The following is a 144179-nucleotide window of genomic DNA, read 5'->3' as shown; positions in this document are numbered from 1 at the left end:
CAATGTTAACATTGTCTCACTGATGAGCGAATTGGCCACTTTGCTTTCTCAAATAAGTGAGAGAACATGTACATTGTTAGGTAACTGTAGGAAAAGGTTATTTTCTGTTCCTTGGTTAATGATTCCCTCATAGGTAACTATGCACCAATGCATATCAGCTGATCGAAAATTAAGTAAAGAAAACTTTGATACCAACGTGTAAGCATTGATACCTCCTATGGTGTAACTCTGTCGTTAAAACGTGTCTCCCGGCGTTTTTTATTTTATTTTTTTTATATTATATTAATCATCACTTCCGCTTTTATGTTGGTTACCTACCTTTTTATTGTAGACTACACAAGTCTATTTTATATTAGGGTATTTTGTTTACATTATTTGCTTTTATTTATGTTTACAATCCTAGAATACAAGCAATAGCTTACAAATATATGATGGTTAATTGTGGTTAAAATATCTGTAAAGTTGGCAAAATACAGGGTTTCCATAAAATAATGGTGCGGTTTAATTATGAAATAAAAAGATAACGAGAAGAGGTACAAAAAAACTATTTATTTTATTGGATTCCTTACATTAAAAAGATTTTATACATATCTAATAAAGCTCGACATGGCCACCATTCCTAGCCCTGCAGACGTCCAAACGATAATCTACTTCAGCCCACACATTTTGCAACATTTCTTTTGTCACCGTTGAAACTGCATGAATGATTCTTTCCCTTAGGTGGTCCAAATTGCAAATTTTTTGAGCATATACTATGTTCTTTACATGACCCCAAAGAAAAAAATCGCATGGAGTCAGGTTCGGGCTCCTGGGGGGCCATGCTATAGGACCGCCTCTTCCAATCCACCTGTTCGGGAACTTAACATCTAAAGCATCTCGAACAATTGTTTTATAATGTGGAGGTGCTCCATCCTGCTGAAAACAAAGGCTTTTTGCATTTTCCATGTCGTCAAGTAGAGGAAAACAATAGTTTTCTAACATGTCCAAGTAAACATTTCCATTGATAGTTTTTTCAGCGAAGAAAAATGGCCCAATTACTTCTTCTCTGGACAGGCCGCACCAAACGTTTATTTTTGGTGAGTCTCTTTCCTTTTCATGAGGATGCTGAGCTCCCCAAATTCTTACGTTGTGCCTATTAACACAACCACTGATGTGAAATGTGGCTTCATCTGAAAAAAACTACTTCATTCAAAAATGATTCATTTTCTGCCATTTGGTTCAACATAAATGTAGCGAATCCTGCTCTTTTTATCAAATCTGTTGTTTTTATTTTTTGAAGAAGTTGAATTTTGTAGGCATGAAGATGGAGTCTTTTGTGTAAAACTTTGTGAAGAGTACTTACAGGTATTCCTAATTCAAGACTACGGCGAGGGAGGGATTTCTTTGGACTTCTAACACAAGATAGTCTGATGTCTTCAACTGTCTGGTTAGATACTGGTGGTCTACCAGGTCTACTTTGCTTTTTAACTGACCCAGTGTTTATGAATTGCTCACTCCAACGATTAATGTTGTTTTTATGAGGCGGAGCTTTATTGAATGTTCTTTGAAATGCCCGTTGCACTAAAGTCACTGACTTTAACTCACTTAATAACAATACGCACTTAGCTTTTTCCTGATCTGAAAACATGTTGGTCGAAAAAACTCAACTTATTGATTAAGAAGTGTTTTGAATGGTACGACAATCAAAACAGCTGTTTTAACAAATGTGAACAAAACTGTTTGAGCTACTAGATACAGGGATACCAACAGAAGTCATTTAATTTGTCTTATAACAGTTTTACAGGATGTTAAAACCGCACCATTATTTTATGGAAACCCTGTATACTACAACAACAGAACCAAAAAATTGCTTTTTTCAGAAACCTAGTGTAATATGGGTAAAGTTGTGTTGCCTCTCAAAGTCTATCTCGCTACAGTATCTACTAAACTTTCTTTGCTTTATACTTTCTTATTAAATGGTGACCATACAAAGTTGGTATTTTAAGCCAAGTATGAATGGACTAACCCATCACATCTGTCTTTAATTAGTTTTACGTCTTTTAAGTCTTGGGTTTCGGCGTTGCAATATCCTACTATCACACTATATAAAACGTGGAGTGGTTTAATCTAACAGCGTTCATGTGTTTGTAAAGTGGTTAACAATAATTGGCCAAACACCGATAATTCACTGAAGATGAATCCTGTAATTTCTGAAATCTTTTAAACGATTCTGTAGTTGCAATTCCTCCCTAGGCTGGTGAATGTTCGAGTGTAGTGCAATGTTAATTGTTTCTCTGCATTAATGCATCGCACAGCTTGAGTTTGAAGAGCACTTCAAGCATACCCCGTGCGAGAAATCGTTTTAATTGAATTCCATTTCCATGCAATCTCGATGAGTGCGCATTTGTGTAGGCCTACTGGCTCAACTTATATGCAAGGCCCAGGATATGTTACTGATAAAATGCTTTACTTTAGGATAATTAAAATGCAAACAGATGTACCTATATTGTTTCTAAAAAATTATGCCATTCTTTTACAGGCATATTTTTTTATAAACTTGATCTTTTAAATTGTATCCAACAATTAATTAGAAAAAGTGCTATGAATTAATGGATACTGATAATACCCCCGCCGCAGCAAACCTGCAGACTAAGCGAATTTCCATTAGCCTGATAGGATTTACACTAAAATGTCTCCTTAAAAATATCATATGTATTCCCTATTTAAATAGAATTAGTTAAACGAGTAGGCCTACTTAGGTTTGCTGCAACAGGGAGGGTAAAAAGGTGGTTTTTTATGTTAATAGGTTAGTAAGAAATTAATGTATTTTCCAAATTCGGTCAAAATATGTTCATAAACAAGCAAACTACAACAGTTGACTTTTTCTCCATAAGAATAACATGGGGATTTTAAATTTACAGTTTTTTTGAATTTTCTCCGTAACTATTAGGCGCACAATAACGCTTCAATGTACTAAATTATTTGTTTTTTATGCTCTACAAAATGATGTGAAAAGAAATTTTAAAATTTTGTGTTTTTAGGGTCAAAAATGGGAAAAACCTATTTTTACCCCATAAAACCCCCCATAAACCCCCGTTCCCATAGTCCGATCATGCTGGTTCGCGAACTCGTTCGAATAAATGTAGGTTTACACGTTTGTACCAAATTTCATCAAAATCGGATGATTTTTGCTCGAGTTATCGTGCTAACGGACACATATATCTCTAATATATAAAATTCTCGTGTCACAGTGTTTGTCTGCAAACTCCTCCGGAACGACTTCACCGATCGTTATGAAATTTGGTGTGTAAATTCTGTAGGTATGCGAATCGGACGTAAACTATTTCCCGTTTCGAAATTCTTAAAAGGGCTCCGCCCCAGTGGCTCTGGAGTTTCCCATGTGAAATGGAATTAATGAATCTTAACAGCTGTTTCAATTAAACAAGTTGGTTCTGTTCTATGATGTTCAATAGCATTAAAGTTACAAGGATTACCAACAGGGTGCAGCACTATTATTTCTTTTACATTTATGACAACAGCTAATTTGCAACCAAAAGGTGAGTGAGCTTAGCGAACGAACTTCAACCTGGAGGCGAGTTAGCGTAGCGAACGAGCTAACCGGAAGGCAAGTGAGCGCAGCGAACGAGCTCCAACCTAAAGGTGAGTGAGCGTAGCGAACGAGCTCCAACCCAAAGGTGAGTGAGCGTAGCGAACGAACTTCAACCTGGAGGCGAGTTAGCGTAGCGAACGAGCTAACCTGAAGGCAAGTGAGCGCAGCGAACGAGCTCCAACCTAAAGGTGAGTGAGCGTAGCGAACGAGCTCCAACCCAAAGGTGAGTGAGCGTATTGAACGAACTTCAACCAGGACGTGATTGAGCGATGCGAACGAGATCATCTTGAAAATTAAACGTAACGGTACTTTCTTGGTCTGTCTTAGGGGAAACCTATAACTTAATATATATATATGAATTTTAACGGATGGTTTTTTTGGCCTCTAGGGACCTCAAAACGAAAAAAATAAATCGGTTCCGGGTCCAGGTCTTACCATGAGTACTACGGTAATAACTTATTCCCTATATGGGAAATTCGCTAAAAGGGTTTTGTCAACAAACCCCCAATTTGAGCCCAATATATGAATTTGGACGGTTGGTGTTTTTGGCCTTTATTAATTGGAGACCTTAAAAAATAAATAACCCCGTTGCAGCAAACATGCCGTCTAAGCGAATTTCTATTTGTCTGAATTTATTTTCAAATAAATATATTTAAATAACATTAGGTATTTATATAACGAGTGCCTAGGTTTGCTGCTACAAGGAAACTAATAAAGTGTGTTTTTAGTAAAATATTAATAGCTTCGTATAAAAATAAATAAATTTGCCATGTTTGGTCAAAATATACCCATAAACAAGCACACTACAACATTTTACAATATTCTCCATAAGAATAACGTGGGAATTTTAATTTTTTTTCACCATTATCAATTACCATACAAAAATACTTTTATATGCTACATTGTTTGTTTTTACGCTCTTTAAAAAAGTCTGAAGAGAAATTGGGAATTTTGTGTTTTAAGGGTCAAAAGTGAGAAAAACCAATTTTTACCCCATAAAACTCCCCGTAAAGCCCTGTTCCCATGGTCCGATCATGCTGGTTCGTGAACTCATTCAAGTTTATTCCACTTTACACCTTTAAACCAAATTTCGTCAAAATCAGACAAAAATTACTCAAGTGATTGTGTTCACGGACACACATATATAAAAATTTGAACGAATGGTGTTTTTAGCCTCTGGGGACATCAAAATGAAAAAGTAAATAGGTCCCGGTCCTAGGTCTTACCATGCCACCTACGGTAATAGCTACTTCCCTATAGGGAAATTCGCTAAAATGTAAATCGGCCCCAGGTCGAGGTCTTATTATGAGACCTACGGTAATAGCACGAATATTAAAACAGAAACTGTATGGATCATAAACATAAACAAACTACGTCACTGGTCCAAATGTCTTTACTAATATCCGTAACAGCTGATTTGACAGTGAGCCCCAGGTCGCGGATTCAAATTCCGCCAATCGCCAATTGATTTTATCCATGTGATAATGCCACGACGCTCTATGACTAGCCTGAAGTAATGTGTAATACTGTTTCACGCTAGAACCTAGCGTCCAATAATGTGAAGGTGTGACATCAAAAAAATGTAAATAAAACTCTCGGACCAGTGGCATCATTTATTCATGTTTAAGATCCATACCGGTTATGTACTAATATTTGTGGGCAATAGCTTATTCCACATACGGAAAATTTGCCAAAATTGCAATATTAAAATATCCTTGTCATAACAAAACGGCAAACTAAGAAAATTTTGTTATTGTCAAAAATGGAGATCATACTCATAGATTTTCATAAGAAAAGGGGATTCACACTAAGTCTCCCTCGCAGAATTAATAGTTGAATGAATACTGATTGCTGCTCGGTCAAACTCAATGGAGGTCCAGCCAGTGGTCAGCCGCATTCACCAAAAAATAATGACTCTTCGGTAATATTACTACATTATATAGTCAATGGTAATATCCACAGTAGGCCTACTTTGCTAGGAGGAAATTTAGTAAAATATTACAATGAAAAGTAGGGTTAAAAATTACTTAAGATTTTGAAAATAACAAAATATTCGTAAAACTAATTAAGAAATTCGTCTTTGAAAGTTAGATAGATTAAGACACCTCTGCTGAAAAAAAAAAATTAAGAACTATTATAAACAAACATAATTTTGCTCATACCCAAAGCCAAAATCAGATGACAGCTGACAACAATGGTGTATTGTTGTGTTATCAGTGCAGGCGCGTGACGTAATCAAGACAGCTGTAAACTGGACAAGATGTACCAAGTTGGGGAGCAATTTACTGGGAGATACTTTACTGCTATTGTCAGCCAACAATATTATATCACTTAACCTCGCTCAAAAAAAGTAGTACCGCCATTAATCTCTTAAAGGTTTGTATAAAGATAAAAGCTGCAAGTAGGTTGAATATAAATTTGGGGTTTATTAGACAAATATAATTGACACAATACAACTGTAATTATTGGTTTACATACCAATACAAAGTTATACTACTACGTGAGAAAAATTGCTTCAAGTTGATGACACTCCTGAAACCTAATACGGTGCGGGCCGAAGACCCTAGTAAATTGAATGCTAATATTGGATCTAGTGAGGGGGGAAAGGACCTGGAGTAAGATGGAATTGAAATCGTATTTTAGTTACATTCCGTTACTTAACTTACGTATTATATATTAAAATATTTTCCCTAATAGGCAATAATAATTTAGTTAAGACTTCTTCATTATTTGTAAACATGTAGGTTGATAATGTATATACGTCATCATGAGATAACTTAAGTCGTTTTGAACGTTAATTACTAGAGCTCTCATAAAACTCTCAAATTTGGTCAAATTTCACGAAACGTAAAGAAACTAGTCGAATTTGGAAACTACACTGACCTGATCGAGTTTTGGTTTCTTAATTTTCGGACAAACATGAAACATATTCAAACTAAATAAAATTACTTATTCAAATACTATAGTTAAATAACTGAACACTGGATGTTGCAAGTAGAATTTCGATCATAACTCATCCTTTCGCCTTCTATAAAAACTGGGAAAAAATCACACTCTTAGGCTGAACCATTAACCTCTTAGAACAAAACAAATAAAAAATAGATAAAAACGTTACTTTTATTGTTTACAACCATAATAAACGGTACATACGTTCTCCTCCCATAAGCTCGTCAACAACCTTTATCATGGATAAACGGTAAGAGTAATTATTTTTTTTTTTTTTTTTTTTATAAACACAAAATTTGCAATAACGTTTGAACCGTAATTGTTACAGCAATGGGGTATTGTACCTTTTTAGAATTATAAGGGCCATAACATATTTATTTGTATCAAAACCAGCCTTTCTTAAAAAATCCAATTTTTCTTATTGTATGGTGTTTTATGGGGAAATAACATAAGTTACAATAACTTTTGAACCGTAATTTTTACCCAAATGGGAGTCGTACCACACACAAACATCACTTCAAAAACTACTTCTTTGGGACCAGGGGGAACCCAAAACGGATGTGTCCGCTCAAAACTCAAACTTGAAAATGTTGACGAAAACAATATTTTCTCCATATACTATGTATGGTATAGGGGGAGAAATTAAAAATTATTCCTGTTATGTTTGGTACCATGAGTTTAAAATTGAAACAAAATTGTATAGATCGTGTCAATTAGGATGGCGTGTGTGGGTTGAATGATGGAAAGGTTCCCAACAACATTGAGAATCACACAATACGCTAGTGTACATTCATTTATAGGTAATTAGTTGACGAGTTTGGCCGAGCAAAATAAAAGAAGGGACGATGGAAGAAGTGTTATTTCGCACACACGCATCCCACTGGCCAATGTAATTGACACGTACTACACTCTGCTAGTTTTGGTCCACCCTGGGGGTCCATTCCCAGTACCCGCCATCTCTTGACGAGCCTTCCCCTATCCGCCACCTGGGGAGGCGCCCGATAGGAGACTAGCAACTCCACACGGGAAAAATATGGTAGAGGTGGGCGGAATCATTTCTACAATATTTAATCCTTCTACAGCCAGTTTATAAATTTAAAAAAGTCACAAAGCACGATACCCGCTGTGGAAGGTGGTGCTAGACATAGTACTTTCCAAACACTTCCTAACTTTTTAGGGATATTACATAACACTCTTCCAATAGATAAGAGTAATTTATATTTACAAATAAAAAAGCACATGCAAGGTATAATAGTCTGCTGCTTCCCAAAAGGTATTCTAGTACTACCCCCAAAGATAAAAAAATGACTCCAGAAGTAAACATTTTGTGCTGTTATAGAAAAATAAGAACCTTGTACTGAGAGACTTTCCAGAACAATCATCGTTAAGAAATGTTAACATAAGTGGAAAACGTAATAGATTATCCCCTACCCACCTGATACAGGCCACCTCTAATACTTAACCTAACTTGACTAACCTATACTGACTATGAAGGTGTAGCCATAGAGATTAGTTAGTTATACCTACTAACTGTAGGGGTATTTTCAAGAAGAGATAGTATGATAAAAATCATGTATATACTCCAAAATGCATTACTCCTTAATACAATATTGAAACGAACGCAATTAGTTTAATCTCTATAGGCACACCTGTAAATAATATATAGTTGACTATATTGAAGGCCCAGTTTTAAAATAGTAATATGTACCTTAGTATGTTAGTAAACTGAGTTAATCCTGACAAACTAAAAGTAAACAATTTTAAAAAATACTACGGAGCCTTTCAAAGATTTAATAGTAAATTAATAATATTAAAATTCATAGAATAACCCTTATTACTAAGGCCAAGATACCAGCCTAAAAATATGAAAATTATTATACCTAATGCTACTAAACCAGACAAAAAGCAGTGTAACTAAACCAACCTGTTTTCTTAGGAACGATGCAGAAGTCACAGTAGGTTTCTTATTGTAATATCAACTAAACTTTGCAGCTATCAAACTCTTTTCACACTATTCACTGTTCCGAAGTGAACAAAAGTATAACATTGTTATATCTTGACAACATATATATTAATTTAAATTGTATTTCAAGTCACTCATTAAACATTACCAAGTACTAAGAAATTTCATTTAGTTAAAGCCAATTCATAGAATTAATGTTGGCAGATATATTTCCATGTATCCAGGCTAAATTAAAACACATAAATCTAAGAGAAACAAAATTAAATGCTTCCTACCTTTGGTTGGCTTCAGCTGAAATTTGGCCGATATGATGTGAACAAAGGCATTTATATGAATTTCGCTTTGGGTTTTCTCCAATGGTTATTTAAGAAATCTTTATATCTTTACAGCTATGTTACTTAAAGCTCCCAGCTATTTATCATGGTATGGCCTACACTAATTGACCTGTATATACACTTCTTTTTTGTTTCCAAAACCAATATACCAATGGACCCATGCATAACCTCCTCTAATACGTATTCCCATGATTTAGCCAAACCAATGTAAAAAATATCTTTTTTATTTCACTTTACTACAAAAAAGTGAGTTAAAACCAAAACTTCAAAAGGTTATTAGCTAATCTTAATATGCATTCTATTTCAAAATTAATTATGTTTTAGATTTATTTTACACGAATTGTACATTTTTACTGTCTTGATGTTAAAATATTAATTCCATATAGGTCACTTGCGTACTATTTTTATTTCCCCTTTAATAAATCTGTACGATAGAAGGATTACTTAATTTTAATCGATTGATAATGGTAAATTAATCTCTATGCAGCTTGATGAAGGTGTTCACATCATATTGGACTTTCATTAGCAAGACACAAGACACAAACAATGAAATAATGTATACAATTGACAAGATACATGTACGACATAAAAATTGTTCAGGCATTTAACGAGAGAATATAATGTTGCTTAAAATTAAGTAGGCACAAGAAATGTTAATTTCGTCGACTAAAAACTGTCAGCGTCGATTCAAACATATCGATATTTAAATCATCCGGCGTATGGTTGGAAAATATAGAAAATTGCGTTTCTCGATAGTCTTCTTTCTGTTGATATTTTAGTTAACTGGCCAACAACACCAACTGACTAACACTTCTTCCCTTCACGCGGTTGAAATAGTACCAACTTAATTCGATGTATGTTTCTATAAGGTACTTCGAACCGGTAGAACGTTTTCGTATAGTAAACCTACCCGAAGCCTGGATACAAGAAATTATTTAACACCCCAAACACTCAGAGATATAAATTCTTACCTTTGGTACGACTGCAACCACTAACCTGCAAACAAAGTTGTTTTTACTACTGTTGTGTTTAAATAAGCGTTAAAAGCTTATCTAAGGTACATCAACATATACTTTGACCAAAGCATTTATTATACAGGAGGTATCTTCAATAGATGTTTTATGTTGTATTAAACTATCGAAATTATAGCACAATAGGAACTCTCTCCAATAAAATTTGAGTCAAAAAAAGCCTGCTTGATATTCCCTCTTAATATTTTATTGACGATGAAAACTCATAGAAATGTAAATTTTGCTTGAAATGCAAATATAAAAAACGAGAATTACTTTAGAGTTTCTTAAAGCTTAATAATTCAGGTTTTTTTTACAAAAAAAAATGTTAAACAGAGCCTACGTAAACATAGGAGATAAAATATCATATTTTGTATTTTGTTAAGAATATACCTACAACGAAGTTTCTTCATTTTTGTAGCTTTATTTTGTTGTTGATGTATTTTTATCAATATGCCTAATAACATAAAAATATATACTATTTTCTTTCAGGCAAAAAACAGTTTAAAAAAAGCTCTTAAATAAACTTGTTAGTAATTATATTCTATAAACAAATGTGACCCTTGTTTGGGCTATGCTATATTCAATTCTAAACTCCATCGTAATTGGAAATTGATTAACTCAAGGCTTAGTCACAATTCAAATACACTGCCCTTCAAAATGTGTTTTATTATTGTTAGGCTAAGATTAATTATTTATTTATTTACATCCTAACGGCAGCAATCAATGGTAATACAGACCTATCAAGTTAGAGATGATAAATAGGGCCAAAATGTAAGCTAATTATCCCTAAATTTAATAAAACTAAAATTTTATAAGGGCTATCTATACTACAATTATGACTATGAAGGTCGTTTATATTTTACCAAAAGGTTGAAAATATGTTGTTGCAAAAGTTTGTGAACTTAGCAAGAATATTAATTTTATCATTAGAAGTACCGGTACCGTTTATCAACACTTCATTCAGTTTTAGTAGGCCTAAATAAAGCACAGATTTAGCGAAAACCTAACTAGTCATTTTCTAAAACAAAATAAGCCATATGAATGATAGAACCATTATTTAATCATTTTAATGTACGCTATACTAGGATATTATCATAAAATAACAAGTAGACCATTGCGTAATCAACTTTGGTTTAAGTTTTGCAGAAAATGTAATTTTGTTTAATATTGCTGAATAACTGAAAATACATACCAGAATTAATACTGCAATGAATCTCCAGAACAAAGATGCATGTCTTCACAGGAAAATCTGCATAAATATTATCCCTGAATGAGTCACTTGACACTAACACTTTTCACTAAGTCTACTAAAACCACTCAAAAACAAAACGCGATACGGATACTAACATTAACTACAAGGTCACTACGAATACTACGAGTAGTAACATGAAATACATCGTACAGTTCAACTACAGTTATAAGACAACAATGGACCAATAAGAAACGAGCACGTCATGCGAGTAGAAGACTTGCTGATCAGCTGATCAGCTGACAATGAAATAGGTTTTGGTTAGTTTATTAGCCAACGTTTTAATGTGCTACAATAGAATATATTATAATATTATTTATGGAATATTAATTATGTAGCCTATGTATGTATTATATACTATTTAAATTAATAAAACATAACAATAGCTCGACACGAAATATATATTTTCGTTACAATGCAATTACGGAAGTAATCAGTAACAGTCATAAGTAGTTTTATTTTTACTAATAGTTACTAAAATCAAAGTAATATAGTTACTGAATGCAATGTGATATTTAGCTCAGTTCCTAATTTTGGGAATACCATTATTGAATTGCGAATATCGTAATACTGTCCTCGTACTATGATTTAAGAAATGCTAACTTTAATTATGCTATATTATAAGAAATGATTGCGTTTATGCATGATATACATTCGGATTAATAACATTGAGAGTGTATTACTGTGTAATGGGATGAATACGACTGTTTTTACCCTAGAGTATTTAACAGCAAAAAACTATAAATTACATTGTTAAACTAGAGTCTTGAGTGTTATAAGACAGACTATAGAATATGTAATGGTTTACTCAAGAATCTATGGTTGTAGTTTTAGACGAGTCGACGACGCGGGCAAACATTATAAATGTTTGTTATTGTAAGTTAAATGTATACCCATAAAGAAGGGAAATAGACTGGCTTTCAAGCTTACTGCCAACTCCTTATGTAAATATTAACAGCAGTTATGTGTCCGTTAGCGCGATAACTCGAGCAAAGCTCATCCGATTTTGATGAAATTTGGTATAAACGTGTAAACCTACGTTTATTCGAAGGAGTTCGCGAACCAGCATGATCGAGCTATGGGAACAGGTGTTTATGGGGGTTTTTGTGTGGTAAAAGTTGGTTTTTCCCATTTTTATCCCTAAAAACTTAAAATTTAACATTTTCTTTCCAAACCATTTTGAAGAGCATACAAACACAAATAATTTAGTATATTGAAGCGTTATTATGCACCTAATGGTTACGGAGAAAATTCCAAAAAACTGTAAATTTAAAATTCCCATGTTATTTTTATGGAGAATAAGTAAACTGTTGTAGTTGGCTTATTTATGAACATATTTTGATCAAATTTGGAAAATGACATTTTTGTGTAAATCCAATCAAGCAAATAGAAATTCGCTTAGTCTGCAGGTTTGCTGCGGTAGGGGTATTTATATTTTTCTGTCCAATATACAGTATATTTAACCCCTTTTAGTTTAATACCAGTATAAACACCATTATTATAACATACCGTAACCTACTTAAATGGCTTAACAATTCAAAAAAATTAAACAATATTTTTAGCGAATTTCCCCTCTCTACAGGGAAGTAGTTATTACTGTAGGTGGCACGGCACCGTAAGAACTAGACCCGGGACCGACATAATTTTTCATTCTGATATCCCCAAAGGCCCAAAAACACTATTCGTTCAATTTCTTTATGTACCTAGGCCTATACCAGTAACATATAATATATACAACTACCCGTGAATTCACGGGGGTACAATTTATAAACCACCATTAAAAAAAGAATACCAAGATAAAATCATTGACTATACACCTCTACAGTATTGGTGTATAATCAGTGATGAAATTTAAACCACTAAGTAGAAGATGAACATGAGGCAAACCTCATTTTTGAAACTCTATCGTGTAAAAATATACGTTATACGGAAGCTGAACATTAGAAGGGATGTTAAAAGCAGCGGGACCTTCGTAGTCTGTGGCGTCTCTATTTTATACCTTACGTCCTGAGGTGGCCAAGTTGGGTACGGTCATATCCTGACTCGCCGCTCTCTTTCACGAAGACGACAACCCCTTGGACGAACACAAAGAGATTTCACATAATATAGGATATAACACCTTCAAGCACTTACTAGTATCCAATGGCTAAATATAGCATCGATGTTAATTTAACGCTCCACTATTAAGATAAAAGCACAAAAGTAAGTGATGAAATAAGTAAACAAAAGTGTAAATAAACAAACTGCTGTGAATTATATGGCCAGCTGTTGTTCATAGAATTAATTGAATAAGGTAAACCTCTAAAACATGTGGTGCAGCCCTTTGGAAAACGTCCTGTGGGTTGGAGCATAGATAAAACCATAGACCTATGATAAAACATACTCCCTTAGTAGATTTCCCATCCTTATGGAACAGCTGAAGCCAATTTTATTGTTAGTTCTGTACGGTTTTCTGTAGAGGTCGTGTTTTGTTTACAATTTGTTTCCCGTTATTACAGCCATTTAAAACCTCGTTTAACCAAATAATACGATCTAATCATAAACAATAACTTGTCCCTTAGTTATATAACCAAACAGTAAAGCACAAATCAAGAAATTAACCCTAAAATAATAGAAACAAAGTTTCGTCAACACTAGCGCCTTTGTGTCAACGTACATGAACTAGACACGAAAAACGTGCTTCAAAATTTACAATTAGAGAATTTGTTCATACCAATAGTTTTCGGCAAATCTACAAACCGTGAGCTTCATTTTGATGTGCCATATGCCTATTAATTTAGTTAAAGGTTTTAACAGTTTACATAAAATTTTACTAGCTGTTGGCCCGTCCTACGTACGGGAATCAAGAAGTCGATTATTACTGAATATAATTCAGAACAGTTAGTTTACACGCATAAAGGAACATTCTGGCAGTTTTAATAGGAAACATACTCTTGTAAACAAATAATATCATGTTACCACCTATTTCTTTCATCTATTTTTTTTGGGTCCCCCTGGACCCAAAGCGGATATATCCACTCAAAACTCAGACTCAAAAATTTTGACGAAAACAATAATTTCTCCATATAGGTATAGGGGGAGAAAGTAAAAATAATCAATCACAAACAACATTCACGTTCACTCACTCTGCCCAATCGTAGTTTAGTGCATCTACGCCGAATCAGGAAGCCGGAAGCCTAAATATTGTTATACTACACAGGTAAGTTGGGTCAAATGTCCAGCAGCTGTTGGGGTCAAAGACCTCCAAAGGCACGTGCTGGAACAATTAGCATAGTTTACTCTGGATCTGCATAGCCACAAAGTACAAAATTTACAAATGCAAGCCACGTGCAGGACTAGACATTATTTCGCGTGAGACAAAGTATCATTACTATATAGAATATTGTGTACGTTTCATCGTCTTGTGTTTTTTTTATAGATTTTTTATATTTTTGTTTCGACGTAGTTAGATATAATCTTGTTTTCTATAAGGGAACGATCCAAGCCCTGGCATTATTACTACATAAGATTGACATTTTGTTAAACAGCATCATTAATTGACAGCCCAATGGCAAAGGCTTCTGGATTCAGAATCTAACTCTAAAAACAAATCTACAAAAGTTACAAAATGATAGCTTTATTCTTTTAGGGTCGAAATAAAACATGAGTGCAAGATTTAAATACTCAATTGAAATGTTAAGCAACCTAAATAATAGTAATTTATGTAAATCATTACATTTTCGATTGAAAAGATACGTATGTTTGAAGATGGTAGAGGGGAGGGGCAAAACACTGGTAGTCTTTCTAAGTTAGCAAATTTGACCACCATCTTGTAGAAAATTTGACTTTGAAAGCTCAAGAAGACTAACATTTATAAGTACGTTCTGTGGTAAGTTTCTAAAATCGGGCAACAATGTCGAATGAGCTTTGCATACAACAGTGTACCTTTTTGAAATTACATAAATTCTCTTTTTTAGACTTTGAAACTTCATGAAGACATCATAGTTTAGGGTACTCGTATAATAAGTTTCTTTTTAGGTATTGGCATGATAAACAAGTTGATGTATAAGAAAAAAATTAGAAGGTACGCTTCCACGATCAAAGAAGACTGTCAAATATTTGTCTTTGGGACCGCGTCGATCAACTGACGATTCAGATGAGTTGCGTCGATCAACTGACGATTCAAATGCTTGCGTCGATCAACTGACGATTCAGATGCGCTGTGTTGATCAACTGACGATTCAGATGCGTTGCGTCGATCAACTGACGATTCAGATGCTTGCGACGATCAACTGACGATTCAGATGCGTTGCGTCGATCAACTGACGATTCAAATGCTTGCGTCGATCAACTGACGATTCAGATGCGCTGTGTTGATCAACTGACGATTCAGATGCGTTGCGTCGATCAACTGACGATTCAAATGCTTGCGTCGATCAACTGACGATTCAGATGCGTTGCGTCGATCAACTGACAATTCAGATGCGTTGCGACGATCAACTGACATTCAGATGCGCTGTGTTGATCAACTGACGAGTAGATATTGGAATGGTCAGCATGCTACTTTGCTACCTCACATAGTACATATACATTTACACACACATACACGACAGACTTAGTATACAGATCATGTAACAATTCTAGCCACTATTTTTCCACCATAGATTTTTTCGACCATGTTGTTGTGTAAGCTACTTAAGCCACGTGTAAGGACAATTTAAATGTTAAATAACCAAAACATTGTACTTTAAGAGGACATCGACCCAGGAAGTTCAACAGGTGTTGTCAAAACAACGTTTTAGTAAGCAATTCGTGACCTTTTGCTCGTTGTAACCCTTGCGTCACACATTTAGGCGGAAATCTACTTAATTTGTATGTAACGGGTCCGTATTCCCGTATGAACATAAATAAGTGAGCAATTGTTGGTTGTTTACTTTACACATAATTTATCCCTTGAATATAGCTCAACCTGTTTATTTACTCCCAGATAGAGCAACAATTTCAAATGTACAAATGTTGGTAGATTTTTGAAGTTGAATAAACTTCTCACGTGTGGCAATGTTTGTGTCACAAAGATATTTTGTGGTGTCGTTGTTCTAGATTATGGCAAGCAAACTAAAGACAGATTGTAACATCTACCCCACTCCGAGATCCTGGCTACGTTAGTGACAACATGTTACGCGTCTTAACCAGATCAGTAGAAAAAGAAAATTTCCAAAACGTCAACAAATATATAACGCTGGAGTCATTACTAGATCTGTAGAATAGTAGATTTTCATCACCGTAATTTAAATGGTGCACATTAAAACACACATATGGTGCTATGTTGCCATACGTCCCAGTCATCCTGGATGGACCGGCGAAAACCACTCTAGAAACAGTAAATTATCCTGAATTCTTAAGAATTAGAAAAAGTAGTATTGTTGTATACAGTTTCTTAAAAATGATCACGTAACTTTCGAGTGTTGGGTATTTTTAACGTGATATTTTAGTTCGTCTTTGGCTTAGAAAAAATTATTAAAAGATCAGTAAGAGTTCGGGAACAACCTGTATATATCATACACAATTGATACGAGTCTGTTATCATGATGATTATAGTGCAATGTTATACAGTATTATTTTATGGAATGAGTCCGACAGATGTATGCAAGATAACCCAATGCGTTATACAAAATCTCTGTGTTGTTCAGTTTGTGGCATTTAAACAAAATACAACGGCGCTGCGGCGCAATACAGAGCCATGCGTGTACTGCGTGTATTGCGTTTGGATAATACAACGGCGTTGTCCGCCCAAACTGTACACATAATTAACTAAAGTCTTTTTGTTTTCGTATTTTTTTCATTCACACCCGAAAAGTCGCAACTGGTGTGATATAAATCTTAAAGAAGCTGCTTGCATGGCGGTTGATAAAAGAAGCATATCCCAACCTAGTGCTACAATCAGCCCTATATTTATACCTTTAATTCGAGAAGAGGTTGAGAACAAAATTAAAATTGGAAAAACAATAATAAATTAACTGTGACATCTACATAATATATACATATAAAAATTTTTTCCTACTAACTTAATTTTAAAATAATTCAAACATATGTTAATTAATTTATAAACAAACATTATAAAAATCATAGTTTATTTACTTGATATGTTGTTACTAGAGGCTGAAGATGAGTTTTGATGTAAACTTGAAATATACCTCGACATTTTTTAGTAAATTGTGATTAATTTATTTTAGTGATGAGTAACCGACAACCTAAGAATAACATAAATCTCTGTTTGTATAATAAGTCAGTATATGCATAGATCATTGTACCAAATAGATTTTGACCATAACAATATACTAACGATTTAAAATAAAAATCCTACAAAGATAATCAAGTAAAAAAAATTGAAGTTATTTTTTTAGACATACGGAGAAAGTGTTGTTTTCGAAAAACAATTCTAACTTTTTGCTTAACATTTTCCCCGAATAATTAATGACAAATTTAAAAATGAATAAAAAAAAAATACTTGGTGTCATTGACAAGAAGGCACAATCTTCATTAAAACAATAAAGCTGTGCTGAAAAATCTAATTAGATTTGTTAAATATATTTTACAATTTATTATTTATCATAATTATATTTATAGATATATAATTACCTCTCCATGCCAACCTTTGATCCACCGGCCCCAAGAAGGATTGTGCCCATATTTAGTGCAACGTAAATATGGCAACCATAATAATGTGATATTATTATGTACAGCTGAATATGGATAGAATAAAGACGCCGAATGAATCTTGCAACTTACCCAAACTATATTTCCGAAAGTTTTTAAATGTTAAAATATCGTACAATATAACAGTTTTGTCATAGGGCTTTTCTTCTTTATCAGCAGTAGATCAACCGAAATATTCTTAATGCACAAATGTTTGTCACAAGAATGACGTGAATATCCTGAAGTTTGAAGGTACATTACCGGCAAGACTACACTAAACATACAGGCTGGTGATGTAGTTGAATAGAAAATGTGTGTGCAGCATTTAGCCGAGGAAAAGATATTCTTCGCCCGTGCAACTGTATTTTTCATCATATTGCGACATTATTAAAACTAATTTAGAAAACTAAAATACTGTTCATGTAAAGATAACCTCTCAAAACAACCTTCAGCTTGTTTTCAATTTTGCTAATGCAAACAAGCAACTGTTTAGTAAGTTATTCAATCATTTCGTCTGTTACGGTGGCGTTAGTGTACATTATACCACTGACAAGAATCCAACAATAAGCTACACCAATTCAATCGATACATCATTTCGAAAAATGCGATAGCTAACAAACGAAGTTTACAACAGCTGACTTTTACATCCAAGGGACTAAAAAGGCTTTTTAATCCAGAGGGATTAAAAGAGCAACTTTAGACCCATTATGCGTGTATAAAACGCCTTTTTTTGCTACAGTATGAAGAAAATGTTAACACGACAGTTTCCAACAGGTGATATGACGGGAACATTTGATTAACAGCTGATTAAACTATATATAGCAACATACATACATACCACGTGACTATAGACATCTACTGATCAATACATATGTCATCACCAGACACACGCTGATTAGTCCAGTGATTACTGGGCTGATATGCTTGTTAATAACTTGGGCTCAGAATAGCTACATGCTAGGCATGGATTATACGTATGGTGCTGTTTACAATATAAATGTGCCCCGTAAAAAGTTCTCGTAGTCAAGATAATGTTAATTCATGATTAGTGTTTATAGTTTGGAATGGGTACAGAAATTATTTCAGGTAAAATCTGAACTGAGTAAGACGAGAGTACCCATGAAACTTTCTTCCAAGTTAAAATAATAAAGCAATGATTTACTTTTTACTTATCAAAGATCTAGATCTACACTATAAAAACTGAAGAATTATTTACCTACCTCCAAGTTGCAATTATAAAAAAACAATTAAAATCCATTTGCATAAACTGTTTCATCTGTCTGTAGTTTACATAAAATCTGAGGCTGAACATTTTCTGATGGATCAGCTGTTTGATTAAAATTTATATTGAAAATGTCATAAAGAAAGTTAATCAACAACACTGGAATGATATATTTGTATGGCGTTATTACTGGCTAAGATGAGGTTATTCATCGAGATAATTTGTTATATGACTTACTAGCTGGCCCGACAGACGTCGTCCTGTCCTATTGTGGTTTTATGTCACATGCTCGTTCATTTTCAAGATGAGCTCGTTCGCATGGCTCAATCACGTCCTGGTTGAAGTTCGTTCGCTACGCTCACTCACCTTTAGGTTGGATATAATCAAAGATAGTTAATCTAGAAGTGAATGTTTCTTTTTTGCTTACATTAACAGCTTATCCGTCGAAATGAGTCATCAACAGCAACAGCAACTACAGCTGTTTTTCGGAGTACAAGAATGTAAATTTTATGTTTCAATCACCATTAAATGTTTTTCACTTTCTTGCGCAAGGACATGTGTCTACCGCAAATAATATATTAACTACACACTAACTAATGAATTATTTACATTATTATGTTATTACATTTTAACGTGACTGATGACTCCCATTTACTGACGAGAATAATATTTTTAGTTTGTGATACCCGATGAGATACTACAATAGTACCGAAATATGTGGTTAAGCGAATCATAAAGGTAACTAACCTTTCATATATAATGAACCAACACTTCACAAACACTTTTCTAATAATTTTGTTAAGTGTATAAATGATGAAGATAAAAACTGACCTCAGAGAAACGAAAGTGCCCCAAAGAAAATTGATACACACACGTCTGAAAGGCGCTCTTTATTTATAAAACATCGGCAAATCCATGAAACATTTATCATGTTGCTGCCCCTCCCTTGAGTGTAGCGGCCGACGGTGGAGTTCTTAATATCATAAAAGACTTTGACTGGCGAAAGTTCTTATACGGTAAAATATTATCTGTTAAAAACATGTTTCCGTAAATCATTAGTGAATGAACCGATGGAAGATTTGTAAACGTATCGAAAGTCACTAAATGACTAATTACAGTAAGACTATTTGTTAATTTAATAAATTAAAACAAACTACTAATTACACACACAAAATAGTATATTTTATCACTAGGGCGTAAAGTGACTCTTTTTGATCCGAGCTCAAGTTTTACGAACGAGGCAAAGCAGAGTTCGGAAAATGAACGAGGGTTGAAAAGACAGTTTTTTGCCCTTGTGATGAACTACTGTATATTTTCGTCATATTGTATCATTAACTAACAAACTAAGCTAGAAAACGAAAATGCTTTTTATGTAAAGATAACTTCCAGCTTGTTTTTAATTCCACTAAAAATGCTACCTTAAACCCGCAACGCGTGTAAAAAACCGACTGTTTTTGCTGTAGTAGGATGAAAGAGTGATTACAGAATGCTTTTGCACCATGATGAATCACTTAGTCATTTATTACAATCACTAAACCATGGATGTCACCGCAACAACAAGAATCCACATAAGTATTGGCAGGATTAATTTAAGCCATTTAAGTACTTAAAATTGTATTAAAGTAAAAGAACGCCTATAAAAGAACATTTTAATAACCATTCAACTTTGCATAAATTGGAGAAAACCACGATTTAAATGTCGTGAATACTCTATTTCATCGATTTGATTTATATAAAATCACAATAAATTCATAAAGAACAATTGTACATCGTAAATACTTTGAGCCATGGTCATTTTCGATTGGCTAATTGTTTTTACTTGACTTGTAGTTTAAATGTTTCCTTCCACAAATCTGTAGGATACTAAAACTATCTGAATGAACAGAGGTTGTAAAAACGTTTACTATAAAATATAAAATAAGGGAAAATGTTTGGTATTCCACCCTGGAATATCTCAAGGGGAGAAAACAACTCATAGACTCCTTCAGAATACTGAGCGCCGTTGGGGTGTTGTTGGAGGAATACATTTGTCCTGTTAGTATGTTGAGATTAGTTTGATTCGGGTGCAACATCGGATAAAGTTAAACATTGTTTACTCAAACTTTTATTCTTGACTGTTCTATATGCATTTATCAACTCTATTGGGATTAATGAGGTGATTTAAATGGATGGAGCTAATGTTTTTAATTTGTTTCTATTTTTAAACTCTTTGCATGATTGAAAGATCGTTTATTTTAATTTTAAAATTGAAACGATAAAGGTTAACTATTCAATAGTTTTGGTTTTTGTAGGCTAATCTAAGTGATTTAAAGTAACCTTTTTAAAGAGTGATGAATTAATATGACAAACTTTACAATACTTATTACATGGCTTGGCTCATAAAATATTAACTTTAAACCCGTCGTTTTCATAATTTTTTATAACTATTTCTTCTCTATTATTTGAGCATAAATATTTCCAGTCAAAGTTTTGATTCCAACGTAAAAATATATTTCATTAAATATTCATTTCATCATTAAATAGTTTATTCAATTAAAATTAACGTTGTCAATAGTTTCGTACTTGCTAATTATGGAGCTAAATACAATTTTGCGTCTCAGATCATGGTTCCTCCCGTACTTTGTGATCAGCATTTATTATAAAAAGAACATTGAAGAATCTTCATAAGTCCTTCAATCCAACTACTTATAAATATAGAATGGAGACGAGTTTCGAAATAGGATACATAATTTGATAAAAGTAATTAAAATAGTATATTTCGTACCAAGGGCCGAAAATGAGGTTTTGCCGGCTCGAGATAGTTTTTAAGTTCGAGACGAAGTCGAGAACTTAAACGATCGAGAGCTGCAAAACCATTTCGGTCCGTGGTACGAACGCTATTTTTCACCACACTATACCCTATTACCACTATTCACCACTATAATAATGCACACTGATCGTCAACACAACTACAACTTTAGAAATAATTTGAGGAATCAGCAAAAATATAAAGAAATAGTTGCTAGGCAACGGTGACAATAACACAATTCTATATTGCAATGGTATGGATTTTGATTGTGTATTTAAAACGCATTCATGTTCTAAGTAAGTAAGCGGACAGCTGATTTTGCGGCCCCGGCCTGTAAAAACCTGCTCGGTCCCCAAATTGGCGACAGCTGGCATGGCCAGCAAAACGTAACTTTCAGCCACCAATTAACGTATGTAATACAGCCAAAAACATCATAGTGTGGTGAAAAATACATTATATTGTTGCCTATTATAGGTGCGTATTTTAACCCAATGAGTGAAGAATGAGTGTAGAGTGGAGTGAGATTATCTGTGTAATTTTTTTACTGACTGTCAGCTGTTTCATTAGCCAGAACTATTTATTTAAAGCGTAATAATCAAGGACAGCTGGATCCAGTTTCGAACAAACAAAAATCCACTTTTTCAGGATCAAACCGGTGACCTTTTAATTAGCAGGAGATCACTATAACTACTAAGTTATTCATCTATTTATATATAACTTTACCATATATTTAATACATCGAGGATTCTAGGCAAAACTCATCCTGCACATTTATGTGGTTCAGATTCCACTATAAACTGTAGGTCTCTTAGTTGCCATTGGCTGTATGGGCTATTAATTAACAGCTGTGTCTAAGGAACATGTCAACCTTAGTCACTAACAAGACTGCAAGATCGCGCCACTCATGTTACACTCATGCTTCACTCATATTTGGGTAAAATACGCACATATTGGCGTTCCCATATTAAATAATTGATATAATTTATGCGAATTTGTCAAATTAAAACCGTCACGTTTCTTTAAACGGGTACGGATTATCAAGTTTTTTTTTTATACTGTAACAGCCGATGAAATAAGAATCTTCTAGGCACTCATGTTCTTTTTGGTCGGACAACGCTGGCCAATGTGATGTTTCCTGTTAATTTCTTGGTGTTTTCCAAAGTTAAACAATCAAGTTAGTCAATCACCCTATAGGGTACCCTGGACGACATCATCCCTCTTCCAGTGTTTCACTGATCGACACGTCAGTAGGGGAGGTTCCCGCCAGAATTGGCCCCGGTCTCTTGAGAGTTCCCGCCAATCTCGTGTCCTCCACGGACTACCGAGCAGCCGCTGGCAAGAATACAACTACATAAACAATATTGAGGTAACACCTGACTAGGGATAAATATAATTTTTGTGTTTTACCTAGTACATTTTTATTTTCCAGTTAAGTCTACATCCCCAGCATATCAACCATCTTGAGGAAATATCTGAATAGAGATAAGCACGTACCAATAGATAGAGGTACAATTTTGAATTTTTACCTCGTAACATTTTCACTTTTATTCCAGTAAGTCTTACTAATGAAAATACCCTTCCAGGTTTTGTCAAATACTCGGAACAATGCCCGTTCCAAAGTCAGCAAGTGTCCATCCTCACACTGTATAGTATACTCTAATATTCTATACTGTAAAGTATTGTATTATAGTGTATACTGTATAACAGTGGCCAGTGCATGTGTTGTAGGAGCTAATATACTAGAGATGGCTATGGCTAAATGCTTCAAAACACCACGGGCACTTGGCGAATTTACATAGTCCACTTATTTGCCAGTTGAAATAAGGGGTGTAGTACCTACAAAATAAATTGTAAATGGTTTGTTTTTATAACTACTCATAAATGGTTGACCTAATTTTTAAGAGCTTCAGATATAAAGGCTGCTGTTTCGATCATGTGTGGAGTTGATTGTATAAGTAGATTCCACTTGTTACTATCTATCAAAGTATTTTTTGTAATTTACAAAAAAATTAACTTTATCACTGTTCGAGTGGTTAAGCCTGTAAAATTGTATTACTCCATTTGAACAAATATATCTTAACAACAGCTAATTGTGAGCCTAAGTGTAAATAAGTCTTGCACAGTTCAAATGTTGTAAGACAGTAGCAGCCCAGCCCAATACACTGTTAATGTAATTCTGAAAATGCAATAAGAACTAGAATTTATGGACAAAGGGGCGCCCGGAGGGTTTTCAAGCATTTAGCTTCCACAACACATTCACTGACCACTGTTATACAGTATACACTATATAGTATACTACAATATATTACAGTATACAGTATGATGATGGATACGTGTTGACTTTAGAGCGGGCATTGTTTCGAGTATTTTAACAAACCAGGAAGGCTATTTTCATCACCAATTGAAAATTAAGTTTTTAATTCATTCGTATTCCAAATAATGTGAACACAGAGCGTATTATTTAATACTTGGAGCACCTGTGAGATTCCGCGCAAAAAGAGTTTGTGATGTGTCCAAAGTCAAAGGTCCAGGTCTTGCCTGAAATTAATCAAAGATTTACAGAAATACGGTTTGTAGCTCAATAAGCCTATTCTTTGGGTTGCCCTTCCGATTAGCCACGTGATTTCATTATTACTTGTTTAATCGGATACAAGTATCCTTGTTCTGACAATTTCCGCAATAAACCTTTTGCACCGAATGCATCAAATTGTAATGATTGCACGTAAAAGGCTTATTCAATTATAAACAATTACCACACTTTCAATACTCAAGAAAACTAAGTTCTTTATACACAATGTCTCAAACATATAAGAATAATCTCTTAGATGTTTAGCAGACAAAGTAACAAAGACCTCGACAAAACATACCCATAACCTTAGGTTAGTTCTGCCAAGATATAATCATCAAAAGTCTCGCTCTCTTAGGTTTGACTGTGGTATAAAACTATTGTGTTTTACGGGCTGTTAACTGGGTGGATGTCATATTTGTGCAGTATTCCTTTGTGTACGATTTTGTTTATCGCGGTGATAAAATAAATTTATCTATCAACTTAAAGCGTGGTAGTAAATCGCATATACTCTTGAGTATCCCATTCCTTTAACTGATTACATACGTGTACATAATAATGTATATGCGAATTCATACTCCTTTGTCTTTACTACTCGAATTAATACGTCTACTTTATGTTGCCTAACTTTACGTTGTAGGCTGGAGATTATAAATAAATTAGGAAGCCCTTAATAAGAAACATAACGTTGATCCAAAATTTGTGCTTGAATTCGTGTAATTGTAGTAATATTCTTGGATTTAATCAAAAAGGTGTTTAGAATGTATTTAAAAAAGTAATATATAGATTTATTTTTTAGTTTTTTACTATACTAAATATAAGTTATTAAATAAAACTAATATCAAAATACAATTATTTCAACAGGCTATCGCATTTATATTTAAATTACTGTAGTAATTAATAATTATTGTAGTGCAGAAACAAATGTTGAAAAAGGTGAAATTAAATAGTGTTAAATTACCAGAATTAAAACTTTCGATTAAAAACACCGTTGACGATAGTAAAGTGTCTATTTTGCAATATTTGCTGCTTCTGTTCATTAAAGTTTTATTTTACTGTTGAATGACTTGGTTCGGCTCAAAGCAACATTCATTTTTCCATGTGTAAACACAGGTTTTGGAAATAAATTGCTAATTTTGAAAGACAGTGTCCTTGGGCCTTATTAATTGCCATTGCAAAGGCTACTGTCATTGGAAATGTTATTCTTGGCATTTTGAAAGGAAGCTTGGTTTCGGGGGGTGTTGGTTTAGACGGGGTACTGTATTGAGCACTTCCTTCTTTACTACTTCCTGAGAGTACTTTGCAGTTGATAATGTTGTCAAACAATGTTGTTACTTGTCCCTTTGTTCCGTCTATTAGATCTTTGCCGTGTAAAAATTCCTTTTCATCACTCCGTAACGAAAGTAACTATTTTCGATAACAGCTGACATCAATGAAAGTAGTTGTTTCCCAAGCTCTAATTTTGGGAGAGGGAAAAACGATCAGCTGATTTCCCCTCGCTCTAAATTTACTTTCCCTCGCTCTCAATTAGTTCTCCATATATTTTTAATGGTGGTAACTAGTGTTTTGTTACGGTTTAATTTGATGATTTGAATCAGCTGTATGTATTGTTAAAATTGGTTTTATTCTTTTATTTTGATGTTTGAAGTATTGAGATATATACGTAGATTTCCTTTAGAATATTTTATCTTATTTTTATGTTTTAAAAAGTAAACGACAATATACATAGGTTTACTTTTAGAAGATTTAATTTAATTTTTATCTTTAAACAAATTGTATGATAACTGTATAATTGTAATATTACTGAGGTCTGCTATTCTGTGTTTGTGTATTTTTGCGTCGTGATGAAAAGTATCGTTCATAACTCGTACCGAAAGTTATTATCCGGCACTTGCTCCATTATTCCCGTCCTCGGCTTCGCCTCGCACGTGAAATTGGGCCAATTTGTGATATACATTTAAAAAATAAAATCACGTGATTTTGAAACTTTAAATTGTATTAAGAAAATTTGTTTCTAACATGGGTTTTACCTTTCACACATATACAAAGTTTCATAAAGATCGGTTGGAAGAAATGGTAAATATCTTGTTAACGGTTTTGGAAAAAATGTTCTTGGTTTCCTCTTTATTTTGATCTATAGAACCATTTCCCGGTTCAATGACCTGACGAAGTTCTAAGGAACGAAACTAGTTGTCATACCAAGCAACTGTGGTTGGATAAGGTAATCCTTTTATTTTATCAATAATATATTCCAACCAAGGGTCACAATGAATAACATAACAACATTTCCCGGAGTTTGACTGTTCACTTACGGGACACCTTGTATATATAAATATAGATTTTGAACTGTAAATAGAAGATTGATAGCATCATTGACTATATATACCTGTAGATATACAGGGTGAATTTTAAATGAGTTCCCCCCCTACTTTTTTCTACATTTCTTAAGATATCAACTTCGGACCACGTCAGATCATTGTAGTGTAGTAATTACTTCATTTTGATAGGGTAAACATTTTTGGCCGCCATCTTGGATCCGCCATATTGGATACAAAATTTGTTTTTCAAATGTAAAGGTAGGGTTGTGACCTATTGTTTCAAACTAATATTTTACGCTGATTACAATACCGCAATTAGTTTTTAAAAATCTTGATCCGTTCTAAAGTTATGAGGACGTTATATATCTTTATTTTTAGCCCATTTTAACATTGTGCATTTACAAACTAAGACCATAATCTCAAAATAGTGCTAGATAAAGATAAGTATACACCACCATTCATTGTCGACCTATTATCACTTGATTATGACGGATGTATTTTTTTCGGCCGCCATCTTGGATCTGCCATTTTGAAATGTGATAAATTAATTTAAATATGAAGGTGGTGTTGTGACCCATCATTTTGAACTACTTTTTTATGCTGAACTCAATGCCGCAGTCCGTTTTTGTCTCTCAGGCTTCCTTGATGAAATATTAAAATTATCTTACTTAAATTTCCAATATTTCTAAACACAAATATGAAAATGCAAAACAGATTGCGGCATTGAATTCAGTATAAAAAAGTAGTCAAAAATGATGGGTCACAACAACACCTTCATATTTAAATTAATTTGTCACATTTCAAAATGGCAGATCCAAGATGGCGGCCAAAAATGTTTACCCTATCAAAATGAAGTAATTACTACACTACAATGATCTGACGTGGTCCGAAGTTGATATCTTAAGAAATGTAGAAAAAAGTAGGGGGGAAACTCATTTAAAATTCACCCTGTATATAGTCAATGATAGCATGTACACTCATAAAAGGCTTGAATGCAAGTTTTACCACACCGTAAATTATTTTAAAAGTAGTTTTTTTTAAAAACCTAGATGATTTTTCAACAGAATGTATAGTTTCTAAAAAAACTATAAGAGAAAAAAATATATTTAATTATGAAGTTTTGGTAATACAATTAGGGGTTACCAAGTCAAAGTGTTGAAACTTAAATATATTATTGAAACTCTTAGGTTTGAAAAGTTAAGTGAATGTTTTGAACTATGCTTAGGCTAGTTTTTTTTACCCAGCTTGCTTCTTTGGGGTGTAAAATTACGCTCTAAAAAGAGTTAAATTCTTTGGTGATAACAATAGTTTGAAATTTACACGCGTACGCCGGTCTGTTAGTGTTAAAACGATAGATAATGTAATCAACATCAAACGTGTAATATGTCTAAATGTGGGGCTATTCTGAGCCGAACCTATTAACAAGCAAATCAACCAAGTTATTGGCTGACCAATCAACAATATCTGTTGATGACATGTTAGATATGTATTGGTAACTAGAGTAAGCTGTGCGTAGAGTTTCAGTTTTAATTAACTAATTATATTTGTATAGTTTATTTATATATATACAAGCTGCTATACCCGTGCTTTGCAACGGGAAGAAAATGTGACCTAGGGAGCTATTAAAGTAATTCTGATGTGTTTTTTTAAAAATACGGCAAGTCTATGATTTAGTTTGAAAATATAAACTGATTTAAAAGTGTAAACCTACTTACTTTCAAACTCCTACTTTTTATGTTCATAGATTCAAAAGTATCTGACAACATACCTAAGTGTAGCAACAGCATCAATTTCTTCATATTGATGCTTCACAAATGACATGTTTTACCATAATTCTTCAACTTTAGTCAAGCCTCTTTACATGTAGCTTACTATATAAATTACATAATGAAACTTTGAGCAATACTTTACAAAATGTATACAACCTTTCTTTAAAACCAAACATAACCCTCCTAAATCTACATAAAGCATCACAAACATATTTTTCGAGTAGATAAACAAACACCAGTTCATTGTACTAACCAGCTGTTTCATTAACTAAATTAAATTAAATCATGTAAACTTTGGAAGCATGACAGGCGTAGCCCTTTGGAAATCAGCCTGTGGGGCAGAGCCCTTAGGAAATTCGTCCATATTAATACTTTTCGGCAAATCTACACACTCTAAGCTTCATTTTGATGTGACATATGCCTATATTTTTATTTGATAAATTGCCTTAATCGCTTACATAAAATTTGATTGTATCACTTTAATAATATAATAGATAGATATTTTTTATATATAACATTTATTCATCGAAATAAAATGGATTACATTTAAAAATAATGACGCACGAAAATCTCTTCGAAAAGATCATTGCGGAAGCTGTCTCATCCCATTTAAGGGTTATACATACAAAACCAAGCCAGCCTACTCAGCAGTCAGTTTGGTATCCTGGAAGATTGACACAGGTTCCCTAGGGAGCAACAGGAGACGCAGTCTGCGTAGATCGAGTCCAGGATTTAAAATGTTCCTTACTTGCTTACGTTGAGGATTTGTGATTTTGCTCAAATTTGTGAAGTAGCAAACAAATTCTTAAAGAGAATATTCAAAACATCGTTAATAATTCTGGCTAAATAAACGATTTGATTTGATTTTCATACAGTCAAAAACATTAAACATTTGGACAATTTTTTGACGGATTAGAAAATTTATTTGAGTGTCAACACTCAAAATAAAAAAGGTCGGTTTAAAATTATTTTGTGAGTCTAAAGTATTGTTTGACACAATACCATTTCAATTATTCCAATCTGGTTAAATCGTATTGTAATTATGAAGACTAGTCTAAATAAAATGTAGTCGTAATAAAAATATAGTAATTTGATATATTAAAGAAGAGTTTATATTGTTTGCTGTTTAGAAATTATTTTATAAACATGACAACTTTACAAGTAACGAATGTTAGGTCTAGGCATCTAGATTCACCAATTCTGAATACATTTTTCATCTGTAAGTTAATTTCATTGTTATTATAGTTTCAATGTTCTTTATACTTTGCGTAAATCTACCAGGATATATTTCCTAATTACTGCTCGTGTATTAACGAACGATTGTTTTGACTTTTGAGTTATATGAGTTTATATTTAACACTTAACACTGCAAAAAAATAGTTCGTCACTTAATACCAATATACCAGGTTTAAACACAGTTCAAATTAGATTCATCGTTTACTTAGTGGATTGCAGAATTACTACATTAAAGTACGATAAAACACACTTTTATAATGCACAAAAATCTTCTAGGTGGTCCAAGATATATTACTTGGCTGTAAATTGTCGGTATCCACTTTGGAAAGTCAATTGAGAAAACCAGAATTTATTGAGGCAGTGGGCAAAAGCAGCCTCGTATTTTGACCCTCAAATGCACCTGTCACTTCTTCAGCCACTGGCAAGCTGTACGAAACTTGTCTTGTGGGACTTTATACCTCTTAATAACGAAAATTAAACTGTAGTACATATATTAATTTTTGACTAGTGTTAAAGTGAGTTAAAACTCTAAGCAAACAGTCGTAATATATTTTTTATATTAATTAAGTAGATATTTGTCAGTTTCGTTCGCCGTGAACTAAAAATCATTGTCATATTTTAAAGGTACGACTTCTAAAAGGTGTAACATTAGTACTAATTTGTCTTAATTTTTTTATTCTTAACTTGATGTTGTATTTATTTATTTAATACATTTTATTTTATTTACTAATACAACATTTGGAGATACATTATTTATATGCAAGTCAAGATTAAAGTAGAAAACTATTTTAGTTTTATCCTACGGGATTGTCCGACAGATCTAAGCTAAAGTCATGAAAATATACTCGAAGAAATAATTTAACGATAAGGTTTGTGTTGTATCAAAAGTGAATGTAGCTTTCAATTAATTGCGATAGTACCTTTAGCTTGCATGCCTTAACAATAGCATACACGCCTTATCAATAGCATACACGCCTTATCAATAGCATACAATGCCTTACCAATAGCATACACGCCTTATCAATAGCATACACGCCTTATCAATAGCATACACGACTTATCAATAGCATACACGACTTATCAATAGCATACACGCCTTATCAATAGCATACACGCCTTATCAATAGCATACACGCCTTATCAATAGCATACACGACTTATCAATAGCATACACGACTTATCAATAGCATACACGCCTTACCAATAGCATACACGCCTTATCAATAGCATACACGCCTTATTAACAGCATACACGCCTTATCGATAGCATAAACACCTTATCAATCGTGTGTCTAATCAATTTTGCCTGTGTTATTGATCGTCAATCAGTTGGCTTCAATCTGCTCTAGACTAATCGACTGTTAATTGTGCAGCATAATCATATCTGAAGTGATTGACGTTCCCTATACATGTATAACAGGTTAATCTAGGAAATCAGTACTTAGATATATTAGCAAACATCAAGTTAACATACTGTTGTAGTATTTACTTTCATGTATACGAATTTAGGTAATGGAATAATTACTAGAGTTTTATTTTCGGAAAAGCATTATATTGTCTGAGATTTATTTTATGCAATATCAAGGTACCGTTTTGGTATCCCTGATCAGTAATTTCCTTAAACAACCATAGTTATAAAATACAGACGTACATAGAGATGATGATTTACATGACCTTTTGATATTTCCGTTTGGTGCAAGATGTTATACTTTATTAGTAAACACTATTTGATCTGTTATTTCAACGTGTTTTGTTTCATATCTTTGTTTAAACTTATCGTCGTTATCATTTGAGGCTCACTTGATTTTTTAAAAATATTGTTACTTTTTATTTAGAACCACTTTTTGTAGAAGGCCTACTTGGTACGTTGTGTTTTATATGTACCATAATTTCATTTGAAGTGTAGTTATTTTCAAGACATTTCTTCCGTGGCCACATTTTCCCTCTCAAAATAGTACAAATCACATCATTTTAATGTTCTTAATCAATGAATACAAATCCTTGTATTCAATGTCTTCTTTGTCAACCTCTAATGATGCTTTGCAGTTTTTTATTGAAGATAAATTTCTCAGGTATAAGATGGACTTTCTGTACAAGATGTTCATTTAAAAATACAGGTTATATTTTGTTGCAAATATAACATAAATTCTTTTAGATTTGCATTGATTAAATTGGCAGTAAAAGGCAGTGTGATATTACATTTTGTTTCCGAAAGTTAAAATATCCTGTTTGATCCTTTCCTGGGTGGATCCATCCAAATAGGATACAATTTACTCTCTTCGCCTTCGTCCGTCCAAGAATGAAAGTCCTACATACTAAACAAGTCGCAACTTATTAGATCCTTACTTAACTTCGTAATTCTATGCAATCACAGACCAAAATTTATTTGTATTTACAGTTTATGTATTGTTGTCACAGGAGACAATTTACTCTCTTCGCCTTCGTCCGTCCAGGAATGAAAGTCCTACATACTAAACAAGTCGCACCTTATTAGATCCGTTACTTAACTTCGTATTACCACATAAACTTTATGAATAATTATTTCTTTTATTATTCCATCCATTTGGTCCATGAAAATCCCGAATAATTGCATAGTCCAAACTAAGACAAAGAGCAATAACGCAACGTCTTGATATTTAAACTCCTTGCACAAAGAGTCAAGCTTAGAAATACACTATATCCTTAATGTTTTCTACACAATACCATTAACGTTAGATCGAGTTATATTAGCTAACTTTATGTAGGTCCATGGCTAGATAAAGTCGGTGCTTTTAATATTTGACTACGAAGACAGAAAATTACACGGGACGTAAACACAATTATTATCAGACTTAACCATTTGATCTCGATCGCAATTGAAGTCGGTACATTTAATTTTAACGTCTCCGTATTCATTTTTACTGTTACAGTCTAGACTTGTAGTTTTATCTATTGAGACGTTTAAAAGTTATGTTTTCTGACCCAGTTTCCGTGTGTTAAGTATCACTTTAATGAAGCGTTAAATCTCTATGCCTTTGTGAAATCACGTTTACCCAATATCTCGATTATTAGGATTTGCAATTAAAATGCTGAAACGTTTTAAGTAGGCCTAATTATAAAAATTACGGATTGTTTTCAATTAGCAATAATAGCACCTCAGATAAACTCCATGAAAGAACAACTCGTTGTAAACTAATTGTATATTTTAGCGAATTTCCCTTTAGGGAAGTAGCTATTACCGTAGGTCTCATGGTAAGAAATAGGCCCGGGACCGATTTACTTTTTCATTTTGATGTCCCCAGAGGCAAAAAACACCATTCGTTTAAATTTTTATATATGTGTGTGTGTGTGTGTGTGTGTGTGTCCATCCGCACGATAACTTGAGTAATTTTTGTCCGATTTTGATAAAATTTTGTTTAAATGTGTAAGGCAGGATAAACTTGAATGAGTTCGCGAACCAGCATGATCGGACTATGGGAACGGGGGTTTATGGGGGGTTTTATGGGGTAAAAATAGGTTTTTCGCATTTTTGACCCTAAAAAGAAAAAAATGCACAATTTCTTTCCAAACCATTTTGTAGAGCTTAAAAAACAAATAATTTAGTATATTAAAGCGTTATTATGCGCCTAATTGTTACGGAGAAAATTCAAAAAATTTTAATTTTAAAATTCCCATGTTATTCTTATGGAGAATAAGTCAACTGTTGTAGTTTGCTTGTTTATGAACATATTTTGATCAAATTTGGAAAATACATTAATTTCTTACTAAACTACAGTAACTTTTAACATTTTACATAAAAAAAAACATTTTACCCTCCCTGTTGCAACAAACCTAAGTACTGGTTAAGCTAATTCTGTTTAAATAGGGAATAAATTTTATATTTTTAAGGAGACATTTTAGTGTAAATCCAATCAGGTGAATGGAAATTCGTTAAGTTTGCAGGTTTGCTGCGGCGGGGGTATTTTAATTTGTGTTCCCATCGACTATCCCAGGACAAAAAACGATTTTAAGTTCTCTATAAGTATTAACTCATTACATCTTCGCAGGAACAACGTACTAGATTAGGATAGGAGTTTCGTCAAGAATCTCTGGGAAGAACAACTGGGACTGTAGCGTTATCCTGTACTTGGAGATCACACATTGTGGATATTTATAGGCATGGTCTGTGGATGCGATACTCCCTGGTGTGGATTAACGCCTGCACTCGTACTACGACTATCCGCAGTACTATCCTTATAATTATACCAATTCGTAAACTACAAGACAAAAATGTGGCCGGATTCACGGGTTCCTTACTTGCCATGGTTAGGCTTTTAATTAACAGCTGTGTCTAAGGAACATGTCATTAACAAGACTACAAGATCACGCCACTCATCCTGCATTCATCTATTGGCTTAAAATACCTACCTTTGTATGGTAGCCATTTCAATTGAAAGTATAAAAGTAAAGTATAAAGTTAAGAAGCTATAATAACTTAGAACTACGAAATAAGGGTAAAATAAATTTATCGTTGTGACAATTCTTTAATACACCACTAATCTATTCTGCATAATTATAAATTGCATCATTTCAAGAGAACAAAAAGCTTCATTCTAAGAGACTCGATTAGACATGTCTGAGTAAAATCCTAGTTACAGCTGGCCCAGATGGAATGACTACTTTAGTATCCAAAGTATATTTTTGTACAAACAGGAACACTATTTAAAGAGTCGATGCACTCAAATATATAATTAAGAACGTTGACCATTCTTTAAAGTGCGCAATGAACGTGCAATAACGTCATTTCACAATCCCATGTTTCAACAATGAGAAGTTCCACACTGCGACCATTGTTGTCTTATCAGTGAAGTAAATGTAATCAGCTGAGGCAGTAAAGGGACAAGCAGTTTGGTGTTACTGCTTGATACTTTGTGTTATGGACAACACAAGGGAGACAAGGTCCGCTGAAATTAAACCTTGATATTGTACTTCTGTGGAATTACTGTTCTTCATTATGCTCTCAAACACATTTCTGTAAACTCACATCTCGAGTTTAGTGTTTTAGACTATATTTGGTGGAGAAAATGAACAAGGGCCTGAAATCCACCCAACAATCACATTGCTGCTCGTTTATTTATTTGTGTACTAGACCACATATATTTTTTATTCGATTTATATCATTGTGTTTTCTACAATAACCTAAGCATTTTTCCCCCTATTATTGTATCCATACGTGTTGGTTTAGATAAGCAAAAAATAAACAAAGAATTTCTGAAGCAGTGTACAAGTTTGTTACACCAGCAAAACTCGCGATCATCAAACAAGGATTAAAACTGGGTTAAGTGATGTCTCGGAAGAATGTTGGTCCTTTCTGGCAATAAAAATAAACATCAAAACTGTTAAAATTAACTAGAAAATCTACTGAAGTTGTAGAGATGTAGAGGTTTGTTATTCACTGATAGAGTATAAAGTGGTGATAAAGTTAAGTGCTATTTCCTGTAGAATATTTGAATGTATACAGTACCATAAATAATATAAACTACCCTAGAGTATATCTGCAGTTTATAATGTTATTCACAGTACACATTATTGATGGTTTGCTTTGTTGTGAAGATAGGAAAGGAATGATATGCAGTACACAACATTTCTTTGTAAATTATTTTCGTGTGCTAACACAAGCTAACACACACACATACACCTTTATGTATAGCTTTAGTCAGGGACTGACTCAAAAGAGCCGTTCATATTGCAAAAGAGTAGTTGGTTTTTTCACAATAAATGTTATCTAACAACTAAACAAATGGAGGAAATAAAACTTTATGAGGAACTTGGCTGGATAAGTCTGACAATTGCTCTTGGTCAAGTACTTGAGTATTGTGTTTGATCGCAGTTGAAGTGCATGACTGTACCACATCACCTTGGATTGGAAGTTCTTGGTGTGGAATGATATTTTCCAATCGCGAAAGAATCTAGTAGAGCGTAAACACAACATTCTACAAATTACGTTGAATACAGTAAACCCTCGATTCCATTTTCCAATTATCAATTGGAAGGACACTAAGTTCTAACACGGAACCATTTTACACATTACCTCAGGCTAGACCTAGAGCTAGAGGGTCATTATTACGAAGCTTAGATTTGAACCCAGGAACTCGTGGACCGAAGCCTAACCTTTTACCACTACCACCTTGCTTCCCAATCGTGTCCTCGTTACAACTGTCTTCGCTTAATCCGAACAGCGATTTGTGAAAATGGCACGTAGCCAAGTTATAAATGTGAAACTGCAAACACTTTTGTTGCACAGTTTACTGTACCTACTTCAGTAAATGGGGTTTTTTGTTTTTTTACAATCCGAGTTATAAAGACTTAGGGGGTTGAAACTAGAGGCTGAAACCATGCTGAAACGTACACTTATATCTTATATGAGATTTTTTAACTGTTAGGACCATTCTTCCCTTTAACTTTAGTAATGAATTAGTTATTAAATTCTTGATTTTAAAAATACTGCAGGTGTTTGCTCTTGTGTTGGAGAAAAGCACAGTTTGTTGCGTTTGGTCTATGAAAACATGTAGTTAGGAAAGTTCTCATCACATATTTAATAGGATGTATAGAATTTAAAAGGGTAGGCTACTGTATGCAAAGAAACTAGTACGATGAACCTGTAAAGATGGTTGTCAGAGGATCAGTTTGCATTGCCCGTCTTCACACCAAATGTTGTTCAGCCAAATATTAGCATTCAATTTGTGTGAGCCTTACCCAGGTTGGGTTACAATATTCGATTCACTACGAGCTGTACATTTAATAGATGAAAGGAATTCGCCACTATATACAGATTTTTTAATATTTTTTTATTTTTGTATGACTTTTGGCGAATTTCCCATTTAGGGAATAAGCTATTGACGTAGTTCTTAAAACCTGGACCCGGGACCGATTTACTTTTTAGTTCTCATCTCCCCAGAAGTCGAAATCACCATCAGTTCAGATTCATATAATGTGTGTCAATTAGCACGATAACTAGTATACAAATTTTCCGATTTCGAATTTGTTGCAAATGTAAAAACCTATGTTTATTCAAACCAGCATTTCGAACCGGGTTTTATGGGGTACAAATGTATTTTCTCGTTTTTTACCCTCAACAAATATAATTTTGCAAATTTATTTACAAACCATTTTGCTAAAAAAAAAACACTAAATAAGTGATCTATTGATGCGTTGGTCCACACAAAATTCAAAATAGGAAAGGGGAAAATCCCCTATAACTGTAAATTTAGAATGTCCATGTTATTCTTATGGAAAATAAGTAGAATGTTGTAGTCAACTTTTTAAAACAATATTTTGTGCTTTTATAACGATTGTTTCTGCATAGTACGGTATGGTTTTAAACGATTTTATGAATTTATTTAATCGAGATTTACAGTATTTTAATTGCTTACCTGCAACTAAATATTTTACAATATGGGGCTAGGAGATAATCTTAATAACAAAGGAGCAGTTAAATAATCCATCTTTATACTGTACATACAGTAGACTCCCTCTTATCCCGACTCCTCGGGACCAAGGCCAGTCCGGATAACGGGTTTTCCGGTTAAGCCGATGTCCCCAAAAACTCTTTAAAACGGACCGTTTATGGTGTTATTCGACTTTAATTTAGGAGAGCGTTGTATTTAGACATGTGATCACTGGTCTCATATCTTTCCCACGAGAACAGTAGTTTCAGTACCACCCACTTCCTGCCGATTTAGTCCGGTTAAACCAATGCGCTGATAAAAATTGTCCGGTTAAAGAGATGTAATTTCCGTCGAGTGTAGTCCGGTTAAGCCGATGTCCGGTTAAAAGGTGTCCGGATAAGAGGGAGTCTACTGTAGTTCATTTGAATGGTGTTATTTTTTATCGAAACTCCTAGAATTTTCAATTGGTTTTTAAGTTTTTATTTTGTCATTTAGAAGTGCTCACTCAGAAGTTGTGTGTCTTCCTGTAAAATGAGCTCATTAACATGAGACGGGCTTCGCATTGGGGCCCTAAATGTGTTGCCAGACTAATTTTATATTTTGGCTGTGCTTATTTGAATAGTTTTAATTTTTGGAGCTGCTAATTTAATAGGGTCTACCAAAACACTGAACATTTTCGTCATCAGGTTAAAGAAACATTTACTTTTACACTCCTTTAGAGCAAACGGTCTAAGACAAAACGTGTTGATGTACCGGGAATCGAACCTGACCCTCTCACACCAAAGTTTGAGATGCTAACTACTATAATATGCACACACTAATATAATTACCACAATGGCATTTTAGACATCAAACCCCTGTTTAAAAGTAAACATTTCAATGAGACTCGATATAAAATTAAATATTGTCACCATTCCCGGAGGTAGGGATTGTCGTCAATTTTGTATGAGGGATGGGCCCCTTGGGCCTTGCTTGTTTTATCGTTTTCGCAACTCTATATATCACTTTCCATCCACTGGTCCAATTTGTTTCACAAGCTACAATTCACACGATCCTTTCGTTACCCAGGGTACTGTACTAATTGAATTTTGTTAGTGACAAATCTTTAGTTGGAAATTTAGTTAAAAGGGTTATATCTTACCCCTAGTGTTTTTAGAAAAAGGGTAAAGAAAATACAGGATTTTGCTGGGTTTTTCTTTCTCTTCTATATAATAAGTATGGAAAAAGTATTCCCCCAGCAGGGCCACAAACAGAACATATGAATAACTGCAACCTAACTTGAGTACTACTTGAGTACAGTTTGTTTGGAAACGAGCTTAATTAAAATTCCCTAACAATTCTTTTGTATAAATTTTCTACAACAAAGACAAATACCCCCGCCGCAGCAAACCTGCAGACTAAGCGAATTTCCATATGTCTGATTGGATTTACACTAAAATGTCTACTTAAAAATTTAACATTTATTTCCTATTTAAATAGAATTTTTTAACAGGTACTTAGGTTTGCTGCATCAGGGAGGGTAAAACTTTTTTTGTAAAATGTTAATAGTTAGTAAGAAATAAAAACATTTTCCAAATTTGATCAAAATATGTTCATAAACAAGCAAACTACAACAGTTTACTCATTCTCCATAAGAATAACATGGGAATTTAAAATTTACATTTTTTTGGAATTTTCTCCGTAACCATTAGGCGCATAGTAACACTTCAATATACTAAATTATTTGTTTTTTTAAGCTCTACAAAATGGTTTGAAAAGACTTTGCAAAATTTTATGTTTTATGGGTCAAAAATGGGAAAAACCTATTTTTACCCCATAAAACCCCCCGTAAACCCCCGTTCCCATAGTCCGATCATGCTGGTTCGCGAACTCGTTCGAGTTTATCCCGCCTTACACCTTCAAACCAAATTTTATCAAAATCGGACAAAAATTACTCAAGTTATCGTGCGGATGGACACATATATATATATATAAATATATATATATAAAAATTTGAACGAATGGTGTTTTTGGCCTCTGGGGACATCAAAATGAAAAAGTAAATCGGTCCCGGGCCTAGGTCTTACCATGAGACCTACGGTAATAGCTACTTCCCTATAGGGAAATTCGCTAAAATGTAAGGACAAAGACTTCATAAATTCTAGGGTTTATAGGGTAAAAGCAATAACAGTTTGCAGTTTTGTTGCAAAATTTCAATATTTTCATTTATATCAGGATAATTGACAGATCTTACATGCTTGAATTTGAATGTGTTCTGCTCGTCAGCTGTTTTTATTAAACTGAGGAATCTAATATGCATTTGTCTTAAGAACTTAAGAAGTAATTAATTGTTTTCTTACTTGTGAAATAGTTACAAAGCAAACATCTACTTTAATATACTATAACAAATTAATTCAAAGAAATTTCACAAAATGTCTCCGAGTTGTAAAACCAGTTGGCCATTATGTCAAAAATATATAATTATTTTGACAACTGTATAATCAATGACTACAGTATTAGCCCACAGAAGATGATGCAGAGAACGACAAAAAATCTGTAGAAGAATGATTCATTTTTCAAGTGACGTCCTAAGGCCATTTACAACTGCTGTACCATATTTTGGTTTCAAGGAAGTCATAACAAACTATCAAATTCAATAGGCCTGTATTTTTAAATTTTTCGCTGTAGTTTTTTAACCCTATATTTTTACTTTTTTTTACTTATTTCATTTTTGCTTTGTCAGGTTAGACAACGTTTGTGTTATCCTTAAGTTATTTTACTATTTACTAGTTTAAAATCTGAAAATGCAATTAATTAAAAAGATCATATACCTAAAACAAACATTTTTATATTGTATAATAATTCCAACAAAGAAATGTAATCCAGCAAGCAACTGTAAATTCAAGAAACCGAGAAGTAATTTAATCTTACAACAAGTGTTATGTTGAGTGTTAACGCTTCTATAACTTAAGATACTTTTGGGCAAGGTCAAGTTATATTAAAAACAAAAATAAATTGTGTAACCTTTAAGAATGAATATTGTTGAAGATTTTAAAAATGAACCTTGTTTAAAGAAGGTGATATCTTTTATCAGCCAAGGAAACATATGGGTATTTAATTAGCTGTTGATCAGCGTTGATGTTTTATCTTTTATCCATTGACAATTCTCCACTTATTATAATGTTGAAATTTACAATTACACAAAAAACAAAGACATTTAACATGTAACCGGTCTTCGCGGTGGCCACATCTCATGTATGACGATTAATTCTTGGCGATCCTGTGACACGATTAATTTTTAATCGAGTGAGCACGTTAAAATGTGGCCACCCGGTTGTATGTTAAATGTCTTGTTTGGAGACATCAAAACGTGTCACAAAATTGCAGCAAATGGAATCCCGGACAAAATAAATATTTATTAATATTTGAAATTCCAGGAGTAGGAAATGAACTCTTTTAGCCAGGTCAAAAAATCATGCCCTAATGTAATTTACTACAGAAAATAATTAGTTGCTTATGAATGTAATGTAACCCTTGCATTAGTTCAACTAAGAGCGTATACCAAGAGAAGAGAACGATATTGTTGGCATAATCTATTGAATGTAACAGCTCCGGGAGACGATATAATATTGTAACCCAACCTGGGTCGAACCTCACACAAATTGAATGCTAATATTTGGCTGAACATTTGGTGTGAAGACTGGCAATGTAAACTGAGTCGCTGACAACCATCTTTGTAGATTGGGTTCTATTAATATTGCATATTTGTTCAGCAGCTGGTGTTGTGTTAGATAAAACAATAATCCCACCGCAGCAAACTTGCAGACTAAGCAAATTTCTATTTACCTGCCTAGATTCCCACTAAAAATGTCCCTAAAATTGTCAGATTTATTCCCTATTGAAAAAAAAAACATTAATTTTAACTAGCTGTTACCCACAACTTTATTATTGATTGGTTAAGTTAAGCTGAAAATGCTGAAATAAACAAAACAGAGTACAGTAATACAAACAAATAATAACGTACCTGATTTTGATAAGGTAATAAAATTGAAAGAATAACATAAAAATAAGTACAGCTGAGGTATTTTTAACATTAGTGTATGTATAAGGAAAGTTCCCATTAGAAAGGAGTTACGACCTTAAAGGGCAATTTATGAAATAATGGATAGTTTTGCACAAGGTTTCTCATCAAGACAACATTTTAAGTATATGGTTTATGGGGGTGTGACTTGTAGTTTTCTCAAAAGTTCATGGGTAATTTTTTTAAAAAAAAAAGAGGCGTCTTTTAACCTTGCATTTGCCCGTCCACATAGACTACAGATCTGTGCGTGGAACGTATCCAGCAAAGCAAGGGGTGAGCCGGTACAGTACAAAGGTGAACTGTACTGATAAAAGTTAGTGGCAGTGACCAGGATCCGAACCCACGACACTACTGCCTTGGGCCCGAAGTCTGCGACACTAACGACTGAGCCACCGACTCACCACACTTTGGGATTTATATACGGTAATATGGATGAGTAACTTAGGTTTGTTGCTAGAGGAAAGGTAATGAGGTGCGTTTTTTATTAAAATGTTTATAGCTTAGTTTTAAATAAACAAAATTGCTAAAATTGATGAAAATATATCAAACAAGCAAACAACAACAGTTGATTAATTCCCCATAATAGTAACATGGACATTTTTTATTTACACCAGAGACTATCTACAGCAGTGTTTCCCAACCTTTTTCCGTTCAGGGCACACTAACTAGAACAAGTTTGTAGTCACGGCACACTTGTCTACAAAATATCGTTGGTAAAAATTACATTTAGTAAGTGCATAAAAAACTCTTTTTACAATGATGTGAAAAGTTTGACTTTTCTAACGGATTTAGTTAAAAAGATATTAAGCCGTTTCCAGACTTTTTTGTCACCCTGTATATATGTAGGCCTATATAATATAAAGGGGGATTTACCAAGGTAAAAAATATAAAACTCACATTTGTTATCTAACATGTGTACATTATTTAGTGTTTATTAGGTGGAAAGTTTTAAATAATAATAAAACATTGAGCTTGATAACAATTTTGTATGAATTTACCAATAATGAGTGAGAAATATTTAATAAACCCTGGTTTTAGTTCTAGTGGGAAATTTGTGCTCGACGTTTGCTCATTAAAAGTTTCTTTCTTTATCAAAAATTGTTTAACTACTTAAAATTTCGCGGCACACCTACAGAGGCCTACCGGCACACCAGTGTGCCGCGGCACACTGGTTGGGAGACACTGATCTACAGGGTGATTGATATAAGAGTGCCTGCTGGTTTATTTTTTTTTATCTGGTCAAGTTGAAAAATAATTTTAGCCGCATTTTTTGCAATATGGCCACCAAACATTGATTTTTCTTAAGGAAGACCCAACAATTTTTGATTTATTTAGAAAGTAAATGCCATTTAAAAACGTTGGTATGCATAATTCCTGGCATTTTTCTCTAAAGCTACTCATTTAGGAGTTACAGCGTGTTAAAACTAAGAAAAAATTACTTGCAGTATACATTCTGCCCCATGTAGCTCCTAAATGAGTAAGTTTAGGGAGTAGGGTTAGAGTAAATAAGTCTTAAAACTGCATCTTCATTCTAAAAAGACCATTGAAAACATAACAAATATTGTTTATTCCCTCCCCCCCCCCTGAACTCAGGAAAGCTGTGGTACAATAAACAATCAATTAACTTAAAAAATATTTTATATACTTATAAAAATAACAATCTCTCTTTAGTATGTATAAATGACTTTTATATTATAAAATAATAGAATTTAAATTCAAACTGAACAGTTCAATAATCAGCTAAGCAACAGAAACAGAATTTGGAAACGTGACCATACATGGCGCAGTTTGATTGATATCTGTGCGCATCCTCCTGAAGAGCAGAATATGAGGTTCTGCAACAATAAAACACAAACCAAACCGTTAGGTTTAACGATCAGCTAAGCAGTAAAAGAGAAGAGAGCTGACAAAAGTTCAACCTCAATATGAAGATAATTCTGCCAAATTCCAAAAGGCCTTCCCAGAGAATATTTGTCAACTGAAGGTAGACAAATGTATGGCAAATTCAATTCCTATATCAATACTATGATCACAACGATATACTAGGATTGATTTCATAGCAATGAAAACCAGTTGAGTGAAGCAATCATGTTTCATGGTTTTTTATAAAGTAATAAATGAAAAAATGTTTATAGATATAATACAAAATGCAGAATTCCCACAATCTGCACTGCTAGCCTTTACAACTTCCTTCACCACTTACTACGTCGTAGACTTGTTTCACTCCCTTCCTAGACCATTTTAGTGTTTCAGATACATTAATGTAACTGCCACAAACGGTTCCCACACTCTGCACTGCTAGCCTTTACTACTTCATTCACCACTTACTACGTCGTGGACTTGTTTAAGTTTGCCATTTATGAGATGAATCCATGAATTTGATTCACCGACGAATTGTTAAAGATAAAATATTATTGTTTGTTATAACCTTATTTAGCTATGTAAATAAAATCTGTTAAAAACTCTACCTAAAAACGCATTTTTTATCTATGACTGTACCTATTCGATCAGTGGTTGTTTCCAAATTGGGACTTGAATGTTAACTTAGGACTTTCTCTGTGGCATTTGATTAGTTTTCATCATCTAATATTTTTTCCTTTGTACCGTGTTTAGGTCGTGGCTTGATTTTAACATATGCTATGATTCTTTGTTTTATTTACATTTACGTCGTTATTTTGTAACCATCATGGCAACCCATAAGACCAATGTTAAAATTTAAAACTTTGAGTTACTCAAAAATTATAAGCATTTCAAAAATTGAAATTGGTTACGTCTAAACTTTAAACCATCCAAACATTTGACAAAAAAACCATGGTAAGTTTGGCTAAAATATGTTCAGCCGTTATTGAGAATAAGTGTTATAAAGATTGCATTGAAGTTGATCCCAAAGAGCTTCGCTTCGCTCCGCTCAATAATCGTTTATCCGTGATTATCAATATTATTAGATGGGGTAAACTGAGGGATAAGACTTAACGAAAAAATTATGATTATAGGCCTCCCTACTTAGGAGCACTACAATTTTGGATGAGCAGGTACAGCAGCCTAAAGTTGAAAACATTCAGATCGCAACCAACCAATTTTGAACAGGCGTCTTCTAACTCTTTCAGGATTTCTTACATGGATAATTAATTTAATAAAATAATATTTGAAATAAGAAAGAACAGCTTGCAGGGATTTTACTATCTGGTATATTTTTTTTTTATTAAATAGGCTAGCATGAATCAAACAAAATGTATCAAGCATGTATGTTCTTAACAAGACGTATCTAGCTTTCAGTAAAATGAGGAGATTTGAGATTTCACTGTCGGAATTCACATACACTATAAGAGGTTAGATTACTCTAAGTTTAAAACCGGAATATCTAAGTCTATCCAAATCAGAATGTCCACCGATGAAAAAGCATGATACTAATTCCAAAAGCAACAAGAAGGGAACCCTAACTTAAGTAGGCTAGTACTTAAATATAATACTAAATTTACTATTTTGACTAGCTAAACCTTAATATTTCCTTTGTCTTACCAGGCATGTGAATCATATAGTGGATCCATCCAGGGGACTGTTGGACTCCTAGGTTTCTCCATTCTGTCTCAGTCATCAGATGATTTCTAGGGACGTTCTTCGCCAGATCACTTGGAAGAATAACATGTCTGAAAAAAAGTAGGTCCACATCAGGGCTAGGCTTGGACTAAGTAAAATGTTTAAGCTTTTCGGGAAAACTTGTTCATTTAGAGTCACTTGCTTTATGAACTGGACATCGGGTTGTTTAGGAAAAAGCTCTGATGACAACATGTTTACTGTTTAAAATTAGTCATTGCATTGATTTTTAAATCCTCTGTGGCTTGAAACAATATTAAAAATAAGTTTATGTGGAAAACTGCAGTTCTAACTAACAAAAGATTTGAATTTTTGAACAATTATTTCCTTTGTGTACGAAGTCTAAAAATAAGCTGTCTGGCTACATCCCTAGACAAGGTTTATTTTCGGACATTTTAACACTATAAACAAGTTTATCCATGCAAAACCAAATGTAGCCTGTTTGATTTTAATTTAAAATTTGAACCTTATTCATAGGTCTAACGGTTAGTAATTAATCTTTATGTAACCAAAAACAGCCGATCACTAGTAACTTGGATCATAAACCGGGAAAGTCAATCCTGTAGGCATCTGAGGTGAAATAAGGCTGGTTGAAATGAGTCCTCGCAGTAATTTTACTAGTACAAGAGAAAGACACTAAGGGTGAGCTCTACATCAGCTCGGGCTTCAGTAGCAATGTTGCGCCAATGAACGGCGCTACTAGATTTGTCAAGTTATATTTTATTAATTTACATTATTACAATTATTATTAGGTACCGGTAACTTAAGTAAAACTAGGATGGTCAAGTATTACAGTAAGAATAAAATGTACCCATCCTTGGTCAACAAAACTTTCAGTTTACTGATTACATCAATTATTATCATTTTTAAGTTAAGTTACTTAAGTTAAGTTAGTTAAGTTACACATTGATGTCAGACAGGCTTATGAATATAGTCTATCTACTTCAACCTCTAGGAGAATTATAAAGACAGGTGAGCAATGAACAATATTTATAAAGAGTATCAGATAAGAATAGGCCTATCACCTGGATAAGCTTTTAACATGTAGCCCTTGGCCTGGCCTGGATCCTAAATCCAAACTAAAACGCAAACCTTTACAGTATAGGCTATATAGCCTAGGCTAAGTTAACAAATGAATAATTCATCCAATTATAAATAGTAGGTTCTCTGCGGAACTGTACCCAGACCTTGATTGTACACAGCATTCAAGAACTTGCTCACAAAAATACTGTAGGCCTAGGTATTTCTTACCTGTACCGTCTGTGTTAGGTACCGGTAGGCTGGGACCACGGTTGCCACCCGTCCCGATTCTGCCGGGACAGTCCCGATTTTGGTTCCTTATGCCCGTATTTAAGCCAATGTTTATCGGAGAGGGAGGGGGCAATGTCCCGATTTTTCCCTGACCTTAGGTGGCAACCCTGGCTGTGACCATATTCTTTGAAACGTCAGACTTTGAAAAGTATGGCCACAGGGTCTCACATAAGTTACCACAGCCTAAAGTAGGCTATTTTAATTTTTTTAAAGTAGCCTACCTAATTTTGACTAGTGTAAATATGCTTATTTAGCTAAATGACGCAATCAATCATAGAAACATCAGTCAAAGATTGAGACAACAGTCATAGAGCCTAGGCCTATAAGTACACGAAGTTTAAGTAAAGTCTAGCCTTACAGCAAGAACAATTTTACCTGTATTCATATTTTCCGTCCGAATATCTGTCAGAATATTGAATTTGATCGCTCGGCATATTCACTGGTAGTAAATTAAACTTCTTTTTGTTTGTTCTTGTTGGCCAACTAGGGTAACTGGCAACTACCACAGATACCGGTAAGTTAGATACCTATGACAAGGTCTCTGTAAGTAATCGGTATTTCTTTTCTTTTGCTCAAAAAAATAAGTTTATGTATTTACACAATACCACAACAAACTAAACTCTCTCGCTATCTGAATCTGAATCCGAATCACAATCAAACAAATTAATCCAATAATTCGTTTGGTTTTGATATTTGATAAAGTAAAAGTCAAAGTAAGTTAGTAAAGTAAACACAAATAGTTTTGGGACGCGCCAATTGGCTATTGTCAGATTGTCACTTGTCAGTTGTCAGGTGGTTGTCAGTCAAGGACGGTGAAGAAAAGAAACGAAAAAAGGTGATGATTCGATTCGATTTACCGATTCACATGGCATAAAGCATTGAGCACAAGTCTCAGGTCATGTCTTTGCGGAACTGTTCTGTTACTATCTGGCAATAATTAACTATAATATATAATGATTGTTTCATCCTCATGCTACAAAAGCTAAAATACCTGAAAGCGGAATAAATCCACAAGACTTGTTAAAAACAAAAACCCCAGATTTAACAAAATTCCCCTTATGACCACGAATACTAGAGGAAGGTAGGGGGTTTAGAAAGTCGGAGAACCTTTCGCACCGTTCCGGCCAAACATCGCATGTGGGGTTGGTTCGGAAGATTGGCCACACCTAAACTTAAACTCTCACTAGCTCCACCTACAGAACCAAGTGAAGGGGGCTCTAGACTAATGTATAATGCGATCCGTGCTGAGAGTCTCGGGGCACTGGGGGCTAATATTCAGTGTCTTAACTGAGCCTTCTGGGAACCAGTGGGAACCCCTACGGTAGACGATCTGACCCGTATGGAGAAGGAAGGTCAACTGAAATCTGGCGATGACGACAAGCTCGCGTAAACCGGAAAGGAACGAAAAAACTACTTTCCAGTGGTGACTTGCGAAGACGGAGGATAGCTGATCGGAGGGGTAGGATCTTTTAGCCAAAGGCGAAAAGGTGCTATCCAGAAGTGAGAGGAGCCTGGCGTCGGCTGCCAAGCACCCAAACCCTGCTCCCTGCAAAGCCAATTCCTCCGGGAACCAGGCTGCTGGGGGAAAAAAGGGCGATAGCGGCACCCCCAAAGCTGACTCTAGTGAAGCCTCTAGTAAACTCTAGAGTGGCAAAGACGTCAGGATAAGCAGTTTCCATCTTGATGGCTGGCTGTGCCAATGCAGCCACAAAGGTTTGGCTGGTGTCAAGCATGGTGCCGTGTTTCCCCCGGACGTGCGTGAGGCGGACAGTGCGTGAGCCGGACAAAACTGGTTCGGGTGGGTAACTGAGCGGACGTCTCCCTGCATCTACCCGGCTCGCGGGGAATATCCCCGTTACCGAATCGTCCGAGGAATTATCGCGTTTTGCCTCCCGGCGCCCAGTTCTTTCAACCACACCTAAACTACCGAAGCAATATAGCTCTGATTTTGTAGGTTAATAGCTAAGAGACTATGTTTTATCTATAACTAGCAGAGTACCCGTCCTTCGTACGGGGTTTGCATATAAGTATAAATGTTTATTGCAGTTATGGGAGAAGACGCGGTTTAAGACAATTTGGTCTTTTAATTTATACGGTATCCTATAGTGTAACACACATCTACCATAGCCCAAATGTTCTACCACTGCACCTAAGCCATGGAAAAAAGTAAAGTTCTCATTGTGTACCACAACTTTTTGTTGCTAATTGGTTCAAATTAGCTGTGGTCATAAATGCAAAAAACATAATAGTGCTGTACCCTATTGGCAAGCCTTATAACTTTTTAATGCTATTTTGCTATTTAATATCATAACCAACTTATGCAGTTGAAAAGGCTGACAAAATTCTTTAATTTCTTTAAATATGAATACTCATAAGGTTAACATGAGACACTCCATGGCCAGAGCCACTGGGGCGGAGCCTGAAAGGATTTTTGAGGTAAGAATATGTCTATATGTTAATCGGGAATGTCAGCTATCGTCATACCAAATTTCAACCTTGTCGGTTTAGTATTCTTCGCGTTTACTTGTCACAAACATCCATCCATCCATCCATCCATCCATACATCCACATAAATCCAAACTTTCTTACTTATAATATTTAGTCGGATAAGTAAACTGTTGTAATATTGCTCGTTTATGAATATATTTTCTTTAAACTTGGCAAATTTATTTATTTCATACTAAGCTAATAATATTTTTCTAAAAATCACACTTCGTTACCCTCCCTGTACCTGTAGGCAGCAAACCTAGGTACTCGTTAAACCTAACGTTATTGAATTATATTGAATTGAAAATAAAGCCACACAAATGGAAATTTGCTTTGGCTGCAGGTTTGCTGCGGTGGGGGTATTATGGAATTGTAATTGATGTAGATAGAAGACTTTGTGGTAGTACATGATTTCTAATGCATATAAGATACTAAATAAATCAATCCCGTTGGTCACAATTAGTTGTGCCGGTCAGCCGGTCGCTTGTTATTTTATTGAATTACTACTGCAAATCAGCGCTACTATTCGTATTTGCTAGCAGCTATACCCGTGCCTTGCAACGGGGTCAGTATGCAAAAGATACACATAGGTTCTTTGAAAATACCAAATGGTTTCACTCCTACCATTTAATTTAGAAACAAAATTTAACTGTATTACTTAACTTGATAATAGTACGTTTTTGTTAACTCATACTGTTAATACTTATTTAGGCTCGGCCTACCTACGATACAAAACCAATGATGGATTTAAAGGTATAATAAAAGAATGTGTTTAATGGTTTGCACTATAAACGAAAAGCTATCACAATAGTTCCAAACAAAAAAATAGAAAAAAAGGAAAATATAAATAAATATGGAAAATTATGGGTAATTTTCTAACATATTTTTGTGAAATTATAATCAGGCAAATGGAAATTCGCTCAGTCTATAGATTTGCTGCGGCAGGGGGATTATATATTACTGGTTTACACCAAAATAATTCAAAGAAATAAACCTCATAAAACTCACGATAAGGGCCTAGGTTGATACGGCAATGATTATCTATACTTATTTAATACGCAAGCAGGTTTTTTTGTGACAATTACTCCTCCGAAACTACTGAACCGATTGACATGTTTTTGGTTTCATTTAAAAGAGCGTAAGGTGAAGTTGTGCAGGAAACTTTTTTTTAGGGAAATAATTTAAGAGAGGCCTGGGGCCCTTTAAAGTTTTGTATTTCTCCATAAGATTAACATGGAAACAAACATTGTTATGAAACTCCTGCTGTTGTCAGGAATGCTGTTCAGCTACTTAATTTTATTTGTTTACAAGGAGAATCGTTTCTTGGTGCCATGTGGCCAATGAATTATACTTTTGCATATATTTTAAATGTTATACACTATGTTAATGATAGTACTGTAATACATTAAGAGATCTTCATTTAAATAATCAAAAAGCATGATTGAGCCTTTGCCTATATGGTTCCTTGTAGAATATTAATTAGTTCCTATACCGGTATCTATAAATGATTTTTTTACAACAAATTTTTCCCAGTAAAACATTATTACAGCATTTCACAAATATTAGAACAGACTCAGTATAATAGATCATAAACATAAACAAATGAAGTAACTGAAAGAATCATATACTTATGAAATCACATTAACATATTATGGTTTGACAGCTCCATTTAAGTAATGTTAAATAATGTTTACCTACGACCGTTTTTTAAAGTAGCCATTTCAGTCCAGTTCTTAGAATTGAAAAGTTTCACTTTACAGCTGTTTACTTTCATATCAGCATAGTTTTTCTCATATCAACACAGGTAACGGACCAATGAGGTTCAAGTATTGAGAGAAAAGAATTAAAATTGTAATGCTTCGAACGTCAACTAATCAGCTGATCAGCTGATCAGTTGACCAATTTAATTGTTGATCCGACTTGTTCATGTTGATACTCGTGTATGCTTAATTAAGTTGGTGGAAATCCAAAAATAAATGAAATATTTGCCGAATTGTACCTGATACAATATTATTTATGGTAAGAATGCTGGTAGCAATGTAATATTTAACGAAGTTTAACAAACACGTAATTACAGGAAATCAACTGATTATACAACAAGTCGTTGCATCACTTTCAGTGGCAATGACAATACACGAAAACATAACCTCTCTAATAAGTTATCAGTAGTGATTGTTAGTAATTAAATTCAGATTGATAGTAATTAAAAAACGGTCGTAGGTAAAGTAGTGTACGCAACTCGCGTTAATAGTCTTTACGCAATCGTTGCGTAAACTACTATTACAATAGGGCTAGTGACATCATTATTTTAAATTTATAATCCTTACCCTCTCTGTTCTAACATTCGTGCAGTATTTAATTTGTTTGAACCAGCTGTGTGGCATTGTGAAATCAAAATTCATTTGACAGTTTGTTAGTTCTGCTTGTTTACATTTTTGAGCTTTGTAGGTTTGTTCTTTGTTACCATGGATACCATCAATCAATATTTACTTTTAAATCTCTCACCTCAAATTTTTGAAAGCCCACGGGGCAGAGCCCTAGGACAATATCGAAGCGGGAATAGTTCTATATGTATCCTTGGAGCTGTAGCTACAGTTGTGTGCAATTTGAGCCCAGTCGGTTCAGTAGTTTTTGAGATTATCTCATACAAACACACAGACACCACCTCTTCTTTATAATAGTATCCTTATATGTATAATACGTGAAGGCAATTTCTACGAAACACTACTCCTCCGTTAATAATGGACGGATTTTTACAAACGACGAGTCAAAATAAAGTATTTTTTGTGTACCCCGTTCACCAATACCTGTAATAAAAGTCCTCCGGCTTTTCCCTACAGGCCATCAATGTTGGAGTTTCTCCCATAAGATTAACATGAGTGAATCTAAATATTTAATTGGAAACTTTGTCCCCACTAATTTGAGAGAACGGCTCGGCGTAGAAACTTGGTAGGCCTACAAGTGTCCAAAGAAAGGTCTTGGTCTGTAGATGAGTTATCAAAAAAAAAACTAAGCAAAATCCCTTAGGACTCTGCCCCAGAAGCCTTTAAAGATCCCTCCACAGAGTTGTTTACATTTTGGCACGTTTCAAGTAATTAAAAGCCTTCTCAAGCTTGTAGAGAATACATCAAAATAGTTTCATCGTGATATGTTTGTTCGTTTTCCCGTCGAAGAGAGCGTAAAATAACATCTTGTGCGTCACAGACAGGCAGAAATTGAGTAAGCACGCGTTTCTGCTTTCCTATCGTATGACTCGTTCCATACGATGAAACTATCCGAAACATATATCATTCTAAGCCATGTACAGACAAAACTCTAATTTTAGCGAATTTCCCATATATTCCATATAGCAATTACAGTAGGTCTCATGGTAAGACTAGATCCAGGACCAATTTACTTTTTCGTTTTGTTAGGGTGTTTTACGGGGTGAAAAATTGATTTTTCCCATGTTTGACCCTAAAAAAACAAAGTTTTATAATTTCCCTCCAAGCCATTTTGTAGAGCTTACAGTTTTTTATGAATATTTTAGTAAAAATCGAACCCGGTAAATGGAAATTCTGCAAAGTCTGCAGGTTTGTTGAGGCGGTGTATTATTTACATAGATTTTTGGTTCTTATGTCACTGAATTGTATTCACAGCATTAGTCATCAACATACATTTCTGTGTATTCAAAATATTCTGAACTAATAAGTAAACAATTGAAACATAATTCAAAGATTTGAATATAGTCGAGTAAATCCGTAAGGCAACCCTAAGAAAATTGCTTAATTAAAGATTGGTTATTTTGACTAAGAATTGTGTGCATTTACTAGCGAAACGGTGTAAAGAAATCGGAGTCTCTGAAGTCCAAAATTAAAGATGGCGTAAACGATTTTTGTCAAATACTTGTATACTGTTCATTCAAACATTTTTTATTTATGAGTATTTTTTGCTTGAAACAATCATTGTTGGGGAGAGTGTATTTAATTGATCTGTTGGGTATATTTATATTTATGCTGTTAGGAGATAGTTACGTTTCTAAATTTCAAATATTGTCAAACATCTAGAGTTGTTTACGATCGCATAAACCACTCATTCGTTCTGCTAGGGCAATTAGTCGGCTTCTTAACAAAGCAGTTGAGACCTTCCTTCTGCGTAAAGAACAAATACGGTCACAAAAACTCCTTTTCTATCTAGGACCGTGGGGTGGTAGTCCTATGTGGTCTGTGGTCTATATGATCAGTAGCCTACTGATTGTCGTGTCAGCCGAGTAACATTGTTTTCTTTCAGCATCTCACGTATTTCATTCGTTTTAAATTATGACTCTTAATCCACATTTAGTAGTTTCGTTATAGAAATTAATTTATTACAGTTTCACTATACAGTCCACTGATATAATTTGCTTATATCATATCTACATCAATAAAATCATAGTTTAGTTGAAAGTGTTAGTTTGTATTATTACCAAAACATTGGCGCATCAAGTGCCGCAACAATTATTAGTAGGTATGAAAATAAAGAACATAAGCTATTAAAGATCAACATGTATATTTTATTTACGTAAATATGTCATATTTATGACGGAAACCTTATCTTAACCTACATTAATTTTGTATTTACAATAACGGCATTATAGCCCAGCTCCGATGCACAATTTTTATTTCAGCTGCAGTTATTTTAATAAGAACAAAATGAGAGCATTCTATTGGCTGAGGGAACACCATTAGCGCAATGAAACTGTGTGAAACCATCGGCCTCGGTAGTCTAGTGGGTAGCGTACCGGGCATCTAAACTTATGGTACCAGGTTCGAAACCCATCGGGGGCACAAACTTTTTGTTCAAGATTTTTGCATTATCAGCAAGTTTGGTTAGTTTTGTTAGGTTATAACAGTTAAATTTTATAATTAAAACCCTATAAAACTGAATTTGAGCTATTTATAGTTTTATTTTATGAACAGAACTATTTTTTCGATTAGTAAACCTTCATTTAATTTTTTCATTATCAGCAAGTTTGGTTAGTTTGGTTAGGTTATGGCAGTTTAATTTTATAATTAAAAAATATATAATTTAATTTGAGGCATTTATAGTTTTATTTTATGAACAGAACTATTTTTTCTATTAGTAAACCTTCATTCAATTTTGTCATTATCAGCAAGTTTGGTTAGTTAGGTTAGGTTATGACAGTTTAATTAAAAAAATAATTATATATTTTTTTTAGTTTTAGGCCTACAATAATATTTTTTTTAATTTCTTATTTTTAAACTCTCATTTTGTCCGTATTAAAAAACTGCAGCTGAAATAAAAATCGTGCAGCTCCGATTGCTTATACAATTATAAACGTGGAACACATGGGTTATGGTTTAAACGCTTGAATCAATGCAAATGTGAATGTCAATATAACTTTTTTAACGATATTTTTCGTATATATTTCGTGGTTCGCTGATGTACTCACCATCTGTCCTCTTATGCAGTAATTAGTAGCCAAAATGGTGGAATCCGAAACTGTTAAGGATTTATTTCTAGGTTATAGCTAGCTAGAACCACAGACAAGGGAAAAATGTCTAAAATTACATCTCTATCTGTGTTTTTTACTCCCCTTCATTACGAACAACGTGTATCAATACCTATCTTTACACAAACGTTCTCTTCCTTCACTTAAAATTGTTGGTAAAAATAATTATGAAGCTCAATGGTGAAGGTCAATATAACAATATACTATATGGAACCCTGATGACTCCGCTCAATTTTGTAAATGCCTCTGCAAACACCACCTAGTTAATATACAGTATATGGATGTGTCATAATTAAAAGAATCCGGAACCGCAGTAAAGCAGTATATAAAATACAGGCTGAGAATCATGAAACAGTCTTGTTCCCAACCGTGGTTCAGGACTAAAAGTGAAGTTTAAATTTTGATTGTAAAATAGACAACACCTAAGTAATCATTATCAAGTAAATTGTTATGGAACATGCTCAGGTTCATTGTTCATAAGCATGTGCAATATTTGATGTAATACCATAGACTAACCAACACAAGGAGTATGTTTTATCTATGGTAATACTAAAATTTAAAGGCTTTACTTTCATTTTTTTTAATTTTACAAGAGGTTCTACCCACGAATTCATGGGTAAACAGAAGTCTAAATTAATTTAATCAACTTTGAATTTCCCCATTTCATTGCAAGGGCCCAAGTTCGAGAAATTGTCATCTGAAAGGATGTCAAAGGCAGTGGAACCTTCATACCTTACGTCTAAAGTGGCCGAGGTGCGTACGATTGTATCTGAGCTCACCGCTCTCTTTCACGACGTCTTTAATACTTTACTTAAATATTTTTCAATGAATTGGCGACCTGATGTTAAAGATCGGTGATAACCTCTTGGAACGAACAACATACATGGGTCTGACTTAGGGGAGGTACGAATGAGGCATTTAGTTCTAAATTCCTCCGTGAACAGCGCTGTAGTAGAGAGCACTTTGGCAATGAAGGTTTACTAATCGCAAAAATAGTTCTGTTCATAAAATAAAATTATAAATGCCTCAAATTCAATTTTATTATTTTTTAATTATAAAATTAAACTATCATAACCTAACCGAAGTAACCAAACTTGCTGATAAAGAAATAATATAACAAAAGCTTAGTAATCGGAAAAATAATTCTGTTTATTAAATAAAACTAGAAATTGCTCAATTAAAATTTTATAATGACTTAATAATAAAATTAAACTGTAATAACCGAACCAAACCAACCAAACTTGCTGATAATAAAAAATCTTGGACAAAAAGCTAATGCTACCAGCGGGATTCGAACCCGGGACCTACAGTATATCAGCCCAGCACGCTAACCATTAGACCACCGAGGCCGATGGCAATTGTCCGTTTTGTTACGGTAATGGCGTTCCCTCAGCTAATAAGAAGCTCACAGCTGTCATCGTAGCCTCTTCTGTACCTCCTCTGAGTAAATACCCAACATACATGGTTTGTTTATCTCATATTCATCGTGTTTCGAACACCTTAATCACTTACTTGTAACAAACAGCTAGAAATAGCTTCTAGCCCAGTCAATGAATGCAATAAAACACCCTTTTTCGCAACTAAATGGTGGAAAGCTGGATTTTTTATATGTGATAGAACCACATGAGAGGTGTATTTTCCCAAAAGTCCCCACTTCTACCCCTTGAGCTTTCCCCCCCACCCCCCTACAAACATAGAAATTGCAGTGTTTTACTTAATTGGTCATAATTCGAATTCTATGTAAGCTATCGAGCTGCAATTTGTTTTGTTTTATTTCTGATTAGTTTTCCTACAACTTTTGTATTTACAACATTTTTCTAAAACCAATACTTAGGGAGATATAAAATTTAAACTTCGTTAAAAGCTTTGTTTCAGAGTGCAAAATTTTGTTTTTCTCTATGTATATTTTTAATTAGAAATAATACGCAAATATGGTTCAAACAAAAGTTTTAGTACGTTTTTCAAGGTTTACAAATATATTATTGGTTAGTCATCTAGGTGACCGGGTGAAGAGCTGGGCGTCGGCAAAGAGAACGCGTGCGGGCTAGTTCAACACCTCTGCGCTGCGTCATCGCACCTACCCCAGCTAATAAACGCACAAACTGCCTTTTTCCGTAGCTAAATAGTGGAAAGCTGAGTTTGTTATATGTAATGGAACCACTTAAGACGTGTTTTTTCAAAAAGTTCCCGATTTTCCACCTTGAGCTTTTTCCCTCAACCCCTTCCAAACCTGGAAATTACAGTCATTCACTTTACTGGATATAATTAAAATTCTACGCATGCCATCGTAGTGAAATTTGATTTGTATTATTTGTAATTAGTTTATCTTCAACTTTTGTACTAAAGGTGTTCTTATAAAACTATATCCAAAGAGATATAGCATTTTAACTTTTTTTGATAATGTTTATGTTTTAGAGTACACAATTTTGTTTTACCCTCTATATATTTTTTCCAAATAAAATGCGAAAAATGTTTCAAACAAAGATTTTGTGTATGTTTCTTGCGGTTTATAAATATATATTTGGTTAGTCGTCTGAACGAACTGATGTAGTGTGGTGCGTTGGCAAAGTGAGCGCGTGCAGGCTTCTTCAAAGCATCTGCGCAGCCCAGCCCCACCCGTCGATGCGTCGCGTCGTAGGCACCGACATCGCTAAGTTCTCAAAGGCTGTATACAGATGCTAAGGCTTTGTACTTTGTACTTTACTACCAAAACAAGCTGTATCCAAGCTTAACCTGAACTGCAAAAACAATTATTATTTAGATGGAACCCAATAATTTACTTTTTTATAACCAGTTTTGGTTCAGGTAAATTAATCTCTACCTACTTACTTGTTATACTTGCAATACTTGTAATACTTGATTTCTTCATCTTTGACCAACGGAAGCTTGATAGATTGAGGTATAGAACACTAGGTCTCATAAACACTTTAAAAATCATTACTATAAACATACTCTTTGCTCTTCCTTACGTTACAATGTGCTTTCCATTATCTACCACCAATGGGACTCGCTTTGTTCCGCAAGATTTATACTAACTGCACCTCGCGGTCAGTAAAGATCTAAACAGTAAACTGCAAAAAAATAATAATTAGATTAAACATAATCATTTGTACATTTCTTAAATTTATTGTTAGTCTTAACTCGTTTCTCATTTGAAATAATAATTTATTTAATTATTTCTGTCAACGGCTACACCTATTGACAATAATATACATGGATACATATATTACATTACATAAAGCTGGGTAAGAAACATACTGAACCCAATGATGAGATGATGACCCAATTCACCTATGGGTCTGAGGATGATTGCAGTGTCGAATCGAAATCTACCACCACTTACCATCTTTTATGTATATTTACAGTATTGTGAGTAACATTATAAGTGTAAATTTATGTTTTAAGTGTTAGACTATTAGACGTATTTTATTTTATTTACTTTCCAATTAATTAATGTAATAAGGCATATATCCAAAAGTTATAAATAAGTAAGTAAAACACTGTATTTGTGTCCCCATACATGCAGGCAAGACTATTTACGGGATACATACAGGCAAATTATTCAAATTTCCTTTCTTAACATATTGTGAAGAGGTGTCAATCAAATTGTTTTTTTTTCATAATCCTGGTGACGTTCTGTTCTCTAATATTTGATTGTTTTCATGTTATCTTAAAAATGAGTCAGCATAATAGTTATTTATTGGTTAGTGGTAGACATTATGCACACGTTTAACATCGCTAATAAAGATGAAGGCGCTTATTAAGAGTTTTAAAATCTCCTCTATATAGAATTAATACAAAAGTTTGTTTTAACATTGACTGGTTTTAATTTGTATTCATTATCATGATTAAAAATGGCTTATAAAATAATATTACCGACAGTTTTCTATACGTTGTTCGTGATATTATTTTAACACAGGCTTACAACTCGTGGCAGAGCAGAAGGCTAACCCTTGCTAGTGGGAAGCGTGAAGAGAGGGACATACCAATAATAGGACGCAGTTTGTATCAAGGATTAGTGGGTCAACGAAAACTTTTTACTGACAGCGAGAAGCTTCATTTAGTCACGGTTTAGCTTGGAAACAGATTCTTTTGGTAGTAAACTAGGCTATAAATTAGGAAGTCTTAGGATTTGTATGAAACAGTTGAGAACTTAGCGGTGCCGGTCCTTATGCATCGACGGGCGGGGCTGCGCGGATGCTTTAAGAAGCCTGCACGCGCTGTCTTTGCAGACGCCCACACTACATCAGTTATTTCTGATGACCAACCAAATACATATATTTATAAACCTTAAGAAACATACTAAAATTTTGTTTCTGACACATTATGCGTATTTTATTTGGAAAAAATATATCGAGGGTAAAACAAAATTGTGTACTCTAAAACATAAACATTATCAAAAAAAGTTAAAATGCTATATCTCTTTGGATATAGTTTTATAAGAACACCTTTAGTACAAAAGTTGAATATAAACTAATTACAAATAATACAAATCAAATTTCACTACGATGGCATGCGTAGAATTTTAATTATATCCAGTAAAGTGAACGACTGTAATTTCCAGGTTTGGAAGGGGTTGGGGGAAAAAAGCTCAAGGTGGATAATCGTAAACTTTTTGAAAATACAAGTAAGTGGTTTCATCACATATAACAAACTCAGCTTTCCACTATTTAGCTACGGAAAAAGGCAGTTTTTGCATTTATTGGTTGGGGTAGGTGCGATGACGCAGCGCAGAGGTGTTGAACTAGCCCGCACGCGCTCTCTTTGCTGACGCCCAGCTCTTCACCCGGTCACCTAGATGACTAACCAATAATATATTTGTAAACCTTGAAAAACGTACTAAAACTTTTGTTCGAACCATATTTGCGTATTATTTCTAATTAAAAGTATACATAGAGAAAAATAAAATTTTGCACTCTGAAACAAAGCTTTTAACGAAGTTTAAACTTTATATCTCCCTAAGTATTGGTTTTAGAAAAATGTTGTAAATACAAAAGTTGTAGGAAAACTAATCAGAAATAAAACAAAACAAATTGCAGCTCGATAGCTTACATAGAATTCGAATTATGACCAATTAAGTAAAACACTGCAATTTCTATGTTTGTAGGGGGGTGGGGGGGAAAGCTCAAGGGGTAGAAGTGGGGACTTTTGGGAAAATACACCTCTCATGTGGTTCTATCACATATAAAAAATCCAGCTTTCCACCATTTAGTTGCGATAAAAAACATTTATTGACTGGGCTATTCACTGACTGTCCATTCACCGTACCTCGTTTAAGAACATAAAAGTAAATAAAAAATAAGTAAACAAAAATGTAAACAAACAACCTATATTGTCAATTGCATTGGCCAGCTGTTGTTCACTAAATTAATCGAATAATGTTAACTTCCAAAACATGCAAGGCGTAGCCCTTTGGAAATCAGCCAGTGGGGGAGAGCCCTTAGGTAATTCGTCCATGGATATCAATACTTTTCGGCAAATCTACACACTCTAAGCTTCATTTTGATATGCTATATGCCTATATTTTTATATGGTAAATGGCCTTAAGCGTTTACATAAAATTTGATTGTATCACTTTAATAATATAATAGATATAATAGACTAGGTGAAACCCGTCGAAATCGACGGATACTTTCAAGGCTTACGCTAATTCATCTAACTGCGATAAATTGAGTAAAATTATACATAATTTGAGCATTTAGCTTGTTTGAAGATTAATAAGTGTAAAAACAATAATGATATTAATTGCGTTAGTTACCAAAATATGGTTGATCATTTAATGAATAAAATATTTCCCATATTGCAAGTCATCGGCGTTGTTAGTATGCTATCAGGTATCTCTTTCTTTGGAAGAACCTTTAAATAGCATTAAAATTATATTGGTGGATCTTTTGTAGCTAAACACTTCCGTGATTTCATCAGTGTAATGCAGATTAATCTATGATTTTATTTGGAAAAAATCTGTTTGTTGGGAAGACACGTACTATCTTCAAAGGGAGGTACATCCGTTACAGTGTAAGTTTGATTTTTCCTTCGTCACGTCGCGTCAGTTCATATCGTACTTCTGTGCCAATGAATAACCCTCTAGCACAGTTTTGAGAAATTTGGTTGTGGGGTTACTGTTAAAGGTGGAATTCCTAGACATATGGGGGATGTCAGTTAGTTGTTTCAGCCTTATCAGTTACATAAAGTTGTCAATATAATCTATCTATGGAATGTTAGGTGTAGTGGAATATACTTGAAGTGAAATTGGCTTTTATTCTTGAACTGTTAGGGGCCTCCTCATTTATATGGTCGTGCAGCTTCATTGGCAACAAATGATGCGAATAAAATAGTAATGTGGCAATTCCAAAAAGCAAAATACCCCCGCCGCAGCAAACCTGCAGACTAAGCGAATTCCAACTTGTCTGATTACATTTTTACTAAAATATTTCCATAAATAAGACATATTATTCCCTATTTAAATAACATTAGATTTAACAAGTGCTTAGGTTTGCTGCTACGGGGAAGGTAAAAAGTGTTTTTTGACCATACATCAATAGTATAGGATGAAATAAATAAATTTGCCAAATTTTATCAATATATACCCATAAACAAGTAAACTACAACAATTTTCATTTTCTCCATAAGAATAACATGGGAATTTTTAATTACACTATTTTTGAATTTTCTCCGTGACCGTTAGGCATACAACAGCGCTTCAATATACTAAATTATTTCTTTTTTTAAGCTCTACAAAATGTTTTAGAAAGAAATCACAAATTTTTTTGTTTTTAGGTTCAAAAATGGGAAAAACCCATTTTTACCCCATAAAACCCCCCATAATCCCCCGTTCCCATGGTCCGATTATGCTGGATCGCGAGCTCGTTCGAATAAACGTAGGTTTACACGTTTGTACCAAATTTCATCAAAATCGGATCATTTTTGCTCGAGTTATCGCGCTAACGGACATATATATATATATATATATGAATTTGAACGGATGGTGTTTTTGGCCTCTAGGGACCTCAAAATGAAAAATTAGATCGGTCTCGGGTCCAGGTCTTACCATGAGTACTACGGTAATAGCTTATTCCCTATATGGGAAATTCGCTAAAACAATGTAAATTACTTTTTACGTAAATATTGACGTTCACATGCATTGTTAATCAACGTATCTTATAAAGGATAATGTGATCTAGTTTCAAAGGAATATAACCTATCTGTCATGACAGTAGCTGCTTAAAAAGTATTTACTCATAGGGCCATTTTCACAGCCAAAATGTGGTGTTATTTTCAATAATGTTACCAACCCAGTGGGCCACGGTCGGTAATATAGGCCACTACAAATAGTTTGTCAAGATATGTTCTATTTTAGGCAAGGTTGTTGTGTTTTGATGTTATTAGAAACGGTAAGAGAACAATAAAATTCTTCTGCAGATGAATTTTCTGTTGGAGAAATATAAGCCGAATTATAAATGTCACAATGCGAGTTTGAGCATTTTGTAACTATATTATATGGTTAAGTTACATAGATTTTTTAGGATGTTGCTCAGTGCACTTTAAGAATATATATTTTAGAGATAAATTAAATGGTTTTTGTTGCTGAGTAGCGCTAGTAAACATGCACAACCCTTAGTCTAAAAACATTCAAAGGCTCTTTAAGAGTTCAAGTTCTCATTTGTATACATATCTATATTATGTTTTCACTAAGCTGAATGAATACATCGAAGTGACCTCTGTGAAAAGTCTGCAGTATATTGCAGTTTTCCAGCTTAATGACTTTCTAAACCATGCACATATTTCTACATAGATTGTAAAATGTTTTGTCCAGTTGCTGTAAACCACTATTGATTTAACAAAATATAGACACTGCTCAAATGGGCACCGTGCCCTTCTGCAATTGTATTATTTTGTTAGTATTACGCAATCGAAGATTTTTCCGATGATTGAAAGCATGTCGACAATAATCTCAAGAACCTATGATGATCCGTCTAGAATAATATGATAAAATATAGGGAAAAGGTGTGAAAAAGGCAGACGCCAACCCGTAGAATAGATATAAGATAGTTCAATAAGAAATAATTGCAAGAGTTATTGTGATAAAAGGATTTTCCACTGATTTCGTAATGGAACTTTATATTGCAACACATGACATGATACAAAAGAAAATCAATTTTAAAATCAGAAAATAACATTGCAAATACTTCTTTTAGACTATTCAGTAACTTCCAATAAATGTGTGTTGTTTAAAATACAATTTTAAAATTAACAGCTGTTTTATTAAAAAGTATTATCCACATGACCAAAATGTAAACAAATCTGTCGAGGGATCTTTGGAGGCTTCTGGGGTAGAGCCTTAAGCGAATTTACGTAGTTTTTCTTTTGATAACTAATCTAGAGACCAAGACCTTTCTTTGGACACCTCCACCAAGTTTCTACGCCCAGCCGTTCTCTCAAATTAGTGGAGACAAAGTTTCCAAATAAATATTTACATTCCCCCATGTTAATCTTATGGGAGAAAATCCAACTTTGATGGAAGATCCTGCCCAAACTAATTAATATATAAAAAAAACTAAAAACACTTTGCAAAACTACAGATCAGGGAAATTTTTTTGACACTTTAATCATCAAAATCGGTCCAAAAATGAGGGAGGAGTTCTGTTCACAAAAATCGGCTTAGCGTATTATATATATAGATAGATAGATTGTTAAATTTAAAAGTGATTACTAGAACCAATATTTATAATTTATAATAGTATAGATTCCGTTGCACATTGCAACGTGCTTGCAATTATACAGGTCTTATAATAATAATGTTTCATTTTTGAAATCCGAATGGAATTAATAATAAATAAAAGTTTTTTCTCCCACTGGTAGCTACGGGCCAGTTCTGGTTAAGATAATTATAAATCTTTGTGTTGTGAGGTAAACGCCACCGAGCGTCCTTACTCGATAATGGGGGCGAAAGGTGCCGAATTACCCAACCGGCCTTGGCGCGGGGATTTCTAAAGCGTCCGTCCGCGCACACCACCATTTTGAGGGTGTCCGCGTCAAACACGTCCGGGCTAAACACGGAGCCGTCAAGCATCAGGAGTTGAGTCCCTTCGGGGAAATCTCGCTACAGCTTGTCCCAGCGAGAGATCTCGTGAAAGCTGTGAAGGTATCAGCGTTTGTTCCCACATCAATGGCGGCAATGATCAAGAAGGCCTCAAGTTGCATACTGACCTTGACACGGACCACTGGGAAAACTCAAACCCTGACGGACAATTCCTGGACATGATAATGGCAGCATGCAGTCAAAGAGAATGCTACAGAAATAGCTGAATAGGAAGACCCTGCGGTAGGTAGTTGGTCTTATCAGTGGCCATTGGGTATTCCGCGGACATCTACACAAGATGGGAATTCAAGTTGAAAGCCTCTTATGTAGGAAATCTGGAGAGGAGAGGATACAGCATTCCACGTGATATTTATGTGCCCAGCCCTACAAGGTCTGCATGAGATGCCTTGGCCTATCGACTGAAGATCAAAGGGAAGAAAAGGTTACCATATAGGCAAAAGGATCTCATGGTTCACCTAGGACCTGGAATTTGATGGAGAATAAGGACCTGTGAATGAGGGTGCAAAATAAGCTGTTCCATCTGCGATGTAATCCCAGTGTCACTTGTAAGCCTGGCACTCTGTTAAAAAAACTAATACTAGAATAAAACATTTTTAAGTATTCGTGCTTATGACCAATGACCATTAACCCCAGAAACGAGTAATAACATAGATGAAGTAATATAATGATTACACTATTCTTTAGATTTTGCTTTTTGCTTACATTGGCAACGCTGGTTTACTTCATGCTGACGTTTGCAATTTTCAAAAACACAACACAACAACACATCAACAACATCAACTCCTCCCAAGTCCCAAGGGTTAGGTTATGATTTAAGTTTTTAAGTAAAATAAAGTAGGGCCTAAACAAATAAGTCTACGTTTGAAATCCGTTGGAGATTGTGATAAGTTGTTGGAGCTTCTTGAAAATGGGTAAATCCTTTTAATCTTTGAGTTAATACAGTGTTTGTTCCTTCTCAAATTGTAGTAACATAGGCTAGTGTTCTGATGATAAGTTTAGCTTGAAGCCGGGCCATCTTAATTTGTGTATATTGAAATGCATGAAGTTTATATGCTATAGGATTTGGTGACATTTTAACTTAGTTTGACGGCAAGAAATTGTTAACATTTATTAGAGAATGTCACTGGCAGCATTCACATGTTTCTGCTACTTGCAGGGTCTTTATAGACTTCATTAATTATTTGCACCAGCAGCACAACATTTCTTTAGAGGCCAATCAAAATTGCATGCATGCTCACAAGCTACTGGCCATTAGCGTCTCAGTTTTCTGGTCAGAAACCGATGAGAACCTTTTCTGCAAAGGAGTGGGAGATTGTGGGAGGGCCCCTTAGACCTACGTCAATTTAAGATTTTAAATTTTTAGTTAGCCTATATACAATTATTTTTTTAGTAAGTTAGGCCTATATTTAAATCTAAGTTAACTTCTTAATTATAAAATTAATTTTATAATTACTGTTTTAAGATGGCATAACCTAAGCTAACTTAACCAACCAAACTTGCTGATAGTATAAAAAGATACAAGATAAAAATCAAATGACGGTTTACTAATAAAAATAAAATAGTTCTGTTCATAAATTAAAATTATAAATGCTTCGAATTCCAACAAAAGATGTAACTTACGGTTAAGAAGTAATCACATTCTAAGCAAAATCATTGACAAAAAGTTAATGTCACTGGTGGGATTTGATCTGGATACCTCATGGACATCAGTTGAGTATGCAAACCACTACGTCACGTACACCGATGGCTTCACTTCATATCGTTCCGGTAATGGTGTTCCCTTTAGAGAAGAGTGGACGTCCGGCCCCCCCCTCCTTCGCTATAGAGGTTTCTCATGGGTTCCTGACCGAAACTCGAGACACTATAGCTACTAGCCGGTTATTAAGGTCTTTGTAAGCTCAAACATTGTAGACCTAATATCGCCTTTGTACCTAGGTAGCCTATACTGGCAACTCGATTTCAATTTGAAAAGTAGCAAGCTTAAATTGCTAAACACAACTGAATCAGTTAAGTTTAAACTACAGTAAGTTACAGAATAAGAATGAGGGCATTAAGTTTTAAAGTTTGTTACTTAACCTGTATTTTAAGTTGTAAGTTATATATTTTTGTTTCAGCTGCCTCAAGTGGAACATCATTTATCCTGGCATCTATCCTGACAGTATTGCTGTTCTCCGGAATGCAGATGTATCGACAGTGGCTAGGCTCTTCGCAGCTCCACACTATCCTCGGTGGTTACCTGGCATCTGTGCTGTTTGTTCTTGTTCTTACAGTATCCTTTGAAAATTAATAAGCTTAGTTTATGTCTTTTCAGGCAGTTTACAGATACTGATACACCAGCATCTAAATTATGCTTCAAAAAGCAAACGATTTAATTCAAGCTTTACTTTGCAGGCCTACTTTAAGCAGTCAGACCAAAAGTAAGGCAACATCCAAGTCATGACGTGTTAGTTAAGGCAACATATTTTTCTAAACTCAACCACATAAGATATATATGTCTAAAAACTCATCTTGATAGAGAAACATGAAAACACAATAAAAATGGAGTGTAAAATATAGTTTGAAAATTGGTCTGTGAGAAGATTTTGTATATCTTGGTAGGCCATTTTTGTCAGGGGTTGAAGGAAGTTTAAAGTCAATAATGTAATTTCAAAAAAAATTAGGATGCTAGGTTTTTTATTTAAAATGTCAGTTAACAGTTTTTTTTTAATCAACCGGCCCATAATCAGATCATGCTGGTAGCAAACTCTTTAGAATAAACTCAGATTTACGAGTTTGTACAAAATTTCATCAACGTCAGGTCATTTTTACTTGAGTTACTATGCTAATGGACACATAAAATCTGGAATTGTGTTATTTCCATAACATGCTGCACAGCCTAAACCAGGAGGTGGGCGGGTCTGTGCAGTATTTGACGTTTTGTTTTGGTGACTGCTACATTCTTTAATCAAATTACTACCAGTCCCATTTACACACTTGTAATAACCATACTATTTAATCCTTCCTTTTAAATTGAATAAGTTTAACAAGTAATAAATCTATATAATTAATACGCTACATGAAACTTTGTCGGTTGAACTCCTCCGCCATTTATTAACCGATTTCATCCATTGACGTCTCACTGGAAAGAGCGTGTCGCGTAGATTTGCAAACTGGCCTTACATTTTTGAAAAAGTCCTTTGGGCTCTGCCCCAGTGGCTTTGAAACTTCCCATGTTATCCTTATGAGGAACATAATTGTTTACATTTTGATCAGCTGTATAATTTAATTGCTGTTATTTATTTTTCAATTCAATGAAACGCATTGAGTACATTTGTTTACTATTTGAGTTTGTGTAAACATAACCCCCAAGACGGATCGTGTTAGTATGGTTTTATCTTAAATTTGTGTATTTATGGTTGTTTTGTGTCGCTATGACGGATCGGGTTAGCATGATTCTAACTTAAATTTGTGCATTTATAGTGTTTTTGTGTACCTATAATTTGTTTATTTGTTGTTGTTTTTTTCTTTTAAATGTCTCCAACGCGACGATAACGAAACATAGACAGGAGGCGTAATCGTGATAACGACCGCAGCTACAGATCAGTGGCGCGTATTAGGCTTAACTCATCACAGTCGGCACCTGACCCTGGACACACTCAACTATTAGGTTACAAATGCGCCCTAACACCACCCCAAAACGACTTTTTGTTCTCAATTGGCCCTCTATCAATGACCTGTGTTGCCTGTACAGCGAGGCATTTAGAGAAGGAGAAAACCGGCCGGAATGCTTTAGGTTTATCAATAACGAAGATAAACATGGTCTGAGTTACACACCGGTAATCTTTGAGTTGACTCTTTTAAACTCATTGTAAATATGACTGTTATTCGTTTTTAAATAACTCCTGTAATACATTGCAATTGCTCGAATTCGAGCAACATGTACACTAGTACACAATATTTTACTTGTGTGTCATAGAATTGTTGATACAGTGTACTAAACCAATAAAAATGCAGCTTATTCCTTAACCCAACCAAGGCGGTGGGAAACATTGAATCAATCATTTTTGGAAAAGGATTTCAAACAAAACTTTTCCCAGAAGGTAAGTTAAATTTCCATTAAATTTTAAGAAATAATATAATGTATTGCAAGTACCTATAAGGTCCATTCATATTGAAGAGTTGAACTAGGATTTTACCTACAATTTCAAAGATCAAATTCTAAGTCAAATTCCCGCCGGATCTATTTAGATGACTAGAGTGTATGGAATTCTTAAATAGTTTTACTATAATGTAATTAATATATTTTATCAAATGTTAGTGTTTTTAGAATTCATTTCCTACTTTTCATGTTTGTGTTTTGTTTCAGTTGTTTTATGCCTTGTTACGTCATTGTTTGCCGCAGGCATGATTCATCGGGTCTGCACTACGACTTGGTTAGTTTTTACATTGTTGTCATTAACTCACAGTCTCCCTATTTAACTAACTGGGCCAAATTGCAAGGATAACATACTGTTGTCTCTCCATCAACTATCAGTAACTTACACTGAATGGCACATTAGGAGTTTTGTCTTTTGTTGGACATCCTATTAGCACAAAACATCTGTGTTATGCTGTGATATTTTATTTGTGTACGGTAACTGTTAGTCCTTGGTCTTAAACTTGCTTAGGTTAACTCCACCTCTTTCGAAAAAAAAAATACTCAGAAAAAAATGGAATTTTTTAATTAAGATTGGATTTCTTCTTTAGTGACCAAAAATGAATGATAAAAGCTATTTTATGAAATTGTGTTTTCTGTTGAAACCCTGTAATATCAGCTCACAGCCACCATTAATGAGATTCTACTGTATAACAAAATTATCCTGTTTCCAGCTTATTCTTCTCGGTGGTTGCTTTGTACTTCATCAACCGCATTTCTCAAGCGACTCATGAGCGTCCAGCAGCACCGGCCTACACTGCTCCCAGTAAGAAGAAGAAATAAAACATTCCCCGTGACGTTGTCTGCATTTATTGTAAATATAATTGTCAAGTATTTTATACCTGTGCTCTCTTGAAGCAAAAAAATTAAGTCTGAAATGATTCAGTTGCAATTTTTTCAAACCCATTGTAACAGTGACTGAATATTGTGAATCTTGTTTCACAGAACTGATGAAGAATTATCATTATGCGACCTGAACCTGGAGCAATAACATGGGAAGTGGAAAGGTCAGATAAATACGGAAAATAATTAAAAAGACATTGTAAACGTGTTAACAATACTTCAAGTTAATAAAATTTCTGTGCTGTCGAATTTTCTCAAAGCTCTTATGTTTTTCTTGCAACCACGAACCTTTTCCATTCATTACCACAGCACTTAACAAGTAAAAAAGCACAACTACTGTAACTAAAATACAAGATAGCATGGTAATCCACAGGTCTCTGTGTGCATAGCGATGACTGGCTCAGTAGCTGGCAGGAGTGGCAAAAGGGTTGTCTTCATGTGTTGTGCACTAATAGCAACCGGAAATAATGCACAATTTCATATTTAAGTTCTACTGAGAATGATAAATGAAAAGGGTTAACACATAACCACAAAATTAGTCCTTACAATTTAATAATACACATTTAGACAGTCAATTTCACACTCAAGTATCAAATAAATGATTGATTGCACAAGTCATAAAACTTCAATGTTGAACATTGTCCGTAGTGGAATGCCGCATCATAGACTCAACACGGTTGGCTGTTTCACGTAAAGCATCTGAGAGTTCGGGTAAATCTGGCAGATCTAGTGTAATGTGTGCAGATAGCCTTTTATAGACGGATGACCCTTCCTTTTTACCCCTGAAACAAAAATTAAAATTAAAAATCGTTTAATTTTTCAGGCAAAGTTAGGGCCACATGGCTCTTTCTTAACCTGACATTCATTCCAAAAGCGCAATTTTATTTTATAACTATTACCCACAGTAAAAAACTTATCTGGAAATATGTTGTAACAAAAACAAATTATTTAAATGAAGTAACACTAACAGTTATGTAGACTTTTAAGACCACTAGAAAGAAGTCCTCTGGTCATTTAATAGGTTTGAATATTTATTTTAAGTAACAATAGTCACTTCAATGAGTGCTTTAAGTTAGCTTTGATAAGCTTTTGAAAGTATAACGCCGATAATTGAGATTGTTTTGTGTTAAAAGGCTACACAGGCCTTTGGTGAAAACAATATCGTCCTGTGGTAATAAAGAAACAAAAACATTTGTAAAAATCCATTTGGATATATTGAATTACCGTACCGAAATAGATTAAATTCTTTAGTATTTTTATTCAGCCAAGATTTTTATTCCATCTACTGCAGGTCTACCAATCATAATGTTCTACAAATATCTTCTGGTTAAAGTAAAAGCATTAATAAAAACTAGTTACCTTGAATTTTTAGATACAAATTTAAGAGTAAGCCTACTCAATAAAAATTGTAAGAATACTAGGTGGCGTTCGCAGAGGCATCCACAAAATTGAGCGGAGTCATCAAGGGTTCATATTATATTGTTTTTGTCTTACTGCAGTAAAAACTGTATTTTTTCATGCATGCGCTGCGGGTCTAAAGTAGCATTTTTAATATTTAGGGAGTAAAAATCGTTTTTAGCCTCTATGGAGTAAAAATCAGCTGTTGTCAACTCAGTTGTAAATTTCGATTGTAAACGATTGCATGTATCGAAAATATGTATCGATTTGTGCTTCGTAATCATTTTTAACATATTACAGTCTACAGTCTCTTCCCGTAGCATTTTAGCATTGCAGATACATTAATCCATTCCCAAACTCAACACTGCTCACATTTACTACTTCCTTCACCACACCCTACGTCGTGGACCTGTTTCCCTCTCTTCCCATAGCATTTTAGGATTTCAGATACATTAATGTAATTGCCAAAGACAGTTCCCACACTCTGCGCTGTTAGCCTTACTACTTCCTTCACCATTTACTACGTCATTGGCCTGTTTCCTTCCTTTCTCATAGCATTTAAGTATTACAAATTCACTTATCCATCTGCTCAAACGGTTCCCCCACTCTGCACTGCCAGCCTTTACTACTTCCTTCACCACTTACGTCGTGGACCTGTATTCATCGCTTTCCATAGCATTTTAGTATTTTAGATACGTTAATCTAATTGCAACAAACATCCCCACTGTCCGTACTGCTAGACTTTACTACTTCTTTCACAATTTCCTATGTCTTGGGCATGCTTCCATCCCTTCTCATAGCATTTCAGCATTGCAGATACATTAAAACTGCTACAAACGGTTTCCAGTTCCCACACTCCACACTGCTCACCTTACTACTTCTTTCACCTGTTCCTACGTCGCGGATCTGTTTCCCTCTCTTCCCATAGCATTTTAAGATTGCAGATACCTGAATCTAATCGTCATAAACAGATCCCACACTCCAAACAGCTCGCCTTTACTACTTCCTTCGCCACTTCCCACATCGCGGACCTGTTTTCCTCCCTTCCCATAGCATTTTAGGATTGCAGATACCCTTATCTTATCGTCATAAACAGTTCCCACACTCCGGACAGCTCGCTTTGACTACTTCCTTCACCACTTCCTACGTCGCGGACCTGTTTTCCTCCCTTCCCATTGCACTTAAAGATTGCAGATACCTTAATCTAATCGTCATAAACAGTTCCCGCACTCCGGACTACTTGCCTTGACTACTTCCTTCACCACTTCCTACGTCGCGGACCTGTTTTCCTCCCTTCCCATAGCATTTTAGGATTGCAGATACCCTAATCTAATCGTCATAAACAGTTTCCACACTCCAGACTGTTCACCTTTACTACTTCCTTAACCTCTTCATACGTCACGAACCTCAAGCTAGTGTCGTCATTTGATTTAGTACCTGGGGACCAAGCTTTGCTCGGGGAAAATCATTAGTTCACTCTGAAAGCACCGTAGTATTGGAGATACATAAATCCACACATCTACATCCTACACAATTTCCTACGTCGCGGACCTGTTTCCCTCCATTCCATTGCATTTAAAGATTGCAGATACCTTAATCTAATCGTCATAAACAGTTCCCACACTCCGGACTACTCGCCTTGACTACTTCCTTCACCACTTCCTACGTTGCGGACCTGTTTTCCTCCCTTCCCGTAGCATTTTAGGTTTGCTGATACCATAATCTAATTGTCATAAACATTTCCAACACTCCGGACAACTCGCCTAGACTACTTCCTTCACCACTTCCTACGTCGCGGACCTATTTTCCTCCCTTTCCATAGCATTTTAGAATTGCAAATACCTTAATCTAATCGTCATAAACAGTTCCCACACTCCGGACAGCTCACCTTGACTACTTCCTTCATCACTTCCTACGTCGTGGACCTGTTTTCCTCCCTTCCCGTAGCATTTTAGGTTTGCTGATACCTTAATCTAATTGTCATAAACATTTCCAACACTCCGGACAACTCGCCTAGACTACTTCCTTCACCACTTCCTACGTCGCGGACCTATTTTCCTCCATTTCCATAGCATTTTAGGATTGCAAATACCTTAATCTAATCATCATAAACAGTTCCCACGCTCCAGACAGCTCGCCTTGACTACTTCCTTCACCACTTCTTACGTCACGGACCTGTTTCCCTCCCTTCCCATAGCATTTTAGGATTGCCCATACCCTTATCTAATCGCCATAAACAGTTCCCTCACTCCTGACAGCTCGCCTTGACTACTTCCTTCACCACTTCTTACGTCGCGGACCTCTTTCCCTCCCTTCCCATAGCATTTTAGGATTGCCCATACCCTTATCTTATCGTCATAAACAGTTCCCACACTCCGGACAGCTCGTTTTGACTACTTCCTTCACCACTTCCTACGTCACGGGCCTGTTTCCCTCCCTTTCCCATAGCATTTTTGATTGCCCATACCCTTATCTAATCGTCATAATAGTTCCAACACTCCGGACAGCTCGCCTTGACTACTTCCTTCACCACTTCCTACGTCGCGGACCTGTTTCCCTCCCTTCCCATTGCACTTAAAGATTGCAGATACCTTAATCTAATCGTCATAAACAGTTCCCGCACTCCGGACTACTCGCCTTGACTACTTCCTTCACCACTTCCTACGTCGCGGACCTGTTTTCCTCCCTTCCCATTGCACTTAAAGATTGCAGATACCTTAATCTAATCGTCATAAACAGTTCCCGCACTCCGGACTACTCGCCTTGACTACTTCCTTCACCACTTCCTACGTCGCGGACCTGTTTTCCTCCCTTCCCATAGCATTTTAGGATTGCAGATACCCTAATCTAATCGTCATAAACAGTTTCCACACTCCAGAGTGTTCACCTTTACTACTTCCTTAACCTCTTCATACGTCACGAACCTCAAGCTAGTGTCGTCATTTGATTTAGTACCTGGGGACCGAGCTTTGCTCGGGGAAAATCATTAGTTCACTCTGAAAGCACCGTAGTATTGGAGATACATAAATCCACACATCTACATCCTACACAATTTCCTACGTCATGGACCTGTTTCCCTCCATTCCATTGCATTTAAAGATTGCAGATACCTTAATCTAATCGTCATAAACAGTTCCCACACTCCGGACTACTCGCCTTGACTACTTCCTTCACCACTTCCTACGTCGCGGACCTGTTTCCCTCCCTTCCCATAGCATTTTAGGATTGCAAATACCTTTATCTAATCGTCATAAACAGTTCCCACACTCCGGACAGCTCACCTTGACTACTTCCTTCATCACTTCCTACGTTGCGGACCTGTTTTCCTCCCTTCCCGTAGCATTTTAGGTTTGCTGATACCATAATCTAATTGTCATAAACATTTCCAACACTCCGGACAACTCGCCTATACTACTTCCTTCACCACTTCCTACGTCGCGGACCTATTTTCCTCCATTTCCATAGCATTTTAGGATTGCAAATACCTTAATCTAATCATCATAAACAGTTCCCACGCTCCAGACAGCTCGCCTTGACTACTTCCTTCACCACTTCTTACGTCACGGACCTGTTTCCCTCCCTTCCCATAGCATTTTAGGATTGCCCATACACTTATCTAATCGCCATAAACAGTTCCCTCACTCCTGACAGCTCGCCTTGACTACTTCCTTCACCACTTCTTACGTCACGGACCTCTTTCCCTCCCTTCCCATAGCATTTTAGGATTGCCCATACCCTTATCTTATCGTCATAAACAGTTCCCACACTCCGGACAGCTCGCTTTGACTACTTCCTTCACCACTTCCTACGTCGCGGACCTGTTTCCCTCCCTTCCCATTGCACTTAAAGATTGCAGATACCTTAATCTAATCGTCATAAACAGTTCCCGCACTCCGGACTACTCGCATTGACTACTTCCTTCACCACTTCCTACGTCGCGGACCTGTTTTCCTCCCTTCCCATAGCATTTTAGGATTGCAGATACCCTAATCTTATCGTCATAAACAGTCCCCACACTCCGGACTGCTCGCATTTACTACTTCCTTCATATCACTTCCTACGTCACGGACCTGTTTCCCTCTATTCCCATAGCATTTTATGATTGCCCTTACTACTTCCTTCACTACTTCCTACGTCACGGACCTGTTTCCTTCCCTTCCCATAGCATTTTAGAATTGCAGATACCTTAATGTATTCGTCATAAACAGATCCTAGACAGATCATAGATCGCACTGCTACCCTTGACTACAATGTATCGAGTAATCTTAAGTATAATCTTTGCTCAATATTAACAAGTGATGTTTTTCCTTTTGTACTGTATTTGTAATTTCCTAGTATACTTTGGGTAGTTGGCTTATTATGAACACATGCTAAAACTTCAAATCTTTTGTTTACTTTTTACTTGTTATTTAATTCAGCCAACATGGTTACCTAGCAACCCATAAGACTAATGTTAAGAAAATGTGATTTTCAGTTTCATTTTTCTACGGATTCCTGAGAGACTTTTTTAACGCCATATAGATGTTGGCACTCACCGATATGGTCTTTATCACCATGCAAAATTTGAAAACGATTGATTCAGCCGTCTAGGAGGAGTTTGCGTATTACGAAATGCATAAAAGTCGACGTATAAGAGCTTCGCTCGCTTCGCTCGCTCCGCTCAATAAATGTGTATGTCTAATTAATCACAAAATTATTACACACTTGATGGGGCAAATGCAATAGCTACATTTTACAAGGCTGATACTTTTAATAAAATTTCACAATGTGTAATAAACTAAAAACACATACAATATGATTTAAAATTGCATAATAATTGAATATATCTGGTATATTCTATACTCTAATACGAGCTATGTCTGTTTGTCTGTCTGTAATGTAAATCTTGAAATCTAGCAGAAGGATGTTGACTAAATTTTGGAATTACGGACTTATAGCCCTAAAAACGTTATTGGCGTCAGGCTCTACCTCAGGAAAATTCGTATTTTTCTACACAACTCATTTGAAATGTAAAAATTTAACATTTGTCTTATGGGTTTCCAAGTACACAAAATAACAAGGAAAAAGTAAACAAAAGACTTGTAACCGGTGGACGCATCCTGCTATTTCATCAACGTTGCTGAGAGTTTGTTGCCGTATGTACGTTGTCAACGTTACTAACATTATTTACTAACAACTGCAAACTGATCATCGACAATGTTTTTGTCAGAACTATTGGTTTTTTTAAATGGTGTTCGGAAACATTTGTCTTACGGTAACCCTGTTATTCATCCGGTTATGCTACGTAACATACTTCGGTACATATCTATTGTACCAAGCCAAGATATGGGGTTTAGGGAGATGGAAAGTAGATTAAGGGTTCAAGTTCCGACTCTGTTACACCTACAGTAGAAGAACCCCGGTTAACTGAAATAAAGGGGGAAGAGCCGTTTTGGATAACCAACTTTTCGGTTAACCCGTCATATGCTAAAAATAGCCTATTTATTACCATGGTGTGTAGGAAAGATTAATTTAAAACAATTTCTATAATTCTACAGTGATTTATTTCAGCTGAAGAAATGTGTTTAATTGGTAAGATAGGAGTTAAGGAAAGGCCAATTGGCTGATTAGGATTATTATGTACATAATAATCCTAAATGGTAAGATAATACTTTAATCTTAACAACTGAAGTTACTGAAGCATTTTCATTACATATTACTTATATTTTCGCCCTGTATTATTTTATAGAGCCGTTTGGGTTGAACTGGGTTTCAGTTAACCCGAATTTGGTTAACCGGGGTTCTACTGTATTGGCAAATACTATAAAAACGCACGGTTAAACTATTGTAAAATCAATGGAGTTAAAAGGGCAAATCAATTTGTCAACTGATTCCCTGTTTGTTTTGGCTCTTCGTGAGAAATATCATACGTCTTTGTTCATTCACTAAAGCTGCAAGAGGTGAAAAAAATATTGTAGTGGCATCAGAATTCAGCGGTGTAAAAGCATATCATATTCTATAGTAGTCTTTATTTTAATTTCAAAATGACTTGTGTTCTTCCTTTTTTTTCTTTTTGTAGTTGGTTAAGTTGTAGATGTGCCTAAGAGCTAAAAAGCAAGAAAGTTATTTAACAAGAAGCCATGCACTTGGCCAAGGGGGAAACATACTCACTGTGTAGACATCCAATGCAAGCATGAAATTATTACACTTCAATTCAAGAGGGCAAAGCTAACCTACAAAACAGAAAACATTAAACTACAACAAAGAAAAATAAAGGCACAATGCTTTGGAACAAACACAAAAAAATACTGTAAACTATGAAGGAATCACTGAAGAAAATCGTGCTCTGGTGGCTACAATACATATTAAGAAATTGAGTAAAAATATTAAGAGTCCTTATATTTAAAGTGGTTCTCGCCACTTAGGCTTTAAACTGTCAGGATGATTAATAAACATTCATTGAAAATGCCATAATTAATTGATTTTGGCTATTATTTTACCGTACAAAAATTAACTTAACATTTAAAAAAAATTCTATTTTGAAATTAAACCAAACTTTTTTTTATTGGAGGAAATATTGCAGTGAAATTTTGTACGTTAGTTAGGGTTCATTTCGAACCCAATCAGTTGTATGAAATTAGGCCTACATTCATCATTGTTACGTTACCATACTATGTTATAATATAGTATGTGCGTTGCAGTATGATACAAATAAATAAAAATACTCTTTCAATTCTTTTAAACGAGAAATGATTTTATTAATTTGACATTCACTTAGGCCTAACTCAAACATAAAATAAAAATCATGTAAAAAATGAATTTGAAATCACAACTCCAGGACATTGAATGGTACAATCTTTTTCTAACAAATAATACTTCATAATATCTTACCTTCTTGATTCTTCATACTTAATCTGCTGCTTCAAAAAAATTGCTGTTTTCAAAAGTTCTTGAATATTAAGAAACGTACTGTCTGCATTTTCCATTGATTTTATGGCACTGTAAAAAATAACAATAGATTAGGCTAACTATGATTATTTTAATAAACTGAGGCCGTAACTCTGGACATTGGCCTGTGTCCTGATGTAAAGAGAATGATTCCCATATTGGGTCTGATGATGATTTCAAGTATTCTTAGAAATATTTCTACTCCTATTTACTTTCTGCATATTTAATAACACGTACACGGTACAATGCTGATGAACCACATACTATAATGGTAAGTCATATGGACAAGCTACTCAAGTGTATCAGTAGCCGTTTTGATTCCAAGCGAGCTCATTTCCATACCCAAATGCAATTGGTCATTGGACTATATGAATTATAAAAAAAAAAGGTCAGCGTTAGATAGTAACAAGACCGGGGTTTGTTGTTGTTGTACGTGACTACCCAAAATGTAAAAAATTCCATTGGCATGGAAAACGCACAAAAAAGATTTATTTATAATACAATTTGTAGGTTAGCGAATTGATGTCCAATTTTGGTTGTCAGTTCACAGTAGTTCCTTCCTTCCTTTGACAGTTTTTCATTCTCCAAAGCTTCTGATTTGAAGTTAAATAGGCTAGTCTAAAGCCACTTGCTATCCTCATTTAAATAAAAAGCAGTGTTAAACCACCAAGCAGTTCATTTTGTGTATTACCTTCCGAATTACTTCACAAATTATATGCCTATACAAGTGGGTAAGTTACATTTTTTGTCCAAGTAATCCTAAAGTCATCTATACGGCGACCTGTTTCGACATATGGCATCATTGTCAAGCTGGAAGACACGTGACTCATACACATGAACACCAACAAAAAACTATAAAATACTTGGCTATACAAATTCTCATTTCTACATGGCAGCATGAAGGCCCTATAAGGTGTGTATGTACATAGACGTCGAAACCAATTGCCATGTAGGTAACTTCATATAATCATCGTATAACACCATAGTATCCACTAGTAATCTCTCCCGTGAACTTATGTTACGCACCAACCGTGTGTATTGTAACGCAGTCTTGGAAACCACTCACGGCAGCTGCGTTTTGGGACCTGGATAAAAGACGCTGCGCATCTATTACGCGTCTAGGAAACCACAGCCTTACGCTGCGTTTTAGACATGTCTTGTGCAATGGAAGTAAATGTTGTCCTGATGGCAAAATTCTCCAACAACAACAAAAAATCGATTGAATTTCTCTCTGGAAATGACATATTATGGAAGTACGTTGTTCATACAATTAAAATGTTTATAGTATTACATTTCATATCATTCGTTAGGTAGTGTTAATTTCCCCATAATGTGTAATTTTAATATTTAATTCCCTTATTAAATGTTTCCTACAATTAATTTGTCCTCACATATTTGTAATTTGTAAATAAACCTAAAGTTGACAAATATTCCTTTCAAGCCAGCACAACACCAACTCCCAAATATAAGAGCCCCCATAATTATTTTTAAAAACCCCTGAACATTTTAGTAATAATCCTATATTAACTACTAGCAGAGTACCCGTCCTTCTTACGGGGTTGGCGTATAAGTATGAAATGCTTATTGCAGTTATACTCATAAATAATATACTATTTCGTCAATTCGGTAAATTCCGAATAGGTAGGCCTAAATATAATAACAGTAAAAGCAAAGTTGGAGAGGTTAAATTAAAATTTATTGTTTACATTTTAAATTGACATGTTTGCTTTAATATACTACGGTTAAAACTTCCGCGAGCACCATGTAAAGTTCCTAATCATGTACTTTTCACTGCTTACGCTTATTCAAAACTTTTATTACCAAAGTATACATTTAATTATCTAAATCATCATATAACATCATAGTAGCCATTTTTCTAGTATTCGTGGCCACTAGTAATCTCTCCCGTGAACTTATGTTACGCACCAACCATGTGTATTGTACGCAGTCTAGGAAACCACTCACGACAGCTGCGTTTTGGGACCTGGACAAAAGCCGCAGCGCATCTAAACTGCTGAGCATCTAGTACGTGTCTAGGAAACCAGAGCCTTATTTGTGAGTAGGCCTATTAATTTTTTAAGTAATTTTGAAACTTGACACAATCCGCCCCACCCCACCACCAACCATCTAAGTTAAGGGTCTTGACAAAGGCCATAATTAAAAATAATATAAATATCTGACCACTCACCTGACAGCATACTCTACGTCGTAGCATCTACCTTGCAACTGTTGGTGCACTTTGCTAACATCCACACGCTTGTCTACCATTGGAGGAAGAGCCTTACGCACATGTTCTTGAAGCCGGTAGAACGCCAATGATGGCTCGTTAGCCACTATGTGCATATTCTCTGATATTCTCTCCGTGGCTATAATACAAGGTGGATGAAATACAAACTTGAAAAATGTAACAAATTGTTTTGTTTGGCCCTAAGTTTAAGCTTTGTTAGGTAGCCTATTCTTGATAGCCTAGTCTTAAGTTAATTATAGCCTAAGTTACTAAAAATTAGCCCACAAATCTTTTATCATCCTATGGGGTTGTACTTTTAACTTGGACCTACTTCATTGAAAAGTTCCTTCTCATTGGGGCATTGTTGTTCAGACAGAACTTTAGGCCTAATAGGTGAGGTAAGGTTTGGATTAGGTTAGGTTTACGTCTATACTCGGTATACAAACTTAAGTTAGTTACTCTCTATAAAATTTTAAGCATTACTTAAGTGTAGAACTATATTCACAAATTGATAAAATAAAAGTCCCAACACGTGGTTGTGGGATTGTGAATCTTTTAAATATGACGGAGTCGTACCTAGTGGAGTAGGCCTAGGCTGTAGCTTATCACTCTTTTGCTAAATAAGTTAGGTAGATTATAACAAACAAAGCTATAAACATAAACCGATTTCTATGGTAAACCTGGGTAAGCAATGTAAGTTAGGTGGACAAATTAACGTATAGGTGAAACTTTGATATCCGATTCCATCTTAGGCCTATGGTTGGACATAAAAACTATCAGTTCAATCAATAATCAAACTTATTCTAACCTTAAACTAAACTACTATATAGATTAGGTATTAAATTGAGCAAAGCATGGTAATATTGGTAGACAAGAGGAATGCAAGAGGCCTAGGCCTACGTGAAATGATTTTGTCTTACCTTTTTTTACTTTTGCATCCAATTCTGCATCATGACCAGAAGCCATTCTACTATCGCTCAATTATTATAGAATTCTGAGATGTTTTCGTTAAAAATAAAACAAAATAATAAATTGTGCCCTTCCTTAAGCATAGGCTAGATGGTGCATTTAGCCTATATCCTATGTCTGACACTAAAAAGTTAAATTAAATATAAGTAGTAGATAGGCTAAACTAGTAATTGAAAATTTTAAGTTTTAACTGTTATTTTTTACGCCACAGAACTATGACGTTATTTTTATTGATCGTCACTAAAATAATAGCACTTCCTTCTAAGTTCACTGTAAGGGTAGGGTAGGGTTGATTTGATTTGATGATGATGATATTTTCATTTATTTCACATTTTGTTGTTTTTTTAGAGTTGATCAGCTGGGCCACCCATACCACCTCTAAAAGCCGCCATTCCGATCATTTTAAGCCGGGTTTTCCTAGGCGCGGAATCGTTCTCTCTAGGCGCGGAAGCGGAGAGAGGAACGCGGAGAGCGGACTCCACTAGTCTTAGGCAATTTAATGTTACTGTTTTGTTTTCCTAGAAGCGGAGCGGAATGCCATGTTAATTTCAATTCCGCTCTCCACGTTCCTCTCTCCGCTTCCGCGCCTAGGAAAACCCAGCTTTAGCCAGTACAGTACAACGAATAACGAAATTAAATTTTATCGAAATTCAAAATCAGTGTTACCAGGGCCAGAGCCAGGCTGAATTTGATATTTTGTCCACACAACGACACAACCCTATTTCCCCCTGGAATTCGTAAATAAACAGATAACACATATTTTTCTTAATATGTTATTGTAGGAAAAGAATAAATTCAAATAAATAATGAACTATTATTAATTATAGCTGTGCGGTACGAGATCTCGGGGTCTCGTCACCGGTGGGGCACACGGAAGATTTCTCAGGTGCCGTTTGACGTCACTAACTGCTGCGTCTGAAGAAACAGACAATTTTATAATTTTCTATTATTAAATTAAACTGTCATAACCTAACCAAACGTGCTTATAATGGAAAAATCGAATAAAGGTTTACTAATCTAAAAAATAGTTTTGTTCATAAAATAAAATTATAATTGCCTAAAATTCAATTTTATAATTTTTTAATTATAAAATTAAACTGTCATAACCTAACCAAACCAACCAAACTTGCTGATATGAAAAAAATGTTGATAAAAAGTTAGTGCCGCCGGCGGGATTCGAACCCGGAACATTCGGTTTATCAGCCCGCAACGTTATCCACCGTATCGTTGCGGTATTGGTGTTCCCTCAAAGAAACGTCAGCAGTTAGTGACGTCAAACGGCACCTGAGAAATCTTCCGTGTGCCGTTTCGGTTGACCCAGTGCTCTCTCTCCTTTCTTTGCGAGGTTATGATGCGCAAAAGATTACTGCGCAACCGCAACGTAATCTCGGGGTCTAGTCTCGTTCTCGTACCGCACCTGGGTAATCATAAGCATACGAGGACGAGACCTAGATCTCGGATAGCGCTGGGTTCACACCGATATGGTAGGCATACTTGTTTGATGACTGATCGTTTCGCCGATAAAATATCGACCGACTTATTACCGACCGTCCAAAATCGGTGTGTGTGCAATAATAAGCAAATCACGAATGTATGTATCTCTTTCAAGATCTTTCGTTCTATGTCTCCTCTATGCTTGGCTTGGCAGCACTGATGTTTTTATGTCAGTTTGCTGTAAAAAAAAAAACAACAACTAACCTAACCTAACCTTCAGTTCAGTAATCAGTTTTCAGTATTCATTCACTATTCACAGTAGTTCAGTCAGTCAGTTTATCCAGCTTGTCTAATTTCAAAAGATGGTTAGCTTAGATTTAATGATGTGAGTGAGTGTAAGCTTTTAAAAACGTATTTTTTGCCTTAGTATATTGGACTTGATCATTTGTGGGTTATAAAATATTTGTTAACAAAGAGCTGAGGGATTATTATACTGTTGAAGCAGCAGTCAATCCTGCAGTTAGGCCAGTAATGACAGTAAGCACCGCTTGCATACAATTAATATTTATTTCGTGGCGTACATTTTAGTAATAGGCCAAAGGTGATTGTGATGACATTTAGATGAACCAAAATTGTTTATGTGTTTCACCTTAATACATGGCAGTTTCTACCGTGTTATGCAATAATGGCTGCTGTTGCATTCTGACAAAGTTTCTACATCATTGGCCTAGACTAAATATTATCAAGTTTTACTCAAGTAAGCCTCAGTCTCAGTGTTCAAGTAATACAGATGCCTATGTTGAAAATTTGATTTCCGAAGAAGGGATTAAACGAGAGAACAAGTTAACTCAATATTTCCAAAATGTATCCTCAAAGAATCTGCATGGAGAAATGTCCAAGATAGGCCTAAGCTTATATCAAGAGAACAACACTTGTGGCCTTAAAAAAACTGATGATGCTGAAGAGCTTGCTAGTTGTATAGAGGAAAAGACAGATGTTACAAAGGTTCCAAATGAAAAATTGGGCTACCTCTTAGTTTATTTTACTAAAGATGGAAATGTAAATGGTGTTAAAGCTATTCAGTCCATCATTAAAAAGCACAACGCATCACATTTTCAATATTATGCTCAGTATAATCATTATTTAGCCGAAGCATTATGGTTGGACGGGAAGGTTCCCACGTCATTAAATTTATTTTCGTTTGCTTATGATAACACGGTAGTTAGACCCAAAGTGAAAGTAATGCTCCCTAATTTGTTCACATCGTTGGTTGAACAGCATAGTGAAGCAACACTGCATAAATTGATTTATAACATCGAACAGTTTTCAGGCAAAAAGAGAGACGACTTACTTCTGGCCTGTCTATGGAGGGAACTGTATTTAAGCACCTGGTTTTCAGATCAGGAAGAAGCCACAAAACTATTACTTAAAAACAGTCAAATACTAAAATATGTACAGTGGATGGTACCAACCATGGGGAAAATGTTGTTAAAATCTCATAGAGTTGAAGATTGTTATAGATTGATTCAATTCACATTGACAAATAACTTCACACATATGACTGATGTATTGATACGTCTCTTGTTTGAATACTATTGTAAGTACGGTACCCTGCTAGTATAAGTTACTCATTGTCTTTTATTTTTATTGTTGTTCTTATTTTTCCTTTATTTAAATCTACTAGGGTAGCCCTTATTATTCGTTCTCTTTCAGGGGGACGGCCATTTAAAACCTAACCTTGTCCTCATTCATTAGTTATAAGTTAGTTGTAATTTAAATTATAACTTACAGTGCCTAGTTAAGTCAAGGTTTTGTAATGACATTGGGTAGCAATCAGATCAATTTTTATATCCATCCAATCGATAAGTTAACATAAGTTACTAAATCAATAAAGGGCCATTCCATGTCAAGTCATCCAGGGGTTGTCACCCACTAGTCACAGATTTTTATGAAAATTTGTACACATAATTTAGACATTTAGATAGGATAAAATCCAAAATTTCAGTTCATTATGTCAAACGGTTTCAGAGATATGGCTATTTGAAGTTTTGAGCGAATTTAGTTTCCGAGGTCCAATTTGACGCTAAGGGAGCGTGCATGTATTCTCGTCTTTCTATGTAGAATGGACAATTATTAAGCTAGAGGCCTCAAATTTGACTCATATATCCAAAATTTAATGCAGAATCATATAATACAAATAAAATGTTAACTATTACCTATTATCACCCAAAAAAAAATTCCTAAATACAAATAATTAGATTTTTCCAAAATCGGAACATTTAGTTACAAAAGGTTTGATAACAAAAATCTCTCTCCAGATAACCCTATAAAACTATATATCACTGAAAAGAGGACAAAATTATCTTTCAATTGGTATAATAACATGAGTGGGGTTTTGAGTATTAACATTGTTATCACACGTGAAAGTCAAAAATTAAATTTGATTAAGCTGAAAATTTCATTTGATGCCGAATATGTATGATGAACTTAAATAAAACAAAAGGTTCATCAATTTAATATATGTTTGTACAAATGACTAGAAATCTAAAAATATGAAACAAAATATTGGTTCCTTAAGTTGTTATTTTTGTATGAATTAAATTTTTACTTATAAAAAGCCCTAACTAAATCGTCCTATATCCTACATTACTTTTACCTAAATAAAGGCTTATTATAGCTTTACAAGAAATTACAATTACATTTAATCCAAAATTTATAAGTTTACCACTCTCAATAACAAATAAAAAATATGTATTATTAACTATTAATTTTTATAGATCAAACTTCAATATTAAATTATGTGTTATAAAAATAAAAATAAAATTTTATGACATATTTAATACACTATCAATGTTTGTAACCAGAGTTTATACCAGTGAATGTGACCAGTGACTGTGTGTATTGGTGTGTGTGTTTAAAATTATCTTTCAAATGTTATAAAAATAAGAGTGGGGTTTGGAGTATCAACATTTTTATTACACGTAGAAGTCAAAAGAAAACAACTTGATTTAAACGTAAAACAAAACCAAATACATCCTATTTTTGTAGTAAATTTGTCGTAATTTTTTTGTAAACTCTGTCAATATCTTTGTCACCATCATGAAATGCAGAATTTCCTTCATTTTTTGAACCAGTGTTTACAACATTCAATAACTTTCTACAATTGATGCACTAAAGCTTTCCTGGCACTAAAGTTAACTTATGTCTTTAAGTTCTTTAACTTCTTTTACCTTCCCTAAAGAAATTACTCTTAAATCTTTGTCAAGGATAACACATGTTTTTTAAATGGGTCACAGCATGATTTTTTTTATATTTCAAAAAGTACTGTAACAAAAATGATGAGAACAAATTGAATCATTTTTATTATATTCATCATTTGTGTGCCACCTTAATGTTTCTAGTTCTTCATTTGAAAGATTTTCAAAAATAAAATGAACATTTTTTTCTTGTGTTAAAGTAAAATTTTCACATGGAGAGTCTGACAGTTTACCTACTGTACAAATCAAATTAGTTCTCACTTGACTTGGTGCAGCAATACCTTCCATGATAAATATTTTTTAACGTTTAACCGGCAATGGGGTGAAGAAGTATAAGGGACTGTTCACATATGCACGGCATGTGTCGTAGTCAGTTAATCACTTGCCAAGCTGCCGTATACAAGTCGAGGGATGCCGGGCACCCCCTCGGCGAAGGCCGGCTGCCGGTGTCGGGTAAACAAGCCGGCTGGAGTAGTGGGTGTAGCGGCCCAATGTGACTGTTCACATATAACCGGCACCTGCCGTCTGCACCAAGTGTACTTTTAGTTCAGTTGTTTGTAGTTATTTGAGTATTACTTTTGGTTAGGCCTATTTGTTCGCAAGGTTTTGGTCATGTCGGAAATAGACATTGAACTACTTGTTAATTTAATTCAAGAACAGAATTGAATTAAATTGAATTTTTACTAAATTTTATTTTATTTTTTATATTTTTTTGTCACACAACATTGAATTAAATTTTACTCAAATTCAAATTGAATGAAATAAAAAAAAAATCCAAATATAAATACAGTTTCAATAAAAGTAATTTCGAAGTATCATTGCAATTGCTCTGTTACGTTCCATTTCTATCCCTACGACACACAAGTTTCACAAGCTGGAGTACAACTGCCAGAGTGCCTGTGTTGGCGTAACGTGAAAGGTGCACCCATGCCGGTGCCGGTTAGAAGTCGGTTTAACGCATGCCGGATAGATGTGAAACAAGCCTTTTATCTTTAGACTTGAATGTTTCATGTTTCATGTCATCACAGGAGTGACAAACACACCAACACACACAGACACTGGTTACATTCACTGGTATAAACTCTGGTTACAAACATTGATTGTGTATTAAATATGTCATTCCTTTTTTTTTTTTACACATAATTTAATATTGAAGTTTGATCTATAAAAATTAATAATGCATATTTTTTTATTTGTTATTGAGAGTGGTAAACTTATAAATTTTGCATAAGATGTAATTGTAGGTAATTGCTTGTAAAGCATTAATTAGCCTTTGTTTAGGTAAAAGTAATGTAGGATATAGGACGATTTATTTAGGGCTTTTTATAAGTAAAAATTTAATTCATACAAAAATAACAACTTAAGGACCCAATATTTTGTTTCATATTTTTAGATTTCTAGTCATTTGTACAAACATATATTAAATTGATGAACCTTTTGTATTATTTAAGTTCATCACACATATTCGGCATGAAATGAAATTTTTAGCTTAATCAAATTTAAATTTTTACTTTCACGTGTGATAACAATGTTAATACTCAAAACCCCACTCATGTTATTATACCATTTGAAAGATAATTTTGTCCTCTTTCCAGTGATATATAGTTTTATAGGGTTATCTGGAGAGAGATTTTTGTTATCAAACCTTTTGTAACTGAATGTTCTGATTTCGGATAAATCTAATTATTTGTATTTAGGAATTTTTTTGGGTGATAATAGGTAATAGTAATCATTCCACTTGTGTAATATGATTCTGCATTAAGTTTTGGATAAATAAGTAAAATTTGAAGCCCATATCTTCAAAATTGTCCTTTTTACATAGAAAGACGAGAATATATGCATTTCAGTTTAGCGCAAAAATAAGCCTCGGAAACTGAATTTGTGTGAATCTTAAAATGGCCGTATCTCTGAAGCCCTTTGTCAGAATGATATAAAATTTTGGATTTCTTCTTATCTATATATATATATTATCTATACAAAATTTTATTGAAATCAGAAAACCTTGGGTGACAAGTCTACTTTTGGCTGGATGATTTGGCGTGGAATGACCCTAAATAGAGTTATCTTCGTCAATCTGCTAGAGTCAGCTACTTGCTCGAGTGCGGATATGTGTAATCAACAGGCCTGTTTAGGCAAAAACCCCTGTCTATGTTTATGTATGTGTACGTTGCGTGTGACAGTTTGTGTTTTTGTATATTAAGGACACCACTACTAAGGCTGTACGTCTGAAGATGCTGAAACAGCCGTAACAATGTTACAACTACTATGAGCTGATTGACGAAGGCAACTCTATTGATTTAGTCACAAGATCAGCTCAGGGGATAAAAAATATGGATTTTAACAACAGAAGTTAATTGGGTTTAACTTCACCGTTGAGAAATCTACAAATTGTGTTCATTTTTAAAATTTAATCGAAGGCATATTACTTTTAACAATGTTAACATTTTAATTTTAGCACTGTAATAGTACTCAAAGAAAAACTAAGTTTTAAAAACTAAACACTAATGTGTTTGAAAAAATATGTTTAAAACACAAAACAATTAATTCTCACACTTATATTGCAGATATTCATGAAAATTTAGAACGATGTACTGCAGTGGTCAAGTATTCGTCAAGTTTAAACTCGCCCTTGACTGAAGATCAACAACGGAGGTACATCAGTTTGTTGCTCAAGAGTAAAGACACTGTCAAATCAAAGTCTCTAGTCAAGAAGCCACAAGATCTAAAGTACACATTTTAGATTCACCTACATTTCAATGTATTGAATACTAGTCATTATTTTTATAGATTTTGTAAATACTGTATTGCTGAAAATAATTAAAATGATTAAAAAATGTTGTGTAGTTATTATCTTTTGTATTATAAGTATATTCCTTGGATGTACACAGTAATGGTGTATAGTACCTATGATTATTTTGTGTTTTATCTAGTTACTAGTGATGGAACAACCAATTGAATTTAACAACCGATTGATCAATCGGTTGTTTTTTTGTTCAGTCGGTTTTTTCAGTTGAATGAAACACCAAATGAAAACAGTTGCGTACATACTATTCGGACTGATGACTGTTTCCAGTCTCTTTAAACACCGAATGAAACCAGTTGAAAGCATATTATTAGACTAAATGAATGTTTTCCAGTTCAAACTGTTTTCAATCGTATAAAATAAAATACTATTGTTCTTATGCCTTTTTCCAGTCTATGTTCAAATGATTTCAGTCGAATCAGTCGTTCAAAAATTCAACCGATTGTAAAAACTACAACCGATTGAATCGGTTTTTTTACCAACAATCGATTGAATCAGTTGTTTTGAATCGGTTGTTCCCATCACTACTAGTTACTTAAATTTGCCAACATTAGTTTCTTAATGAGTTGGTTTCCGGATTAAAGTCAACAAGTAACTAGTTAGCACACAGTAGTGAATAGTGTCTAAGATTCAAATTAACTTGGTTAAAAATGTAGACACAAGGAAAAGAAATTTGACACGAGATGTAGGCCAAACTTATTTTAGTGTTTTGATTCAATGTCATAATCTTAGATGCAGCAAAAGGATTTAAGGGTTACAATAGGTCCTACAATTGAATACATTGTAGTTAAATTTAATTTGGGCAGCTCAAAACTGCTGTATGGTTAAATTAAAAATGATAAATATCAGCAATAAACTATTTTTGAAAAAGTAATCACTAAATTTTTTTATTTTGTTTATTTGTTTCAAAATGGCACAATTTGAATTTGTTCAGTTAAATTTTTGGGAATAAGTTTAAGAACACTTTTATTTAGCTTTCTATCAAGTTAAGAATCCTATACTCTAATACGAGCAATGTTTGCTTGTATGTATGCTTGCTTGCTTGCAGAAAGATCTCGAAAACGGCTCCGACGATTTTCTTCAAATCTTGTAAATAGTTTATTTTTGGCCTAAAAACGAGCTTCATGCAGTTAGAACTCCCAAACAAAAATCTAATTACGTAGAAAAACGAAACTGAAAGTCATATTTTTTTTACATTAGTCTTATGGGTTGCTAAGTAACCATGTTGGTTGAATTAAATAACAAGGAAAAGTAAACAAAATACTTGAAGTTGAAGCATGTGTTCATTATAAGCCAACTACCCACAGTATACTAGCAAATTACAAATACAGTACAAAAGGAAAAACATCACTTGTTACTATTGATCAAAGATTATACTGAAGATTACTCAATACATTGTAGGCCTAGTAAAGGCTAGCAGTGCGAAGTGTGGGATCTGTTTATGACGATTAGATTAAGGTAGCCTATCTGGAATCCTAAAATGCTATAGGAAGGGAAGGAAACAGGTCCGCGACGTAGGAATTGGTGAAGGAAGTAGTAAAGGCAATCATAAAATGCTATGGGAAGGGAGAGTGACAGGTCTGTGACGTAGGAAGTGATGAAGGAAGTAGTAAGGGCGAGCAGTCCGGATTGTGGGGACTGTTTATGACGATAAGATTAGGGTATCTGCAATCCTAAAATGCTATGGGAAGGGAGGGAGACAGGTCCACGACGTAGGAAGTGGTGAAGGAAGTAGTCAAGGCAAGAAGTCCGGAGTGTGGGAACTGTTTATGACGATTAGATTAAGGTATCTGCAATCCTAAAATGCCATCGACAAAAATAATTAAATATATACCGTCAGCTGTGATGTGGTTACCATAGGTTCTGGTGCACACCGCTGGGAGCGCCATGTAGTTACGGCCTACGCGCTACGTAACTACACGACGCTCCCAGTCCAGTGGTGTGCGCCAGAACCTATGGTAACCAGTGCACGGCTGACAGTCATGTTAATTCTTGTTGACTATGTTTCAGCTTTTAATACACAAAGAGCTATTTGAGAGCTATTTGTTTTATAAGGAAAACAGGTCCGCGACGTAGGAAGTGGTGAAGGAAGTAGTAAAGGCGAGCTGTCCGGAGTGTAAGAACTGATTATGACGATTAGATAAGGGTATGGGCAATCCTAAAATGCTATGGAAAGGGAGGGAAACAGGTCCGTGACGTGGGAAGTGGAGAGGAAGTAGTCAAGGCGAGTTGTCTGGAGTGTGAGAACTGGATGGGAAGGGAGGAAAACAGGTCAGCGACGTAGGAAGTGGTGAAGGAAGTAGTCAAGGCGAATAGTCCGGAGTGTGGGAACTGTTTATGACGATTATATTAAGGTATTTGGAATCCTAAAATGCTATGGGAAGGGAGGAAAACAGGTCCGCTACGTAGGAAGTAGTGAAGGAAGTAATCAAGGCGAGCTGTCCGGAGTGTGGGAACTGTTAATAACGATTAGTAAGGGTATCTACAATCCTAACATGCAATGCGAATGGGGGGAAACAGATCAACGACGTAGGGAGTGGTGAAGGAAGTAGTAAAGGCAAGCAGTGTGAAGTTTGGGAATGGATTTATGTATCTGCAATATTAAGACTACTTTCAGAGTAAACTAATGATTTTCCCCGAGCAAAGCTCGGTCTCCAGGTACTATCTAGTTATAATAATATGCCTAGACGTTTTGAATAAATAAAAATAGTGATACACATGTTCACACACAAGGAAAACAAAGGAAAAAGTGAATGAATATAATAGTTTCATTTAATCGCCTTGCAAACATCACAACAGATCAAGAACATAAAACAGGAAAGCGAGAGACAAGCGATTAGGCTAATACTTGACTTTGTACAAAATCACTTCAGACAGAGATTACAATTTGTAAAAACATCCATTAATCTATACATATCACTCGAGATGTAATAAATAACTGGTGGTACTCGATGCTAGAACATGACATTTCAATTATTAACTGTGATGTAAAAAATGTATTAATAAAAAAATTAAAAATTTAAAAACCGTCCACAATACATAGTTGGTATAAAAATATTAATGTGAGAACAAAACTTACTTAAATCTTACATAATAAACCGGCAGGAATTTTTCACACTTAACTACCACAACTCTCCGTCTTTTTCTTTTGTAGGCACTTCGATGATTCTTGGTTTGTCGATTATCCTGGCTGTTCTATTTCCCTTCTCTACAATTCCTATGATCCATGCCTGATAGCCTTCTTGCTTCTCAATGTCTTTGCAGTATGCAGCAGCCTGTTCACGTGGCAAGCAAATCAGCAGCCCTCCTGTAGAAAACATTAACTATAAGAATATACCCTTGAGGAGCATAGCACATACAGTAAAGCATTGGATAACGTCATAGATAAATCATACTCCCTTAGTAGACTTGTCATCCCTATGGAACAGCTGAATACAATTTAATTGTTAGTTCTGTACATCCAACTGCAGAGGTCGTTTTTTTGTTTACAACAACAATTTGAGTAAACAATTGTTTTGTCTAACAACTGGTTTTTTTTTGTTATTTCAGTCATCATTTAAAACCTCATTTAACCAAATAAAATAATATAATCATAAACAATTACTGGTCTCCTAGTTATATAACCAAATAGTAAAGCACAAATCAAGAAAATAATCCTAAAATAATAGAAACAAAATTCCCAAACAGTGTGGACGTACTTGAAATAGACACGAAAAACAAGCTTCAAATTTTACAATGGGATGAGGAATCTACTTGTGTTGCTTAGTCTATGATAACGTATTTGACATCTGAAAATAGCCAGCAATCGGTAGTCTACTCTTTGAGAGCCAATCTTAGCTATCCCACTTGACTACCTACAAACAAGTTTGTTCTTATCAGGCCAAGTTCCACTATTATGTTAAAAATAAATAAGTAATCATTAATTACGTACCTGAGGTTTCTGCTGAGTGTCCTTGGAGCAGTTGAAACATATTTCCGCATGCTTTGGCGACAGCAGCCATCTTGGCAATAACAGGCAAGTTGTGTATCACAAACGAGACCTCATTCTTCTGATGCTTAGCTAAAGTCTGTGCGTGTCCCAACAGGCCGAACCCTGTAACATCTGTGGCTCCGTGTGCGTTGTATTTGTGCATCAATCGCGCAGCTGTAACAAACAAATCAAAATTATATTCATATCATGAATTTACTTTTTATCTCTAAGAAGAAATGTAAACCAACTGGATTACCTTTAAACAACAGTTCAGAGGTTTAATTCCCAATAGAAGATTCACTTTAAGTAAGTTCTTAGCATTTTTTCATAAAACCAGCAATGTTTTTGAAATTTAAGTAGTAAAATTTAAATGACCGCCATTTTCAAACAAAAGAAATATTTGTTAGCCTAAACTTAGTGAAAATTTTTTCTAATTAGGGTTTTTTAATCTAAAATGGAAGCTACATTTGAGAAAGATCTATCTTCAATCGTTTTTAAGAGCCTTACACAAAAAGGCAAATATCTAACGGAGTGTTTTTGAAAAAAAAATTTTTAATCTGATTTTATTTTGATTTTGACCCATTAAACCAATTCTTAATTACTACTAGTACTATCATAAATATTTTAAAGATAAGTCACAATTAGATCAACAAGTTGTCTGGTGATTTTCTTAACAATTCCCTGGATTTGTGGCACTACTAACTCACCGATCCTGTTGAGCCTAGCCATAGAGTCCATCGCCCGTTGGTACGCTTTCCTCACGTCCTCCTCAGACACCACCAGCTTTATCCTGTTCCACCTTTCCGGTTGGTCCAGCCACTGGTGTGCGTTCACTGCCACTTGGGTGCCGAGAGGCTTGGTCAGCACCAACACATCCCCTACCACAGCGTTGTCTGGCCTAAACAGCAACAACTTGTGTTAGGCATACATCTTCCATGTGATATAGGTCTTGACAATGTACTTATTCTGAGAAACAATTGTTGAAGACTCGTTTCTATTCCAACAAAGTTCTCTCAAACAAATTTGTCCAATTTTCCAAGTAGAACTTTACCAATCTGTCTGAAACTCAGCTCAAACTATGAGTTCAATAAAATATATTATAAAGCCAAAACAGTTAATAACAAAGTTTTGAGGCCTATTCAAGAAGTGGTAGAAAAACTCATCAATAATCTGGTGATCAGCAAGACAAGTGTTACACGATTGCATTCATTTCATTATTTTACCTACAACCGTTTTTTAAAGTAGGTAGCTGTTTCAGTTCAGTTCTTAAAATTGAAAAGTTTCACATAACAGCATAGTTTTACTCATAACAACACGGGTAATGGACCAATGAGATTTAAGGATTAAGAAAGAAGTAAAATTATAATGATTGGAACTTCAACTAATCAGCTGTTCAGGCCCATTTCATTGTTGAGTGGTGCACAGTGTTTGGTACAATGCTTCGTTGCATGACTGTCAGTCGCAATGAGAGGTTATAAACGAAAACAAAAGGCAACCTCTTTTCGAAATTATAAGTAGTGATTTTTAGTAATTAAAACACACTGTTGTAGGTAATGTGGTGTACACAACTTGCGTAAATAGTGTTAACAACACTTGTAGAAGTTTTTAAGGTGCTCGCCAAGGCTCGTATCTTACATTTTCTACTCGTGTCGTTAACACTATCTTTACGGAACCGTTGCGTTAACTGCTACGGATGTTAATGCATGGATGTAATATTTTTAAGAAACCCATCAGGATGCGAACCAAAAGATCACTGCTATAATTTATAGTTGCGCTACTGATCAGCCAACCAATAACCATACTTTTGTCAAATTAAAATATTAATTCAGATTATTTTATTAATTTAAGCATTTGCCACAATAAATAACATTACAATAGCATTCCATAACTAATTTCATCCGTCACAGCAGTACCCAATTCAAAAATGTTTTTTATCACATGTCGACACAATGATGGGAGGACACCAACTAATTCATGCATTAGGAGAAGTCTTTTCTTTTAGAAATAGTTGAGCACAGCTCTAAATGACAATTTATGGAAACAGCTTTTATAAAACAAAGTTTGAGAATCCCTTGATAAATAGACATTTTAATCATACATTTATTCCATCTCACAAGTTTTAGGGTAGTCACACTTAAAATTAGCAATAATTACTTACACAATGTATTCATTTGGTTGACACACTGTGGAGGCAACACCACCAATGGTAACCCAAGGATTCACAACAGTTTGGCCTCCTGTGATCGAGGTACCAGCTTCCATTGCAGAGTCCTATAAAATATTAAGTTGTAAAATAAATTTAAAGATGTTTTGAACAGTTATTGAAGAAACATAATATAGAAGAAATTCACCACCCCAACCCTTTAAGATGGCAACCATGAAAACTTTGAGTAGCCTACAGTCATCTTGTACATTACAAATTTAGCCCACGCTTCTAATTGTTTTCTCCTAAAAGATGTAAACATGTCAAAGATAATGCTAAATGTTTGAAACTAATGTTTTGTCTCAGCAATAATAGGGACCTACCCCCACTACAGCACTACAGCAAACCTGCAGACTAGGTAAATTTCTATTTGCCTTGTTGGCTTTTCACTAAAAAATATATCCTTAAGCTTGTCAGATTTATTCCCTAATGAAACAAAAAAAAAACATTACCGGTAGTCCTAGTTTTAAGGGGCAATTAGGTTTGCCCTTACAAGGAAGGTAGGCCTAGTATCTGTGACAGGTAGCCGAATGAAACAATGAAATGCGCTACAAATAAGTTGTTTATTAAACTTATGACAAAAAAATAAGATGTAGCTTCCGACTTGCTGTATGATTAATCTACGTTTAGTTTACAAACTTCGAGAAGAAATAGGCTAGAGAATACAATTTTGAAATGAGTTGTTTAGATCTACAAAGTTAATGTACAGATTTTCATGATAAAATACATTTTAGAAGAATGGGGGAAACATAGCCTCCCGAGGAGGCTATGGGGAAAGGCGATGCGACGTGGAAATTTAGATGACCGACCGAATTGAATTACGGTAGGAATTTAGACTAACTCAACTGAGTGATCTCTGTCCATAGCCCAGAGTTGGGCGTGGAGGGGAACCAGCCAATCCCGTTGCGGCTATGCCGCGTAACGTCAGTGCAAACACTGGACAGTGCTGCTGTCTAACGATTCCTCAGGGCGTTAGGCAAACTGTAGCTGTGCATTAACTGATTTCATCGAGCGACCTGCTGAGCTGTCTCAGTGAATTCCAGCCACGCACGTTACATTTCCGAGAACGTTGGCCTGGCCTAGCGCTGAGCCACGCTGACGGAATATTCCATGGTGAGGCAACTACTGGCTAACGCAAAAAGTATGGAGGTTAACAGTCCAATATTTATATTTGAAATAAAGCAAAGCTTTTGTGACGGACAGGGTTTCTTGAGGGTGTAGCAAAAACCTCCCCAACTGATATGTCTGGGTAGACCCAACTGTATGATGGGTCTGGGAATTTTTGGGGCCGTCACATATCAAAGTCTGTTTTTAGTGAAAAATTAAAAGCTTATGAAATAAATTTGACCAATTTTGTCAAAATATATACATAAACAAGCAAACTACATCAGTTGCCTTAGGCTAGGGACACACTCACCTTACCTCAGACTTTTTCACAAAGGCGATACATTAGGGTATATCACACTAGAGTAAAAACGTCTGTGAACGTGTTAACCTATCTAATTAGTTTTTCCCACAAGGTAAGGTGAGCGGAATTTCACAAGATCTTACAAAAGATCTTTCACATTTTCTACATGAAAAATTCTATTGAATTGAGAAATTGGTTTTTGTCATATCACATTGTGTTTGCTTAATCCAATGTAGGCTACATTTAAAGGAACTTAAATATAGAAATGAGTTAATTTCCCACACGAGTTCAAAGATAAAACTGGAGGAAGTGGTGTCTTAGGTGTGGTTTGGGACATAACCTCTTTTCATTGTACGGTACTTCATGAATGATTAGTCGGTGTCTCAGTCTTGTCTTAATCCCGATTTTCAAACACACAAAGAATAATATTCTTATTTTGAAATTACAGTTTATAAAACATCATCTTAAGTTACAGCACACAACTTTAGAGGTATGTTTTAATAAATTTATTAAAACATACCTCTAAAGTTGTTTTTAGAGTTGTTTTTAAAACATACCTCTCTATATGTTTTTACCAAGATAACTTACATGGATTTAAAACTTACCTTAAAACCTCTCATGACAAGAGGAATCACAACATCCCTCTCTTTTTCAGTCATCTTTGTCGAGACCCCAAGGAGCATCAGCATATTATCCACTTCTGTAACTCCCATCGCATACAAGTCACTTAGCACATTGGCGCAAGCGATTTTTCCTGGGAAATTTGTGGTTAAAATTAATTGAGAATAAATTTGCATCGTTCAAATTAATTTAAAGAAGAAACACATTGTACAGTAGTTAAAACATTTATTTATCTAGGCAATTTGGAAACAACTAATTAAATGAAAGAAAAACATTGACTATGGTAGACCTAACAATTTTGAAAAGGATAGTAACTGAGCAGTTTAATTATTTAACTTATTAGGCTAAGTTATCTCGCCTGTATTTATTAAGTTAGGTACATTTAAGTTAATTAATTGAATCATTAGTAAAAAAATAGGTATAGAATTTTTTTTTTTAGTTTCACATAGAATATTTATTTTAAGGATGAATTATGTTGAGGATAGGTATTAGAAAAACACTGTAAAATACATGTCATTTGATAGATGACTTAATAATTCAACACAAAAATTTCACTGGCATAGGCACTGATAAAGAAGACTTTGCTGATTAGGCTAGAGATTTTTCTTATTTTAGTCAACAACAAACACAGAGCCATTATCAAACTATGTTTTTGCTATTTCTGGAACAAAAAACTTTTCAACTTTAGTGTAAAAACAATATAAATAATGTAGGCCTACTTTAATTCAATACTTACAATAACTTGAAAGTTTCGTTATATAACAAGAATATGTGTAGCTACAGTAGACTCCCTCTTATCCGGACACCTTATAACCGGACAACACTCGGCGGAAATGACATCCCTTAAACTTAAGCTGGACAATTTTTATCGGCACATCCGGTTTCTTTAACTGGACTAAATCGGCAGGAAGTAGGTGGTACTGAAACAAATGTTCTCGTGGGAAAGATTTGAGACCAGTGATCACGTCTAAATAGGTACAATGCTCTCCTAAATTTATGTCAAATATTAGGGTTACATTATACAGGATGCATTCAATCGGTCAGTTCTAACAAATTTTTGGGGAAATCGGTTTAACCGGAAAACCCATTTAAATCCGTACTGGCCGCGCTCCTGAGGAGTCTGGTTAAGAGGGAGTCTACCGTACCTAGTTAATTTATTCCACATCTAGAAATTTAAAAGAGAGAAAAAAATCTCACCTGTTGAGTCACTGAGTTTAACTCGCCATAAGTCGAGTGAGCTTACTTGCAGGTTAAAATAAATTGTTAGATTTTTATATAGGCCCCCTAATCTAAATTTTAACTTTGATCATAGAAAATGGGGGTTAAAAAACAATCAACTAATGATAAGATAGTTGTAATTCTTACCCATCATGTAAGGGTCATCGACCAAAGGATAGAAGAAGTCAGTTGTCTGAACAAGGACAAGGCCTCCATTCCGAAGTGGTGTGACTGAAGCATCCATACCAATGCCTGGAAATATGTCAAATTAAATTACAGCTTATATGAATTAGAGAAGAAAGTAAACTTAGGTATTATTGGAAACAACTTGCACGTTAATTACAATTCGCTCAAAACCTGATAAGCCTAGTTAGCTGTGTGAATTATCTGAACTAGACTTGCCACAATACGGTTTTATGACTTGAATAAAAAAGGTTCAGCATATTTTTAAGGGTTAAAAACATTTTGAATAACTTACAATAGGTAACCTTAAAATATGTCTTGGGCGTACGACATGTTTAAAATTACGTAGGTTGGGGTTATGGAACACTAAACTCAAAACTTTTTTTGGTTTTGAATCCATCATTAAGTTAGGCCTGTTTTAAAAACCAAACAATAATTTTAAAGTGTGTGGCTAACTTAATGGATACATAGCATTTTGGACATTGGTTTTCACACAATCAACACGTAACTTATGCGCCATGCGGCGGTTGGGTACACTTCCATACCTGTTGGCACAAACACCCGAATGAAAATATCGATCGATAATATCGATTATTTGATATATCATTTGGTTAGTTAGGTAAGGTTAACCTAACCTAACTAACCAAAGGATGTATCAAATTATACAATCGAATAATCAATATTGCTCATTCGGTTGTTTGTGCCAACAGATATGGAAGTGAACCCCGGCGGTTGCCTGATGCGGCAGTGGGCTAAGTTTATGAGCAGTGTTGGGGAAGCTACTTTTAAAATGTAGCTAGCTACAACTACTGCTACATTTCCAAAAAAGGAGCTTAGCTACAGCTACAGCTACAGTTCCAAAAAAGTAGCCTAGCTACAACTACAACTACAATGAAATGTAGCTACAGCTACAATTTTAGCTACTTTTCCAAAGACGTTAATTTTTATTCCACGCACATTAGGTAAATGTAAAATTAATTGCAACTACATTTTTATTTGAACAAACATTTAAAAAAATGTCAGTATTGTATCTAACATTACTTGGAAAACAAATTATTCCTAGATTGTATTTAATTTGTGGGCATTATAAACCTAACATTACATTGCATTATTTTTAAGCATTTTAAAATATGTAATTTTCATTAAGTTCAAAGGACATACAACCAAACTATATTTTAAAAGCTAATTTTATTAATTTAATATAGATTCATTTATAGATGTTTTATATCAACAACTAAGACCAATAAAACTGCAAAAAGATTATTTAAAAATACTTTTTGTGTTACAGAGCCTAGCCTACTGAAATGGGAGTTTATTGCCTTTCTTTACTTTTAATGTTAAAAACAACATTGCTATAACTTTAAAAGTGATAAATTACTTATCCTACGAATAACACTTTTCAATGTCAAGAAATCGTCCTTTATTGTCATTATGCATATGGCAATTAAATTGTGCTTCAACCTAGTTGGTAGAGAAAACAGTATTCAGCAACTTATCCTGAAATCGGCTTTTAATTTAAACATGATGAAATTTGTAAAGTAAAAATAACATGTAGGCCTACTTGGCTATGTAACAAGTTGGCTATAGTAGGCTTGTTCTTGCAAGGACTAAACAGATATTCATAATAATTGAACTTGGTATTCGTCTTAAACTCTTAAACCATAGCCTCAGTCCTATACAAGAGCTGTTAGCAGGAGCAAACTATGCTATTTTTCAAGTTTCATGTTATATGGAGATTTTTTCATTACAATTATCATGTAGTCTAGGCATATCTTAAATCTCATCAGGTAATTTCCTCTTTGCTAATTTAGTAAACCTTTGAAAAATCTTCGTAATCTAACCAAGGAAGGGCTTGTGATGATAAACCACAATCAACAGCTGAAGCAAAGGTTGATAGACCAGCTTTTCATTATTTCAAGGTGTGTTGGTTTCCATTAAACCCCAAGTTGAAGCATTATCGATATAATAAAGAAACTAAATTGATTACTAATTCCCCTGTCCTGTCAATCACTTGCAAGCATTCAATTCAATAATTCAATATACCTTCTCTTGTCACCGGTACGCACCGTTTAAACGTCGTCTGCAAGCATCTAGCGATTTTATTTTATCTGACAGTAATCAAAGAGTAGTAAATTAAGGAAATGAGAGCCAAAAATGTGGATAACACTCATTTAATGGCCTCTATGTCCACACAACGTTGTAGGCCTAATAGGGGATGAAACGGCTGCAACCAGCTGTTTGAAGCCAGGAAAGTAGGCCTATTTTTTTTTGAAAATCTCAGTTTGAAAGAGGTTGTTTCACGTAAGGTTGAGGTTATGATAAAAATCACTATCTCAAACAAATGTAAATGTAGCGAGAAAAGTAGCTAAAATTCCGCTACAACTACTTTAAAAATGTAGCTTGCTACAGCTAAAGCTACAAAATCTTAAAAATAGCGTAGCTACAGCTAACGCTACAAAAAAAGTAGCGCGCTACTGTAGCGTTGCTACTTGTAGCGCGCTAGCCTACTTCCCAACACTGTTTATGAGAGCAGTTGAGTCTTTTCAGGCATCCGGTGCGAATTCCCACCGGACATGTGGAGTCAACACCGGACTTAAACTTAGTTAAGTTACTAGCAAAGGGCTATTGCTTCCTATCGGGGGGTTTCACATGGTCTGGCAGGTGCCGCACGCTAAGTTAGAGGCCTAGAGAGAGGAATACAAAGGCAGAAACCAGAACAGGGAATTCTCTAGAATCCCCGTTAAGTGAGGAGCTGCAACAAATCTGTCAACGCTAAGGCATTACTTCTAAAACATTACTGATAGGATAATAGGACACCAGGAAATTAGCAGCAAAAGCAATCATCATCCTAGAAAAAATGGAACGTGACATAGACCTGGAGGGTAGCCTACCTAAGTTAGTAGACCTATGACAACCTGTGTTGGACTAATTACGGGTACCTAGGCTATTAAACTTTTAAGCAGACGCCTAGGCCTATAGATCTGTCATCTGTATGAACCTGGGTCTTAGAGGCACAAAAGGCCTAGGCCTAAGAAAACAAGATAAGTTAATAAGAGTACTTACCATATCTTGGGATGGCCATATGCATAAAATGGGCGTGTTCATGATCTTGAGAGTTGTTTTCATCATGTTGAAGCCCTTCCAACAGTTTTGAGAGTACCTCCTGTGGGACTTTGCAGCCTCTGCCCTTCAAATCAGCAAATCGAGTAAGCCGGAAAGAAGGCTCCAAATCATGAGCAGCTGGATCAAAAGGTCGTCTCAACGCTAAGGCATTTTGATTACCACCGAGCTCTAACTGTGCAGCAGCCAACGATTCCTGAGAAACAGGCGTCGCCTGTAGCTCCGTCATCGTTGGTTGATAGTTAACCTGGGCGAAAATGGTTGCGGCTATTAAAAACCCTTAACAAATAAAACCCAAGGCTCGAAGCCTTCGAAATTACCCCACGCTGAATCAAACTATTGCCTGCTCCGGCCGGCAACACAATGGCGTTCTGCCAAAATGTAAAACAACTGGAATAAAACAAAAAGTAGAAGAAAGAACAGATACAATGTGCAAGACAAAATACGCCGACTTTTAAATTAAGGTTATTCCCGCACTAAAATTTCTAGTGTTTATACAGAAATCTCAATATCATTGGTTGGAATCAGTAAGTTCAAGGAGCGTTGTTAAAATGTTCTCCGCATCACGGAACGGAATTGTGTAATATTCCAACTATTCCAAGTGGAAAGTGGCATGTGAGAAACACTCGTTAGCCAACAAAAAAAGTACCATAACAAGTTTTGTAACATACTATAATGAATTATCATTCATGATTCTTAGGTATAACAATTACCAGTGGTGTTCCAAATACTTGATAAATATAAAAATTAACTCATTATGTAAAAAATGTATATAAATGCGTAATTTCTTAGGAAATTATATGTTTTTTTGTAATTCTCTCTTTGCGCATCTATTGGTCAATTGTTTAGAAAAAAATACTAATGAAGTTTTAATAAATTCTGGCAACTTTATTGTATGATTTTGAATTTTGTATGAAGAAACAACAATACTGCATAGCAAGATAACCAACATATTCAACGAATATCAGTCGGGTGTTTCCGACTGAACTAAAACAAAACATGCTTTGCTAGTATTCGCAGTATTCAGTATTCGTGGTTCACCTCCTTCACTATAAAGGGTAAAAATGTCGATATAAGCATTGATTATACATCTTCATGTATAATCAATTATACATATAATCAATGATCCAAGAAGGATATTTAATTTTCACAAGAAGAGTCTACTTGCACTCATAGTCTATATAGTCATTATTTACGAATTCAGTGTGATGCTTAGAAAACCAAAACTAATATAATATTATGGTATTTACTCAGGGGAGGTATAGAAGAGGCTACGATGACAGCTGAGGGCTTCTTATTAGCTGAGGGAACGCCATTACCGTAACAAAACGTTCAAAAGCCATCGGCCTCGGTGGTCTATTGGTTAGCGTGCCGGGCTGATATACTATAGGTCCCGGGTTCGAATCCTGCTGGTAGCATCAACTTTTTGTCCAAGATTTTTTTTATCAGCAAGTTTGGTTGGTTTGGTTTGGTTATTACAGTTTAATTTTATTATTAAGTCATTATAAAATTTTAATTAAACAATTTCTAGTTTTATTTAATAAAAAGAATTGTTTTTCCGATTACTAAACTTTTGTTATATTATTTCTTTATCAGCAAGTTTGGTTAGTTCGGTTAGGTTATGATGGTTTAATTTTTTAATTAAAAAATAGTAAAATTGAATTTGAGGCATTTATAATTTTATTTTATGAACAGGACTATTTTTGCGACTAGTAAACCTTCCTTGCCAAAGTGCTCTTTACTACAGCGCTGTTCACGGAGGAATTTTGAACTAAATGCCTCATTTGTACCTCCCCTAAGTCAGACCCTAATATTATCTATGCAATAGTATATTACGTTACTAGTCCATAACCTCTCTTGGAGGTTATGACTAGTGATTTTTACTCCTTTAGTTGGTGGAAATATATAAGGATTTGTACGGATTAAGTGGTATGGCGTAAACTATCGTACGTAACTCGTCCAAAATATGTGTACCGGACTCGTATGGTAATCCCGTACTCGACTTCGTCTCGCACGGGAACGACCACACTCGTCCGGTAAGCACAATTTGTTTTTCAGGATAAATTTTGCCAACAGTGTCATTTAGAGGCTTCTGATTGACTATAACGAAGGTTTAGTAATTGAAAAATTATTTTTGTTCATAGAATAAAATTATAAATGCCTCAAATTCAATTTATATATATATACAGGGTGTTTTTTTTAAAACTTGCATCTTTATTTATGTAAAAACCGCAATAGATAGAAATATGCAGTTTGCGGGAATCATCTATTGACGTAGGGGGACCAATTGTTTTGAATTCAACGTTACATTCACATTCCCCCCCTTTCCCCCCCTGCCACCAACTTAATTTTTTTAAATAGCAAGGTACCCCTTGTGACATATCAAATAAAAGAGCATGAAAAAAGACAATTTTTGATGAAAAAAAATTGAAAATCGGTTCATAAATTTGTGAGATATTTCCCCCCTCACCCCCCCGGAGCTTAATTTTTTTTAATAGCAAAGTACCCCTTGTAACATATTAAATGAAAGAGCAAGAAAAAAGAAAAAATTTGGCGAAATTTATTTTTCATTTGATATGTCACAAGGGCGGGTACCTTGCTATTAAAAAACAAGTTATGGGTAGGGGAAAAGGGGGGTGATTATCTCACAAATTCATGAGCCGATTTTAAATTTTTTTTCACCAAAAATTTTCTTTTTTCATGCTCTTTCATTTGATATGTCACAAGGGGTACTTTGCTATTAAAAAAAATTAAGTTCCGGGGGGGGTGAGGGGGGGAATATCTCACAAATTTATGAACCGATTTTCAATTTTTCTTCATCAAACATTTTCTTTTTTTATGCTCTTTTATTTGATATGTCACAAGGGGTACCTTGCTATTTAAAAAAAATAAGTTGGTGGCAGGGGGGGGAAAGGGGGGGAATGTGAATGTAACGTTGAATTCAAAACAATTGGTCCCCCTACGTCAATAGATGATTCCCGCAAACTGCATCTTTCTATCTATTGCGGTTTTTACATAAATAAAGATGCAAGTTTTTAAAAAAACACCCTGTATATATTTTTTTTTATTAAACCGTCATAACCTAACCTAACCAACCAAACGTGCTGACAATGAAAAAATCTAATGAAGGTTTATTAATCGAAAAAATAGTTCTGTTCATAAAATAAAATTATAAATGCCTCAAATCCTATTTTAAATTGTTTTATTCTAAAATTAAACTATCATAACCTAACCAAACTAACCAGACTTGCTTATAATGAAAAATCAAATGAAGGTTTAACCGAAAAAAAAAATGTTCATAAAATAAAACTATAAATGGGTCAAATTCAATTTCGTAATGTTTTAATTATAAAATTAAACCGTCATAACCTAACCAAACCAACCAAACTTGTTGATAATGAAAAAAATCCAATACAAAAAAATAGTGCTACGGGTGGGATTCGAACCCGGGTCCTTCGGATCATCAGCCCATTACTCTATCCACTACACCACCGAGGCCAATGGCAACAACCGTATCGTCGCGGTAATGATGTTCCCTCAACCAATCAGAAGCCTCAAAATAATGCTGTAGGCAACACTAATCCTGAAATAAAAATTCAGCGTCCGGCAAACACTTATTTTCAGGACTAGTAACGTAATATACTATACTAATAAACATCATGGTGGAAGGAAAATATATGAATAAACATAAAATAACATATAACATTACCTACCATAAAACAATCATGTGATATAACCATAGCTACTTCTGCCAGATGAGTTTCCATTTTCCTGTATAAAGTATTACAGTACTGGCATCCAAATACCAATAGTGAGCGAGAAGTCCAAAGCAAAAGTGTCTCTATGACAACAGCTGTTGCTGAATCAATGGCGCTAAATTGAAAATCCATTGAACTCATTGAGTGAATTGTTTTTTCAATTATTACAAAAGAAAATGACTTTTGTGGTTGATGTAGTTTCAGAGGACTCTTTCTATGAGAACATTTGCTTAGGTTTGACAAAACTTTTAGGTGAGATTTTATGAAGTACAACATCCAACTTTTACCTTTAAAGTAAGCTACCTACTTATACTCCAGTATAAAATTGTACCTACGAAACCAATTGAAATGCTTAATTAAATTTTAATGTGTTTATTTAATCATCAGCACTTTGAAGCATTAGTCTGATTTGACCAATGAGAAATTTAAGAGAAGAAAGTGTGGTGACAATCATAGATCTGTTGAGTTATGTATAATGAAATTATATGGGTTTAATTTGATAAAATACAACTATATTATAGTAATTTATATCATTTTTACACTCCACAGAAAACACACCTGGAGTCCAGGGTATAGAGCTGGAGAAACGTCTTCCGTGCGAGCGGATGTTAATCTCATCTTGGGAACAGAGACATTTGTGTTCCTTACCAGAAGACGTCCGACAATTCTACTCCTCTACCGATGGTTTTAGACTTATATGGAACTACGAGTATGCAGGTAAAGAAGTTTTTGCATTTTCTTGATGAAAGGAGTGAATTATAAATTACAACCGATAACTATAAATTTGAAAACCACACACTAAATTTTTATGTTCCTAATTAGGAAAACTTTGATATCCAACTCTTTGATAGCCAAAATTAAACTAAACAAAACCCAATTTTATATATCAATTCTCTTAATTGATAATACAATGGAGTCGGATATCAAAGTTATGCTCTGAACTAATGGGCTTTGCTAGTGCTAGGGAATTGTTTTAAAATATTTTAGGACAGATGATATTAAATTGATGAAAAGAAAATACCTACTGGAAGTGGTCATTCTCTTTCCAGACACTATTTGGCCTGCATCTAGGCAGGGTCTAAATTAACCAAAGATCTTCGTGTTGCACCAACCCAACAACATTATAGGTTGTGGTAATAGCCTATTTTTTTTTCTTTCAGGAGTTTTGTTTCTTGTTTTGACTAGAATACAGTACTCCGTTTGGTTTTTCTTAAGTGATTTTCCAGCTTCGGATGGGTTTGTGTACTCATCTTGATATAGGCCTAATCAGATTTCTCACCTTAAGTACGGGAGCAAATTCCATTTCCCAATACTTTGTGAAAACATTGTAGCCTACAAAGTTTAATGGAAAATGTCCACAATAACCCCTAAAATAACATGGTCAAGACTCAAGGCTATTGATACTGATAATGAAAGAGTGTGCAGGTGAAATACTCCCGATTGGCAATCTAAGGATCAACTCGATAGCAGAGCTGAAACGATTGGCTGGTGTGAAGACATCGGGAGATACAGATTGTCCAAACCTTCTTGACATTGAGATATGTAACGTCTCTGAGCCAAGATCACCCAAACCCAACTTCGGACCCAAGTGTAAAATATTTGAGCTCGATCCTTGTCAAAATGTTGCAAAAGTGAGTCTCTTTTCACTGTCTTTAATTAAAATTTTTGATTTTATTTACCTGCTTTGACATATTTTTTAGTCAAAGTTTTAGTCAAATTTACAACTTTGTAGCTAGAAAGTCGTTCTTGACTATAATTTGTTTTTGTTATTTCTTTAAAATCCACTATCCACACTGTATGCTTCGTTAAGCTGGTTAAATAGTCCTAATATAAAGAAGCTTTTGAACCTGTTCTAATAATTTTTTTCAAGCAGTATTTGCACAATTATCAACATTGTTTTCTAGTGCTAAACCTTGACAAAAAATACTTATGTAATGGAGTGAAATAGTAGAGTAGAGAGGATGGCTTAGCAAAGTGAGAATTTGGACAATGGTCAGGGTTAAATGACAGGTTTGTTTTGTTTATCTTAAAAGTGGTGTGGAAGATGATACTGTATAACCTATGGGGGATTAAGTACATGATATTTCCTCTTTTGAGTTGTTGATTCATTGTCGGAATTACATTTCACAAATCCTCAACAGGTTTGCCTCGTTTACATGGAGAAACCAGAAGGTGACACGAAGAAGGAGGAGCCGAAGATATGGCTGTTGGATCGCAGCTATGAGTGGCACTTTCTGGCTGAAAGTTTCACTCAATACTTCCGCATGATGTTGGTCCATCAAGGTCTACCTCAGTGGCAATTCAGGTTTACACCCATGGGGCTAACACCATGGGCCGAGGTGAGTGACCACCATGGTACCATGGAAGTTGGAAAAATAGAGCGCTGCCAAGGTGTAACATTTTTGGAATGTTATAGAAGCTAAACTTATTGCGCATTAAGTCATGAATTTTCTGATGATATTGAGGAAAGGTTCAATTACCTTCTACCGAATACACATGACACACATCCACACATGTACTTTTATCAACTTTGACAATTTTCATACACAATGATAAAAAATTAAAGAAGGTCCTGAGGCGCAAGAGGTCAACCAACAACCAATCACACCAGGCATCAGGTGTGTTGGGGGCGCAAGGAAGAGGAAGCTTCTCCATCAAGGTAGGTGGAGGGGGGCACAGTTATCTCTCCGACCAGCGCATCAAATGCAAACCGCGGGTCTGAATTAGTGTCCTTGTGTACCTGAAAAAAATGTTGGATACCCCGGGGATACATTAAGATAAGTTCCAGACAGTTGATAGCACACAACAGGTTTACAAAACAATTCATTTGTTATTTGGCCCTGCGAGGGGCTTCTTCGAAAGAAAGTAGTAAGCATGTGCTACTCTCCCCAGACCCCAAGAGTAAGGGCGAGAGATTAATGTAAAAATATAAAGCTGATAACTTATAATGAATATACTCAGATATTTCTTATGATTTTTTACAACTGTATGAAAATACAGGTCAGATTTGACATTTGATGTTTCCTGTTTTCCTTCCAGCAAATGATGTTCATGATTTGTCCTCATCTCTTGGCTGAACAGGATGTACGAAGTCCTCGCTTTGATCCAACTCTGAACCAAATCGACCCTAGTGTGTTCAAAACAAGAAGCAAAAGCTCCAAACAGAAGAAGCCTGAAAAGTAGCCTCAACTAATTCCTCCAATTAGCTGTAGCTGTTTGATAAAATTATATAACTTGTTTCAAACTAACGTTGTATTCACAAAATTCAAAGCATTGTCAGACAAAAGGTTTTGAATAGCAAAATTTTGCAGTCAATATTTATACAAAACAATAACTGTAAAACTATGTTATCTCAAACAAGTTTTTTCGGTATATACTGTGAACTTACTATTGGTCCAAACAACCATTAATGTGCAGTCTAGTGGTAGAGAACTGGGCTTTGGTCCCCGATGTCCCTGGTTCAAATCCTACCAATTACCAATGTATTTATTTAGCTATGTAACAGTGCTACCGTCTAGGTCTAGCCTGAATTAATTTGTTAAACGGTTTCTAATGTTGACAGCCTAATGTCCATAGAATGTGAAGGTGGGGAATTAAAACAAAATTAATACAATACATATTATATACAAACTCGGTCAAAAATACTTTGTATTTACTTTTTAAAGACTTGAGTACCTACTTTCTTTTTTGCATGTTTCAATTTATTAAATTAATAATGAAACGGTTGTTGGTAATGTGTTTAAATTCCCTCCCCCCCATACATTGCGGCAGATTTTTTAACTAATAAAAAAAATTAAAAATTAAGTTCCCTGTGAATTTGCAAATTAAGGATCGTCAATAACAATAACTTAACTAGAGCCCTGCACACACCAGAGCGATACTCCGTGCGATACTGGAGCGGGCGCGATACTTTTTCTTGGAAATTCTCTTGCGATACCAGTGGTCCGTGCGATACCATGGAGCCTTATGGAGCCGCACACACCAGAGCGAACCGCGATACGCGATACCGAGGCGAATGCGATACCGTAGCGATAGTATCGCGGTAACGCTGCATGCACTGTTTGCAGCGCTGTATCGCGGCGATACCAATGTGGCCAAACGATGAACTACTCAGTTTTGTCTTTTCTCTGTATGTGAAAACAACAACAACATGTCGTGTATCACCGAACATTTACTTGAAGTTGTTTATACATACCCGATGCACTATGATTTATATCACGTTTTAGCAACTAGAAATTTAAAATAGGGTTCGTCTTCATTATTTGTTATTAAACTACGTTTTCCGAAGAATTTACAATAGAATTCCCAAACATTCAGACATCTTGGATTTATTAATTATTTTAACACTTAAACATTTGATTTGAATTATCAATATTTTTTCCAGTGCCGCTGTCAATCCAATGTTGGGTGATTGCTGACAGAATAACGCATTTAATACTGGTTTGATGATGATTCAAATTACTATTTAATAGGTAGTTCATACAATATTGTATTAGCTATAGCACAGCATATTGTAGAGGTTTTGCTAGTCAGACTAGACGAACTAGAGAGATGGTAGGTAATGGTAATGGTAATGGAGGTGGGTGGAATGCTAATTGATTCGTCAACTCATTGAAAAATATATCTACATACCAGTCTTACCTTAAAGTGATTGGGGAGCGAGCTGGCGTAGTGGTTAGAGCGCGGGACTTCAGTCCCTGAGGTCCCGGGTTCGATCCCCGCCAAGTCACCAATGGATTTTATCTAACTGGTAATGCCGCAACCCCTAGGTCTAGCCTGAAGTAATGTGAAAAACTATCCCAGGCTTGTGCCTAGCGTCCTAGGAAAAAAAAAACCTTAAAGTGATTGCTAGCCGTTCTTCGGCACTCGCTTCACGGTAGTGGGTACTTTCCTTTTCGATAATGCCAGAAATCAAACTCAGCAACTCGTCAAAACATTCCTGATTCATTCCAGAATATGTAGAATCTTGTTTAATCTTTTCTTAACTGGGTCATCATGAGCGTATATGGTACTCGCCAAATCGCAGCCGTTCTTTATTTATGTCGTATACCCACATTTTCCTTGCTCTCTCATCTTCTATAATAGCACGGCTAGCTAACAGAAAAGCTTCTTCTTCATCAGACCATGTCATAGTTTTAAGTTTACACACAGTAGCCTACAGTATACAAACACTAACTATAACACAACACTTTTGCAACTAGAGAGTCTCACAACCACCGCACTCTCTGAGGTGTACTGGATTTCCCGCGCGTCCCTTTCCCGCTCTGGTGTGGAAGCACCTGTTTTCACTGCGATATTATCGTTCAAGTATCGCAGATAAAATTCTAGGAATAGTATCGCGCGTCCCCAGCGATAAAGTATCGCTCCGGTGTGTACAGGGCTTAAAACCAGTTTTGCAGCAAAACAACTTACTGTTAACTTTTACAAAGGCTTGAATTCATAATACATTTTATTTTTAAATACAGTGTATTTGGTAAAAACTATAATAAATGGTATAAATTAAAGGTGAAGGTTTTATAAAAAAATATTTTGGCCTAAACAGAAAATATCACACTTCTACCACTACTACTTAATACAAAATGATAATGATATATTTTAATGAAATGAATATTTTATCATTCAAGAATGGGAACATGATTAAACTATTATGGCAATATTGAATAAGCTTTAAAGAAGCTGAATCATACTTATGTATAGAATTACATCTTCATAAATCAACATAAAAGACCTGTTAGTTAACACATTTTTGCAGCATATAAAACCATCCTCTATTTAAAGCTTCACAAAAACTGTAGTTAAGGAGACACAAAAATAAAAATAGGAAGAAAACAAAAAAATATTACATTGTCTTTTTAATAAATGTCATTTTCGAGCCAAAACTCACGATTTCCAGAGAAAAGTTAATGATTAAATAAAATCTAACTATAAAAGCATATTTATTATACATTTTAAACTAAATAAATAGTTCATACAATGTCTTAGTTTTAAATTTTGGAAACTTGAAAGTTTTTTTTTTTTTTTAATGGGTATGAGTGTGTTAAAAGCTAAAAAAATAACCTAAGCTTTGCAAAGCAATTAACAACAGTCGTATGGATATTTTACATAAATGACATCATACGATTTATCATAAAATTGTTTAAAGTAAAGTACAATAAAACCCTGATAAACCAAAATAAAGGGGACAAACCATTTTGTTAACCAATGGTAGGAACTTAAGGGCTATGTCTATCTTCAACAATAGTCGCTTCTGTTATTTCAATTGCTGCCATTTTAAAATCTACAACTGTCTTTAAAAATCTGTTTATTAAAATAATCATCTATTTCCTCAACATATATCTATTTGTATGAGATCCATGTCGTCGCTACATTAATAATAATACAAGAAATAAAAGAATGTAATACACTATCACATTCTGTTAGGTACCTAAGCCGAACACACTATTCATTATGATGGTTTTGGTTAACCCGGGTTTCGGTTGACTGGGATCTGGGTTAAAAGTGTTTTACGGTACTAGTAAAATATTACCTATGTACTATTGAAGTTTGTATCTTTATTTTAATGGGTGTGATTTTACTTATTTAGTTTTAGTGATTTTGCTCTGCACATTTTTTATTATGGCAATAAACAATTCTGATTCTGATTTCCCTACTTGATAAGTGACAAAATATTCTATATCCACTAATTCCACCCTTTTTTCTGCCATAATACCTAAATATAAAATCTTCATAAATAATATTAAATAAACATCTTACAAAGCAACATAGTTATTTCAAAATATGATTTGCTATACATAAAGGATATACATAAAAATAGCCAACTTATTGTATCTTCATAGTTATTTTCCAAATACTAACCAAACTATGGTAAGAATCTAGGAATATCACATTGCAAATATTAATAGTAAAAAATAAGTATTTACACTCTTTCAATTTTAACTACACTACCTACTCTTTAAAAAGGCAACTCGGTATAAAATAAACTATTGTACGGTTTTACACTCTTCCTCTCACTGTACTCGTGTAAAACAACCCAATAGACGGTTAGTAGAGACGGGGTTTAAAACACGGATATCTCTCTTCTATCTTTTTCCGCTAAATCATCATCCAATGTCAGGAGAATCTGAAAATATTTCAACTTGTTCAAACCCTCTTCAAATGGATACAAAGTGAACCATTTCTAACAAATTCCATGCTCAAGTCGAGCAGGTAAAGTTTAAAGCACTTGATGAAGGTTCAAACTGTTTTGACTATGAATAGAACTCATTGATCCATAAGTGTACGATTCAAAGCTGTGCTCGGCTGTTCTTGATCTAGGCACATAATACAACATTCCCAGAAAATGTCAGCTGGTCTTAAAGCAGTAACAAAATTCACTTAATCAACTCCACATTCATGGTGCCAACGTCGTTCAATAAGTATGCTTAGTAATTATTTCATAAATCGAGGAAATACAAATTGGTGATAAAGGAGTCACATTTATCATTATTATACAAGTTTTAAGGGAGTTCTGCTAAATTACCTGAGGAAATGTGAACTTGTCCAACAACCACTGATTTTTGTCCTGAGAGATTCAAATAACCAAGAAATAAATCTAAATATTAGTGAGTAAATTGGATAAAAGTGTGATTATTTAATCCCAAACCATTTTTTCTATGCAAATCCATCTACTGGCAAAGGATTACAATAGTTAATGGTCCCCATTTGCACAAAAACCTTTTCACAGAACAGAACGTTATTGATTATATTGTATTGAGTGTTACGACTTTCCCTCACATTAAATTGGAAGAGACGTAGGAATTGGCTAACTCTGGAACTCGCTAACTCGGTCGTGTGTCGGAACTGGCTAACTCTGGAACTGGCTAACCGTCCCAGTCAGGAATTGGCTAACTCCGGAACCCGCTAACTCGATTTTGTCCCGCGGCGGAATTCGCTAACTCTGGAAGTCGCTAACCCGGCCGCGCCCACTGCACGGAGCGTTGCCAACCTTGCACGACGAAATAGTCGTAATCTGCCGTAATTCAAAACGTCAGTGTCAATAAAGATAATTGTTTCGGTATTGGTTTCTATTATCAAATCCATTAGGGGGAATATAATAGCTACGTAGCTCAAAGCAATTAAAATGCAATTATAACATCATTAAGAAGTTATTTATTATGTTGGTTCACCTTGTGATTGTTTCTTGATGATTGTAGAGTTTTATTGAAAGTTTTATCCAAGAACATGGCAATCATAAGGTAAACCAACATAATAAATCCTTTGTTCTTGAAACTGGGAATGCCACATAAATTCTAAGGGGTTATATGGTTTTGTATTTTGCTGTTACAAGTCCAATGAAATTGTGTTATATGATTTATATCTAAAATGAATGCCAGTGTTATAGGAAAATAGCAATACATGAAAATTAGTGAGAATAGTAGACCTACCAACTAAACCACGAAGAGATTGTAAATGTAAGTGAGCTCTCAAACACGGATACACAATTTAATCGTGATGTAATTGACCCTTGTCTAATAAAGCCTTTAACCGTGTTTTATAAGTAATTCTTCAAATTAAAGGTTCGTTGTTGACTCGTCAAACTTATGTGTAAAAATATTACATACGTTTCATAACAGTTAATAGAATAATTGTAGGCTAAACCTAGGCAATTGACAACTAAAGCAATGTAAACCTAGACCTACATGCAAAAAGCTAGTTTTTTTTTTTTAGCCTAATCCTAAGATTTGTTTAATTTATTATTAATTTTTTTATATGATTTGGTGTTGGAAGAAGGATAGATTTAAGAAAGGTAAAGTCAAGGTCATTTTAGTTTAGGGTTTCAGTTTTGTAGATGTCAACAACTGTGTATTTTTTTAAATAGTATCCGTCGTTATTATTTTGAGTAACTTTTAATGTGGTTTACAGTGGGTTTCTAAGTGTCGCAAAAATGTCAACTTTACAAGTTGTTTACAAAAGTATGCCTATCTATTTATATGAAATCAAATGATGAAAAACAAATCTTCTCCAAATGGGTTTCGAACCTGATATCTACGTGTCGTGAGCCTCTTACCTTACCTCTAAACTATTTGTTTATTGACACAATGTGTTTTCAAGCGGTCAAATAACAGCCGACAGTTGCAATGGTCGCAATACTTAAAATATTTTTGATACTATGATTCCGTTATGACATCAAGTAGTTGAATTGTTTTTCTGGAGTTGGAGAGGAGACTATTATTTTAATATAGATTCATTAATTACAATTAGTAATGTTATTACTGTATGATACATTTGTAAATGCCTAATTAATTAATTTTCCCCCTAAAAATGTTCAACTACTAAATATTTGCTTAAATAAATTAACAAACATTAATTAATGCAATTATTTGCATTTATTATTATTATGTTAACCCGTTGTTGCCCAACCACTGAAAAATTGGAAAAATAAGACAATATTTGCTGGAAGATGTTTTTATGGATCAAATTAAGTTATTAAATATCTCCATGGTTACTTGTAACAGAAAAAAAATATTATTTGGGACTTGAGGGTCCCGTTTGGGGGACTTAAGAGTCCCGTCGGTCGACAAAGGGCTAGTACCCTATGGAGTCCAGTATGTGCTGCAGCCTGGTGGACTAAGTTTGAACTACAAGGACATGTTGAAACTGTTGCTAGGCAACAGCTACAACCAATAGCAACCCTAGAATGGCCTAATTGGCAGCAGCTGTTCTGAAAAAGCAATGCTGGGACTTAATAGTCCCGTCGGTCGACAAAGGGTAAGCAGGTGTTCAACTATATCTAGTCAACGCTAGTACTCAATCATCTAGTACAACTATCACAACATCATCCGTTTACATTTATTATAGATCAAATTGCTCTACAACCGTCTTAAATATTCTGCTGCAGTGGCAAGGGGTGGGGTTTGGGGTCACCCCCCCCCCTTGACGAAAGGATTTTGCCCATAAAAGATCATAAAACCTCATAATAGTCCTAACTGTATAAATGTACATTATTGTGATTATTAATTTGCTTTTCGCATAGTCAAAGTAAGTTACAACTACAGTATTATTGCTCAATAATATTAGTTTGTCATTAACATCTTAGTTCAGTAATAAAAACTGTAACGTTTAAAATAACAACTACCGCAAGTTTTACTCATTGACCTTGAAGCTATCAGCCGATTCTTTGTTATGCTTCCATTTTATGTTTGTCAAATAAAAATTGTGACGTTTCAAAAACAATAATGTGAGAACCTAATGCATGTAAATAATGGTAAAACCCTAGTAAAATTAAATAAATATACAATGCATTTCAACACATTAGCATTAGACTATAGAAAGAAACACAATTTATAATATGATCTTGGTAATTTAATGAATAATGTGCATTAGAAGAGGCAGGTGACAGAAAATGATTGAGGAGACGTGTTGTTAGTTTGCAAGGCCAAAAAATTAGTACTACCAGCGGGATGCGAACCCCGCACCTTCAGGGTGTCACATTATTAATGTGACAGGGTTGGTAGCTCGTTTCTAAATCATACCATTATAATGATCAATAGCTCAAATGTAAACCCTTTTATCACAGAATATTTTAAGGCTAGAACAAACTGCAAGCTGTAAAAACTGGAGATAAAGAAAAATTGTCTACAAACATGTTCAAACTACGAAACGTCCATAAGAAATGTATGGGGGTACGACTTTTTTGTTTTGTAGTCTTTTTACATTGCCTGTTTTGATATGTTTACTATTTCATACTATAGTATTCATGTTTACTGTTTCCTATAATAGTTTTTTTCACATATTTGTTCAAACGTCTGAGAATAATGTTCTTCTTGGTGAAAACCTACTACCGTACAGTATCTGATAGGCCTATACTGCCAACCCTAGAGTGATTATTGAAAATGGTCCATTCTTTTTTTATGACCCATTGTGCAACTGTGGGTGTAAACAGAACGGACTGTCTTGTTCTGCTTCATGAGGGGAGTGCCAGATTAATGAATATAAGAACATTGAAACAAAATGATAAGTTATTCGAATTAATAAAAATCATAACCCGCACGACAGACATAAAATAGACCTTTAAATAGTCATATTATAGCCTATCAAGGAAAATCATTCACGTCTACAAACCCGGTCTACCAAATACGAACTTGATAATTTTATTTACAGCATTTCATATATTTAATGCTATTTATTTGAAAAAGGAGCAAATTACGGCCTATGAAAATAAATATTTCATCAACAAAAGAACCGAACGAACTATCTTTTTACAAACGAATAAACAACAATTAAATTAGAATATAATAACGCATTTTACACGCTAATAATAATCATAACAATAATAATAAACATAGCCTACTTCTCAATATACTTTTATTTAACATCAACCCCATTGCTTTTACTGCGAATTATTCATTGGATACGATATTATGGTACCGATAGGATCGTAGGTTCTACACTTTCGGCAACACTGGCCAACAATCTTCGTGCTTTGCTCCTATTGGCCGGCACGCGACGCTTCTGATTGGAAGTTAGCGAGTTCCGCCGAGGGACCGAGTTAGCGAATTCTGTCCTAGTACGGAAGTCACTAACCCGGCTCTAGAGCGGGTTAGCGGGTTCCGGAGTTAGCCAATTCCGAAACCGAACAAGTTAGCGAGTTCCTCTCATCGACCAAATTTTAAGATAGGACATTTAACATGGGGTTAGCGAGTTCCAGAGTTAGCCAATTCCGCGGACCCAATTGGAAGCAACAGAGCAGGGAAGTAATAGCTTACTTGGATGCGACTGGAGCTTGTTGCAGACTGTTATTTATTGACATTTACCGTAACACTTTGAATTTATGTTTCATTGGTTATATTGATCAAAACTCATTTTACATAACCCAATTACACAATTATCCCATCAAATTTTTGTACAGAATAATCCCTCGGTTAAAAGTCCTTTTCTCAACTTACCATAAATGAAAAGAACAAAGCCCCTGCTGAGAGAAAGTGCCAAATGTCATGTTTGTCGTAAAAGTTGAGTATCTCACAACGCTGATTGAAGGCCCGAGACTCTGCCGGAGTCAGCTGGAAAACAACATTGTTGGTAACAAAAAACAGTCTGAAAATCAAACACTGAACTGTTTCAAATGGGAGTCATGGGAATAAGAAGAAATCAATCGTACAACATTTCAAGGATAAGGAAGTGTTACATGTTTTAAGGGACCATACATCACTTGTTACAAATATCATGATAGCCTATCATGAGATTCCCAAACTCAAAAATATCTAAATAAATCACATAGACCACATCACAAAAATAACCAACTTCTTGAAAAAAAATTAACAAATTGTCAGGTCTTAAAATACTTATACCAGATTACAAATCAGTTTATTACCTTAAACGCTCTGGTTGTAGTATCCAGGAGAACGGCAGTGTAATCAAATATGAGATTTTATTTGATAATCCTAAAATTTGATATAAAGTCCACTGCAGTATTAGACCGGCAATACAAATTTTTTCTTCAGATGGATTCAAGATTCAGCTTTGAAATATCCATAGAATTTGTTGTTGTGACTTAAATAGATAAAGATTAAAACACAGACAACATTTAAATTCACACACTTACCTTCCAAGAAATCGATTTATGGTAGAAGAAGTAACATCCAGCACCCCAAAACATAAAAGCCAGCACTGTGTATGTCAAAGGTGCTTTGTAAATTTTCTCTTTCGACACTCGCTGAAATACAGACAAACTTATATTGATGAAAATAGATCTAATCGTGGTACCACAAGCTAGGTAAAAATAACTAGAGAACCATATTATACAAAGAAGAGGTGATTTCTTGGTTTGTATATAGTGTGCTTGTTTGAGTAAAAGCAAGAGCTACTCAAATTGATTGGACTGAAACATTACACAAAGTAGATCATGAAATAAAATACACCCGCCGCAGCAAACCTGCTGACTAAGCAAATTTCCATTTGTCTGAATTGGTTTTCAATTAAATCTATTTTAAATAACATTAGGTTTAACAAGTACCTAGGATTTCTGCAACAAGGAAACTAATTAAGTGTGTTTTTTAGTAAAGTATTAATAGCTTAGTATAAAATAATTGAATTTGCCAAGTATGGTCAAAATATATCCATAAACATGCAAACTACAAAAATTTACAATATTCTCAATAAGAATAACATAGGAATTTTTAATTTACAATATTTTGAATTTTCTTCGTTACCGATAACCGTACAAAAACACTTTTATATACTACCTAATTTTTTTTTACTCTTTAAAAAGGTTTAGAGATAAATTGGGAAATTTTGTGTTTTGAGGGTCAAAAATGAGAAAACCTTATTCTCACCCTATAAAACCCCGTTCCCATGGTCCGATCATGCTGGCTCGCGAACTCATTCTAGTTCATTCCGTCTTACACCTTTAAACCAAATTGCACCAAAAAATTATTCAAGTTATTGCGTTCACGGACACATACACATTAATACAAATTTGAACCAATGGTGTTTTTGGCCTCTGGGGACATCAAAATGAAAAAGTAAATCGGTCCCGGGCCTAGGTCTTACCGTGCCACCTACGGTAATAGCTAACCTTCCCTATAGGGAAATTCGCAAAAAAGGTTGGCCTATCTCTATCATGGTGTTCAGGATCTTATCATATCCCAATACAATGTAAGGACAGGTTTTCCAGGTTCAAAAATAAAAATTTTCAGGACAAAGCTTGTAACGCAACCCTTTAAAGAACAAAAAAATCAAATAATTTTTAAATTTAAGATAGACCGAGTGTTAAGACGGTCAAAAAAATACTCCAATACAAATATATCAAAAACTAGCAAAGAGGCATCGTTATTTTCTGTAATTGGATACCGGTAGCAGTAATTAAAAGACTATTTAGGTTTTCAAGTGTTAAATCTAATGTTGTATCTCACAATTTGTGAATTTGTTTTTAGCGAATTACCCATAATAAGCTATTACCTTTGACTACTAAGGGCTACAATATACAACATTTTTATCAAAATCGTTAGGGCCATTATTAAGAAAATCAGATTTTTCCATTATTTTACAGGGTTTTATGGGATAATCCATATTAAAAATCAAAATTTAAAAAAAAAATTAAAAAAACATTCCAAATTTTAAGGACCATGACATACATTGTTTAAATCAAAACCAGCTTTCTTTCTACAAAAAAAAAACTTTCAAAATTAAAACCACCATGATATACTTAGTTAAATAAATCAAAACCCGCTTTCTTTCTAAAATCCTATTTCTCGTTATTTTATGGAGGTTATCAACGGAAAATAACATAATTTACAAACACTTTTGAACCAGAATTTTTACAGAAATGGGAGTCATACCATTTCGTTCAGAATTTAAAGGGCTACAACATACTATATTTTTATCAAAATCGTTAGGTGCATTTTCGAGAAAATCAGATTTTCTGTTATTTTACAGGGTTTTATAGGAAAATCCCCATTAAAAATAAATACCCCCGCCGCAGCAAACCTGCAGACTAAGCGAATTTCCATTTGACTGATTGGATTTACACTGAAATGTCTACTTAAAAATATAACATTTATTCTCTATTTAAATAGAATTAGTTTAACTAGTACTTAGGTTTGCTGCATCAGGGAGGGTAAAACTGTTTTTTTTTTTTAAACGTTAATAGTTAGTAAGAAATAAAAACATTTTCCAAATTTGATCAAAATATGTTCATAAACAAGCAAACTACAACAATTTACTTATTCTCCATAAGAATAACATGGGAATTTTAAATTTAAAATTTTTTGGAATTTTCTCCGTAACCATTAGGCGCATAATAACACTTCAATATACTAAATTATTTGTTTTTTTAAGCTCTACAAAATGGTTTGAAAGGAAATTGCTAAATTTTATGTTTTTTGGGTCAAAAATGGGAAAAACCTATTTTTACCCCATAAAACCCCCCGTAAACCCCCGTTCCCATGGTCCGATCATGCTGGATCGCGAACTCGTTTGAATAAACGTAGGTTTACACGTTTATACCAAATTTCATCAAAATCGGATCATTTTTGCTTGAGTTATCGTGCCAACGGACACATATATATATATATATAAATACTAGCTGACCCGGCGAACTTCGTATCGCCTAAGTTATAGGTTTCCCCTAAGACAGACCGATGGAAAGAAAGTACCGTTACGTTTAATTTTCAAGATGATCTCGTTCGCATCGCTCAATCACGTCCTGGTTGAAGTTCGTTCGCTACGCTCACTCACCTTTGGTTTGGAGCTCGTTCGCTACGCTCACTCACCTTTAGGTTGGAGCTCGTTCGCTGCGCTCACTTGCCTTCAGGTTAGCTCGTTCGCTACGCTCACTCGCCTCCAGGTTGAAGTTCGTTCGCTACGCTCACTCACCTTTTGGTTGCAAATTAGCTGTTGTCATAAATGTAAAAGAAATAATAGTGCTGCACCCTGTTGGTAATCCTTGTAACTTTAATGCTATTGAACATCATAGAACAGAACCAACTTGTTTAATTGAAACAGCTGTTAAGATTCATTAATTCCATTTCTCATAAGGTTAACATGGGAAACTCCAGAGCCACTGGGGCGGAGCCCTTTTAAGAATTTTGAAACGGGAAATAGTTTACGTCCGATTCGCATACCTACAGAATTTACACACCAAATTTCATAACGATCGGTGAAGTCGTACCGGAGGAGTTTGCAGACAAACACTGTGACACGAGAATTTTATATATTAGATATAAATATATATATATATATGAATTTGAACGGATGGTGTTTTTGGCCTCTAGGGACCTCAAAATGAAAAAAAAAATCGGTCCCGCGTCCAGGTCTTACCATGAGTACTACGGTAATAGCTTATTCCCTATATGGGAAATTCGCTAAAATCTAAAAAAAATTAAACCACCATGATTTACTTAGTTAAATCAATGCCGGCTTTCTATCTAAAATCCTATTTTTTGTTATGTTATCGAGGTTTTTATGGGAAAATAACATAATTTACAATAACTTTTGAACCAGGATTTTTATGGAAATGTTAGTCATACCATTTTGTTCAGATTTTAAAGGGCTACAACATACTAATTTTTTATCAAAATCGTTGGGTGTATTTTCAAGAAAATATGATTTTCTGTTATTTTATGGGTTTTTATGGGAAATCCCCATTAAAAATATCAAAATTTAAAAAAATGAACCACCATGATTTACTTAGTTAAATCAAAGCCGGCTTTCATCTAAAATCCTAATTTTGTTATTTTATGGATGTCTTTGTAGGAAAATAACATAATTTACAATAACTTTTGAACCAGAATTTTTACAGAAATGGGAGTCATACCATTTTGCTCAGAATTTAAAGGGCTACAGCATATAGATTTTTATCGAAATCGTTAGGAACATTTTTGAGAAAATCCGATTTTTCCGTTATTTTACGGGTTTTATGGAATAATCCCCATTAAAAATAAAAATTGAAAAAAAAATTATAAAACGTTCAAAATTGTAACAACAATGATATACTTAGTTAAATCAAAACCGGCTTTCTTTCTAAAATCTAGGGATGGACGGGTCCCGAAATTTCGGGAATTTTTCGGGAAAAAAATATTCCCGATTATCGGGACGGGATTACATTTGACTCGGGAATTTTTCGGGACGGGATTTGGTCCGATCGACGGCGATTTTTCCGCTTCGCGGGTTCCGATAACGCCGTTATTGCGAGCGATAGGTCCGCGAACGCAGGAGACGAAGTCATTTCAACGATTACGCCGTGCCCGCGAGTCATAACGACGATCGGGCTGTGACCGCCTACGAGTCATACCGACGATCGCGCCGATACCGCGAGTCATCCCGACGATAATGCCGTGACCGCGAGTCATACCGACGATAACCCCGTGACCGCGGAGTCATACCGACGATCGCGCCGTTACCGCGAGTCATACCGACGATCGCGCCGTGACCGCGAGTCATGACGACGATCGCGCCGTGACCGCGGAGTCATGCTGACGATCGAGCCGTGATCGCGAGTCATACCGACGATAATGCCGTAACCGCGAGTCATACCAACGATGACCCCGTGACCGCGGAGTCATACCGACGATAACCCCGTGACCGCGGAGTCATCCCGACGATCGCGTCGTGACTGCGAGTCATACCGACGATCGCGCCGTGACCGCGGAGTCATGCTGACGATCGAGCCGTGATCGCGAGTCATGACGACGATCGCGCCGTGACCGCGGAGTCATGCTGACGATCGAGCCGTGATCGCGAGTCATACCGACGATAATGCCGTGACCGCGAGTCATACCAACGATAACCCCGTGACCACGGAGTCATACAGACGATCGCGCCGTGACCGCGAGTCATGACGACGATCGCGCCGTGACCGCGGAGTCATGATGACGATCGAGCCGTGATCGCTAGTCATACCGACGATAATGCCGTGACCGCGAGTCATACCAACGATAACCCCGTGACCGCGGAATCATACCGACGATCTCGCCGTGACCGCGAGTCATGACGACGATCACCCCGTGACCCGCGAGTCACAAGTTTCTATAGGTACATGTAAATTGTTACACATTTTTTTGTTTTTATAGATCAGTGCCACAAATGGTTAAAATTGATTTCGTATGTCTTTTTTGGTAACTACAATACAGTACTTTCTTTTTATGTACAGAAAAAAATCCCGTCCCGTCCCGAAAATCGGGAAGGAAATAAAAATCCCGTCCCGTCCCGTCCCGAACTAAAAATTCAATCCCGTCCATCCCTACTAAAATCCGATTTTTTGTTATTTTATGGATGTTTTTGTAGGAAAATAACATAGCTAACATTATACTCTAGCTTTTGGTATAATACCATTTTTGTTTAACTTGACAGCTGTAAACATTTAGCTTTTTCGACACAAATTCAACGGACATACGTAGAATTGAATTATTTATACTATGTGTAATGCTATAATCATTGATACGTTCATATATTCGGTAAGATGATGAGAGTTTATTTAAATATAGATAGTAAAATACTAGATGTTCTAGTTTTTTTTTTAACAGTCTTTAAAATATTTAATATAAAGGTGTCCGGATAAGAGGGAGTCAACTGTAAACGAAATTTGGAAAATTTGTTTACCTCATACTAAGCTAACAATATTTCAATAAAAAACATACCTTATTGTCTTCCCTGTAGCGGCAAACCTAAGTGCTCATTAAAATTAATACCGTAATAATTGGAAATAAATCTCACAATTTTAAGGGAATAATTTAGTGGAATTCCAGCCAGGTAAATTGAAATTTGTTAGTATGCAGGTTTACTGCGGTGAGTATTTTTCTTGATCTTACCTTCATTACGATGTAGAAAATGAAGTACATGAACAAATTCGCAAGAAATATGGACAGCATGTAAGTAGCAAAGTCACCAAGATGTAGGAAGTATCCCATAGCTACCAGGCCCCAGTTACCAAGGTTGGCTGAAAAAAACCTTAATTAATTGTTGCAAGTGTTTCAACCAATTAATTCTTCTGCGGAACTAGAAAAAGCAGTAAGAACTAGTGATGTCACATTTATATATTTTACATCCTCTCCTGAGGATGGGATCAGATTTCTGATCTTTCTCATTTTTTGTTTCTTTTGACATGCTGAATAACGTGACAAAGTTTGTTCATATGGGTTGCAAGACACCCTGTGTATTAATGGATAAGTATGTACAGTAGTCCGTTAGTCCGAAATGGTTGGGACCGGGCCCATTTCGGATTACCAAATATTTTGGATTAAACGGTTTTTTACTTTTTGAAAATTTTGAAAAAAAATTAAAATTTTTTTTATTTTTTAAAATTTTTTTGTCTTAGGAGGACCCTAGGCACGAGCCCGGGATTGTTTTTCCCATTACAGGCTAGACCTTGTGGCTGCAGCATTGTCACTTAATAAAATCCATTTGTGATTTGGCGGGATTGGAACCCGGGAAGAAAATGAAAAATGTTAATAACAAAAATGGTGAAATACTAAAATACACTACAAAAAAAGTCTATCTCGCCCGGCCGCTACAGAATACTTTGACGAGGTACAGCTAACTGTGTTAAAAGTTAAATAAAAAAATTTAAACAAATTTTCAAAAAAATATATTTTTTGGTTTCGGATTAAGCGGACTTTCGGATTACCGAAGTTCGGATTATCAGGACTCCACTGTATCTTGAAAACCTTTTTCCTCAGCTCGTGTGCATCGCAGGGAAAATCTATGCTTACTGTTAAACAGATATTTTCCTGTGGATGTGCAGAATCCCTTTATATAAATTAAAATAGTCTCAAAAATAAACACAAAAAATGAATTTAAAATTTAAAAAAAATTATCATGGGCCTTATGGGATACCATGCTGTCAAAATAACAACAAAATAAGGAAATATAAACAGAAAATCAAAACAATGTTTCGACCACTGGGCGACCTCTTAGTATATTTTAAAAACACAGCTATAAGATCTTGCGGTCACACTACTCTACATGTTATGGAATATTTTATTGGCTGCTAGTTAAGTTGAAAGGATACCTAGCAACAAAAGAATCATCCTGGCCGGGTACAGAGGCATCAAGCAGCCTCTCAGTCCACCGGCACCGTAGTCATTCTTGAAGGAATTGGAAACACGAGAGAACACTCCAAAATCTGAAAATCAACACAAGACGTACTTAATAAATCAAATAGAGAAATGAAACACACGCACACAACATACAACTAAATCCCTGCAAATATATTCTTACTATTACACCAACAGTGATAATGAAACAGTAAGCCTAGACATTGTATAAAACTAGACTACAGCTATCCTCACAAAGACCTTCAAACCTAGGCCCTTGTGCTCCATGTTACATCCTTACAACTTCATAATCAGTATTTCTAGTAAATTACCCAGTAAATACAGGGTGCGGCAGAAAGAACTCCCCTACTAGGAAAGCTAATAAAAACAAAACCAAGTGGAATATGACATTTTTATTGCTATTAACCAAAACACACATTATGCCATTTAAAAAAATATAAAATTATAGTGCTTTAAATAAAATGTCGTTTTAATAATCGATAATTTAAAATTATCGTGTTTTAAATAAAGTGTCATTTAAATGGCGGCCTCCAGTGTTAACACATTGGTTCAAACGTTCCCGGTAGTTGTCCATTACCTTTCGGGTCATGTCGTTGAGATGGCTGCAACTTCATGCCTTATTCTTTCCTTCAGGGCATCCAAACTTTGATGGCTATAATTGGGCTGTACTTTTTTGAAGAAAATGGCGTGACTGTGATTGTGAACAGCAATCGTTATTGTGCGATGCTCCGTACTTTTTTGCAGCCAAAACTCGCTGATATCTTTCCTGTTCTGGCCAATGAATGGTTCCAGCAGGATAGTGCTACTTCACACACGTCCCGTCAATCATTGACATTGGTCAAGGAAATGTTTCCTGGCCATGTCATTTCAATGCGCGGTGACATCGGATGGCCACCGCGATCGCCAGACTTGACCCCTTTGACTTTTTTTGTGGGGCTATCTAAAGTCTATGGTATACGAACATCGCCCTCAAAGTTTGGATGCCCTGAAGGAAAGAATAAGGCATGAAGTTGCAGCCATCTCACCCGACATGACCCGAAAGGTAATGGACAACTACCGGGAACGTTTGAACCAATGAGTTAACACTGGAGGCCGCCATTTAAATGACATTTTATTTAAAACACGATAATTTTAAATTATCGATTATTAAAACGACATTTTATTTAAAGCACTATTATTTTTTATTCTTTTAAATGGCATAATGTGTGTTTTTGGTTAATAGCAATAAAAATGTCATACCTTACTTGGTTTTGTTTTTATTAGCTTTCCTAATAGAGGAGTTCTTTCTGCCTCACCCTGTATTAAGCGCTACAATTACTCTGCAAATGTTAAGAGCTAATTTAACCAATAAAGCAGACTCGCTTATCCGGCACATTCAGGACCTTGTATTGTTATCGCTGGATTATTGAACGAGTTGAGATCAATGAACTTATTCTACAAACCGCCGTTATTGTGAGACTAGCGGAAAAACAACTGAACTTCCAAACCGACCCCTCTTTACGTCAGCCGATTGCTACAAACATCTGGACGATTGCTCCTGATGTTTGCCAATTGCTACCATAATCTGAACGATAGCTACCAGAGTCTGAACGAACGATTCCAAAGTTTAAATGTTCGCTACCGAAGTCTGAACGATCACTACAGAATTCAGAATAATCAATACCAAAACTGAGCAATTGCTCTCAAAGTCCGACCAATGGCTACAGAACCGCTGACAGATAATTGAACGTGCCGGACCATCAGATGCTGGATATTCTAGCTTTTACTGTATTGCTCATAAAATGACCATGCAAATTTTAAAAGCTAATTTAACCAATGGTGCTGACAAATGACCCCAATAATATTAAGTGCTAACTTAACCAATATATACTATACTCCGTTCACAAAATTTAGGCGGTTACACATCTTTATCCTGCCACTAAAACATATCTCAAAAGCTGAGATTTGCTAAAACGACAATAAGGTGCAACATACTTTAGACAGAAAAAAGTAGTGGGGCAACTTCCCCTCAAACCGCATAAATATTGTGAACAGAGTATAATAAATTACTAAGCAAATGTTAGGTGTTAATAATAAATTATCCAATGAATAGTAGGGACTGATATAACCAAGTGCTGATAAATTATTTGCTTACTGAGTTTCCAGGTGCCGACATGATATATCTGAGCCGTGATGACGAGACAGGTGAGCAGATGGGCACCGGTGAACACAACGTAAAACCACGGCTGGCCATTCAGCACACCAAACATTCCTAGGAAGATGACAAGCGCCAACACGCCAAAGAAAGTGTACGCACTTGCGGTTATGTCAGGGTGGCGTGTCTGGTAGATTTTAACCATCGATAATATCGACAGCACATACATGAAAGACGTGTCTATAAGAGAAGAGATTTACAATAGCCATGAGCCTAGATACAATTATTAGTATAAAAATTAAATAATAGTTGAAATAATTTATTATTTTAATTATTAATGAAATATTTTATGAATGCTCTGCAATAACCTATCAAATGAAAATCACACAGTACTGGGCTGGCCGCAAGCCGTTGATAAGCTGGACGAGACGTCTGGTGAATGTAAACAATAGCAGTCTCATTTCCGCTAAGGCAGTTAGTAGTTGTCATTATGATGTTTTGATGATGACATGATTGAGACAAGCTATAGCTCAGGTCAAATTCAAACAATAAGTTTAAGCTTTTTAATAGAAATATCCACCTTACTTTTACAAAAGCTGTAGTGTTTTTGTTTGGCATAACTTTAATACTACGGTACCTACTTAAGATTTTTCAAGACGATTGAAGATGTGTTGAGCATGTTTGTGTTATGGTTTTATTTAATAAAACTACCTTATTTGAACTAATGTTTGCATGAAAATTCCATTTGATTATTTTCAATTTGCTATGTATTAGAGGTGTGCGAGCCTGGGATTTTTTATCCTGCTGAGATTTTGGCCTCGAGTTTTATTCGAGCCAAGCTTTTTATTGTGAAGAGTTTTCAATAATGCCTTATAAATGAGCTAATCTGTCAAAAATGTTTAATCTGCTAAAATTTATAATCAAAATGCAATTGAATGTATTGATGTTAAGTCGAATATCTTCTATTAAGAAAATAAAAGGGTTATGAAGCAATAAACTAAGTTTATATTAAATTTCACTACATATTGCTTTCTTGTTGCCCAACCACTGAAATAATTGGAAAAATAAGAAAATATTTGCTGGAAGATGTTTTTATGGATCAAATTAAGTTATTAAATATCTCCATGGTTACTTGTAACAATTAGGGAAAAAAAATTTTATGAAACCTCTATGGAGTCCAGTATGGTGGACTAAGTTAGAACTACAATGATATGCTGAAACTGTTGCTAGGCAACAGCTACAACCAATAGCAACCCTAGAATGGCCTCATTGGCAGGAATTGCTAGGGGCTCAAAAGCGCATCCTAAATATCCGTCAGCTGTCAGATCTCCTCTTGAGGGAACACCATTACCGCAACGATACGGTATTCAGTCATCGGCCTCGGTGGTGTAGTGGATAGCGTATCGAGCTGATAATCCGAAGATACTGGGTTCGAATCCCGCTGGCAGCATTAACTTTTTGTCAAAAATTTTTTTTTCATATCAGCAAGTTTGGTTGGTTTGGTTAGGTTATGACAGTTTAATTTTATAATTAAAAAAATTATAAAATTGAATTCTAGGCATTTATAATTTTATTCTATGAACAAAAATATTTTTTAGGTTAGTAAACCTTCATTCGATTTTTTCATTATCAGCACGTTTGGTTAGTTTGGTTAGGTTATGACAGTTTAATTTAATAATTGAAAAATTGTAGAATTAATTTTATAATTAACTAGGCCTAATAGTGAAGTAAAAATTACGCGCTGTGCTCTCTACTACAACGCTGTTAACGGAGGAATTTTGAACTAAACTAGGATGCGCTTTTGAGCCCCTAGCGATTCCTCCTCATTGGCAGCTGTTATGAAAAAGCAATGCTAGGACTTAAGAGTCCCGTCGGTCGACAAAGGGTTAAAAGGCAATATCTTATGATAACGAGTTCAGTCATAGACTAAGATTGCAAATAAATATTTATCTAATAATCATCATCTCCCTCTGTCTCGAATCATCGTCACAAGCGATCAGGGGGAAATCCTGATAATCTCATGTGATTGTGTAGACATCATGGTCTCTCGCAATTGTGGCAATATATTGAGCATCTCCCGCGATCACGGAATCATCATCATTGTCTCCTATGATCACAAGAAAATCCTGAACAGTGGTGAGGACGTCACCATCTTCCACCAAGGTTGCGGTAGAATATCAAACTTTTATTGCAATCATAGAAACGTCACCATCACCTTGTGTGATGGCGTTCTGGGATCGCAATTTTAAAAGGGTCAACTTTCTGACTTGGTGCTTGATCTCCCGAGCTTGAAGGCTTGGCTCAGCTCTAAGATCGAGCCGCTCACACACCTCTTCTATTTTTTATTGTCGAAACATATATTTTACAAGTAATTTACTTCCATAACTTAAAAAGCGACTTCAATGTTATCCAAAATTCTCGGTAACCAAGTCTTGGTCCCAACAACCTCGGTAAATTGGGAGTGAACTACTTTAAATCTTTACATTTATTAAACTTACCAAACTGGAAGTTGGAATGGTTTGGGCAGAGGTGGTAGCAAGCACTCAACACTCCCTCCATACATAGCGCTACTCCCAACGCGTAGAACATCCCGTAGTGGTAAGGTATGCCCAGGTGATGACCCACCGAGTGGCACAGTCGCTGTCTACGATAAGTCAACAACAGGAACAGCACACCAAAAAGTAAGTACCTACAAGCAAACGGGTATAGTGAATTCTTTGAAAATTTTCCTCCTAGTCAATATCCCGTTATCATATACGTTAAATATATATATGACAAATTGACATTTTCATTAATCTGACACCCTGAATTATCAAGGGGCAACTGTCGGAATAACTTGAAGAATTTAAATGCCTAAATCAAATTTTATCTAATATTTTTTATCATTTTTTAATGCCATACACATTTAAAAAAAAATTTCTTGTGAGGTAACGGCCCAAACCCTTATCATGTTGTTATTTGATCTTGATGTCTATTTTACTTTAGATAGCATTATTAACTGATAGCCTAGTGACAAATATCCATGATGTGAGTTTTTTTTTATATCGGTGACTAAGAAAGGGTGAATCTTGAATTTGTATATCGTTACCCAATATTGGAGAAAACATGGTTGAAGTCGCTCATAAACAGCAGACGATGGGAGCAAAGGAAGTTGTAGTAACAGAGGTCTTGGTTGCCTGAAGAAATCAGCACCTGAACAGCATAAAGTTGGTAAATCACATGGTTAATTAAATTGAATAAATTTAGCAGATGTAATGTAGTGTAAAGTATTGTAATTAGTGACGGAGAGGTAGGTTCTTAGGAAGAATTCTAGGTTATTCTAAGTGTTCTAGGTTTTGGTTCTCAGGGAGGATATCGATACCAAGAACCGATAATATAATGTCAATATCCACTGATAAGTATCATGAGTGTCATGATCTACTGATAACTGATAATCAAAAGACTTTTTGAATATTGAATCTTTCAGACGAGTCACAGCACAAATAAAATTATATACGCACAAAAGACTTGATATTTTACCTCTTTCAGAAGCTTCTTCAGAAGTAGATGGCAGTTACAAAGGCAACAGTTGAGTTAGCTATGCCTTCTCCATCCTATATATAATTGTTTAATCCAATCAAATGCTTTTTCCTAAAGAAATGTTTATAGGCTAATTAAGATAAACTACAACACCCCACTGTGTTATGCATGTGCCTGGATAATGTTGTGAAAAGCATTGGTTGCGTTGCAAGCAAGTTTGTCGAACTCATATCACCCTCCTTCTCATAATCCCGCTAGTGTAAGATGTACTAAATTTGATTCATTGCCATCTAAATTAAATGGAATTAGAATTAACTATTTATATTTAACTAGTAACAAATAAACAGTTACCGATTGATAGGTGAACACCAGTTGTACAACTGGAAGTGCGTAAAACACTGCAACTGTGAGCATGTTCCACAAGTATTGGTTAGACTTGAGACTCAATACACGTGGGTTTTTCTGTGCCACGTCATCTAGACACAATATCTTCTTGGTCCTGTAACAAGGTAAGTTATCAATTGACAGGTTAACACCAGTTGTACAACTGGAAGTGTGTAAAACACTGCAACTGTCAGCATGTTCCACAAGTATTGGTTAGACTTGAGACTCAATACACGTGGGTTTTTCTGTGCCACGTCATCTAGACACAATATCTTCTTGGTCCTGTAACAAGATAAGCTATCGATTGACAGGTTAACACCAGTTGTACAACTGGAAGTGCGTAAAACACTGCAACTGTCAGCATGTTCCACAAGTATTGGTTAGACTTGAGACTCAATACACGTGGGTTTTTCTGTGCCACGTCATCTAGACACAATATCTTCTTGGTCCTGTAACAAGGTAAGTTATCAATTGACAGGTTAACACCAGTTGTACAACTGGAAGTGCGTAAAACACTGCAACTGTCAGCATGTTCCACAAGTATTGGTTAGACTTGAGACTCAATACACGTGGGTTTTTCTGTGCCACGTCATCTAGACACAATATCTTCTTGGTCCTGTAACAAGATAAGTTATCGATTGACAGGTTAACACCAGTTGTACAACTGGAAGTGTGTAAAACACTGCAACTGTCAGCATGTTCCACAAGTATTGGTTAGACTTGAGACTTAATACACGTGGGTTTTTCTGTGCCACGTCATCTAGACACAATATCTTCTTGGTCCTGTAACAAGATAAGTTATCGATTGACAGGTTAACACCATTTGTACAACTGGAAGTGCGTAAAACACTGCAACTGTCAGCATGTTCTACAAGTATTGGTTAGACTTGAGACTCAATACACGTGGGTTTTTCTGTGCCACGTCATCCAGACACAATATCTTCTTGGTCCTGTAACAATGTAAGTAATCGATTGACAGGTTAACACCAGTTGTACAACTGGAAGTGTGTAAAACACTGCAACTGTCAGCATGTTCTACAAGTATTGGTTAGACTTGAGACTCAATACACGTGGGTTTTTCTGTGCCACGTCAACTAGACACAATATCTTCTTGGTCCTGTAACAAGATAAGTTATCGATTGACAGGTTAACACCAGTTGTACAACTTCACCAGTTGTACAACTGGAAGTGTGTAAAACACTGCAACTGTCAGCATGTTCCACAAGTATTGGTTGGACTTGAGACTCAATACCTTGTGGGTTTTTCTGTGCCACGTCATCCAGACACAATATCTTCTAGAATGGAATGTCTAATTAATTCTATCAATGGGCAAAGTTTGTACAGGTATAGCAGCAAGTATCCAATACATCACAACTTGGATTAAGAATGGTCATGCACCTTAACACAATATACTTTAAGGTTTGTTAGTTAGTTTCGTGATGTTTCAGTCCAGGGAGCCGAAACCCCACCGGACTGAGGCTGTTATAGGACCATGTCCTCTTCAGCCTGTTTAGAAGTAAATCTTGCTTAGCAAAGTTACAATTATGTTAAGCTGACCAATTGACAATCCCTACCTGAGTATCACTGTTTGTTCACTAGCATCATGTAGCATATCTACTTCAGTGTCATCCAAATCACTGTCATCGTCATACCCTGTACCTGTTGACAAATGCCATTTTAGAGAGGCAGATTTTACAGTAGTCTTGAGTCTTGATTAGCCTATATCTAATTATCCAACCTAGCTTTATTATTTTTCATTCAAGTGCCACATTTAATACCTCAAATAATCATAAACAGTTTCCTTTAGTTTAATATGTTCTCAAACTCAACACTTACACTTTTTTCATAACTAACAACAAAACATTGACATTTTTGGATTTACATGAAACTATTCTAGTTTTTTAGTGTCCTGAATCCCAACAATGATTAGGTTACACTAAAGCACAATAAAAGTTAAATAGACAATATTTTACCCCAAGGAGAACCCAGAGAGGACGGGGTTGTTGCGCAGTTTGAAGGTATGTACGGAAGTACAGGTGTACTGACGACAACAGCTACTTGAGTTTCTTGAGAGCATTGATTTGAAGGTGTTCTGGAAAATTATGGGGGTCAATGAAATTAAAAACGTCCCAATCAATGTACATAATATAAAAGAACTTATCCTGGATACAGTAACTTACTTAAGTATGTGGTAAGGTTTGATTTTATTTTGGATATAAAGAGTAGGCTTATCAGGTAGGATCAGAAGGTAACAACAAGTTAAGGTTTGTCTCAGCCTAGCCATGCGGTTGACGCCGAAAACCTCCATGAACTCTTATGACACCAGCCGCAAGTAAAAAAAAGGTAAGGTCTTATCAATAGGTGACAAAAAATAAACACACAAATACTTAAACCGGATTCCATTGTAATTACAATGATGATTTAGTACCATTGTAGTCTTTTATTCTCTGTATTTGACAAAGTGTGTGTTACCAGTTACCAATGTAGAAGTAATAGACTCCCTCACTGTAAAGGTTAGCCTTCCTATGCAAAACTAAATCAAAATATATTCTGGCTCAGAGCCCTTGACCAAAAATACATAAGTGTAAAATACTTAAGTTGGGCACATTGAATATCACATAACATTCCCGTTTGACCAAAAATTATTTCAAAATCTAGACTGAGTATGGTAGAACTCCAGTTATCTGCACTCCAACTATCCGAACAAATTATCTGCTTGCACGGACAGAATTTTAAAAACCTAAAACTATGGTAATAGGATACGCAAAGTAACAAAAAATCGTTATTAAAGAAGGCAGAAGCCGTGATCACAACCAAATAATGAATATCTCTTGTATGAATACGATTGTGTAGACATCATCATCGTCTCCCCCTCTCACAGAAATGCACCATAAGGAATGCATCATACTCTGTGATCATTGCAAAAACGTGTTACAAGTCGTGTTACTTAAAAACGTTTTACTTGAGTCTTATGTTTGAATATGTCGGTCACTAAATGTTTGCAGACGTGTGCTGCGATTGTGTTTGTAAAAGCTCAGCTTAAGCTTGCTTATTTCTTGGTATTCAATCCCTCTAGGATAGTCTCGGCTTGGCACGAAAATCTTAATTAAGTATTTTCCATAAAACTCCCCCCGAATTTCAATAAATTCCAACTAATGCGACTTATTGACCAACTCAATGAGTTACGGTCCCAATTAATTGATTCGTATATAAGAGTAGTACTGCATTATTTAAAGTTGTGTAGATTATTATCACGTTGAGTTATGTGTTCTTTGTGTGTTAATCGTTTTACAATATTGAAACATGGATAACTTTTAAGCCCTAATTAATATGTTTATGGCTTGACAGTAACCAAAACCCAGGTTATCCTCTGCAATGGACAAGTCAGAGCTGGAACGGAAAATTATAAAATATATCAAACAGTGCTGATCTTTATACACTCTTCCTTCCTCCATATTCTTTATCAATATGTAATTAATACTTGGTGAAATTACCTGTTAGATAAGCAAACAAGAACAGCAACAGTCATGTAGATGATGAGGAACCCAATGAGGACGCTGCAAACAGCCACGATGTAATCCCATTCGCTGATGCTTTTCTCTAGAGCAAACTGCACAGTCTTCGTCTGGTTGTGGTCCGCCCCGGTGTTAAACTTGTGGCAAGCCTCCTTAGTGCTGTGTACAACAAACACTACAAACAGTCCGACGGGGAACTCTGCTTTCTGCAAGAAACAAACATTAACATTGCTAAGTGAATGTGATTTGAACTTTCAAACCGGGCCGCTAGTCCGAACCACCTGTTGTGGAATGGTGTTTCACACATAACAAAGCTGTACTGAAATACTAACCAGGGTGTCCAGACGACGGGGACACAGGAAAAACCGGACTACATAATTTAGAATGGAACCAGGAAAGTTTGAATAATTATAATTATTGAATAAATATAAATAATTACTAATAATCTATATATATAATACGTGAAGCCGTTTTTTGTTAACGCAACTCCTCCGTTATTTGTGGACCAATTTCAACGTTCGAGGTGTCAAAAGATTCGTCTTAATATGTAGTTTTGCAATAAGGTTTTAGAATTTTAAAATTCCTGCTCTTAAGGGCATGAGGCCCTTTCAAAGGTTGGGGTTTCCCAATAAGAAATACATAGAACAAATTAAAAACAAAAACAGCTGTTTATAAAAAGAAACTCGTTAGCTTTTTGGGAGTAAATATTTATGTTTGTAATATTCAGTAGGTTAAGACCAAGTTACACCGTTAATAAGGTTTGTTGGAAGAACAGAAAATGCCTCAAGTTCAAAGAGGAAAATATTGAATACGGGAGGACACAATTAATAATAAGATATCTTGTGCGTTTGGGGAGAGTAGAAAAAGAGGAACCTGGTCTAACAGATACACATCCAGATACACATTCACTTGGTAATATGAATATAAATTGCCAGTTCTGCTATTTGGAAGTGAAAAATATACGAAGCTCATAGTGTTGTCACGGTGGGAAAGTAAACTTGCCTAATGTCAGATCAAATGAATGGATGTAAGAAATGTTTATTTCAGACACTGACAGATCGAGATATTTCAAAACATTTAGTAAAAACTATAATAATGCCTTGACTATGATAAGTTCAAGTAGTAAGTTTATCCCAAATCTTGGTGGACCTTATGTTTTATCGTAAACTTTTGTATTACTAGCTCTACTTCAATCGTTTAAGTACTAATGGAATTTAAGCATAAGGTTTTCCTCGGCGTTATGTTTTATACTATGCGGCTCATTGAGCCGCACGGGTTCTCTAGTTTATACTATTATAGGTACATACCTTCGTCAACAGTTCAATGTGGTGGTGAAACTCACTACCTATATGTTTCGCCTATTCAGGCATTGTCAGGTGATATTAACAAGTGTGTTTCATCCAAATGAGATTTGTCATCACAGTCAAATAAATACACATTAAATACGCAATGAAAAACACATTTATACATTCGCGACCAGTAAATCGTAGGATACTGTTCACGTCAAGCTAAAGGTGATTTATTCAGGTAACTTGTTTTTATCCGCATTGATATTCAAGGATTAAAGGAAGCTTGAAGGATTAAATTTGTCTGTCTTACTTTTTAACATGTATAAATTGGTTAATCCAAAGAAGAAGAATGGAAAGCCACTATGTACCCATTCGCAAAATGTTATGCAGTTACCATAAGAACTAAACATTTTAAGAGAAAATAAGAGATTTTCTTGAAACATAATCCACTTATAACCTTGCAGCTGGTTGAATTTGTCAAAAAGTTGGTGAAGGTACACTAGGAAATATCTGGGACTGGAAGTCTAAGAACAATATATATGCTACAACAGTCCCTCACGATATAAATAAAATTTCATAGTAAAAAAAATATATTAATTTGCAAATTAAAACTTGCCATAGTGGTAAAACTTGTGAAAAAATTAAATACCTACCCTCAAAAATATACCTCCTTTAGTCACGACCGTCTGCCAGAGTCCACGATACTGAATTGTTTTCTCCAGGTCGTATACAGGGCACTGGAAAAACAAAGTTTTGTATAAGGTGGTTGGTTGACGCTTTAACTATGGATGAAACCAGACATTCCATTTCATGATACAGTTGTGGCTAGTAGTTGAATCGAGCCATATATTGAAGTCATATGCTACTATATTACATTATTAGAGGAGGTTACATCAAAGTAACTATTATACATACGTCAAAGTTATATTATACATCAAAGTTAAGAACAGACATCTATTTCTTTACCTAAAATTAATGGCTGGAACACGGTAAGAAAAAAAAATCCAAAAATGGGTAATCGGCAAAACAATAACAATCATAAAAAAATGCTACAAGATCTATAAAAAACCCTTACAAGGAAACTAGATACTTAGGCCTATGGTATATTACCAATAACATAAACTTAAATACAGGATTGATTTTTAGAACTGGAAAATAATAACGTCCCAAGTAAAATTGTATTATTTTGGCAATTTGTTTAATGTGTGATTGTTTACCTGAAAACTAGATAAACCCAGTAGATAACATAGGTAAATAAAGGTAATAAGTTTTAAAACTACCTATAGAAACAATCTAAACATTAGATTACCTACCGAATTATTCTGTATAGAGAGAGTCATACAAGGCGCATCATCTGAACTGACATGTAGCAATGCGGAACTGACGTCGTCTGCAAACTTGAACCGATAAAACTGTGGTTCGGAGGGAGACACTGCGATTGTATAGTTCTTGGACAACCTGGGACAAACACTTAGATTATATAGTTAATGCACTTGACTTGGATTCAAAATAAATAAACGGTATCAGCAATCTGACACACACATTCTTCGATTAGCTTGTCAACACCCTTATAGGTAAGCGGTAGAAGTAACCATGATATTTTATGAGCAGATCACAAAAGTTGCAAAAGCTTTTGAACCGTAACTTTTACAGTGATGGGGATTGTACTGTTTTGTCTAGAGTTAAAAGTAGGCCTACTGTACCATACTTAATTTTAATAAAACTCTTTTAAACAATTTTTGCAATCTGATTTTTATGCTATTTTATGGGGTAGGCCTATTGATAAAATGACTATCAAATAACCAAATAAAAAAAAGTCTGGAGATACCAAAGATTAAACCGGTACCAAATCTCATCAAAATTGGATCACAAGTTAGGTCTGTAGCTCTGTACACATCCACATGCACACAGACATGACTTTGAAAACTACTTTTTTTGGATTCAGGGGGACCCAAAATGGATACATCCACCCAATTTGCGGTATGAAGACAGGTTGACCTGGGTTGCCTTAGTGAGTTACAACCAACCTTAAGCCATAATAACTTGATAAGTGTTTAGGTTTCCAATCAACATTATTGTAGCGGTCTTTTTGAGTATTAGTTTAAGAGGTTAAAAACCTGAAGAGTTTAATGATTAGACAATTCTTATAGATAAAACTGAGCGTTTTCCTCTCTTTGAAGAGAACCTAATCAGAACTGATACATACCCCGCTTCCTGTCCAGATAATAAATGCTAGATAAATTAATCATTGATCGTGGTTCAATCGCCATTTATTTCCTAATACAGCTGATGAATATAATAGCTTAACATTTGACATTTGAGTTCATTGCTTTCTGTGACAATGAAAACTTTGGAAATAAGGCTCTGAGGCTGTTGTAGTCTCAGTGGCAATGTTTTTGTATTAGGGCAAAATGTCAAACTTATTGTTTCTTAATTTAAGTAACCATTCTGTGAAAACTGGGTCATCATTTTACCCAAAAGTTTATTGTTAATTCAGGAGTTTAAACTTGAGCTCAAAGAGGAGACAATTTAACTGAAGTTTCAACAATGAATGAATGTTAATTGAGGGAAATTAATTGACAGGTCATATGTTTATATGTGAAAATCACAATCTTGTAAACTTATGTGACGAATAAACATTTAATTTCATTTCAGTGTGTCACAATAAATTGATCAAAGTTTTAAATGAACTTGGAGTCTGTGGTAAAGAACTCAACGGTTTGAATCCTACATTCAAAATAGGCAACGGTTTGTTGAAGTGGATGATTCCATAGAATATAATAATGTAAATTGCATTAAAAAATGTATTCCCCTCAAATATTTTTAAATTTTAAGTCAGAACAAAATACGGATTGGTATGATAAGGTTTTTTTCTTTAAATACAACTAAAATGTAAGTAATTTGTTATTTTTCAATTGTAGCAGTTGAGAAATGCTCCAAATTACACCTCATTTATGAAAATTGATAACGTAGGCCTATTAAGAATGTTTGGGTGTACGGACAAAAAAAGCACTTAAGAAATAATATAAAAATTTGATTTGTTAGGATTTTATTTGTATTGTGACTATAGGTCGGCCGGTTAGAAAACGACCTCCTCCAGCATTGGTTTAGCATTAGCGCGCAGGTCGTTTTCTAAGCGGCCGAACTATAGTTTGTGTTATTTGAAGGATTATTGTGTCATATCCCATCACAATTAGTAAATACCCCCGCCGCAGCAAACCTGCAGACTTAGCGAATTTTCATTTGCCTGATTGGATTTAAACTAAAATGTCTCCTTAAAAATATCACATTCATTCCCTATTTAAACAGAATTAGTTTAACGAGTGCTTAGGTTTGCTGCAACAGGGAGGGTAAAAAAGTATTTTTTTATGTAAAATATTAAAAGGTACTGTGGTTTAGTAAGAAATAATGTATTTTCCAAATTTGATCAAAATATGTTCATAAACAAGCAAACTACAACAGTTGACTTATTCTCCATAAGAATAACATGGAAAATTTAAAATTACAATTTTTTTGAATTTTCTCCGTAACAGTTAGGCGCATAATAACGCTTCAATATACTAAATTATTTGTTTTTTTAAGCTCTACAAAATGGTTTAAAAATAAATTGTGAATTTTTTTGTTTTTAGGGTCAAAAATGGGAAAAACCTATTTTTACCCCATAAAACCCCCCATAAACCCCCGTTCCCATAGTCCGATCGTGCTGGTTCGCGAACTCATTCAAGTTTATCCCACCTTACACCTTCAAACCAAATTTTATCAAAATCGGACAAAAATTACTCAAGTTATCGTGCGGATGGACACATATATATATATCTCTATATATAGATATATAAAAATTTGAACGAATGGTGTTTTTGGCCTCTGGGGACATCAAAATGAAAAAGTAAATCGGTCCCGGGCTTAGGTCTTACCATGAGACCTACGGTAATAGCTACTTCCCTATAGGGAAATTCGCTAAAAAAAAAACAATTTTCCCTGACACCCTCCCTCAAGTGAGAAAGTATGACACAGTGCAACTTATGAAAGCAAAACGAGAAACAAAAAAATCCTGAAAGATTAATCCTGTTTCTTTTTGTGTGGTGTTTCTGTAATAATGTCTGAAACAAAACAACAGTTTTAAGCCCTTATATACTTTAATACTTTTCATTGAAATGGCAACCATACAAAGTAGGTATTTTAAGCCAAGTATGAATGGAGATGAGTGTAGGATGAGTTGCGTGATCTTTTAGTCAGACTGTTAGTGACTAAGGCCGACACATTCCTTAGACACAGCTGTTAATTTATAGCGTATACAGCTTAAGGGAACTACAGTTTATAGAGGAATCCGAACCACATTTTTCCCTTGGCATTAACGAATCGGTCTAATTACCAGGATGATACTGCAGTCGTAGTACTCACTAGTGCATGCCTATAAATATCCACAATACGTGACCTCCTATTAGCTCGATTACAGGACCACCGTCCCAGTCTTTAACCCTTTGCCCCGCTATGCGACGATATATCGTTGTGCGTCTTTTCCCCAAAAAGTGCTATGAAACTATATATCGTTGTTCACATTTTATCCATAAAGCGAAAATATATCGTGCCAGCGCGACTTTATCTCGTGTGAGTTTAAATGGGCATATCGGTTGATTTGATTGTTGTTTTGAAACACCCATGGTATCTTTCAATTCCTCATACGATCGAGGCCCAATAAATCGTTCCTTAGCACTTTTGAGATGAGAAATTTTAATTTTACCGATTTTTCTATTGCACACTAGACTTTGCCTCCGTGGCAAGCCTAGCACTTTTATGACAAAATAAGTAAATAACTCTACAGGCTAACTAACTGACAGTCTAGATACTAGTCTAGTTAACTATAGTTAGTTAGAAATAACTCTAAAGGGTTAAAACAAGACCTTAAGTCAGCTTTACACAATTGGCTGCATCAGTGAACATTTTACACCATCAGGGAATTTTATGATGAAGCAAAGAAGAACATATGAAACGCATGAACTCATTACTTATTTGAAAAATTGACTCATTATTATTCTTCTTATATATCAATTGTTTATATAAAGAATTATGACAAAAAACAACACCTAAAGGTGGTATCCAGATATTGCAATCTATAAACATTTTTGACAAATAGAGAGCACAATAACTAATGTTGTGGAATTCAGAGAAACTTTTTTGACCCCAGTAAATTTTGCTAGCGCTACATTTTTTCCAATACAGTAGACTCCCTCTTATCCGGACTCCTAGGGACGGGTTTTCCGGTTAAACCGACGTCCCCAAAAACTCGTTAAAACGGACTGTTTACTGTGATATTTGACTTAAATTTAGGAGAGCATTGTATTAAGACACGTGATCACTGGTCTCAAATCTTTCCCATGAGAACAGACGTTTCAGTACTGCCAACTTCCTGCCGATCTAGTCCGGTTAAACCAATGTGCTGATAAAAATAGTCCGGTTAAAGAGATGTCATTTCCGCCGAATGTAGTCCGGATAAACCGATGTCCGGTTAAAAGGTGTCCTGATAAGAGGGAGTCCACTGTACAAATTTAAGGGGATTTCAAACTACTTACTCTAAGTCAAAATCTTTGGTGATATTGACCCATAGAACAAACTGAATAGGTGAACTGCTCCTTGTTGAAATGGTAACTACAACATCTGACTGTTCACCAGACGGATTCGGACAAAGCGTCCTTGAGGTCTGATTATAGGTGAAACTGAAAAAGAACATGAAAAGCTATATATTTTAGTTTTTACAGTTTATGAAGTTTATTACTCTATTGGTACTAACGTTCGTTTCAGCAATATTAACTACAAACCTCCTCTGTGCAGTTTTATGATAAAAATAACATGTAGCCTGAAAGAACACTGTTAGAACTTATATTCACATTTCAAACTGGAATACTGCAATTAGTGTTATGGGGCTGTAAGGGAATCCATTGTTTTAACATGCTTCCTGTATCAGTAGTGCATCATCAAACTCATCAAGTAAAGCAAAACATCAAATTTAACTTGCATAAAATTATTTTTGTCATTACAAACAATAATATTATGAAATACTTTATATAACATGTGACAAATAGTATATTTCACCACACTGGCAAAAATCTGTTAATTCTTTCAAGTTTCAACCATCGCTCATTTTCCGAAAGAGTAAAGGAATTCACACACTGAAGAAAAAACTCACTTTATGTCCTTAGTGATAAAACATATTATTTCACATATTTTAGATGGTATTTCATAGAAAATAAAAATCTGTTTGAAATCATAAATGTGTATGTTTTCCCAAGAAACCTAAACTCCCGAGCAATGCTCGATTGTCTAGTTAATATTGGTTTATAATACTTACTTTCCTTGAGGACCCTGAGTCACAAGGGGGACTTCCCATGACAAGATAGACTTCAGTTGAGTCACCACAACTAACAGAGGAGCGTCAGGTGTTGCCAAGTGGCTGCTAACAGTCACCCTCGGAGGAAGAGTTACATTCTAAAACAAACAACTGATAGGCAAACACAAAACTGAAGATATAACAAGACATCATTAGGTGATAAAACGGTACCCAGTATTATGCTCTCTTATTTGACCCTAACAGATTAATGTGGAAGGTGGGTTGTATCGGGCAACAATGTGAACATGGAAAATACCGTAGAAATAAATGTATCACTTATACTACAGTAGAACCCCTGATATCCGGCCTTGGTTTTACTGGTACTCTGTTTATCCGGCCCTTCCAGGAAATGTTTTTCTCACAGCTTACAGACGTTTAGATGAAAGCACTAGTCTATTTGCCACTTGAGCGTTCTCACTATTTATCTGTTTGTTTACATTTTACTGAGTCACTATACTCAGTTGAGCTAGTAGGCCTAACCTCTGAACAGTTGGTTGATTAATTTCAAAGCGGGGTTAGTACAGTACATTAAATTTTGTATTTCACAAAATGGATAAGAAAGTTATATAGAAATGTACGGTACCTATGTACCAAAGTCCAAATGATCTTCAAGGCCAATTTATGGTCGTATTTACTTTCATTATTATTTAATGGTTACAAATTTAACCTAGCAGTAAGTAATTTTATTTTTTTTTCTTCTTACAAACATGTTTATTCTTTTAACAATAATCCCAGAACAGAATTAAATGACACTTTTGACTGCATAGTACCTATATTGATTCCCGTAAGTTACATATTATTATTTAGGTATGAAAATTGTCATTTTCATAGAGTAGGTTGGTTTCTTCGGCCAAATCGTTATCTGGCCAGGGGCTTGGTCCCGTGGTGATGGGATATGAGGGTTTCTACTGTATATGAATTTTAAGCTTAATCAATGCTTGGTTTTGACATTTTTTCGATAACAATTCTGTCTGTAGGTAATAAGTTACAGTACCGGTAGGTATCAATCAATCAATCAATCAATTATTCAATCAAATAATTGAGATGGGGACGCCACCTAGGAGCGTATTTTAACCCAAATATGAGTGAAGGATGAGTGTAGAATGGTGTGTGATGACCTGTGTAGCTTTGTTACTGACTAAGATCAGCGGTTTCATTAGTCAGGATCATTTATTTAAAGCCCAATGATCAGGAACAGCTGGGTCCAGTTTCGAACCATCAAAAAGCTACTAACCTTTCTCAGGATCGAACCGGCGACCTTTTGATTACTAGGTGAGCACTATAACCACTCAGCTACCCAGCCAGTCAAGGTAGCCTAACTTGATCAAATAAAAAAGTAGCCTAGGTAGCCAGTTTAAAATCCATTTCTTAAACTTATTTGTCTCCAGCTTACAATTTGACTTTGTTTAGACATTTTACTGAAAGATTAGCTGAAAACATTTAGCCTAAAAGTCTGAAAATGTATTGCTCTATTGGTACCTACTAATGTTCACTTCAGTATTAACCTTCAGTCTTCTCTGTGCAGTTTTCGATTACTTAACTTACTTAAGTTACTTAAACAGTGACCCGGTATTAAGCCCAGGGGTTTTTCATGGATTCAACTGAGAGTTGACCGGATTCCAACCATTGATCTAGAAGGTAGGCCTACTGTATTGTCAACTGGCCGGGTAAAACTTAGGATTCTGAACCAACAAAAGTGGTTTTAACAATCAATGTCCGAGTATGGGCTTAGTAGTTCCAAACTTGACTCTAGTGTTAGCCTATTGTTGTTTAAATTTTAATCGAGTTTCAATAATTCTCTTATTTTTTTTGCAGCGGTGTGTGCCTAAACTACACGGCTTTCCTAGTGGTGGACACCAGAATATATGCTAACTGCAGCACTGCTGCCGGTCTATATTTAATTCTATTGTCTATGGTTATAAAGCCTGTATGGGACTAGGCCTATTACTTACTTATATTAATGTATGCTACTACGTTACAAATATCAAGACATTAACTTGTGTAATAACTTACTTAGGCCTAGCCTAGTAAGAGTTCAGAAAACTAGAATTCACTTACCTTATTGACTGGAAAAACATAAATATATTCGCATGTGTTGTTGATGGTTCCCTCATAACGCTGATCAAATTTTGCATCACACACAACAGGGTTGAACTGTTCTAGGCCTAGGTTAGCGTTTGAAGGTTGGTTTTGACATATTCTTGGTATGTAAGAAAATGAACAATTCAATAGTGCTATAAACACAAGAAACCCTAAAATTGAAAAGTCCATTTCCTTGTGTGATAATAGACATTAACAGGTACTCTGTGTTTGAGGTTGGAATACTCTTAACAAATGACTTACCTATATAAAATAAAATGACATGAAAAAGTAGGTTTTCTTACTGTTTACTTTTTAATAACTGTACAAAAATGTATTATGTGTGACAAATACCACTAATGTAGAAATGAAAACCTAGGCCTAATCATAATCTTTTGAAAAATACGAAGTGCTTTTGTCTAGCTTTAACACTGACAAATTTGTATCCGTGAAATAAACTATTTTAACCAGCAGTAACAAAATGTACTAAAATCAGGCCTACTAGATAAATATAAACAAACTTATCACTGGCCTATCACAAATTAAATTATTCGTCATCATCGAGTCAACTCCTTCCCTTTGTTGTATTATCGTTTCTTCCTTCAGTTTTATTTGTTTGTATGTTTGTTTTGACTTTGGTGATTCAGATTCATGATTTTTTTTTGTGCTTTTTATCTTGTTTGCTTAAAAGCAGGCTTTCATTACATACTGTATATATGCAACTTCGTTGTGCACTCGATATTAATATAAACGATTCTGTGGTTTTCAATGATATTTGGCATGTTTAGTGTTTACGGAATTTAGTCATCGGCCTCAGTGGTGTAGTGGATAGGCGTGTCGGGCTGATAAAATCAAATCATTTATTATCATGGACATTTACATGCATTGACATTGTCAGTGGAGCAGAACATATAATTTCAATGTTCAATGTCTAAATAATCAGAGGTAATAAGATAATCCAAAGGAGCCGGGTTCGAATCCTGCTGGCAGCACTAACTTTTTGTCGACAATTTTTTTCATATCAGCAAGTTTGGTTGGTTTGGTTATGTTATGACAGTTTAATTTTATAATTAAAAAATTATAAAATTGAATTTTAGGCATTTATAATTTTATTTTATGAACAAAACTATTTGTTAGATTAGTTAACCTTCATTCGATTTTTTCATTCATGTTTGGTTAGTTTGGTTAGGTTGTTACAGTTTAATTTAATAATAGAACAATTTCAAGATTAATTTTTTTAATTTTTCTTAATTTTTTAATTAACTAGGCCTAATAGTGAAGTAAAAATTACGCGCTGTGCTCTCTACTATAACACTGTTAACGGAGGAATTTTTAACTAAACTATGATGTAATTGTTGCCTCATTTGTACGGAGTATGTTTTATCTATGTTTGTACGGGTGAGGTTCATTTGTCCGAGTTTTCAACTGTCCGAGTTTGTTAAAAATTACAAAATATTTGAAAAATCATTTGTCCGAGTTTTCAACTGTCCGAGTATGGTTTAAATAATAATAATATTTCGTTAAATCAACTGTCCGAGTTTTCATTTGTCCGAGTTTTTAAATTATTTAAAAAAATATCAAAATATCAGTCCGAGTAGGGGCAACATCAAAATGTGACAATGCGCGCCGAGACTAGCGTGTCTAAAGCGCCTGCTCATAAGTCGATGTGAACCCCTTCTGTGAAGGAGTCAGGCATTGTGCGAGCCGCGAGAGC

At 35.0% G+C, this 144179-nt stretch overlaps 7 protein-coding genes across 8 annotated transcripts; 3 read left to right on the top strand and 4 right to left on the bottom strand.

Annotated features, from left to right (window-relative positions):
* Positions 1 to 42802: 42802 nt before the first annotated feature.
* On the bottom strand, positions 42803 to 46780 carry LOC128996795 (cyclin-dependent kinases regulatory subunit-like). The gene is made up of 3 exons (XM_054422270.1): positions 46416 to 46780; positions 44655 to 44782; positions 42803 to 42970 (listed from the first exon to the last, which is right to left on the bottom strand). Exons 1-3 carry the CDS (start codon positions 46472 to 46474, stop codon positions 42876 to 42878), a joined length of 282 nt encoding a protein of 93 aa, XP_054278245.1. The 5' UTR covers positions 46475 to 46780; the 3' UTR covers positions 42803 to 42875.
* Positions 46781 to 63880: 17100 nt separating this feature from the next.
* On the top strand, positions 63881 to 68370 carry LOC128996986 (protein KRTCAP2 homolog). 2 transcript variants are annotated; one of them, XM_054422556.1, is made up of 6 exons: positions 63881 to 64029; positions 65233 to 65387; positions 67134 to 67197; positions 67464 to 67530; positions 67967 to 68106; positions 68238 to 68368. In XM_054422556.1, the coding sequence occupies exons 1-5, from the start codon at positions 64026 to 64028 to the stop codon at positions 68073 to 68075; spliced, it is 399 nt and encodes a 132-aa protein (XP_054278531.1). In that variant the 5' UTR covers positions 63881 to 64025; the 3' UTR covers positions 68076 to 68106; positions 68238 to 68368. The 2 variants fall into 2 exon arrangements, with proteins under 2 accessions (XP_054278531.1, XP_054278530.1); XM_054422555.1 differs by having other exon boundaries at positions 67967 to 68370.
* A 300-nt stretch (positions 68371 to 68670) lies between these two features.
* On the bottom strand, positions 68671 to 79935 carry LOC128996957 (BLOC-1-related complex subunit 8 homolog). Its single transcript, XM_054422512.1, has 4 exons — positions 79608 to 79935; positions 78649 to 78826; positions 76404 to 76511; positions 68671 to 68917 (listed from the first exon to the last, which is right to left on the bottom strand). Exons 1-4 carry the CDS (start codon positions 79651 to 79653, stop codon positions 68761 to 68763), a joined length of 489 nt encoding a protein of 162 aa, XP_054278487.1. The 5' UTR covers positions 79654 to 79935; the 3' UTR covers positions 68671 to 68760.
* A 1472-nt stretch (positions 79936 to 81407) lies between these two features.
* On the top strand, positions 81408 to 87195 carry LOC128996783 (uncharacterized). Its single transcript, XM_054422248.1, has 2 exons — positions 81408 to 82687; positions 86912 to 87195. Exons 1-2 carry the CDS (start codon positions 81748 to 81750, stop codon positions 87085 to 87087), a joined length of 1116 nt encoding a protein of 371 aa, XP_054278223.1. The 5' UTR covers positions 81408 to 81747; the 3' UTR covers positions 87088 to 87195.
* Positions 87196 to 89904: 2709 nt separating this feature from the next.
* Positions 89905 to 100383, bottom strand: LOC128997229 (inactive selenide, water dikinase-like protein). Its single transcript, XM_054422839.1, has 7 exons — positions 99817 to 100383; positions 96718 to 96822; positions 95337 to 95485; positions 93279 to 93391; positions 91828 to 92018; positions 91082 to 91294; positions 89905 to 90457 (listed from the first exon to the last, which is right to left on the bottom strand). The coding sequence occupies exons 1-7, from the start codon at positions 100100 to 100102 to the stop codon at positions 90273 to 90275; spliced, it is 1242 nt and encodes a 413-aa protein (XP_054278814.1). The 5' UTR covers positions 100103 to 100383; the 3' UTR covers positions 89905 to 90272.
* Positions 100384 to 103748: 3365 nt separating this feature from the next.
* On the top strand, positions 103749 to 106844 carry LOC128997319 (tubulin polyglutamylase complex subunit 2-like). The gene is made up of 5 exons (XM_054422951.1): positions 103749 to 103883; positions 104181 to 104348; positions 105057 to 105262; positions 105773 to 105970; positions 106671 to 106844. Exons 1-5 carry the CDS (start codon positions 103808 to 103810, stop codon positions 106812 to 106814), a joined length of 792 nt encoding a protein of 263 aa, XP_054278926.1. The 5' UTR covers positions 103749 to 103807; the 3' UTR covers positions 106815 to 106844.
* A 2257-nt stretch (positions 106845 to 109101) lies between these two features.
* LOC128996570 (SID1 transmembrane family member 1-like) lies at positions 109102 to 143047 on the bottom strand. The gene is made up of 17 exons (XM_054421965.1): positions 142445 to 143047; positions 140348 to 140484; positions 139572 to 139715; positions 135315 to 135459; positions 134655 to 134738; positions 132692 to 132918; positions 131171 to 131289; positions 130772 to 130856; positions 129165 to 129312; positions 128383 to 128486; positions 127793 to 127983; positions 125295 to 125534; positions 123115 to 123228; positions 121916 to 122043; positions 116212 to 116322; positions 115556 to 115669; positions 109102 to 110751 (listed from the first exon to the last, which is right to left on the bottom strand). The coding sequence occupies exons 1-17, from the start codon at positions 142655 to 142657 to the stop codon at positions 110689 to 110691; spliced, it is 2367 nt and encodes a 788-aa protein (XP_054277940.1). The 5' UTR covers positions 142658 to 143047; the 3' UTR covers positions 109102 to 110688.
* Positions 143048 to 144179: the final 1132 nt, after the last annotated feature.

The sequence above is a fragment of the Macrosteles quadrilineatus genome, unplaced genomic scaffold (assembly GCF_028750875.1).
Source record: "Macrosteles quadrilineatus isolate MER2022 unplaced genomic scaffold, UCM_ALF_1.0 Scaffold_6__1_contigs__length_79288215, whole genome shotgun sequence".
NCBI classification, from domain to species: Eukaryota; Metazoa; Arthropoda; class Insecta; order Hemiptera; family Cicadellidae; genus Macrosteles; species Macrosteles quadrilineatus.
The sequence above is the reverse complement of the archived record's forward strand: the minus strand, read 5'-3'. Positions and strand labels throughout refer to the sequence as shown.

Excerpts from the sequence above, each read along its gene's own strand:
- LOC128997319 (XM_054422951.1), top strand. The coding sequence starts at position 103,808 with ATGACTTTTGTGGTTGATGTAGTTTCAGAGGACTCTTTCTATGAGAAC. Across the intron at positions 105,263-105,772 it reads CTTGTCAAAATGTTGCAAAA|GTTTGCCTCGTTTACATGGA; the intron begins GTGAGTCTCTTT and ends AATCCTCAACAG. Across the intron at positions 105,971-106,670 it reads GGCTAACACCATGGGCCGAG|CAAATGATGTTCATGATTTG; the intron begins GTGAGTGACCAC and ends TTTTCCTTCCAG.
- LOC128997229 (XM_054422839.1), bottom strand. The coding sequence starts at position 100,102 with ATGACGGAGCTACAGGCGACGCCTGTTTCTCAGGAATCGTTGGCTGCT. Across the intron at positions 96,823-99,816 it reads TATGGCCATCCCAAGATATG|GCATTGGTATGGATGCTTCA; the intron begins GTAAGTACTCTT and ends ACATATTTCCAG. Across the intron at positions 93,392-95,336 it reads TTGTCATGAGAGGTTTTAAG|GACTCTGCAATGGAAGCTGG; the intron begins GTAAGTTTTAAA and ends AATATTTTATAG.
- LOC128996570 (XM_054421965.1), bottom strand. The coding sequence starts at position 142,657 with ATGGACTTTTCAATTTTAGGGTTTCTTGTGTTTATAGCACTATTGAAT. Across the intron at positions 131,290-132,691 it reads CTTGTTTGCTTATCTAACAG|AACACCTTCAAATCAATGCT; the intron begins GTAATTTCACCA and ends ATAATTTTCCAG. Across the intron at positions 125,535-127,792 it reads CCATTCCAACTTCCAGTTTG|ACACGTCTTTCATGTATGTG; the intron begins GTAAGTTTAATA and ends CTTCTCTTATAG.
- LOC128996783 (XM_054422248.1), top strand. The coding sequence starts at position 81,748 with ATGGCAGTTTCTACCGTGTTATGCAATAATGGCTGCTGTTGCATTCTG. Across the intron at positions 82,688-86,911 it reads TCTCTTGTTTGAATACTATT|ATATTCATGAAAATTTAGAA; the intron begins GTAAGTACGGTA and ends CTTATATTGCAG.
- LOC128996986 (XM_054422555.1), top strand. Across the intron at positions 65,388-67,133 it reads TGTTTGTTCTTGTTCTTACA|GCGGTGGGAAACATTGAATC; the intron begins GTATCCTTTGAA and ends AACCCAACCAAG. Across the intron at positions 67,531-67,966 it reads CGGGTCTGCACTACGACTTG|CTTATTCTTCTCGGTGGTTG; the intron begins GTTAGTTTTTAC and ends TCCTGTTTCCAG.
- LOC128996957 (XM_054422512.1), bottom strand. The coding sequence starts at position 79,653 with ATGGCTTCTGGTCATGATGCAGAATTGGATGCAAAAGTAAAAAAAG. Across the intron at positions 78,827-79,607 it reads GGATGCAAAAGTAAAAAAAG|CCACGGAGAGAATATCAGAG; the intron begins GTAAGACAAAAT and ends CTTGTATTATAG. Across the intron at positions 76,512-78,648 it reads GACGTAGAGTATGCTGTCAG|TGCCATAAAATCAATGGAAA; the intron begins GTGAGTGGTCAG and ends TATTTTTTACAG.
- LOC128996795 (XM_054422270.1), bottom strand. The coding sequence starts at position 46,474 with ATGCCGAGCGATCAAATTCAATATTCTGACAGATATTCGGACGGAAAA. Across the intron at positions 44,783-46,415 it reads GACGGAAAATATGAATACAG|ACATGTTATTCTTCCAAGTG; the intron begins GTAAAATTGTTC and ends ACTTTTTTTCAG. Across the intron at positions 42,971-44,654 it reads CTATATGATTCACATGCCTG|AACCTCATATTCTGCTCTTC; the intron begins GTAAGACAAAGG and ends TTATTGTTGCAG.